The 121,896-nt window shown below is 38.3% G+C and overlaps 1 protein-coding gene across 5 annotated transcripts; it reads left to right on the top strand.

Moving 5' to 3' along the window:
* The first annotated feature begins 2,693 nt into the window (after positions 1-2,693).
* Positions 2,694-104,064, top strand: COL12A1 (collagen type XII alpha 1 chain). Of its 5 annotated transcripts, XM_048297228.1 has the most exons (67): positions 2,694-2,966; positions 5,575-5,682; positions 13,902-14,018; positions 14,692-14,835; positions 15,724-15,780; positions 16,479-16,742; positions 16,856-17,020; positions 17,476-17,649; positions 18,423-18,713; positions 18,938-19,540; positions 20,913-21,185; positions 23,435-23,707; positions 24,636-24,908; positions 36,398-36,667; positions 38,554-38,820; positions 40,729-40,921; positions 42,554-42,675; positions 45,277-45,426; positions 45,513-45,632; positions 46,149-46,313; positions 46,501-46,647; positions 47,265-47,404; positions 48,568-48,697; positions 49,718-49,863; positions 50,130-50,259; positions 51,039-51,178; positions 51,893-52,022; positions 54,090-54,226; positions 54,509-54,641; positions 54,743-54,769; positions 55,080-55,222; positions 57,325-57,454; positions 58,322-58,461; positions 59,557-59,686; positions 60,437-60,579; positions 61,507-61,636; positions 62,559-62,701; positions 64,134-64,263; positions 64,461-64,580; positions 65,191-65,337; positions 66,095-66,211; positions 66,644-66,790; positions 66,878-66,952; positions 67,503-67,642; positions 69,498-69,621; positions 69,816-69,959; positions 71,825-71,989; positions 74,673-74,711; positions 74,805-74,943; positions 77,106-77,248; positions 77,624-77,733; positions 82,789-82,938; positions 83,341-83,418; positions 84,001-84,087; positions 84,932-84,985; positions 85,508-85,603; positions 87,035-87,088; positions 87,995-88,048; positions 89,230-89,283; positions 90,379-90,450; positions 96,275-96,310; positions 96,420-96,486; positions 98,063-98,251; positions 99,287-99,355; positions 100,394-100,564; positions 100,959-100,964; positions 101,730-102,086. In XM_048297228.1, the coding sequence occupies exons 2-67, from the start codon at positions 5,610-5,612 to the stop codon at positions 101,738-101,740; spliced, it is 9,201 nt and encodes a 3,066-aa protein (XP_048153185.1). In that variant the 5' UTR covers positions 2,694-2,966; positions 5,575-5,609; the 3' UTR covers positions 101,741-102,086. The 5 variants fall into 5 exon arrangements, with proteins under 5 accessions (XP_048153185.1, XP_048153183.1, XP_048153186.1 ...); XM_048297226.1 differs by lacking the exons at positions 100,959-100,964; positions 101,730-102,086 and adding an exon at positions 102,980-104,064; XM_048297229.1 differs by lacking the exon at positions 100,959-100,964.
* Positions 104,065-121,896: the final 17,832 nt, after the last annotated feature.

The following is a 121,896-nucleotide window of genomic DNA, read 5'->3' as shown; positions in this document are numbered from 1 at the left end:
GATTAAAAACAACCCATTTAATTACTGTGATATATGGAAGCACATGCAATTTGTTGGTGTATTTTACATGTAAATGATCTTAGAAGAATCATGGTTAGAATAGTTAGAATAAGGAGTTAAGGATAAGAACAAAATCCTGCTGCCCCTGGAGTCAATTAATTGTTTACTCTTGCCAGCTCCGAGTCTTATTTCACACAAAGAAATTAAACAAAGCTGGTCAGCTGAGAGGAAGGGGAGATACTCCTCTCAGCAGCATCTAGGTCTGTGAAGGATAGTGTATGAGATTCTTGCAGACCTGAGAGACCCCTTGTTTTCAAGGTCTCCACTCATGTAAATCCACTTGTAGCTTTACACCAAATTATTTAAACGTTTAAAAATAATACTTCTGAGTGATTTAACTTTTGCATAGAATAATGCATATTTTCTTCCAGCCTCACTTTTTTGCATTAATTGATTTTAACTATTTGCATAAAATCTTGGTTATCCTATGATGAAAAAAATCCACAGTAGATTGTAAAAAAATACCGTTGTAGTGCACAAGTGATAAAAATACCTCATTTGCATTAATTCACTTCCTGTGGATGGATATTTCTGTCTAACCCCCGATGTCCATTCTTCTGAAACTATTTTTCACACCACACTTATAGTCGTGTTCTTGGTGTATTCATTCAGGGAATTAAAGCTTTTAAAACATATTATTTCTTAGAAATATTGCTTTTCCATATCATATCTGGATAAGATGAAATTCAATTTCCCATGCCAAAATGATGCCAAAAGAGAAAATCCATCTCAACAGCTGGGCAAGGGGGTTTAATAGGTCAAGAGTTTTATCAGCAGAGGAGATGTTGCTTTTGGAAAGTGCATTCTATCAGTACTAGACAACTGAAACTGTGCCGTGTCCCAAAGAGGAGCTGACTCACTTCCAAAGTGTCTGGAAATGTCAGCGCATGTCTTCTGGTTATCACTTTCTTTTCAGCGTTTGGGTTCTCATATAGATGACAGGTCTATTGCAGAAATGAAGCTCAGGAGACACAAGTCCACCTGCTGACAGGTCCTTGATCTCCCAGTCCTGTGGAAAAGTGCCCAGGAGCGGTCCTCTGCTAAAATATTAATCTCTGCTGTTGGTCACTTCCACCCCGGCTGGAACCCCCCCGATAACTGCCAGTCACGTCGTGCACGGAGCCGAAAGGGACCCAATGTGGTCCCGGAATTTCCCCGCCCGCTCACGAGCGGGGGTCCCAAGCTCTGCGGTGAGGCTTGGCCCCATCTCTCCCTCTCCCCGCCCTTCCCGGCCCTATTTTCCATCTTGTCCCCACAGCGGCGGCCCCGGGGGCCCAGCGGCGGCCTCGGCAGGCGGAGAGACAGACGGACGGTCGGTCTGTCGGCCACCGCTCCTGCCCGCCGCCGCCACCGGGGGGCGCTCCGGCACCGCGGATGGCCCCGGTGCGGCGGGGCCGCTGCGCTGGGGCCGCGGGACGAGCGGGGCTGCGGCTGTGAGAAACCCGCAGCTTTTCCCCCTCCCTGTTTACCCCCGCTCCTCGCCCACTCTGTTCCGCGTCCCGAGTTCGCGCACCCGCTCCGAGGGGACGGTGACATCCCGTATTCTAGCCCGAAGCGGTCCCGGAGGAGTTTGTCCGCGAGCGTTCCCGGGGATGCCGTTCCCCACGGGTGTGGGAGCAGCCCCGCTGCTGGCGCGGGGCCCCTGGGATGCCCTGTCTGGGCCCCACTGGACGACCTGCGCCCTCGGGCAGGGAAGGGCCCGGGTGTTTCGCCGTGTCACTGTCTGGCACGGCGCGCTGCAGAGGCCGAGAGACGCCGAGTGACCCGGACAGGCTCCCGAGAGCGACTGATGGGAGACCCTCGCGGAGCCTGTCGCCCAGCGGACTGTTCGATTTTGGAAGGTGCAGTTCCTTTGGAAAGCACAGAATTTCAGACATGGGCTATGGGCGCGGATTTTCCGCGGGGTCCAAGGGAGGGTCAGTGTGGCCGTGCGCCCCGTCCCTCGGCCCGGGGAGTCGTACCCTCCCCGCCGCAGGCTGCTCCCGGCACCCGCAACGCTTTGTGCTCGAAGTAAAACACCCATGTGGCGGAGGGCTGTCGGCTGGACTGTGTGTTTAATGTATGTTTAATGTATGTATGGCTGCATAGCGTTGAGGCCAGACACACCTGAACTGTGTCACGATGATTATATAACCACTGCCCTCCAGGCTCCCGGCCGCGCCACCGAGAGTGCCCGCGCTTCTCTGCAAGACTGTGCCGGGGATCAGCCCAGCCTCGGCAGGGCGAGCGGGTCCCCCGCGGGGGCGACGGGGGCTGCGTGGAATCCCCCGCCCGGGGACACCCTCCGCGCCGCCGTCCCTCGAAGCCTACCCGGAGACTCAATTTTTCCACTGCCCTCCCGTGTCCTCTCCGTTTGGGAAGCCTAGGGGAGGGAGGGAGGGGGCGGCGGGCCGGGCCCCTGCCTCCGGGCGCGCTGCCGCCGCGGATCCCGTCTCATGCCGCAGGAATGCGCGGAGGTATGCGCCAGTTTCCAGAAGTGGATCCCCTTCCTTGCTGGAGCACAGCAGCGCATATATCACCCAGTGGCAGCAGTCCACCTTCCCTGCAGTTTCGTAACCGCTTACGAGGGTAAATTGAGAGTTGGGAACAGCCCTCTATTAAGTAGCAGATTGAGAAGAGGCTCTTCCCACTTGGAGAAGGCAAGTCTTCCCAGACAGACCCCTCGCATCGGGAGCTACAGTAACCGAGACGCCTCCTCTGCTCTCAGCTGTTGCAGCTGCCGCTGCTCCTCCTTCGCCGCTGCTGCTACTTGCTGCTCCCTCCACAAGGTGCCCCCGGAGCTTCATCCTTTATCCTCCTCCCTTTATCCAGGTCCGACGGCTGCGGCTCCTGCCGCTGCGGGCACCGCCGGAGTCATCGCCGGAGGAGCTGTCACCGACCCCGGCACCCTGCGGCCGCCCCAGAAGGTCTGTGTGTGCCCGGGCCCCAGAAGGTCTGTGTGTGCCCGGGCAGGAGCAGGGGTCCCCTGCCCGCTCCGCCGCCGGCCCCCGTGTCCCGCTCTGTCCGCACGCAGCATGCACTCAGCCCCTTCCAATGCACCTTAGGCCGGGGTAGCAGCGCCGGGCTGGAAGCCGCCAGGGGATTAGGAAGGAGCGTGTGTGCGCGCGTTGGGCATGTCAGAGCCGGCTGCAGGCGTGCGGCCGGGCGGGCGGAGAGGTGCGGGGCAGAGCGCCCCGGGGCTGCTGGCTGTCAGCCCAGGGAAAGGCAAGGGGGAGCCCAGCGGGATGCCGGCCCCGAGCGCTGCTGGCGGACGGGTGCCTGGGCAGAAATGCGGGGAGGGGCGGTGATGTCCCGGAGACGGAGGCTCCCGGCGGCCGGAGGCTCCAGGCGGAACCCGCTGTCAGCGCCCAGCGCGCCTGTAGGCACGCTACCGCTGCGGCTTTGGCAGGAGCTCTCGCTTCCCTCCCTTGTGTGTTCAGCTGCCGGTGATGCTTTCTCCTGCTTCCAGTTTCTTATGTCTTTGATAGGTAGTGGGCTTTTCCTGCGGTTTTTTTCTTTTTCTCTTTACGTTAGTTTTTTCTTCTCGAAAGTGGTAAATGTCATGCACTGTGTGGTTTAGAAACGCTTTGGCTAAGTTTTTGTAGGTTGAATTAGTGCGAGATAGGACTGGCACTGTGAAAGCTCGGGCTGGACTTTTTCTAAGTGATTTCTAAAGATCCATGAGAAAACCTTTAGTCCTGACGCGAGGTCTGTTGCGTCCCTGCTGAGCCAGTGAGAGGAACTTTCCTCTGCCAGCTCTAGGCTTTCTTCCACGCACCTAAGTTTGCGAGAAGGAAACAGTGTTTCTAGGTTAGCAAATGAATGCTTCGGGTGAGATGGTGTATTTAATGAAACAAAAACGTGTATCAGGAATGGTAGACCTGCAGCAGTGGCAAACTCCTAGATGACTGTGAGATGATTAATTTCTGTTGCTCTTCAAAAGGATCAAAAGATGGCAGTCAAAGCTCACATGAGACTTCCAGGACAAAACGTCCTTTCACGTTGAATTTGGGCGATCCTTAAACTCACTGCAGGATGCTGTAGATCTGCCCAGGGGCAGCCGTTTCCCACGCAGAGCAGTGATACGAATTTGGAGCTTTCAGAGCATTTTAATACTAACCTTGGCCTTTCCTATGTTAGTGTCAGGGAGTCATCATGGTCAATATTACTCTTCTGTTTAGCCACTGGAACTGCCATTAGACTGAAACGTTTGCTTAGATTTTCACTGAGCTCTTGGTATTTTCATGTGCAGTAAAGGCATTTGGCTACGACAAGTATATACAGCTGCTCAAATGAAGCCTGTTAAGCTCAGTGTCAGTAACTGGGAAATTCCTGGATCTCCATTAAATGTGCCTCACAGGGTAGTCCTTTAGATGGTAGAAGAATATCGTTTTCCCTTTCAGTTGTTTCTGTGGACTACTGATTTATGTATTTTTCTTTTGTTTTGCTCTTGGCATCTTCCTGATAAAATCTGTTGCCTAATTGCTTTTGGAATTCTCTTTCCCCCAGCCTAATTATGATATATGATGCATTTATGACTTTATTCATACAAATTGTCACTCCCCTACTTCTTGAGATAGAAAATCCAAAATTTTAGAAACACTTACATGCATGTGTAGGTTCATATTAGACTTTCTTTAGACAAGGAAATAATTTGGAAGTTTTGCTGGAGTAATTGGCAGTAATTTTACATGACCTAGGGCACATAGTTATGAAAGTATGGCTGCTTGCAATTAAGAACCACTAACTTGGCCTAATCCCACCTATTTTGCTAGACAACCTGCAGTGATTGTGAGACTTATGCCTGTCAGCTTTATATGGTGTATTTTAAATCTGTTTTCTCTCAGGACATGTAAATGAATTATCAGATGTTGAAACATCATGGCTAGACAGATGTGTCAAATTTCAGTTGTGTTACACACACTTCTGTATAACCTATTTCAGACTTTCAAGAAATGAAGAATAGCACATTTGTAGGCAGAACCCCTAAAAAAAGTTTTATTACAGTTTCCAAACTGCCTTGAGACCAGTAAAACAAAGCTAACTAAGTGGTTCAACAGTTATGAAAAAGGAGCCGATTAAAATCTCCAGCTGAAAGAGACATTTAGTTGATCCAAGGCAGGAATGACCTCTGAATTAGCTATCATCACATTCAGCGATGAAGTCATGGAGCTCCCTTCTGGCTCCTGCCTGTGCGGAGGCACAGATCTTCACTGCACTTCCCTGATCAAATTAACCCTAACTAGGTTAAAGCTTCATGTGCTTACTGTGATTGGAAAGGGTTCAGCAACAAAAGGCACATTATTGCAAGACGAGACTGTCCAGTTAGTCATACGGATATTTCATCGTCTTGGACAGTTTTCAAGTCTAGAGGTTTCAACCTGGTCCCGTGGGTGGGGGCTGGGGATAAGGGAACAAAGTGAAATCCATGGTTTGTCTTTTTTATGTTTCATGAATACACCCACGCAATCCTTTAATCCACATGTATCATTTCCTTCTCCTTTCTCCCCCTTCCCCCCTTCCCCATCATTGCAGATTCATTCATGTTGTTGTGATCTGAAAGGGCAGAAATGAAGACAGCGCTGTGCTCGGCAGTTGCTGCTCTGTGTGCAGCCACCCTCCTCTCCTCCATCGAGGCTGAAGGTAACCTTCCCCTCCCTGCCCCCTTGCCCCGGTGCCTCGCTGACCAGAAAATCTCCCAATCAGCCTTGAGCTACTGGCTCTCTCCCTCTCTGTTTTTGAGTGTGAATACATCACCTTCTCTCTTTCTCTCCTTCAGAGAAATGCCTCTCCTTCCTTGCCCAGCTCCTTCTGTGTTCTGTTTCTCCCGGCTAGTGAGCCGGACCGTATCTCCCTTTCTGTCTCTCTGGTGTGCTGTCCACACCACCCCACAGACAGGACGTGGGCCAGCTGGTGTGGCCATCCGGGCGCAGCGCCCTGAGGAGCCCATTGCCACTGGCAGGCAGCCCGGCGTGGCCGGGGCCACAGCGCTGCCCCCAGGATAGGCCAAGAAGGTCTGGTCTCTGGCCTCTTTTAGTAATGTTGAGAGAGGAAATGGAAAACCTACTACCCAACAACCTGCAACTTTGAAATAAAATGCTCCAACAGAGTCTGGCTCTCTGCGCCTGTGTGTTTTGTCCAGCCAGACGCCTCTGCCCCACCGGCCTGCCGGTGCATCGGCCTCCCCTGCTCGGCGGGGCGACCCCCGGCTGAGCCTTGGGGTGGCCGGACCCTCCCCCAGGGACACCTCAACTTCTGTGGCGGGCCTGACCTGGGGAACATGCTTGGGAAGATGCTAAGTGCTGTGACACGAGTCCTGGGCACCACTGAAGGGAAGGCTGGGCCAGGCCTTGCTGTGGGCGGCTGGGGCTCCAAGGCTCTGGCGTACATGTGGTACTGTCACCTCGGAAAAGAGTTTCCTTCTCCTCCTCAGCCCTCAGCCCAGTGTCTCTGGAGGCTGAGGCCCCTGTCAGCCCCGGCAGCATCCTGCCTCCAGCTGAAGATGTGGGGACACCCATCTTCACTGCCATACTTGCCACAGCGTGGTTCAAAATGGCCTGGCCCTGCATTTGCTCCCCAGTGGATTAACAGCAACTGTGTCCTGTGCCCTCAGTGTGAGCTGCTTGGCCTTTTGGGCATAGTCATGGCATTTCTGCCAGCAGTGGCTGCCAGGGGAAACAGAGATGCTGAATATCCTGCACTGAAATGACTTGATCTGACCTCTGGGACCTGACTCCATCGTAGGTGTGAACTCCTCTGGACTTACGGGAAAAAAACAAAAGCCAGCATCTGATAATTCATTTTGCCCCCTTCCTTCTCTTTCTGCCTTGAACTGAAACAAATTCCTTGATCATGGCCTGCCGCAAGCTCCCTTGTCTGGACCTGGTCACTTTGGCTGATGACTACTAAAAGCATGGGGTGTCAGAGATGCCTCTGCAGTGTTTGCCCCACAAGCAGTAGTGCTTGCCTGGGGCATGCAGATGTAAAATACACTGGCTTTCTGGAAAAAGATGGCATTTTTGCCAGTAATGCAACATCTGGTCACCCTAGGAGAGAATCAGTCCTCTGCCTTCCTCTCATGCTGCGTTGTTGTTGGCAAAGGAACGGAAAAAGGTCATTTGAAGTCATTTCAGAGTTGCATTTGAAATGCAAGACTGCTGTGCCAGAGAAAGCAGAGAAAGTGTACAATTTTGATGGAGGAAGGGAGAGGATGTGTTTGTGCATTCTTCCCCGTCTTAGAAGGGAGCTCACTTGGAGCTGGAGTAATACTGCTGTTGTCCTGCATTACTAATTACATGTATGGAGTATGTTATTTTGGAATGTAAGTGAAATTGTTTTACTTAGCTATAGTGTAGACTAAACCAGTCATAGCTTCAGTACTGTTAAAGCAAGCTACAAAAATGTATTTGGAGCAGCCTAGTTATAATGGCAAAACTTGACACATAGCTGGATGACCTTGATTAGATATTGGAGGATGCACTATTGCCAAGGAAAAGAGTGGACAAAGCCCAATCTTGAGATTTGTAGAGGGCTCTTGGACAGGACTTACATTACTCTGCACTCAGAAATGTTTGATAAATAAAATATCTAATGTACAGTGATCATGTTTCTATGAGAAAATTCTCCTAGCTCCAGTGTTTTGAAGTAAGACAGGGAAGTGAGGAGTGAAAAACTGTGGTGCTGAAAATGGAGTGAGAAATAGTGGTGCTGAAAATGAAAGTTCAAAACTAGGAGTACCTTAGGACTTGCTGTGGTGGGAACTGCTTTTGTAGAGATTTTTACCGTGTTTTTTACAGGTTTTTGTTTGTACTATACTGGTCATTCTTCTGCACTGTTTCAATTTTGCACTGCAAGTTTGCATAATTTTGTAAATTGCGTCTTATTTACTTTAGCAAATTATTTACTTACCTATTTATTTACTTTATTCTGGTATCATTGCAACTCAAATCCTGTCTGCTGAACTGACTTTCAGCTGTGAAAGTTTGTCCCTTAGTCTTATTTTTCCAAATTTCGGATCACTTTGTGGCAAAGCTATCCTCCCCCACCAGTCAGTCAGTCCTGTGTCTCTTTTCTTGGTTCTTTTTGAGTCTCCCTGTATCATTCACAAGACATGCAGTTTGAATTTTCTTTTCCAAAGGTGTGGGTAGACACTTGCTGGGATGAAAAAGTGAGAGGAGAATAAGGGAGAGGGCCATTTAATGTGATGAAGATTCTTGATATGAGGTGGGAAGATGGGGTGAGAGCAGAGGAAAGAAAAACCTGTTTTATTTTCTGCCCTCCTTTAGACTTTATTTTTCAGTCTCCTCTGGGAGTAGATCTGGTGTTTATCCAATGCTGCTGTCCATAGATTCCTGAATCTTCCAGTATGAAACTGATTCTTCATCAGCATCACAGCTGCTCTGAAGTCGTTTGTGAGAGCTGTGCTCTGCTACTCTTGGCAAGGCAGTGAGCCACAGTAATGGTGTTAGAGCTTTTCTACAGAGGTACGGCAGAACAGGAGCTTCTAGTTGGGCAGACCCTTTAGGAGCAGAGGGGGTAAAACCCACATATAGTCTAAATGCATTCATGCCATTTCACTGGGGAAGTTGTTTGTTTACCGTGGTCAAGGAAGCAAATCTGTTTTCATGCTCAGCATTTTTGCTCTTTCCTTTTACAGGGAAATTCTTCTTGTTTTATTTTGCAATCCTTCTGATATCTCCCTCCCAGCTTAAAATTCTTGTGTGTGATTCTATATTTTATACTTTAAGTTGTTTTGTGCATTTTTAGTCCAGCACAGCAATACTCCAGTGCATTCCATGTCTGTCCATATGTCAGAATCTCTTTCTGTTACAGTATTTTTTTCATCTGTGATCACAAAGAGCCAAGGGGTCTTATTTTAGTCATAGTTAAGTCAAGTATATTGGTGTGTGAAGAATCTGTTAATTATAACCTCAAGTTACTGTTGTGATGTTGTCATGGATTCTGTACCATGTCATATTTCTTAATACAGAGGGATTTTCAAAGGCACAGGAAAGAAATAAGGAAAACATTGGTTCTGTGTAACCTAACTGAGCTTCTGAAGGTGCTGACTTTTCAGTTTTTCAGGAACCGGTTCAGACCTAGAAAAGTCTGTTTTCTAGGCTAGAGGCAGGGAAGGAGGGCATCACTGATCCAAGTGTGGAACCTTTCTGTTGTGCATGAAAAGAAAAATTGTGAAAAATCTGTTACCATGACATCCAATAGAGTAAGTGACAAATACTTGCAGCACAGCAGTTGCAGAGGATTAGAATTTTTGGCTTGTAATAAAACTGTGTTGAGTACACTAATTTTCATTGACTGAATGATTTAGAGGTGATCTGGGATAGCTGAAACTTTTCAAGTTTTGGAAGTGGTTGGTAGGACCATTATTTTATTATCTTTTGATGGCGATATCTTTTGAGAAAGAAGCTGTTTCTAAATAGAGAGCCATGTAGATTGATATGTGAAATTGAAATTTTTATATACCTGAGGGTGACTATACATCCCTGGTTTTCCTGCTGCTAATTAGAAGCAAAATATACGTGCATATGCAAGTGTATATATGCATGCACATACATATATATGGACAAACACGTGTAAAATTTTGTAAACTTACATATAATGTGTGTATATATATGCAGTTAAGATACGTAGTATAGGTATATAGATTTAAATGATTTTTTTTTCAAAGTACATTTATGAGCTATGCATTTTTTCTTTTGAAGAAATTTCATATACATGTATAAAATAAAAAAAATGCAAAGAAAAGATACAGATGGCGATGTTTCTGTGTTGCGATTGGCAATGAATATCTAACAAGTCTGTGAAGCTGCTCTTTTGAGAAGCTGCTCTTTACTACATATCTAGGCTGTAGGTCATTGTTTCTCTCAGTGACACTGGCAATGCAGATTTCAGAGGAGCTTAACTGGGGTCATGATCTAGTTGTGCCAAATTCATGTCATTTCTGAAAAAAAATAGTAAATGAAGAGTTTTGGCACCTTCCAGCCTCAACTGGGCTTATTGCTGGGATCATAAAGCTGAGCTTACTCTTCAGCTTCTGTAGACTGCATGTTATTTTAACTTGGGCTAACATGTAATTTTACATGCTAACTATAGTGTGTCCTTTCCAGTGATGGAATTACAGCATATGTTTCACATAAGGATTGTGAATGGCAGCTACTTCCAAGTTATATCACTTTTAAATATGGTTCTAGATATAAATTACTTGATATTCCAGTTACATATTAATTCTGTCTTGTTAAGGTATTCACTGGGATCCTCTAGTAGTCACATTGTGTTATCTGCAAAAAGCTGTAGACTTTTTTATATTACCTGTGAAGTAATACAAGCTAATATAAGACCTGCATAGCATGAGAAAGATGTTTGCTCTCTATTTTTTTTGTTTCAGAAATTATACCCTTATTCCATGTGGATATAACACAAGAACTGGCAATAATTTAAGTATATTAGGTCTGATTTTTTTTCTTTTGTTTTTCTTTTGTAGTGCATAATATAGAATAATATAGATCCAGTTAAGGAAATTATCATATCACAGTTCTAACAGTGGCCAAAATTAATGCTGTGGAAACACGGTTGTTGTAAAGCAAGATATTTTTTTAATCCTCTGGAAAACTGTAGGGGAGCCATGCATTTCTGTGCAGAAACAGTTGGATCACTGTATGAAGGCAATACTACAACACCATGACATGTTATGATCATGATTCTGTACCTTGACAAGTCAATGAGAGGTTTGGCATGGATTTTGATGGACAAAGGATCAGCAGTGTCACTACATTGTAAGAATAGGTGCAACTTCACTGCTGCAAGCAGCCTGACATCAAGACTGCTTGCTGGAGTTAAGATGCACTCACACGTAAGATTTTGTTGAGTGAAGTTTTAAGGTTTGTCCCTTAAATGAGGCAAACTCCTCCTACAACAAGGGCATTTTTTCCCTAGAACTCTGGTTTGATTCAATATTGCAGATGTATTATTTTTCTACTAGTTAATTCCCCTCTGGGAGAAGAATTTTAATGAAATGGAGTTACAGTTGCCCTATTTTATGATGACAATAAGGTTTTTGTCATCTAAACATTTTGCTGTACTTCAGATCAACTTACTACTTTCAGTCATATGACCATGGTTTGGTCTTCACCCCACAGCTGGTTTCACTTGGGTGAAATCTGACCCCTGTGAAGGTCCATGGATGTTTTGGAGATTCTGTTTGAGTATCGAAAGCTCACAGGCCATCTGGAAGATATTTTGATGACATTGAATCCAAACTGCTTTTTTTTTCACTCAAGCAAGATTCCTTTTTGGATTTCAATGGGAGAAGTATTCAGTGCTTGAGTTTGATAAGCCAGCTGTAGGCTGAGAATGAATGGATTTAAAGTTCAGCAATGAAGATGGGGGTTAGGTCTCTGAAATAATTGCAATGATAAAGGCGGTGAGGTTTTGGAATAATTTCTGTGGGGAACTGGCAGTCTTGGCAATACTGGAGGTCTTTAAGAATGATCTGAGAAAACATGTCAGGAATGACATAGGGTGGCCAATCTTGTCTTGACCGTGGGATGGACGAGGGGACTTTTGAGTTCCCCTGCAGTGCCATTGTTCTGTGATCACCTGGATGAATGGATACATCACTTATGTGTCAATGTACTATTCTTGTTACCTGCCAAGATCCACACCTGAATTATCATAAAATGGAATAAAATCCTTTAAAATGCTAAAGACTTTTCCTCACAGTCAGCTTTTTCAGTTTATCTGGAATCCGGTCATTTGGATATCAACAAGTTGGGCTGCTGCTGTCCTTCAGCAGTTAAAGCCTAAAGTCTCTGCTGCAACATTCCAATTTACTTGCAAGGTTGGTGGTGCTACTTTTTCCATGTACTGAATTTTTTTTAAAAGCATGCTCAGGTCAGTTGTCTCTGCCTTTGCATTAAATTTGTCCTGAGCCATTGCTACTGAAACAATATTTTATAATGATATTCTTATCATCTAAATGTATTTTACTATTAACACATGTTGCATGATTTTGATATTAAGTAACTACCTTGCCATCTCTAGCATTGTGATACTCATAAACTGAATGATGAATAAACTGTGCATGCAGTTAATGGTCTAATCTCACTGCCTGTGTATGGACAACAGGAAAAATAACATTTACTTCAGCACTACTGTTATTTATTGTATCGGTATTATAAAGCCATATTATCCTATGGTTGGAAATTACAGAAAACTAAAAAGAAAAAAACGCCATTTTTTTAATCTCAGTTTTACTCTTTGTAATTGGACAGTGTCTTTTCATAATTAAACATTCTAGCATTTACTTCTTTATCTGCTTTTACAATGATATTCAAATCTGACAAGAAATCTGACATATGATGGAGATCTTCTATGAAACAGAAGATCTGTCTTTTAAAAATGCCTGCAAAACTCTCTCACTAGTAGTTGAGGAAAGTATGGCTGGATCTAATCTTACTTTTTAGACCTATTTAAACAATAATATATAATACACCTACCATGCACTGACAGTGAGTCAGTAAAATACTGCATGAATAAGCATGACAATTTTACAAAGAGAATATCATTATAAAATATTTATGAAACGTCTTTGTGTAATGAACCTTGTACATGGAGGCTTTGTCCATTGTGGGAAGCTAAAAAACCAATAATCAACATTTCATTTACATATGCATGATGCTGCAAATTAGCGTGTGTAAACTATTTCTTTCTGTACTGTTCAGTTACTTCTGTCATCAGCTCCTACAAGTTTTATTTGCAGTCATTTGTTCAGTTCACTGGTGCCCTCTTTGCCATTTTCTATAAATTCTGTAAAATAAATGTCCTTAAATATATTTTGATGTTGTCTTTTCATAATTAACCATTGTGTTGTTTGGAACCATACTGGCATTTTATGTTAAAATGCCACTATTAGTATGGGTACACCTGCTGCAAAGGGAACATGAAAACAATGGTTTACACCTTTGAAATTGTACATAAATCTGGTGTAAACAGGTAGAATTTTATTTTTGTGAACTTTGCATCAGCTCGAATATTTTGGCAAATTGCAACTATTACTAACGCCATTTATTAGCCCCTTAGTTCCTGAATCCTTTGTTGTTACATGCAAAGTATGTCACTTTAGTGGCTTCTAGGAACAAAGGGGTGGAGTTCTCCATATTTTGAAATATAATGATACATCAGTGTATCATTATTACTGATATACATTTTGCATGTATATTCGCATCTAGACCCTAACAGAAATTGTTTTACTGAACGTTAAATATCCAATCTTTTCCTGTATTTAAATTATTTCTTTGCTCTGCCAAGTTTCCAGATTCAGTGAAATTGATGAGAAATATCATATGCAGAGACTATATCTTAAAAGCTTAATTTGATGTTTAATTAAGAAGAGTACTGTGTTCTCCACATCCTAAATGATCTCATGATATTGTAAGCAGGTTGTGATTTGGCATGCTTCTACAGATTGCACCCAGCATGTAAAAAAATTTCCTTTAATTGTTATGTGAAACGTTTGCATATGTGGTGATTATCTGTGAACTCATTGTACATGTATCCAAATGTGTTTCCTATTGTGCTTGATTTTGCTGGCCATTCTTGAATGTCTTGGCAACTCAAGAAACATGTTCTGTGCTGTCCTCTGTAATGCATATACTCTTTGATGTTTTGTCATATTTTTGTCAGCTTTTATTTTACTCTTTTTCCAACAACATATCTTTATATTTGTTGGAAACAAATTTATGCAAAGACAATTTTAGTAAGCTTTGCTCAACATTGTTTTATTTATTCATTTGCCAAAACTTGTTCAAGCTTTTAAACACCTACCTGGTATAAATCTTTTGCAGTTAACCCACCATCAGACTTGAATTTTACAATTATAGATGAACATAATGTTCAAATGTCATGGAAAAGGCCACCAGATGCAATAGTGGGTTACAGAATAACTGTGGTTCCAACAAATGGTGAGTTCTGTCAAAATTTTTTATGTGATTACATGTTTTGAAACGTTAGTTTATTTTCACCTATATCTAACTTAGGTGTGAGAGTAGCTGTTAAAATCTTTTGGAGGTTTGTGATCAAGTGTGGATAGCAGCAAAGGGCATACAGGAAAAACAGTGATTCTTCCAAGCTAGAGCTATTCTTGCCGTAGTGTTTACCATTTTGGAGCTGCAAGTAACAAGTTTTGGATGCCTTTGCTTTGCAAGGAGCAATAAGAAGGTAGACTCATCACTCTGCTCCTTTTCTATGCTTTGACATTGAAGTTCAAGAATTGTATTATGCTGTGTAAGACAGCCATTATTCTATTTCACTTTGAGAAATAATCAGTGTAAAAGTGATATTGAATCAGAACAGGACATGATTTGTTAGATGATAGTACATTTTGTACGTGCATTTCAAGTTTCAAATTTCCTGGAATTGATTAAACACTTTAGTAATTTTATTCACTATTGAAGGCACATTAGCTTGAAGTTTCATGTTTCAATATTTATACTTTATGAAAACAGAAAGTGTATAATTCTAAAATTGTCATTGGGTTTGAGATAGATTATTGTCTGTTGCATTTTGTTTTACAATCAGCTTATCAATATTACTGGTTTTTAAGGCTGCATTGAGTGTTTTATATATTTATTGCAGATGGACCTACTAAAGAATTTACTCTTTCACCTAGCACTACCCAAACTGTCATATCAGATCTTATACCTGATGTAGAGTATGTTGTATCAATAGCTTCATATGATGACAGAGAGGAGAGTCTACCTGTTTTTGGCCAGCTGACAAGTAAGTAGCTGCAATACAGTTAGAAAGCCGATTAAGATAACTGAGGGGTCATTCACAAAACTTGACTTTGATCCAGTTCTCCAACAAAATTGCCACATACCTAAACTCTCCTCCGATGGAGCTGTCTAAACAGCCTTTTTCCCTTAATCCTAGTAGAAGCAGAGAAAATTTGCAAGAGATCAAAGGATAATAACATGGATATAGTGTCTGCCAACCTCTATAGTATTCTTGGCAGGAAGCCACTGAGGTTTTTGAGTTATATCTACTTCCTATAAATTGCATCTGCTGAAGTCAAGGGGAAGATCATCACTGACCTCAGTAACAAATGAATTGGACTGGCATCCTGTGTGAGAAAGCAAATTATATTCATCAAATAATAATAAAATGTGACACAATATACCTCAATGCACACTAAAATATTGAATTTGAGCTTTAATAATTTGTATTAATAATTTAAAAAGCATAAAATAAATTTAATTAAATAAAAATGCACAGCAGACTCTCTTCTGTGACACGTTTTGTCTCATGTCTCAGGCTTCACAGAGAACCATGGGAAAATTACTAATTATTAATTCCCCTAGGTGTTAGAGAGGGGTAATATTGGTATTTCTTCCAGGCATGTTGCAGTTAATTTTCAGGAAATGACTGTACAAGAAGTACAAATACAGAGGATTCTTAGATATTTACATTTTCTGTATTTTGTGTCACCCTGAATACTGTGTTGTCAAATCTGTAAGTACAGGTGATATGTTCACAACCTGAATTTATGTTTTCATGTTCTGAGGCTTGTCAGATGTGTGTCTCTAATTGCTTATGTGCTTTCCTCTGATGTTTAAAAATTTAACCCTATTTCCCCCATTAATTCTGTCTATGTTGTGCTTTGTATAGTTCAGACAGGCGGCCCAGGGATACCAGAGGAAAAGAACATTGAGGCTCAATTACAAAGTAAGGTGTTTTGCCTTTCAACTTATACATTTATCTTACCTGAAATCTAGCTCTAGCACCCCACAAAGTTAAACTGCGTTTCTGTGTTACCTACCAAAAATTTAGCCTGTAAAACATTTAGCCTGTAATTTAACCTGCAGAGCTAAGAACACTTGTTTAGGGACTGGGATAGAAGGAATTTATTAGCTGCATTGAAAGATTAAGGTGCAAAGTTGGTACTGAAACTAAGGATTTCATGCAACTAACCTGAGCAAGTCCATGAGTGTCTTGGTCCTATTTACGAAAAGTGTTGTGCTGTGGATAAAAGGCTTTGCAGAAGAGCCTGTGCAGCTATAATCGGGAAATAAAGATGCAAGGCACGAGTGGTAACAAATTTTTTCTGTAACATCAAATCATTGTAAAAAGACTTATATGGGTGTTTTCATCTGTTGTGGCATAACAGATCTTGTGGATTAGCATGAGAGGTGTCTCAAAGCAGTTCCCTTTTGATAATGGCCGTTAGAAAACCCATACGGGTGTTCTTAGGTGCATAATGTTTCCCCAAGCATGATATCCCAGATAAGACCAATCTTTTAAATATCTGTTTGCTTTGGCTTTTACCTACTAAGTTTCCATTAGACATTTCTCTCTGATTTGTAAGAATGCAATTGCTCATTTGCTAATAGAGTTGGTTTCTTTTTTTCCCTGTTGTGTTCCAGAATGCTCCATAAGTGCAATGACAGATTTAGTTTTCCTGGTAGATGGTTCATGGAGTGTAGGAAGAAATAACTTTGGATATATTCTGGACTTCATGGTTGCCCTTGTATCAGCTTTTGACATTGGGGAAGAAAAGACGAGAGTTGGAGTTGTTCAGTACAGTTCAGATACAAGAACAGAGTTCAATTTAAATCAGTACTTCAGAAGAAGTGATCTTATTGATGCAATTAAAAGGATACCTTACAAAGGTGGCAACACCATGACAGGTACAGATTTCCCACATAGATGTTTATTGAGCATTTCATGTCATAGTTCAAATTTGCTTTAAATCCTAGTTTGTGCAAGTCTAATAAAACACAACTTGTGATGTTGGTTTTAGGTGAGGCTATTGATTACCTTGTTCAAAACACCTTCACTGAGTCTGCTGGAGCAAGAAAAGGCTTTCCCAAAGTAGCAATTGTCATTACTGATGGAAAAGCTCAAGATGATGTAGAAATTCCTGCAAGAGAGCTTCGCAACATAGGAGTTGAAGTTTTTTCCTTGGGTATGTTGAGTTTTTCTAATGATTGAGAGATTAACTTTCATAAAAAGTTAATTTATAGGCTTCGCAGACTGTGTGTTCGAAGAATTTCACTATGCCCCTTCTTCATGTGTATGCCTTGAAATGGGTCATTTTTGCCCTCCAGAGTGGAACGTACCAGTTGTGTTAAATTGACAGTAATTACGTAGTTCCTAATGGAGATTAATATGACTGACTAGCATAGTTTCAACCTTGGCCTCATTCTTCACTTATACCACATTATTTTCCCTGGTTGAAAAGTGCATCTGCCACCTCATTGCATTAATCATTATTTTGTAGTTTGATTATTGATCCTGACAGAAGGCAGAACTAATTTAAACTCAGCTTTACCCCAGGATGTTTTGATACTCCATGAATACATTCACAGGTGTCTGTATTTTATAGCTACTTAACACAGTCCTGTCTATTGCAACTTCTAGGTATCAAAGCAGCAGATGCAAAGGAACTCAAATTAATTGCATCTCAGCCTTCACTGAAGCATGTGTTCAATGTGGCTAATTTTGATGGAATTGTGGATATACAGAATGAAATTATCTTGCAAGTGTGCTCTGGTGTTGATGAACAACTAGGTGAACTGGTTAGTGGAGAAGAAGGTGAGACACTTTATTAAAATGTATTTATAGCTTCAGTTTATTCCAATGTCTATTGAAGAGGCTATCCCTACTTCCTTTGCTTTATTTGCAACTGGTCTCAGTTTTGTGTCTTTAAATGCAGGATAACAGAGTATGTGATGTAGATTTGGAATAGCTCCATTATTCCATTGTTTCAAAGGCAGCACAGTGATATGCAGTTATCAGAGTGAGTTTGGACACATGCATCACTTCAGTGGAAAAATGTATTAAAAGGAAAAAACCTGCTTGGTGAAGGGTCAGAATATGTAATAGATTAAGAACCAAAGCATGAAAACTGAAGAATGTGGGGAAAACAAAGACATGAAGCTGGATCACTGAGGCTTTCTGGCCCTGTAAGGTTTTAAGTAACTAGTTATTCTTTGACAAAAATGGCAGTAGAGATGACTCTGCTGTCCTAGTACTCTGCATTTTTCACACTTTCTACTGTGTTTCTGTGAGTGTAGCTTTCACTTTTGGTTGAAGCAGTTTTAGAGCAGGGCAGCATTTCTCCTGGAACTTCTGCTATACCTAGGGGACCATAAATGCATTGTTCATATTTTTGCTCTCTCACTGATGTCTCATTTGGACTGTCCTGTAATTCATTTCTGTTTATTTATGCTTTAAAAAGCCCCAAAAAGTGATTTTTATTAAAGATCAAGCAAAGATAACGAAACTTATTCCAGAAAAAAAACCTCTTAAGAAAATATGTTTATAATTGTAACTAATATTCTGGGTTTGCTTTTGATTTCTTTCAGTGGTGGAGCCTCCTTCAAATCTGGTGGCCACTCAGATCTCCTCAAAGTCTGTTAGAATCACTTGGGATCCATCCACAAGCCAAATAACTGGCTATCGTCTGCAGTTCATTCCAATGATAGCTGGGGGAAAACAACATGTACTGAGTGTGGGCCCTCAGACTACTGCTCTGAATGTTAAAGATCTCTCTCCAGACACAGAATATCAAATTAATGTTTATGCAATGAAAGGACTGACCCCCAGTGAGCCAATAACAATAATGGAAAAAACACAACAAGTAAAAGTTCAAGTGGGTGAGTTTGGAGACACTACCTTATTTTCAAATTGTAGCTTTTCATTGATGAAATCTCTGATGCATGTTTTAATATCATACCTTTATTGTTTTTGAGAAAAAGCTTTGCTTAGCATAGTTTGTTATGTTTATAAGCAGTTGTGTAATACATGAACTACAGATGTGATTGTAATGCTATGTGGTTATTGAAAATCTGTTTACAATGGTTATTCTTTTTCTTTGCAGAATGCTCACGTGGTGTGGATGTAAAAGCTGATGTTGTGTTTTTAGTGGATGGTTCCTACAGCATTGGTATTGCCAATTTTGTAAAAGTAAGAGCCTTTTTGGAAGTGTTAGTTAAAAGCTTTGAGATATCACCTCGAAAAGTACAGATAAGTCTTGTCCAGTATAGCAGAGATCCCCATATGGAGTTTTCTTTGAACAGATACAACAGAGTGGAAGACATAATTCAGGCTATTAACACCTTCCCCTACAGAGGTGGATCTACCAACACAGGCAAAGCAATGACGTATGTGAGGGAGAAAGTATTTGTTACCAGCAAAGGATCAAGACCAAATGTGCCGAGAGTCATGATTCTTATCACTGATGGAAAATCGTCAGATGCTTTTAAAGAACCTGCAATAAAGCTGAGGGATGCAGATGTAGAAATATTTGCAGTTGGTGTGAAGGATGCAGTGCGTACAGAGTTGGAAGCAATTGCATCACCTCCTGCGGAAACCCATGTTTACACAGTGGAAGATTTTGATGCTTTTCAAAGAATATCGTTTGAACTTACACAATCTGTCTGCCTACGAATTGAGCAGGAACTGGCTGCTATAAGGAGAAAATGTAAGTAACTGCTATTACTTACAGGAATGCAGAAAATGTAATGACAAAAGGATCTGAACCAGTTTTGTGCTTATAGTTAACTAAAGAATTTATTTTGATGAAATTGGCCATAAACAAATGACAATTTTAATAACTGGGAATTTGCTGCTCATTTTCAAACATATTAAAAGCAACAGTTGAAATTAGTGGATAAATGGAAATGAAAAAACTATTGGAGAATTTTTTTCCCCCAACTCTGCTAGGTATCTAAAAAGCTAATAAAATGCGTGTCTATTGGAATGACCTTAGTGGATAGGCTCTGCTTTTGCACTCAATGTCTTGGGTAAAATGTTACCAGGACATTCTTTTTTTAGCTCTACAAAATGAGGTGACAAGTCTAAGCTTGTCTTTTAGGTGTTCAAAGGCAACAAAGTAATTCCAGCACTCTAGAGGGCAATTTAATTAATTTTAGGGTAAAATTAATGGCCCTCTGAAACGGGCTTAGGCAAGACAGCTTGAGACAGCAGATGCTAGGTGGTAGTGATTGCAATCTAACTGCAAAGACTGAAATGAAGTAGCACATGAAAGTCTTCACATGCATCCAAATTAGGCCAGCATAGATAATGTTTAACATTCAAAAGATTTCTAAATGGCCAGCTTTTAGTCAGATAAAGTTACTTATGATTAATTGGATCCACAGTGTCCCTACCTATGTTTAGTAGGACACTAACATTGAAGGATCCCCAGTGTTGAAAGCCCCACTGTCTTTAAAACTAATTCTTTTGTTTCAGGATAGCTTTGAGGAACAAACCAGTAAAGCAGCCTTTGTTTTAGAGGGCTCAAACAGTTTTAAGATCCCCACTGTTAGGCTGACTAGGCCAACCAAAACAAGCCCGGGATGTCAGATTTGTGTTTGTGCCTCATGTAAAATTCCTTGTTTCCCCTTTGACCTCATTCCTGAAAAAATATTGGTTTTTATTTTGTCTTACTTCTAATCTAGATCTGAAAAAAATCACAACAATTTTTAGTTTTCATTGAGAACGTTATGTTATTGCTGTTCATCGGACATATGAAATAGGAAACCCAACTTGATCATCAGATTCTAAATTAAGTTTTCATAAACACATTTTTTTCTAGATGGACCATTTTCATTTGATCTAGAGTTGGTGCTTCTATTCACTGTTGAAAGATTTTAGGCAACCTAGATATGATCTTCTTGAAATTTGATAGATATAAGCAAATATAGAAAACAGACACTGTGCACATGCAACGAAATATCTATTCAATTAGAATAAATCAAATTATTGAGGAACATTTATTATTTATTTTAGAAATTTTGTGTTTAACATATCTGGCAAGTATGCCTCACATGTGCATTTTTATTTCCATACAGCTTATGTACCTGCAAAGAACATGGTCTTTTCTGACATAACATCAGAGAGTTTCAAAGTGAGCTGGTCTCCAGCAGGATCAGAGGTTTTGTCCTATCTCATTAAATATAAAGTAGCAGTCGGTGGAGATGAATTCATTGTTTCAGTGCCAGCTTCAAGTACTAGCTCAGTTCTCACCAACTTACTACCTGAAACTACTTACACAGTCAGTGTGATTTCTGAATATGAAGATGGTGATGGCCCTCCCTTGGATGGAGAGGAAACCACCTTAGAAGGTAGGATTCTCATTATTCTCAGACACAAGGGAGTCATATGTTCAAATAAGAATTTGCTTAGCTGGAGGATGGGTAAATGAGGAAATGAAGAACAGCCAAATAAGGCTGAGGAGCTGTACTGCCATGCAGGATGAGAATAAACATTATTGTATCTCAATGCATTCAGTAAAGATTTAAAATTCCAATTATATGCAACCATTAAGCTGCCAAGATTGGACTTTATTTTTCCTGAACGTTGGATGGATGCTGTGTTTCTGCAGTGGCCTCCTTTCAAATGAAGTAGTGTGTTCTCAATATTAAATTCGGTGGCATGAATTATTGTCAATATAGACTCAAGTTGAACTAGATGAAAATTGTAGATCCTTTCCAACTGAGCTCTTCTGTTCTATTCTACTCTATTTAATAATTATGACTGATGCAGGAATGCATGTTGACTTAGATGCATTTAAAGACAAATGTGTGCCTATGCAATTTGCTATGTCTACATATAATTTAACACTATCAGAAGTTTTGGTTTACATACAATAGGCTTAAAGGAGCTTGAGTTTTGGTTAACTGGGTTTTTTATCAGAAATTCCTTGGTCTGATCCAACAACTGATTCAAAACTGCCATTGATGTCAATATGTGTTTTATGTGATCAATGGCTGTAAATTTAAGCATGGTAGCTTTAATTTTTCATGATGGAGTTGCCATAATGCATTTCTCCTGATTGAAAAGAACAGCATGACAGTAGATTTGATTTTCTATTCCAGTAGTTGAATACTCAGTCTACTCTAAATCATGCTTTTAAAAATATCGATCTACTTTTTTTCATTATTCCATGCTGTCATTTGTGACCTTTGGTGACATAAATGGTTCCAAGGGAGCAAAAGAAACAGCATGAAGATTTGTTAATTGCTCATTCCTCTTAAGACTGATAGAAATAAACACTTATAAAATAGCTTAGCTTGGATGTTAAGTTTGGAAGATACAGGTTTCATTGTCAGTGTGCACATTTCCATGACTGTACCAGTCAGAATATTTTGGCCACACATAATTTTCCCTTAGGAAAACAGAAAAACTCTTGACTGATAGAACATGGAGCTTGTATGCGTAAGGGACAGAAGAAAAAGCTTTAATAAAAATAATCTGTCTTCCCATTTGTAACTGATACTACCTTAAATAATTGTTAACATTGTGATCTGATGATATCCCAGCACGTCTGAGAAGACAGAGTTCTTCTACGGTCACGTAAACATCAGCAGCTCTCCATGCAGATCTAGCTAACAGTTTGAGCCAGATGGCTTTCTTGGCAATTAACTTTGGTTTCAGGCTTTTAAAGGATTTGAAGTTGAGTATTGCGTTTCTGATTAACAGAAAGCAAGTTTCTTTTTTTAAAACTAGGATTAGTTACTTCACTCTTAACTTTGAAGAACAATACTTATGGAATATAGATAGTCAACAACAAAAAAACAGAACTTTTTTTCCCTAAGTGACAATGCTACATATTGCCAAGCAGTGTGTAGTACAGCAGATCTTTATGTCTGTTGGAAGAGTCAAGTCTTGTTTCATGTGCCCACTGAGTTCATCTGAACTGCTGTGTCTTTTTTCAAGGACCAGGCTAGGTTAAAGAATTCACCACAGTTTTTCTTTAGTTTCTAGGATAAAAAACTATTTCTTTGAGTTAGAGACTAAATTCAGAAACCTTCTTTAAACATTAGATGCAACTCATATTGCAATGAATATATTTTTGGTTTGAAATAGTCAAAGAAATAGAATTGGTTTGGTGGGTTTTTTTTTTTGTTTTTCTTTGTTTGTTCTTTCAAATAGGATAGCTGCCTGTATGTAGTCAGGTGTATCTGACAAACACCTGTAAATGGAAGTGGTGCAGAAGCAAATGGCCACAGCAAGGAAAATTATACTATTTGTTTTGTTAAGAAGTTTCCTCACTATGCCCAAATGTTTCTTTACACAGTTCAGTTCTACTGTTACCGCTAAACACAGTCAGACTGTCTTAAGTTTCAGAAGCAGTTGTATAAACTGGGATGAATGTACTTTTGGGGACAACTTTGTTCCACTGCTGAATGTAACTCTGACCCTAAATTTTCAGAAATGACTAAAGGTGTGTGTATCCTAAAGCAATGGGAGGGCAATATAAACAGTTTTGGTAAAACTGGATGAGCTAACAGAATGGTTGGCTTGGTTTTGCTTTGGATACTGCTTCACTAAAGGCAAATATTTACAACTGACATGTGTATATTCTTTGTAGTTAAAGGTGCTCCTCGAAACTTAAGGATAACAGATGAAACTACTGATAGCTTTGTAGTTGGTTGGACTCCAGCTCCAGGAAATGTCCTACGGTACAGGCTTGTTTATAGACCACTTACTGGAGGAGAAAGGAGACAAGTGACTGTCTCAGCAAATGATAGATCAACTACTCTGCAGAATTTGATCCAAGATACAAGATATGAAGTGTCTGTTATTCCTGAGTATCAGTCTGGGCCTGGGAATTCATTGAATGGATATGCAAAAACTGATGAAGGTACATGATCAATGCTGTTAACACAGTAAGCATGAGAAAAACTTGCTGCATGTTGACATATTCATACTGAAAAGAGAATAAACCATACAGTCCATATGTATCATCCTAGATGAACACAGTTATAACATTGCCCAAGCCTAGCTAAGAGATAACTTGAGACAATAGAATTTATCAAAATTGCAATATTTAATTTTAAAATACAGTATCTTGAACCTGATATGGCAAGGTAAATTGGGCGAAGAATCTACTCGAATGTTTTAATTAATTGTCCCCATGATTCTTCATATGGTCAATGATATAAATTATATACCTTATATACCTTTTGAGCAAATTCGGACCCTGCTTGCACTTTGTGCTGAATGTTTAGCAAGGAATTGATGAAACATTTCATTTTCTCAAGTTATCACTGTAGATTTAATGTATGTGAAAATGCATGATCCTTTAACATGTATCGTGCCTTATTTAACTAAATCCAGAGAGTACAGAGAGTACGAATGTCCTGATCATTGTTGAAATTTCACTGGCCCATGAAAGTTACCATCAAAAAGACCTCTTTAGTAAACCAAAATATGTTAATTTCACATATCATTTGTCATCTTTGACTTGATTCTGAAGACAGTGACTTCAACATGGATCTTTGTTGAATCTGAGCATATCCTTAGGTGCTAGTATGTATAAGTGCTCCAGGACTGAGCCTGCTTTAACAGGGAAAAAAAATTAAGTTGATTTTATTGGGCATTTTTACCTAAGGAGGGTGGGGATAGGATTGTACAGTCCTGATTACACTAAGGGTACACTGTAGCAGCATTGGTGCAGCATACTGAGGAATTATTTTTTAGCATAAAACCCTATGTAGTGGTAACCTAACAGATAAACCAAGAAATTAGGCTTGCTTCAACTTGTTTCCAAAATCTTTTGACATGTGCAGTCCGAGGAAATCCAAGAAATTTGAGAGTTTCTGATGCTACGACATCAACAATGAAGCTGTCTTGGAGTGCTGCTCCTGGCAAGGTGCAGCAGTACTTTATAACGTACACTCCAGTCACAGGAGGTGAAACTAAGGAAGTGACTGTGAAAGGTGACACCACCTCTAAAGTGCTGAAAGGCTTGGACCAAGCCACTAGGTATACACTGACTGTGTCTGCCTTGTATGCCTCTGGAGCAGGAGACGCCCTTTCCGGAGAGGGAGAAACACTTGAAGGTAATTATTTATTGTTTTTGTGCAGTCATTCATTGTCTGACTGGTGTTTATGGTGTCTTAAAGTGTCTTCCCAAGTTTTCTGTAGAAGTAAATATGTGAATGAAAAATAGACATAAAGACACTCTCCTACTTTATATGGGCTTTCCAAACCTACTGTTCTCAAAGAAAAAAGTGGGTTAAATCACTGGTTGTGGAGGGGACTCTGTGTCTCTTGAAAAAGCTACTGCCAGAAACACCAACCAAAACTGACTGTACTTCCACACCAGCCTCCATTAAATATTTTGTCTAATCATCATCTTCCAAGTAGTTTTAGTGGCATATTGTTCTTAATGTAACAGGATTAATTAATGAGGTTAAAGTATCTCATCCATTTGAAAATTTGCAGCATTTCTACAGTACTGAGACTGAAAGATGTTCAGGGGCCATTTTTGCATCAGAGAAAAAACACAAAGTCTTAGGCCTACAGATAATGGGTCAAATCCCACTTCTAACTAAGAGCCTGGAGCTGAGCATAAACAGAATGCTGGCAAAAGCATAAGTCAGACCCAAAGATTTTCTTACAAGGAGGGGAGGCTGCTCTTTCTCTGACTTTGAGCAGAGAATTTTCCAGACTAATTCTCTGTGAGCATTCTCAGTGTCATCTGTAGACTGTCAGAGGATAGGGAAAGCTGCCTCGTAGGCCTTGAAAGGAAGGTGACTCTGGCCAGGGATGACTGAAAATCTGGTACTATAGCTGTGTAGGCACCACACTTGAAAACATCTTATGGATGAATTATGTGGAATTAAGACTTGTCCATTGTTGCTAATCAAGTTACAGTAGGAATATACTTGATTCTCAGTTTCTCCATAAATTTAGCTTTTTGTTTATGACATAGGTTGGGAAACAATCCAGAAAACCTATTTTAAATAGGAAAATGTAAAATAAAATAATGAAAAAATCAGTTCCAATGATTCACCAATGTGCTGAATTCTTCCTACTAAAATTTAGGCACTTGTTTGAACACTGCCATTTGCAGCATGGATTCTCTAGGATTCTTCTGCAGTTGATGAAGAAAGGCAAATATTTCCAGTAGGCAAATAGTCCATCTGAGATCTCATTTTTCCTTCAAATGAGCATTTCTGTGTCCACTGACTATACAAGGAGTAAGTGAGAGCTCTAGACACCAAATGCCTGCTTGTCCCACTACCTAAGACCTGCTTACACTGAGACAGGATGCAGCCATCAGAGAATCAGGCACCTTGCATATCATACTGAAAGTTTCCTAACTTCCTTGCTTTCTCTACCCATGCAAAGTCCAAAAGGCTCCTTTTGTAGGAGAAAAGAGCCTGTCTCCTGCCTAGAACATTGCTGAGATCCAGGTAAATGAGATCAGGTATCAATATTCTGCCCATATCCTCCAGAAAAGCCAGAGATGATCAGGACCTAATGAACTTCCCTGTTGGTGGTGGTGCTGCCACTTCCTAGGTCTAAGACTTTTTTGGAAGGAAGAGGGAGGGTGAAAATGTAGACTTTGCCCTGTGTGGGAGGGTTTGAATTCATCTCCACACCCCAGCAGGTTCCCAAAACAGCGGAGTATACTGGGCAAGAGTCTCCTTTATTCTTTCCACTGAACATGAGCCACTGTCTATCCAGGAATGCAAATTTCACTCTCAGAGCAAAAACAGACTGGATCCCAAGTAGATGTAGGAACCTGACAGCCCTGCATCATTTTTCTCTGTGCTATCAGTGGATAGAGGAATGCCTCAGGCTTCCTTTGCAAATCTAGAGAGGCCTCTGTCTCACTATTAAACAGACTGAATTGTTCACTTCCTTAGGGACATACCTCAAATTTTAGTAAAGGGTTGACCAAGTTAACTGTTTACATTGGGTGGAAACATTTTCATTGACTATATTTGCAGTAAACTTAGAAGAGCTCCTTTATTAACATTGAGATGTGGAGAGATCAAGTTTGTTTCAAATTCAAAAAGTAAGCTTAGCTTTTTATCCTAACATAAAACTTGAGCAAAAGAAAAGTCTTTTAGGGCACTGCCTAGAGCTTCAGTTAAAACACATCCTAGAGAGAGCAGTGAATGAAATACAGTAGAATCCAAAAGATTCAGATAATCATCAGAAATTTGACAAAATCATCAGAAAACTGACAAAGTCATCAGAAAAACAGAATTCAGTCTCAGGTATAGACTGACTTGTCCTTTCAGTGCTCCCTGCCCTGTATCCCTCTTGAGGGGTCTGATTCTTATTTGGACTTTCTGCATTGCTAAATTTTTAATAAGAAGAAAAACATTCTCAATATTGGTTAAAGTGCCAAATAATTTAAAAGAATATTTGCCTCTGTCTTAGGAATAGGCTTATATGCAACCAGACAAAGCTTAAAATGAGTGTTGGACTTAAAAGGTCACAGAAGCATTCCTGTAAGAAATTTTGCTCTAAGCAACTGAATTAAAACATTGCTTTAAAAATTCTGTGACAGATTTTTTCTCAGGATAAATACGAATAAAGGAGCATCCTACCACTCAACTGAATGACTTTTTATTCAGCTCTTTAGCTGGGAGGAAACCAAATTAAAAATTATTTACCATTTTGACATGTATAACTTTATGTCTCAAGTGTAAATTCTTTGAAGATTCAGATGGATCTGAAAATCCTATCAGGGTGCTCTTCAGAAAACATTACTCTTCATATTAAAACTGTCTCTTAAATTTTCTTGGTTAGATAAACTGTTACTAAGAGCATCGTAGAGATGTCAGTCCTTACAGGGTGATCAAAGGGAAAGAACAAAATACAAATTTCTTTTTGCATGGCATCAGAAGTCTAATTCATCATATTTCCTCATGGAACATCTACCATGTATTTCAGTAATCAGCATATCTGAAGTTTTATGGGGCAATAAAAGTACTTGAAGTTAGCCAGGACTCTTTGTACATAGTGGTAGATATTTTAAAAGACTCTCTGACTAATAGTACGAAAGGATTTCAGAATATTTGTTGTAGCATATAAAACAAATGGTCTCCTCTTACCTCATTGAAGGATAAAATGAAATCATTGAACACAGACAATTATGAAGAAAAGGGTTGCAATTTTGGAACTGAAGGGTAACATTCAAATTTCAAAGCTCAGTATAGAAATCTACATGAAAAGAGATGTCATGCTGCCTGTGAAACTAAAATAAATATGGTTGGACCAGGATGAAAAGTTACACAGGTCAGTGAAGTGAATACTTCACTGTGTAATGAGTAGCTGAAATAACTTGTCTGACTGAGGCTGGAAATATGACAGGTCTTAACTTCTGGAGAAATAAACTTATCAACAGTAATGACAAAAAAGCTAAGGAAGCATAAAAAAGTGTTTAGTATTTCAGTTAGTTTTTCCATGAGCCGTGGTGTCTGAGAAACAAAATAGTTTGGTGTGTGTTTTTCATTGCCAACAATCCAGAAAGGCTGAGCACTTAAGTATTTTCCTGTATCAGGAATCCCTATGGGGCTTACTTGATGTCTTCACCGTATGAATTCTCACCAAACCTATTCAGTCAGTGGTGCCATAGTTGCTCATCATATCAGGAACTAGGCTTGAGATTGCCTTTCAAACTGGGATAGTTGCTAGTTCATGGAATTGATATGTAGCCTAAGAGGAATCAGTTTGGGTGTAGAGAAGATTTCAGCACTAATAGGAAAGTGAGAAAAGAGGAGCTGGATACAGGACCTTCTCCAACTATCTTATAGTCAAGTTGCAGGAAATGAAAAATCCAAACTCTCAGATGTTTATGGAATTTTACTGAACAACTAAATGGTCTCCTGTGATTAAGAATGTAGGCAAACATTCTTCCTGCTTTCAGTAATGATTTAATTTGTTCTGCATGTAGTAGGAGAATCCACATGGGCAGTTACTCTAAGACAAGAGTATCCTTCAGACGAGAGGAAAAACCTGAGGAAGTTTTAGACCCCTCTAACGTGATCTACACAGACATGTCTGCCCAGGCATTCATTGAAGGCCCTTCAGTTATGTTTGTTATCTCCAAAGTATTTTGGAGCAGTTACAATTTGCCCCCTCTTCCTCTTCTTTGCTCTGCATGGTAATTTTTCAGTTTGAAGTTGCTTGCTTGTTTCAGGATTTGCAGGAAAATTAATCCACAGAAACGCAGAAATCATTCTGTGTACTTGATATCATTTACCATCTGGGTAATCTCAGTTTCTCCTTGTGTTTTTCTTTTTGCTAAGCATACGCTTGCCCTTATTGTTTCTCTGCATAAAACAGAGATGGCAAATATTCCCCCAAGTAACTGTAGATAATCTCTTTTATAAACTGTTTGCATAGCTCTCTGGTCCAGCCCAAAGATAAACACATGCCAGAGGATCAACATTTTATGAACTGTTCATAGACAACAAAGTGTAGAGAGTTTAGCAAATGAGTAATCAGAAAATGACTCATTTCTGAGAGTGCTGTTCCATTACCAGGTAATGGTTATTCAGAGAGAATGGATTTATTTCTCTTTTTTGGTGTTTTTGAAGCAGGAAAAGGGAAACAACGTATTTGCCCCTTTCTTGAAGGAGTGTGCTTTCCTTCTTCAGTAATCCAGATTTTAGGAAACTTACAGCATTCTCATCTTTTATATGACCTCTTTCAGTCACTGGCTGATTTTGTCTACAGTTATAAAGTACCATCCAGAGGTGAAAATTCTGGAGCTTTATATTTCATACTGCTTTAAATATAACTGCATGTGCAAAATATGTGCTGTAGAAAACTCTCCACTTTTATTCTCTCACTTTCAAAAGTGCATGGCGATCCATCACTGGGCAGCTTTGGTTGGAGCACTTCTATAAAGGTGCCATGGAAAAATTTTCCTCAGACATACTTTTTTGGCTATGATTCTCCTCAGCTCACACAAAGTTGTTGAAACTGCTGAAGTAAATTAAATCAGTGCAGGCTGCCATTTGCCTTGCAGTGGAACAGGGCTTGTGACAGCTGGGGAAACTAAACAAATTTGCACTAATTGTTATATTTGATGTTATGTAATAACAGTTTGAAGAACAAGCAAGAAACACCCATGGAATGTCTTAGGGAAAAGTCTTTCTCTCATCTCCAAACACGCCAAACAAACCATTTGGCTTTCGATATTTCTTGGGATCATATGATCTTTATCCAAGACATCATACACCAGAAATAAAGTACAGTGAGAAACACGGAGAGGGCGGTGAGTCTAAATGCAGCAGACAGCGAGCAGTTTGTGAGAGCTACTGTTTTTCTAATCTGTTTTTTAATAAGAGAAGTGGTTTTAAGTCTGGCAAGAATTTGATTTTCTGCCCAAATGCATGCTGTCAGATGAAAAGAACATACTGTACATTAGCTGCTAAACAGATTAACTTTCATAATTTGCAGTTGTTTTAAAGAATAACAAATTCATTGCTAGATTAAGCAATCTATACAGAAATGCTTAATCCTAATAAATGTCCAAAAAGCTTGAAAGCAGAAGATCTGGTTTATGTGTCCTTTTGCTGGCAGCTATATGGTTTTCAGAAAAGTTTTAAGAATATTTGAGTAACTGTAATCAGGGAAGTCATTACACTTTTAAATATGAATTTCAGAGAAATTTAGAAAAAAGGGTGGTTTATTTTTACTTTTTTTTAGAAAAAATATTCAGTGATCAGATTTCCATCTTGCTTGCAGCGAGAAATTTCCAAGTATTTCCATTTATTTCAGTGAAGATCCTAGGCTAGACACACTGTTGGTAAAAAAGGACAAAGTTATTTTGACATATATGAGGTTGCTGGTCTCCATTAGCAGAGGTGTCAGCCCATTTTGTTTCTTATCTTTGTGCTTTATAGAATAAGCAAAAAGAGGCATATTGTATTACATTCAGGAGATAAATCTGAGAGATAATTATGTCATTGTGTCTTCTGCTTTAGGAAGAGAATCTTTGTTTCGGTGATACAGGGCCCAAACCTTCCATCCTGTTTGAGGAGTAGCTATTTGTGTTGAGAGAATTAAGCTGTACTAAAGCAATATATGAAAAAAAAGTTGTCATGACTGTGTCATTTTCAGTTTGAAGTGATTTTCTGATGTATATGTTTCTTATAGTTTAGGTTTGGGGATTTTGGAGGTGGGCTCTTTTTTGGTCAGAAAATGGATAGCAGTACTTTGGTAAATAAATGATTCCTTTTCGCTGTTTCTGTAGTAACATAAGAATGCTTTAGAAATGAATGACCTCCTACAGGCAGAATAATACAAATTCAAATGACATTTTCTTACAATGAGGTTTTTAGCATATCACAGCGACTTTACGTAATGGTCAGACTGCGTAGTGCTGCTTCCATCCTGACAGAAACAAGGACTCAGTGTCCTCAGGAGATTTAATGCTGTATCATGCGTTTTTAAAATTATACATTCCAAGATTTTTGAGTGTGACATTTGAAACTGACTTGGTAATCTGTGGAAAATTATCTTAGTTTTATCTAGGAAATGAAATATGTATCAGAAAAAAGACCCAAGAGGGAAGGTTGAGTGAATAATAAGAAGATATTTCTACACAGTGTTAACTGAATAACTTGGAAAACACAGATGGAATATTAAAGGGACTGAATGTGAACACCTATTGGCATTATCCTAGATCAGGGACTCAGGAGTTCTCTGGCCAAAGTCCCCCTGTTTTAGGTTAGAAGTCTCCTGGTTGGCATCTTCTTGCCTTTCTGCAGAAGAGAAGAAATCTGCTCTAATGGGGACATGTGAGGATGCCTCTGCGTAGTAAGTCTTTGGCTATCCCCCGCACCATGCCCACATCCCCTCTCTACTTGCCTGAGGGCTGGTTTCTAACCACTTTATGGCTTGGAGGGAGGGATATCGGCCCACCCAAGTGACTGCTTCCTCCAATGCTGAGGAGAGTTTGACCATTAGAGTAACACTGAAGTGATTCTGCTGTCATCTCATCTGATGCATACACTTGGATCCTTGGCTGTATCCTGCTGACACAATGGGATACTCCTGATTTTTGCCTATTGTAAACAAGGCAGGACTCAGGCCAGAACATTTTGGTATATGCCACTGCAAGTGAAGGCTTATTTAGTTGATTCTGACATTTTAGGATGCTGGCTTACAGAAATCCTATGTTTAACTTAAATGAAACATGGCTTTGCACAAAATTTACCACTGCAGATTGATTTTGAAACCTGGCTTTAAAAAATACATACAGAAAGCTGTTTAAACTTTGGGCCCAAATTGCATGTGAAAATCCCACAGAGATGAGCTGGAATTGTGTAAATGTCTCTGAGGGGAAAGGCCTTTTGAATAAGGACATTTGATTTTTATGAATGTCAACATTTTAATTTTAGCTGATTCAGTCTTGTGTTCAATAACAACAGTGATTGCTGGAGAGCTATGGAAAGTAAGCCAAGTGGACAGAGGGAAACTGCTTTAATATCATATTGTGTCTCTGGCACACTACAGTGGAAAAACTTAATATGGAAACTGGACATTTCAGAAGTCCAGAAGAGGGTATAAAAGCACCTGACTGAAAGTCATGAAGTGAATTTTTGAGAGTGTGTCTGCTCTAAGCAATAGTGATGTACAAGGGACTGTAGGGAGTGAAAAGTTCTCTGAGCTAAAAACTGTCAAAGTGGATCTGACAGCCTGACGCTGGTGACTTGCTTGCTCTCCCAGGCAGGGGTTTGACCTGTCCATGCAAGCACTTTGTTTTCCTGCGTACGCACTCACTATGGCTTACAGCTGTGCTTACACCAGCTGGTTTGGTGCTCCAGAGCATCATAGGACCTCATGACTGTTATGGAATAATTTTAAAAATCCAACTCCATCCTTGTTTGCCGATGTATGAAGTGATGAACATACATTAGATTCCATTTCAAGTCAAGAAAAAGCTGGAGTCTTTTGATACCTACTTGCAACCCAGCCAGCCAGCACTTTTCCTTCTTATGATGTGCATTGTCTTCATGCTCCTTATCCATCCTGTTTAAACAAGCAGACAAAAAGTGGATGCTCAATAAGCATTTCTGAACACATTGACCAAAGGAGAAAAATGAGTGTTCAGATGTTACAGTTGTAGATTTTTGTGTGTATATGAAATGTAAGCAAGTTACCCAGGTATTTTGTTTTAATCCAAGGGAAGAATATTTCATAGGTCTCATTGTATATTTGCTAGTGACCACATTTATACCAGTGTTATTGTGGAGCATAAATGTGTTTCTTGACTCTGAGTGTAGCAGCTTTGATAATATTTCATGGAGTCTTAATAGTTTAAGACATACAGTTGGGCTGCATCTTAAACATAGCTGTTCCTCGAATAATAAATAAAAAAAACCCCACTTGTGGGAGATCAAGTGAAGCAGAAAAAAGCTGTGAGTGAACTTCCACCTCACATGTGAGGTGCAAATCAAGTTAGTGTGTTATGTTAAAGAAATGTTCTCAGTTGCAGTGTAACATATAAAAAGTCTAATTTCCCTTAGTAGGTAAGTTGTCTTGTCAGCAGTTTCCAACTATTTGAAGTAAAAATTTTCCGTCTAGTTCTAGTGGTTTGGTAAAAATCCCAGTTCCTTTTCCCTCTTTTACCTTGCCTTATAAAAAAGACATTTAGTTCCAAAGAATATTTCTTTCAGAACTAAAACATTACAGTAAATGCTGTTCATTATAGTCCATTCCAAACAAATTATTTTCCTCTGTTATTTAATGACCTCAATAATGACTTAATCAATAAGGGTTTTAAATAAGAAGTTATTTTAGCAGTATTTCCAACATATATCATTAGCTGTAGTATCCAAGGGTAGACTTGCAAAAAATTGTGCTGTGGTAGCAGATACTTTAATACTGAAATCATGTTGTGGCAGAGCCATGATTTAAAGTAGCCAAAATAAAGTGACTTGTATATTTATATTACATTAAAATATGGAAAGAAAGGGTTTTTTTGTGAGACATCTGTGCATTCTATCAAGTTAGGTTTTCCATATTTTTTCCATTTGGATTGCTTTAATATTTTTTTTATTGTATGAAAAAGCCAAGATTTGAGAGTAGGAGCTTAAGAGCAGACAGAAAAATTGGTGTAATTTACTTTTGAAGGCAAATCTTTTCTTCAGGCTTCCAGGAAAATTGTTATTTGGAGTTAAGATTCTGCCCTGGCTTTCATTTAATGCAGTCACTGAATTCGGTGAGACTTCGTGAAGCATGAGCTGAATCAGGCCTTTTCACTATAACTTTTTCAGTATATGCAATCACTGTTGTGAAATGATAAGTGAACTTTACCAAACCCTCTGTATCTTAACCTTTTTTTTTTGAAGAGAAGGTGCCATAAATTGTGGTAATTTACTTTGTGAGGCTAAAAATCAGTTTGAAGGGTACAACTGTAAGAACTGATGCAGAGTTAGGATGGAAAAAGAACTGTCTCCAGAAAAGCCTGATGGAATGGCCCTAAGACTGAATTAAAATCAGAAACCCCCCACAACACATGTTCTGTTAGCTATATTTGAGAGTCATCTTCATGAATGTTGTGGTACCCTCTGATTCTGTACTCTGCGTAGCTGGTGAATCTTTGATAGGTTGATGTTAATTTCTATTCATCATTAAGCCAAGTGTGATTAGTTGACTCACTTTTAATGAAGTTGCACTGGCAATGAGATGTTTCTAAACCAAAACTTTCTACAGAAAATCTTGTCTGCTCCAGTGGGATTGTGTTTGGAAATGTTGCAGATTTTGGTGGAAGTAAAAGACGAATGAATATGAAAAGTAAAAACTCAGCATATCACTCTGAGCAACTTGTTGCTCAGCCTGAAACTGCTTCAGCCTTCTGAATGTAGTGAGGTCTGTTCTTGCAATGAGACTAAGTAGTGGAAATTGGATAGGTATTGAATTCCTCTGTGTTCAAAGAATTTTGGTACTGGTCCTGGGGCTGCTATGGATTAGTATAGGGATATATTTTTATCAGTAAGGGTAAAACTTAACTGTGATGCCATGAGGCCACCCCAAGTGTTTAAGTCCTCTTGCTAAGCAGGAGTTTCTCAGGAATATCCTGTACAGTGAGAAATCCCACAGAGAATACACACCAAAGAATTGAGTGCTCCTTTGTCTCTGTGGATCTGGTTTCATAGAGCCCTTTTGCAGATTTTGCTATGGTGAGGCTGTTGCACTAAATCCACCAGTTAGTGCTCCTTTCCTGCCATCAAAAGCAAGCCATTGCAACAGGAAAATTGAACATATGTTATAAATGTACATTAAATGTTAAACAGAGGCATTCCTTTCACTGCACCGCTTTAGACCAATGAGTTTCACTTTTAAGCAGAGGAATTACTCTGGTGTGTTAGGTGAGACTCACATATCTGGCTGACAACCGGATTTCACAGACTAATGAGCTGCTTCCTTTGTTCCATGCTGGCTGAAACAAACTACAGGGAGGAAGGAGGTACAGATTTTATGAACAGAAAGATGGAGAGTGTTTTCTACAGTAAGCGTGGCATGATGTAAACACACTGCAAATTAGTTGTGAACATAAAATTAAATAGCTGATCTGGTAAGTGGGACTCTGGAAGATACTAGTACTAATAAATAAGAAAATAAAGTTGTCAGAGAAAGGACTCTGACTGATAAGAGGACTGGGAAATCACCAATCATATGAAGTTTAATAAAGGAAAGTGCCAGATTCTGCATCTGGGATGGGGCAGCCCTGGATGTATGCACAGAGCAGGGAATGAGATGCTGGAAAGCAGTGCAATGGAAAGGCACCCCCTGAGGGTCCTGGTTTGTGGAAATTTGAATATGAGAGGGAAGAAAGGGGCAGACACTGATCTCTTTTCTGTGGTAACCAGTGACAGGACCAAGGAAGTGGCCTGAAGTTGTGTCAGGGGAGGTTTAGGTTGGATATCAGGAAAAGGTTCTTCATCCAGAGGGTGTTTGGGCACTGGAACAGGCTCCCCATGGAAGTGGTCACAGCACCAGCCTGACAGAGTTCAAGAAGTGTTTGGACAATGCTCTCAGGCACATAGCGTGACTCCTGGGAATGGTGCTGTGCAGGGCTGGGAGTTGGACTTGGTGATCCTTTTGGGTCTCTTCCAACTCAGCAGATTCTGTGATTCTGTAATTCCGTAAAAGTCTCCATTATTTAACCCTAGAAAAAAAGTTACACACATAACAATGAAGATGAATGAATGAAATAAAATCTTTTTTTTGAGAATTAAAACTTACCTAAGTGAGCTGCACCACATTTAAATGCTGGTTTCAATCCAACTCTTTGAATACTGCCATTTTTATTTTGCATATTCTAAAGCATGACTGCTAAGTATCTTACATGGTAAGGATAGGATCATGTATAGTCTAAAGTTAGCTTTAAGCATTCTGTTGAAACATTCATCTATTTTCTCTTGGAACTACAATTGTATGTTATTGAAAATAATATTGATGGGAAAAGTTTGGTTTAGCTCTTAAGATTATGTGACTTTCACATTTGTACTTTCCTAACTTTTTCCATTTGTATTTAAGAGACAATTTGCTGTTTTCTTTCTTGCAGAACGCGGTTCACCACATAATTTGGTTACTACAGATATAACTGACACTACAGTTGGGTTATCATGGACACCAGCTCCAGGAACAGTTAACCATTATAGGATAATATGGAAATCACTTTATGATGATACCATGGGAGAGAAGAGAGTCCCTGGAAATACAGTGGATGCTGTGATAGAAGGCTTGGAGCCTGAGACTAAATACAGGGTTTCAGTATATGCAGCCTACAGCAGTGGAGAGGGAGACCCAGTAGAAGGAGAGGCTTTCACTGATGGTAAGTGTAGTATATTACCACCATTTGTAACATTCTGCTATTGATGAAATTATAATTTTTTTAAAGAAAATGGACCTTTACTATCCTCAACTTTCTTTTTGTTTTGTTTCTTTTTTTTTTTTTTTTGTGAAAAGTTTTCCCAAACCAAAATGCCACCTCAGCTCAGTCAGTTCTGGCATTTTGCTGGACCATTAAAAAATCCACAAAATCTCATCTATGTCATAAAGGTTTGGATTCAGCAAGAATTACTTCCAAGTTAAGATATGATTTTGTCTGCTTATTACTCTGAAGTTAGCCTTTCATAGGTTTGGTGTGACTGCTGAAAATCAGGTGGAGGAAATATGGATAGAGCAAGGAGGAAAAATGGGGTAAATTCCCACAGAATCAATGAGTTTCCTTTCCAAGCTATTGCCCTTCCAGTCTTCACAGTCCTCAAACTGAGGCTCACTGTGTGATTTTGACATTTGTTATTTACCCTTCTGGGGCTCTTCTTTTTCTTATTTGCCAAACATTATTATTTGTATTTGTCAAAGCAGGCTCAAGACTCTCCTGAAATGTAGGCAAAGTGAAAAAACACAGAGATCAGGGATGGCTTGTTGCTTTATAGCAAGAACTGGAAAGTAAAGGATTTAGAATGAATGAAAGGATGCTCTGGATCAGGCTTGACATTTCTGTTGTTTGCCTAAAGGGGCCATGTGAAGAAAAAACCCGAGGGAGAGCTTTGGGGAAGCATCATGTGTGTTTACATGTTCTTGTGCTCTGTCCTAAGCATCTGTTTTGACTACTGTTGGAGACAGGCTGCTGAACTATGTTAACCTTTGTCCTTGACCCAGCGCAGTTGTTCTTAAGGTTTTGTAAGAGTAGTGATTGCTGCTGTTAGTAAGAGCTGACTCCCCAGAGTCAAAGCAGACTGCCATCCCACGGCTTCCTTCTTTGGTCAAGCACAGCACTAGCTGTCCTAGCTTTTCCAGGTTAAGTAGGCAGTGTAGCCACGTCACTTCTGCTGACTCTCTGTGTGCTGACTGAGGTAACTTGCTATAAGGCCTATCAATAGCCCCAGACCTGAGATTAATATTGTATCTTTATGGTACACACACAATTAAAAATTGTCAGTTCCTAAGAACTACAACGCCTACCTTACTGTGCGATGAAGTACTGACCGCTTCCACCATGCCAAGAAGGTTCAGCTTTGCCAAAACCTAGATGGCTTATTTTGGCTGACAGCCAACATTGCATATCTGTCAGTTCACTTGGGATTATTTATACCATTTGTACAGTCTGGAAAATATCTCTTAGAAGCTGAATGCTGCAATTTGTCGAGAAAATGCTTTATTAGTTCATGGGCTTATTTCAGCACATACACTGTGTTGTGATGAGTGATTTTCCAAGTGTTTGGAAAGTCACTCATCTCTATTTGCAAGATAGTTTGTATGGAGTTCAACAGCCAGCTGTTTGGGTATTCACCAGTACCTTATCAGACCTGTAAAGTCAAAACTTAGAAAATCTGAGCACTATAGGACATTGTGTTCATGAAAATAAATGACTTCATCACTTTCATTTGAGAGTGCTGAATCCAATATTTAGTGGATTACTGAAAAGTGTGACTAAATAAAACTTCCAATTATGCTGTGTCATCATGTGATTTATACTTCCCCCTTTTTTGTCTCAGTAGTGAAAAGCACACTGCTGTTTCTTTAGTCCAATACAGTTAAAAATAATTAACAGTGGCCTGTGAGATTCCCCTGTGTCTTCCCCACAATCAAAACCTGCAATTTTAAAGAAGGCAATTTTATGTTTTACTACAGCAGAACTACTTTTGTAGTCATGCATTTGAATATATCGGATATGATAAACTAAAAATGTATCCATGTTTTTACACCGAAAAGTGTCACCAAATGCCAGGACTGTGACAGTAGACAACGAGACAGAAAATACAATGAGAGTTACATGGCAGCCTTCACCCGGGAAAGTCTTGTCTTATCGTGTGAACTACCGGCCACGCAGTGGAGGAAGACAAATGTTTGGAAGAGTAAATGCTCCTGCTACAAGCATAGTGTTAAAGCGACTTAAGCCCCGAACTACATATGACCTAACTGTTGTTCCAATTTATGATTTTGGACATGGGAAATCAAGAAAAGGAGAAGGAACAACAGGTATGTACCACAAGGTTGTATGGGATTTCATAATGCAAGTTTTGTTCTTAAAATTAATAGTCATGAAACATAGAACAGCATGGTAGAGTCTGCCAAGATCATGAATTGACAGGAAAATTGAAGAAAATTTTAGAGGTTGAGAAGAGAGTTTGATTTGTTTGAGATTTCACTGTGGCATAACCTGAGCACAGCTTTTTGCTGTTGATATTAAAAGGTGTAAATATGGTGTAAAATCTGTTTGAAAATACTAGACTTGTTTTGAAATGCTGTCATCAGAAGTTCAAAAAAGGTGTTTTGTGAGGAAGACAGACTACTTAATCAAGTGTTGTCAGCTGTTTCATAATTTGCCTTTTGCTTGTGGGTATTGATTAAATAGCTACCCAGCATCCTGTTATTTAGGTTTGTCTTCTCTGGTCACCATATTTTCTGTGGAAAACCCAAGGTACTAAAAAGGAGGAGTAGATGATTTTGAAGATTCATCTGTGGAAGTCTGACTTCATGGTCTTTTGGACAGGCTGTCTTCTCTCTCAGAAACTGAAACTCTAAAACATTTCTTAAATCTCAGTGAAGGCAGTTTTGTGGTAAAAGCAAAATTCATTTTGTACTCTACCTTTAGTATGAATGTGATACTGGTCTTACATTTTGTGAGGAAATGTTCTCTAGACATTCAGATCAACCAGATTTAGTGTCAGTTTTCTGTTCAATACATGGAAAGTTATTAACAAGAGAAAATCTTTTTCAAGATGTTTCTGCCTATGTGACACTAGTGCCATTCATTGAGGTACTCTTTAAATAGTTCATGCTGTTTCTGTTCTCTGAATATATGTTATATTGAATAATGACAGGAAGTAAGATAAAGATATCCCAACAGTGGAGATACCAGCACCTCAGTTACTGAAGAAAGATTTCTTCTTTACCTAAAATGTGGTTGATATAAAGGAGTCGTGAAAACTTGACCAGCTCTTGAGCAATACCTAGTTTTTTAATGCTGAAAATTATACTGAGGTAAACTTTAGATCATCCAGCTGCTTTTGATTTTTGAACTCTCCATCTTGATACAGATATGTCTTTCTGCTTTCAGTCTAAATAACAGTGGTGGTAAACACTCTTTGGAAGCAAATGGAGCCTGAGTCATCTTTTTAGTTGAAGCTGTCACGATAATTCAGGGAGTATGATGAGAGATGAGACAGAGAATCTGTACTTTTCCTTGTGACTAGGAGTGTATCTACTGTTTCTCAGCAGAATTCACAATTTGAGGACATTTATGATCTTTCAGCTATAATTAGACAATTGCACAGGCACAGGAACAAGGCAAACTCTTTTTTTCCTCCGTCTTTCATGCCAAAGCTATAGTGCTTTCTGTTTAATTCCTATTCTTTTGCAACTTTGAGATTACACTGCTGCAGTATTTTCCACGACTGCACTTTAGAGTTGCACAAAAGTTGCACAAAATGCAGAAGCTAGCAGCAGCTTGTTAACCACTCTGTCTGTGAGCACTGCCCTGCAGTGGGCAGCTGTTAGTCTTCTGAGGAAGTTGCTCTTGACCTAAAAACCTTAGGCTGTTTGGCTGGCACTCCTCTGAAGAATTGTTTTTTGACACACTGCCACACCTGTGGTTGGTGAAGTTGCTTTAGCTGCCAGGCAATTTATCCCTCAGTTCATTGACTGCAGAGGGAGCCTCAACAATAGACTTAGCGCACGTACCTGTTGGTTAGATAGCTAAAATCGAGTGACAGGAATCTCACCTTTCATCTCTTAATACTTGTCTTTGTGCCTAAAGAAAGAAACAAAGAGTTTAGGACTGTCAATAATACTGGATTTGCATATATATTTTTACATAAAAGCATACTTGCTGATTTTTTCCATGTGCAGACCTGATCTAAACTCTTTTGTTTCCCACCCTTTCAGCTTCTCCCTTTAAGCCACCTCGAAATCTGAGAACTTCTGATTCAACTATGTCAAGTTTCCGAGTAACATGGGAGCCAGCCCCAGGGAGAGTGAAGGGCTACAAAGTAACTTTCCACCCTACTGAAGATGATGGGAGTCTTGGAGAATTAGTAGTGGGGCCATACGACAGCACAGTGGTACTGGAGGAGCTTAGGTATGGATATTCCCTCATGTTGGTTTTTGTTTTGTTTTGTTTTGTTTTTCTTCCTTTAAATAACTTTAGCCTAGGATTTTGTTTAATCTTGATCTGCTATTGAAATGCCTGGCAAAATCTACTGTAAGCAAGAAAGTAGTTTTGTCAATAAGCCATGAAGGTCTTGTTATGCCATCTCTGAAAGGCACCTGGCAGGTAGGTCTCTTTCTAAGATTATCCATTTACATCACTTGTGGTGTTCTCCCAGCAACTGAAGGAGGCAAAGATATAGGCTGGAGCTGTATTCTGTATTTCACATATGAGAAAGATAATATAATAGGGGAGGATATTTGGGATTTCTATAGTTTCCTCTTAAAAGTTTCTTGTCTCATGTTTCTCAAAAGATGCTTAGTTTAGTTCTTGATTCATTTTCTCAGAGGCTTGGATTTTTAAAGCAGGCTTCACACCATGTCAAAATCTGTTAGACAAGTATACTAAATATAACTAAAATTGAATCATTAAGTCAAAGAATCATATAGTCACAGAATGGTTTGGGTTGAAAGGGACCTTAAAGATCATCTAGTTCCAACCTCATTGACATGGGCACCTTCCACCAGATCAGGCTGCTGAAAGCCCCATCCAACCTGGCCTTGATGTCCTGGGATGGGATACCCACAACTTCTCTGGGCAACTTGTTCAAGGGTCCTACCACCATCACAGTAAAAAGCTTCTTCCTAATATCTGATCTAAATCTACTCTCAGTTTAAAGCCATTACTCTTTGTCCTATCACTACATGCCCTTGTCAGAAGTGCCTCTCCAGCTTTTTTATAGGCTCCCTTTAGGTGCTGGAAGGCTACCATAAGGACACCCCAGACCCTTCTCTTCTCCAGGCTGAACAACCCCAACTCTCAGCCTGTCTTCACAGGATAGGTGCTCCATCCCTCTTACCATCTTTTTGATTTTCCTCTGGACTTGTTACAAGAGGTCCAAGCCCTTCCTACATTGGTAGCTCCAGAGCTGGATGCTATACTTCAGGTGGGGTCTCATATGGGCAGAATAGAGGGTGAGAATCACCTCCCTTGACCTGCTGGTTGCTTCTTGTGATGCAGCCCAGGCATCACTTCCAGTCCCTGCATTTGCCTTCTGCGACCTTCCAGCAGTGTGGCTGGAGCACTTTTCAGTGAAGACTGAGGCAAAAATATAATTTAGTACCTTAGCCTTCTCCATATCCTGGGCAAACAGGTCTCCTGTTTTCTTCTGGAGGGGGCCCATTTTTTCCCTAATCTTCCTTTTCTCATTGATGTACCATAGAAACTTTTATTGTTGCCTTTGATGTCCCTGGCCTGATTTAATTCTACCAGGGCTTTAGCTATCATAACCTGATCTCTGGCTGCCTGGACAATTTCTCTTCCCAGAATTAAATAACTTGAATGAGGAAGGCTATAAATTTAAGTATAGAGTGTAAAATCAGCTTTTAAATTGTTGAACTTCAGTGCCTTGTGGAAGACATTGGCTTCATATTTTGGGCTTCATATTTTAGCACCTTCTTTTCCATGAGGTATTTTTTTTCTGTCACAATTTAATAAGTGAAGTGTTTAGCATTTAACTAGTCAAATGACTTTAATTAAAGTATACCTCCTTAACTATTTCAGGGCAGGAACTACCTATAAGGTAAATGTTTTTGGGATGTTTGAAGGAGGAGAGAGCAACCCTCTGGTTGGACAGGAGATGACCACCCTTTCAGATACTACTTCGGAGCCATTTTTATCTAGAGGTAAACGTGCCTGAATCAAAGAAAAGGCAGTCTTGTATTTTGGATTACAAAGAGACCAAAAGTTTACTACATTTCCTTTTTGTTTTTCCAATGCACATACATACTTGTTTACAGGATTCATTGTATTTCCTTCCCTGATGACATAAATCCTGGTCTCAAATGACCAAAAAGCATGGCCCAGTTCGCAATTCTGGCCCTCTGCACCCTTCAGATGATCTTAAAAAGATGATAATGCAGGCAACCTGTGTTTTCCTGATTATTCAAAGCCATCTGCATTGCATTTTCAAGCTGTCCACAGCTGTGTTAAATCACATAAGGTCAAATTCTTGAACAGAGATCATGGCTCATCTACAGGGGTGTTCACAGGAGTAGAACAAGGAATTTTAAGCAGACTGTTGGCCCTTTGCTTGTCCTTATATGGTGGCTTTTCCTTTAAAGACTAAGATGATATAATGAACAAAGATCTGATAGTTGGGAATGTCCTAGTGTTAATGTATATTATTTAAGTGTATATTCAATATATTCACTGTTTAGTCTTTTGGTTTGTTACTGTAGTAGGAGGAGACTTTTTCAGAAAGGCAATTGCAGAGTGCTCTCTGGTATCTCTTTGGGAGTTTCTCACTGTGTAGCTAAATCTTTCTTTCAAGGTTTCTGTGAATGTTATGATATTATCTCCCTTTGGTGTGGTTAATAGGCCTCTGCATGATAATAGTTGTGCTCACCATACTTTCAGTTACACCACCTGAAGAAAATTTCAGGGCTCAGCCCTTCATGGAAAGTATAAAAAACAGGGCTGCTGCTGAATAGCCAAGTATACACAAATAAGTAAAGCCTGTTCTCCTCTGCCATTTCAATGCTTGCATAACCATCAGAGAGAATTTGGTGAGGAGAAAGAACCTAACTGCAAAGTCCTTTCAGAGTTAAAGAAAGAAAAAAGGTTTCTGACAGCTGACTATATTGTTTCTGTTTAGCCAACAATGGCTGTGTAAAAAATACTCATCTTGTATATACTTTATTGAAACATTTTTAGAAACTTCTTAATTAATTGGTGTCCTCCTCTGTCTAATACTAGAGGGTAAAACTGAAAAAAACTCCTAAAATAGGCCATCAGTGATATTAGACTAAAGCTTTAATGGGGCTGGCAACAAAAAATTGCACCAAGAGTGGTTTGTTATTTTTCATCATAGTAGGTCTCATTTCTGTCTTCAATGTTATATTCTTTAAGCTAATTAGTTTTACTAATGCATGGATTTGAGTCATGGTTAATGTGAAAAATGAATTTATATCTTGGATTGTAAATGTAATAGTAAATTATTTATTAATAGGGGGGAAAAATCACCCTAGATCTGGCACATTTACGAATTTTCCATGTGGGGAACTATAGTATGTTGGAAGAAATATAAAAGTCAAAATAGATTAACTTTTATATTGTACATAAAGCTAACTTTAACATCCATATTAAAGTTATGCATGCAATTTTTTGAACTAACATGGTTTGACTTAAACCCTACTCCCAACTGATTTTATTGTCCTGACTAAAGACTAGATCTATATTTTCTGTGCAGAAGAGGATCATGCTTTTAACCCCCAGGTACATGGAATAGTTATATTCATGAGTCTACAGTGTTGGATCAATTCTGTGGAACATGTATGAAATCACAATATCTTTCAACTGTGATGAGTGTGGCTGATTTTTCTCAATGGGATTTCTTCCATATAAAGACCAGAAGCTCTGATGGCAGGAAGCCAGAAAATTTGCAGCTGGTAACAAAACCTACAGGAAAAAAGAGAGAAAGGATTTTGGTTTATTTTGTTTGCACATGGCTGTGGATAAAATTATTGTGTCTTTCTGTTTTGTATAAATATTTTGTGATTTTCCTTGTGATGAAAACAGTATGATGCGTATTTTATTCTGTAATTTGTAAACTGAAGATATCTGAAATAACTTCCTATTTTTTAGAAGATCGCAGCTTTATATAAATGTTTGTTCTTGTTTCCTCTGTATCTCTTGACCTGTGTTTATGCTTGTGTGTCTTCTCTGGATTGTGCTCTTTCCTTTCTGTACATACAAACTTCTATACCATGTGTATTACTATATCATTTTCCCCTGAAAATTGAGGAATGCAATTTATTTGAAAGTGATTGCAATATATGATGTTAATCCCTATTAACTATTACATGGTTGAAAATTAACCAGTAGTTTAGCTGTGACAGACTAAAATACCATAAAATTGTATAATCTGATAATACTCACTGCCATATCAGTGGTTCATTTAGTAGTCTTGTACAAAACTTCTGAAATCAAGTTATCAGCCATCTTTAAAGACCAAAACAGACAGTGACATGACAATAGAGAACACTAGCCTTGACATTTGCAAAGGCTTATTTTTAAAAGGAAACATACATGAAGAAATTTATCCAGCTTTTGCCATGGAACCACTGACTAGTGTGAATAATGCTCTCAAATAGGTCATACTTGACAGAGTGCCAGTGAATAAAACTAGAGCTATTTTGGAAGCTAACTCATGACATATGTCATCTAAAAGGATGGGGAAAGCAAGCCATCATCCTAAGGCTATATTTTTCTGGTTGACACGGCAGGTCTAGAATGTAGAACCAGAGCAGAAGCTGATATTGTGCTGCTGGTGGATGGCTCATGGAGTATCGGGCGGCCAAATTTTAAAACCATCAGGAACTTTATTGCCCGTATTGTTGAAGTTTTTGATATTGGTCCTGAGAAAGTACAGATTGGTAAGTTTTCATATGTTGGAGGGAAAATGGAGCATAACTGCTACAAAGGCACATAATAACTGAATAAATTATGGCTTTTTTCCCAGGTCTTGCACAGTATAGTGGTGATCCCAGGACAGAATGGAATCTCAATGCTTACCGAACCAAACAGTCTTTGTTAGAGGCTGTAGCCAACTTACCATACAAAGGAGGCAATACTCTAACAGGTATGTCACAGTGCCAGGATTTTACTTAAGCTCCAGTGAAAACGATTCCAGTAGCTGACCCTGAAATTAAGTGAAAACAAAAGTGCCCGTGATGAAAGGGAGTTAACAGTTCAACTCAGTATGGTTGGAAGATAACAGATCTAGCATCGGCTTATAAACTCAGGAGAAATCTGATAGAAGACATTTTGGGTGATGAAGAGCTTGTGTTGCTGTTGCGCCTGTGAGAAGAAAGAAGGTCATTTCCATGTCAGGGTTGGGATGAAGACAACCAGGAACCAGAAGAAAGGCTGGTGGAAGTCAGGAGGTTGATGCTCAATGGGTAAGAAGGTGCTGAATACTATCAGTTGCTGAGAAGTCTAAATGATGGGCTGCAACTTGATTCAAAATGCTTCTAAAGGGAAGTAAACTGTGGAACTGTTGTCAGAGTAAAGTCACTAGGATGCAACAATCTCTTCTACCATGACTACTATACGAAAATAGTTTACAGTGATGGTTACTTTCTTTGTGTCGTGCTAGGAATGGCCTTGGATTTCATATTAAGAAACAACTTCAAGCAAAATGCTGGCTTAAGGCCCAGAGCTCGCAAAATTGGTGTTCTCATCACTGATGGCAAATCACAAGATGATGTAGCCATCCCTTCAAGAAAACTCAGAGATGAAGGAGTGGAACTGTATGCAATTGGTAAGTATTATATGAAGAGATGGCCTGCAGCAGCCCCCTCCTGCCCATCTGCTAAACGCAGAGAAGTGGCCACATATAAAAGTACATAAAAGGTTATTCAAAGAACATGTTTAGGGACTTAATTGCATGGTGTCATGCTTCACAGCCATAATTTCTAACAGGTTTTGCTTTCTTCTTCTCTTGTAAGGTATTAAAAATGCAGATGAAAATGAATTGAAGCAGATTGCAACGGATCCAGATGACATCCATGCTTACAATGTTGCAGATTTCCCCTTCCTGGCTGACATTGTTGATAATGTAACCACGAATCTATGCAACAGTGTGAAAGGTCCAGGTACATCACATTTTCAGTCTATTTCACCCTTTTTCCATTTACGTGTTTGCATTGCTAATTCCTTTTTATTACTTATTGGGAGCACTCTGTTAGCCGTGGGCTGTTTTTTCAGCTGCTGGTGTGAGGAAGTTGTGCAGTCCACCTAGACTACCCTGCAGGGGTTCTTCCTTTCCTTCCAACAGTGACTATGTTATAACTAACGCAGCATGACATTGGTGGATGTGCCTTCTTTTTCTCCCCAGAATCGTGAAGTGTCTTTCTTAGTGTGTCAGCTTTTTACTCACTGTGGCATGTTGTTTGATAATACTTATCCAATGAGGAAAATTTTAGCAGCCCTGCTCTTTTCAGGTATTAGTATCTGACAGCCCAAAACCAAGGCTGGGCATGGAAAGACAGTAATGTTAGCTGATGGTTCTTCAGTGAAACACTGGTGTTGAAAGTGGAATAGGAATTACAGGGAACTTGTTTAGTCTTGAGTGTGTTAAGGTGAGCTATCTCTTCATGCAGTTGTTTTAAGAATTCCTGAGGAAAAAGAAATATAAGCAGCTACACAAAGTGGATTTTTTCACTTCTGTTAAGATAAATGAATATCTTTTAAATTTGCTTCACTCTTGCAGGTGATTTGCCAGCCCCTTCAAATTTAGTTATTTCTGAAGTGACACCTCGTTCTTTCAGACTGAGATGGAGCCCACCTCCTGAGAGTGTTGATAGATACAGAGTTGAATATTATCCTACCTCTGGAGGTAGCCCTGAACAGGTTAGTATTGTATGTTCATCTTTGACATCATCCAGGATAACCTTGGACTTCCACATCATAGTAATATCATTCTGAATTTGTGCTGTGTATGATATAACAGCAAATTAAAAATGCTCCTAAGGTCTAGAATATCATGCTTTGGTAAATGATACACAAAATTACAAAAAATAGGAGTATATGTATGACTTTGATTATTTTAATATCATGAATCCAGAAGTAAAATATATTTCTTATAAAGAATTGTCTTCTATTTCTAGTAATTCCTTTATTTCCATATTCCACTGTCATATATTTAGTTGAAATATGTCTGTACCAGAAATTTTCTGACCATACTCATGGGTAGGCCCACTGTCCTTTTCACGCATTTTCTTCTTAGTAGAAACAAGACAGTGGGGGATACAGTTTGTAAGAAGTGCTTAGATTAACACTATATGACTCCAAACTGTTTATTGCACAGGATCAAACTTATCTTGTGGTTATTACTTCTCTACACAGAGAGCCAGAGACTGGCAACCCTTGGTTCTAGGAAATCTGAATTGCTCATTATGCTTTTTAACCAGATAGAACACTATTTAGGAGAATGAAGTGTTTAGAAGAATGAAGTTAGGTGCCTCTGAGTACCTAGCTGTGAATTTCCCGTCTCTGAATGTGGCTTTTAAATCTCAACTCATGTTTGACTCATGGAGAGTTCAAGATTTGGCCTTTGATTAAAGTTTGAGCTGTCGTTCCAGTGCACACTGACTTTATAATTTGACTACTTCCTGGCATTTCTGTTCTGCAAGGTGTTGCTAATGCCTTGTGCTGTAACCATCTAGATTATCCTGGATTTTGAAATTTTTCCCGAAGCGGTCCTTTTCCCCTCAGTCCTTTCTTTATGTTCATTAGTAATGTAGAAGTGTAAACTACGTGTGAAATCAGAATGCACTGTAAGTGATGCTAAGTAGATCCAGCTCAATTTGAAACAAGTCTCTGTCTGAGATTTCCCTACAGCTTGCTTTGCAAAAATGGTATATTGTCAGACAAAACGTATACAAAATTAGGACCAGACTTTATTTATCTCCTTGTCATTGATTTCTTCAGTTTCACTAGGAATGACTACTTTTCTTAGAGATAAGATTACAAACATGTTTCTCTTAAAGTGATTAACATTGCTTCTCTTGTAGTTTTACGTAAGTAGGATGGAAAGAACAACAGTTCTGAAAGATCTGCAACCTGAAACAGAATATGTGGTTAATGTGTTTTCTGTGGTAGAAGATGAAAGCAGTGAACCTCTGATCGGCAGGGAAACAACTTGTAAGTTACAAATGGATCTTGAATAATATGTTAACAGCCAATTTGGCACCTGTTCAGTAGAACTTTTAGCACTATGGGTTTTCTTCTTAGCAGATGCAAAATATTTAATTTGAATTACTAAACCGTATTGTGTTACTCTGGTTGTTCAGAGCTTGTTGTTCGGAAAACTTCCCTGAAGTGAAACTGCAATGTGGTAGAATATATTTGTCCCAGCTTCTTTCTAGGCCCAAAAACGTGGTTGTACAAAACTAGAACAACAGACATGAATTACAAGACAGAGTTTATAAATTCCTGAAATCTAATCATAAACAAATGCTTACTCCTTCATTTTTATGCTAGGTAATTAATTCCTGCTATTACCAGACAGAATTATTTCTAATTAGCAAAAGCCAGTTCAAGACAATTATGCCACTTTTATGAGTTAGCTATATTTCTCCTATGAGCTGTCTACATAATTGATTTCAGGTATATTTATGCTGAATGCAACATAGGGTCACTCTTCTGTCTCTTTAATAATATTGAATTTTTGCTGTTCTTTTTATTTCTTTTGTATTAGGCTTGTCAAAAATCCTTAAAATACGTGTATAATTTTTATCAAGTCTCTGTTATTTTTTGATATGGTTTTATGGAAACTTTTCCTTTATTTAATAATTTGAGAAATACAGAAAACAAAGAGAAAGGACAAAAACTCTCTTTGTACAGACTCCCAGCCAGTCATATTGTTTCATACTAGAATTTTCATGTGAGTTAATGTTGCTTTTTAGAAGACTAAAGCGTTCCAGTGCAGACTTGTAAGAGTTTTAGCTGTGTATGTAGAAAATCTGTAGCCACATTCAAAATATGACGACCATTACCTCATTTATAAACTAAGAATTTAAATACCACTGTTTGCAGATCACCTCTCTACTACCCATAATATGCCCTAATATCCAGGTAAAATATTCTCAGTGATATGACCTGTGATATTAAATATGAAGGAGCTGAAAGAAATAAATTAATATGTATTTTTTTATTTGACAGTGCCAATCTCTTCAGTTAGAAACTTAAATGTTTATGATATTGGATCAACTTACATGAGAGTGAGATGGGAACCTCTCAATGGAGCTACCGGTTATTTGTTAACATATGAACCTGTGAATGCCACAGTCCCAGCCACAGAGAAAGAAGTAAGAGAATTTGTCTTTGCTACCTGTACTCTACCAAAAATAAATTAAGAAAAACTGTTAGACTATCATAATAGTCAAAAGACTGGCATGTACTTCTTCAAGTGCAGTGAACTTACTGGGATATTATATACAATGACATCAGTCAGGAAATTGTAAATATACTGTGAATCTCACAAACAAAATTCCCTTGAAGTTAAATCATTGCTTGCTTTTCTGCCATTGCTTTCTTCAGTTTTTAAACATGGAGTGTTATTTTTCATGTGCAGATGCGTGTGGGACCATCAGTGAATGAGGTGCAGCTGGTAGATCTCATCCCCAACACCGAGTACACTTTAACAGCTTACGTATTATTTGGTGATATGAAGAGTGACCCACTCACCACACAGGAAGTGACATGTATGGGCATCTTGATTTTTGCTTTGTAATTGCTTCAGCACATTTAATTTTATTTCATGCAACAGTGTTTCATTTAGAAGACCACCTTAACCATGTTTTATGTATTTTCTAACATTCATACACTTCCCAGAGATCTCAAAGGCAATTTCAATGAAAAGGGTCCAGCTACTAAAAGGGGAACAAAATAATTTTTAACTTGAATAATGAAGGAAATCGTGAGATCACAGTGTTTTTAAAAGGTCTCGATTTTGCTTGTATTAATTTAGAAACCCTGTTCCTGAATTCAGACATCCTCTTAAGTATAGAAAATACTGAAGAAATATGTCATATAAAAAAAAAAAAATAGCTCTAAAAATGGCTTCCTTTTTTATACCTTTCCCTAAACAATTCCTATTGGCAAAGGCATGCTTCTGGTCTAGATGCATGAAACATGGCTACTTTTATGTCCTTAAAAATTTTAAACAATTACCCATAGATGAAAAGTGGCTATTGTCACCAAAAGTCATGGTCTTAAGCCCTGATACTTCTGGAAGTATTGTAGTCATAATTTACAAATGTGAAACCAGCATAGTTTATAGCTATTTTGGTCATTGCTGGGAAAATAAACTCCTGAACTGTCTCATCTAATGCCCAGGACAATGAACTTCTCAGAAAGTGGTTGCTTCCCTTCACTGAAAAGAATTTAACTGAAAGACATGAAGAGAATTCACTTCCATCTGTGAGAGACCTATACCTCTGCTATGAATAGCATTCACTTACTACTACCATTATTTTTACAGTACCTTTGCCTGGACCCAGAGGTTTAACAATTCAGGATGTTACTCACAGCACCATGAATGTCCTTTGGGATCCTGCCCCAGGAAAAGTTCGGAAATACATTCTAAGATACAAAATAGCTGATGATGCTGACGTAAAGGAGGTAAAATATTTAAAGTACAAGGAAAGAGTTTTACTTTGAAAAGTTAGATTACTAAAATAATAGTAAAACTAGTATTATAACCCACCACTGAGAGTAAAGAACACCAGTCCATGGTGATTTCAGTCAGGAAAGGGTATTGATTTCTTGGAAAATATTTGATAGATTTCTTCCTCCTCCTCCTCCTGAGAGGAAAAATCCTTAAACTGACTGGAGAATTTTAATATGCTTTGGTAAATAGTAGTTTCTACTCTCTGCTTAAGTATCATCTTCCCAAGGTCTAAGAACAGCTTACAATTAAGAGGACAGGATAGTGGAATAAAGGTATGTTAGCCCCTTTGCCTACTGAGAAAACATGTGTGACGATTGTTAGAGATGTCTTTTAGCTATGTGCAAGCTTTCCTTAATTGCACTACTAGGCATAAACCAGCTCTTGGAGAATTAAATTTGTTTTTTTAAAGGAAATAGAATTTTCTAAAGGTTCAGTCTGCATCCTTGTTTCCAAAGGAATAAAGCACTGAATGACCCACAAGTACTATGTGTATAATAATATTTTGCAAGGGAATTAGTAGGGAACACTCAATATTCAGGTGTAAATTTAAGGGTAAATGGCAAAACTTAGTGCAGAATACTTCTTTGTTTTTCAGTGCAGGAATTTCTGCAGAGTAAGAAAATAGAGAAATTTACAATCCTTTAAGTCATTATTTTTATTCTTAGGTGGAACTTGACAGACTCAAAACCAGCGTTACTCTCTCTGACCTTTCCTCCCAAACACTGTACAATGTAAAAGTTGTTGCTGTGTATGACGAAGGGGAATCCCTACCAACAAATGCAGAATCTGTCACTCGTAAGTTTTCCTAATAATCTTTCTTGTGGTTGTTTTTGCCTTATGTTTGATTTAAGTGATGTGTGTGTTGCAATATGTTATAGAGTTTAGATGGAGCTCTAATTTAATCTGAGAAATACTTTACTTGCACTTGTAGCATTATCTGCAATATGATAAACCACAGGAATCTTAGATGAGTTGTGTCTTACTGCAGTGAACACTGACATCGCAGTCTCCAGAGATGTGAAGAGCAACTGAAGCAAAACTATTTCTATTTAAAGACTGAAGGAGAAGTTTAGGTGTATAACGCAGTACTTGTGCTCGTCGCACGACCTCTGGTGTGCCCCAGGTCAGAGACAGTCCAGCTGCGTTCTTCTGTGCGTTGCAGAAGCGACTTTGGCATCAGGATGGGTGCTGCTGACTGAGCTAGCTAGCTGGCTTCTTTGCAAAGGGAACATGGCAGGAGCCGATGGGATCGGCTCACGTTAGCTCGGAGACAAAGGAAGAGAGAGGCTGTTCTGGTCTGGCTCCTAACAGGTTTATTGTTAGAAGTCTCGCAACCCGAACAAGCTGGGAAGGGATGGAATGCGATGGGAATGCTCCCCAGAGGCTTGTCCTCAGTTTTATAGAGAGTTTGAAAACCGCGGTAAAAGGGGAAAACAACCAATAAGTTACAAGCCAGGGGGAGGATACAATTCAACAAGAACCACTGGGGGAAACCGAGAGGCGGGAGCTATAACAAAGAACCAGCGAACAACCGAGTAACCGAGAATTTTCCCGAACCGGGGGAGGTGGCTTGTACCCGGGCACTGCCCAGGGGGTGCGGCTTAGGCTTCTGAGCCGCCCCTCAACCCGCCCTCTGAGTCTGCCTCTTCGGGAAACTCGATCCAGGGGATGGGCTGGGATTGATTGGCATCTTGCTGCCCCAGCCCCGAAGTGGGCTGGGTCACTGCAACCGGAGTAGAATTGGTAAGAAAATATGAGGACAGAGGAAAGGTTTATCAAGTCTATGTAGGAATCTAGGAAAGTGAATAAGAAGCTGTGAATAAGAAGTTGAGCCATATAATAGAGGATTAGAGAGATATGATCCTGCCTCTGATCCAAGAGAGGTTTTGCATAATGGAATGCTAAAGCAGCCTTTATTTTTAGAGAATCATAAAGGCAGCATTTAAGTAACCTCGACAAATAGAGGCAAGGAAATGGAGTTGCACAAGCTGTAAGAGCTGATCTCCATACAGGAGATGTGACAGACTGAAAGGAGAAAGCAGGTATCAAGGAAGATCTCATCCTGATCAAGGCTTAGGATTTAAGAAGACAGTTAACCAGAAAAGGTACAATATAAAAGAGTAATGTTACCTTTTCACTGCCCCTCCATCTGGTGTGAAAAAGAAGAAAAAACCCATGAATAGTCTCTCTTATTTATTCTGCTGAATTTTTAATTTGGTAGTCTGATGTATTTAAAAATGTTTGTGAGATTTTCTGCTTGCTGTTGTGCTAGTCTTTGTTCTGTACCTGTGGTTTTGTGTGAATATGTGTGTAAGGAAAGAAAAGGAAAGCTCTGCCAAAGAATTATTTTAATTCTCTGGTTCTACCTATTTACATATTTCTTCCCAGTGGCTATAATATTTTGCTTCCTTAACCTACAGTTAACCACTGTGAATTCTTTCTAAACAAGTGGTGACTTACTTGGCTTATACAAAGAATTTTAAGATTTGTGAGAAACTCATGCAGGAACTTGACCTGTGTCTATGGGAGTTCATATTCACTCCATAGAGCTCCAAAATGTAAAAGCCAGGGCTTCAGTTGTTTTGAGTAGGCATGTGAGTTGTGACCTCTGCTGAGGTCAGTAGAGCTATGTCTATTTTATCAGGCGATGACCTAATGATGTGACCTTAGGAAGGATGATTTGCCTAGTGTAAGTGGACTGGGTTATACTATAGGGCTTGATTGTAGTCATTAGAAGCATGGTAACTGAGAGATGAACCTTCTACATAATCTTCTAAATTATTTTTCTGAGTAATTCCTTTGTTTAACTGTATTTATTTTGTAGTTACATTTTGTGGAATATTTTTCCTTTTCTCATAATAGAGCCTGTGCCAGCACCAGTTAACCTCAGAATCACAGATATAACCACAAATAGTTTCAGAGGTACTTGGGATCATGGAGCTCCAGATGTCTCTCTATATAGAATAAAATGGGGACCCTATGGAAGAGAAAAACAGGAGGTAAGAATAGACAGCCACCGTATGCTTTTGAGGGCAGTCTCACAGAGGGTGTATTATTAAACTCAGAAATGTAATTGATAAATGGCCTACAACTTGCAAACCCTCTTGTTGTGCTCCATAGAAATCCAGTGAGAAGGTGTAGGACATATACTTACAGCCACTTGCAGTGATGTTACTGAGTGAAAAGTTACTCAGTTTTATCCCACTCTGTTTGCCTGTTTCATTTGTATGTTTTGGTTTTGTTTATTTATTTTTTTCCTTTTTCTTTAATTTCTTCACAAGACTATCTTAAATGGGGATGAGAATAGTTTGGTCTTTGAAAATTTGAATCCAGATACATTATATGATGTCTCAGTTACTGCCATCTATCCTGATGAATCAGAAAGTGATGAGCTCATTGGCAGTGAACGAACATGTAAGTAAATAAAGGGATTCTGCATGTTGTTGTTCATAGTTATTAAAACAGAAGGCATATACATACAAGAATTCTGAAAATTCTTTCTACTTTTTTCCTAGTACCCTTGGTACCTATCACTACACAAGGTAAGAATCTGAATTTCCAGGTACCATTTTATTGAAGGAAACTCATAGCTCTCTTTTTCTAAACTGTGACGAATGTTGACATTAAAAAACTGAGATCATTTAATAAATATTATTGTGTATTTGGGAGAATACTAAACACTAGATTACCACATGTTTATTATTTTACAAACATTACAGTTTATGTTCCCCTGTACTTAATACATTCTACTCTTGATCAGGCATTCATGCAGCCCTAAAACTGTGAATGAAGTGTTTGTCTGTGCTCTTTGGCAAACTTCATATTTATTCTTTTCTTTATTATGCTTCTCAGCCCCAAAGAGTGGCCCACGAAACCTTCAGGTGTACAATGCAACTTCCCACAGTTTGACTGTGAAATGGGATCCTGCCAGTGGTCGAGTGCAGAGATACAGGATCATTTACCAGCCTATCAGTGGGGATGGCCCTGAACAGTTGGTAACTAATTTTGAAGTGCTAAAGTTATTCAACCTTAAATGAACCTTCTGCAAAGTAATCCATTAGAATAATTTCTTTTCAAAGCACAACACTCTAGATATTAATCACCTTTTGCATGAAGATTTGTATTTATAGTGAATAAGTATATACTCCCACCTTTTTTTTCTCCCCTTTCAAATCCAAGTTAGAATACTCTTAATTGAGCAGCAATAACTTTGGATGCATCCTGTTTTCTCAAAAATCACGTAATCATAGACTCATTTAGGTTGGAAAAGATCTTTGAGATCATAAACTCCAACTGTTTATCTATAGAGAAAATTAAAATAAAGTGCATTGAGGAATAAGTCAATCAGCATGTAAGGCTAAAAGTCACAGATATAAGTGTCACAACAATATGAACTACCATGACTACTTTCATAGTCCAGAGTTTTCCATTGTTTTCATAGTGTGGTTCACGTGCTATCACAGGACTTTGCCATGAAACATGCTGTGAACAGCTGAGACTGTCTTTTGCCACTCTAGGGTCAGAATAACCACCCAGAGGTAGCAGTTTCAAAAAAAAAAATCCATGTAAAAAATGTGCTAATGAAGTATTTAAGGTATTTTAGACTCTTAATATGATGAGAACCTGTAATGCTATGGAGAGACAGTACTCTGTGATCAGCCAGCTTCCCTGTGTTGTCAGCAAGAACTGTTTTGACTACTGGCAGCCTACACAACACAGCCTGGGAATGGTAATTCGGTCATGCTGTTTATCAGAAGTGTGTGCTACTTAAAAATGCCCTATTCTGTAGTGGGAGGCTGTTGCGGTTACTGTCAAATGAGTCACAGAAACAGTCTCAGATGAGAGCCACATTCATTTAGCTTGCTCCTGTAATCGGAGATCGCACATGTTCAGAAGTATATCTAGGAATATTTACTTTAGAATCAGTTGGATATTTACACACACATTTTAACTCTCTTCTGAACAACATGCATTTGGGTTGAGGTAACTGAAATGTGTATAAGTAGTTGAACAAAATTTTAGTGAGAAATCACTAGAGGAATAAGGAGCAGCAATAAGTTCAATTAATATCTAATTAAATGCTGGTAGTGGAGTAAAAAGAGAATTATGATCATTCTCTTGAAATCTGTGCAAAGAATATAGTTAAGAGACTTAATTGCTTACGGCTGGATAGAATCAGGAAGTAACAGTTGGAGAAAATACCTCTAAGGAGAGCACACAGAACTCTCATACTCTGTTCATGGCATTTAATGTCTGTCTTCTAATGACTTGCTGTCATATGATCATAATTCCTTGTCTTCTTTTGTTACTCTGATATTTTATTAAACTGTAGATGCTGGGTAGGCAGTAGAACAGTCCCCACCAAGGTACTTAAAACAGAATTTCTGGAGGGCTTTTATGTCTGACGTTTAATGGTCTCAGCACCAAGAAGAATCACAGGTGATTTGAAGATAGGTCTGCAAAAACTGCAGAGAACATGATCATTTAGGGTTAGGCTTTGAAAGGCAACTAGATACGAAAATGTAGAGGTAGCCATGATGGGATGATAAAAGCATTTGTGCTTTGAAAGGAGCTTTGTCCACTTGAGTACAAAAAAACCCTTTGATTGTAAGTTAAAATAGTCTGCTTGTAAAATAAAATAATCTACTGCTATGAAATGTGAAGATGTGTAAATGCTTGCTTGTTATCAGTTCTTCATCAACAGTTGATTTTAACTGTTACGCTGAACACACTAGCTGAATAGGCTTTGAAAATGTGCAGATAGTCTTAAAAGTACAAAGAATGATGGGGTATATGCAGTTACAATATAATTTGTGCTGGTACAGAACTGGCAGTTGATGTATAATTGTGGTTGTATGCAAGGTCGGAGATTTTAAAGAATAGTGGCTTTGTGTCTAAACTTGCTAAAACCAGTATGTACTAAATATTACTACTGTTCAATGTCTGCTGTCAGTGTCAGTCACAAGCGCATTGCAGCATTTGATATATCAGAGTGTTTTCTACTCTGCATCAAATGCTTGCGTTCTTTACTATACCAGTAAGCACAAAAGAGACAGTATAAAAGGGATTTTAATATTTTCCTTTTGTTTTGCTGCAGACTACCGTTGGAGGACGACAGAACAGTGTGGTGATTCAGAAGCTGCAGCCTGACACACCATATACTATTACTGTTTCATCAATGTATGCAGACGGTGAGGGGGGACGAATGACAGGACGAGGCAGAACCAGTAAGTAATTTCTTCATGTCTTCTTATTAGGTACAAAACAATATTGATGTATTGCTTTTCAGAAGAGCTGAGAAAAATTTCTTAAGGTGAAATACATCTCATCTGTATTTGTCATTTGTCCTTTGGTGGCTTTCAAGTTTCTAAAGTAAGAACACCTGTCAGTCTACTGGCTGTAGAGAAATCCTGGACCACTTTGACCACCAGCCTTTGACTGGATTTTTACAGTTTTTACAGCTGAGAGAAACTCTAATGTTACTATGGAACTTCTTCCTCATTTTAATTTGCTTAATTGTTTTATGCCATAATGCAGTAAATGCCTTAAAGCATCTGAAGACATGTTACTCTCATATATGTGTACTTTTAAGCACCTTCAGTTGAGAGGCTGACCTTTAGAGTGTGCACTTTAGGACTCTACCATTTTATGTTGATGCATTCTTTTGATCCTGCTATAGAAATCACAGAGTGATTTGCTATCAGACACACTCCAGGTATAAAAGTCATTTCAATACATTTAATTAATTAATTATCTAACCATAAATTTATTAATTCAGTTGCATTTACTTTAATTATGAGCTTGCAATGGAAAGTCAGACTAAGCAATGTGTTTGGTAAGGATTGAAGAAAAAAATCCTAATGTTTTCATTGCATAATTCCAAAACGGTATCCATGAATAAATTTTTCTAACTAGCATTGCTTATGCTGTTGGATGGGGCCGGATGTTCTGATTAATGAAGACAGATAAGGTTTAACATGAGCTACTAAACCTATTTTTAACATTTCCTAAGGATACATTACAGAGGTATGGTCTGACAGCAAAAATGAGAGAATAGCGTTCCACATTTCTGACAGGTCATTGATCTGTTTCAGAACCCCTCACCACTGTGAAGAACTTGCTAGTTTATGATCCAACCACCAGTACTTTGAATGTTCGATGGGATCATGCAGAAGGAAGTCCTCGCCAGTACAAAGTGTTTTATGGTCCTACAGCTGGAGGTGCAGAAGAAATGGTAAATTCTTCATGTGGATCTCACTAACCATCTCAGATAAATTACAGCTCATGGTGCTAGTGAGAGAAATGCTGCTGAGAGAAGTAGATCTTGTTTGCCTATGCACTGGCTTTTTTTCTGTTCATAGCCACCCTGAAGAAAATGCACAGCACTGCCATGAAAGTTCCTCCTATATGTATTACAGATGTTTGATTTCATATAGTAGACCATCAGTGATTAGTTCTTAGCATGGGATTTAATACCACACACAATTTTTTATTTCTTTATTCCTAGGGCACTATGTGTGAGTGTAAAACTGACTTCAGGGTGTACAAAAGGTTATAAAGTTAGCAGACCTAATTTCTACCCATTTTTACTGCTAAGAAATTATGTGACTGTAATGTCATGTGACTGTAGTGTGAAATGTGACCGTTTCACAAATGGTATTTGTGAAAGCAGAAAAATGCACATTCTAATGTCCTCAAATTATTTAGTTACCAAAGAGCTAAAAGAATCCTGAAAATATGAAATCCTTGCTGCAGACTAGGGAATATTGTTTCCCAGTTGTGATTCTTTTTCTACATGACTGCAATTTAATGTGCCCATGAAATGAGTCGTACATGAATGCCATTGTTTCAATAGCAACTAAAGTACTACTGATGCCAAATATTCTTAAATGCTGTGGAGTTTTATTTCCTAACATGAGCTCTTCATTACATGTTTGTTTTTTTGTTTTGTTTTTTTGATTTAGTGATATTTTAATGCCTCCGAGCTGCTAAATAGTGGTCATTAAAGAGATCACTGCAGATTCTGCAACTTTCATTAGTACAGCAGGATCTGGACCCAAAAGTGGAAAGAGCTATAAGGGATTATGTAGGAAAGCATAGAAATAATTTGTATTGAGTCTGAGACAGAACATTCTTGAAAGGCAATTCCAGAAGATACCATGAACCATGTTATTTTAAGCTTCACCTTTTGTAAAGTTTTTATCACATCCAGTCTGGAAATGAGATATGGTAGGGGAGTAAGTGAGAAATAAAACAGCTTAATTTTTTTTTTTTTTTTTGGCGTGTTTTTGTAAGTTTCTTGACTCTTCCTTTCTTTTTAAATTTGTAGACCACAGTACCAGGAAATACAAACTATGTCATCCTGAGGACTCTTGAACCCAACACACCTTACACTGTAACTGTGGTTCCAGTTTTCCCAGAGGGGGATGGTGGACGTACCTCTGACACTGGACGCACTTGTAAGTAAAATAGTCCTTTCCAAGAAAATACTAGGATTTTTTTATTAATGGCCTCAGATCATTAGAAATTGATTTTACATCAGAAGTGGAAGTTTATTTTCCCTAAAGCTAAAACATAAGTGCCAAAAACTCTGTTTACCTGCTTGGTTATTGTTGCAGCTCCGTAATTTATTCTGTTTCCTTTGCTTTCCTTCCTTTCCTTTTTTGTTTTCCTTCCTTTCTTGTGGAGACTTTCAGTCCACTTATTTCAGGCAAGCTCAGCTGCAAAGTTGTGCAGCACATTTACTGTTTACTTCACAGAATAGTAAAATTTTAATTGTAGTGCTAGTAGCCCTACCGGTGAACAAACAGCAAATATTAGTGTTGATCCATGCTAATGTCCACACCATGTACTTAAATTTTTCCAGGAAGTTTGAGCTGCTAACGTCAACTTGACATTACACATTACACATTAAAATGTGTAGTTTGTGACTATTTTTCACACATGTCTGATCAACAGTAGGATAATAAAGTGTTATGATCATACTTTCAATTTGCAGTACAAGCACATACTTTGCTGCCTGGTACGGAAGTTTGGAATGACTAAACATGGAGATTCTTAGCTTTGTAAATTTTGGGCTAACAAAAGTAATGTGTTATCTTGGGCTGAGGTGCTTTTCAACTTCTTTTGAGCACTGTTGTAAATTCAAGTAGAAATATAACTTACACAAGCAACTTTGTAAAACTTAATTTAAATTATCCTTGATCTAGTGGAGAGAGGAACACCAAGAAACATTCACGTTTACAATCCCACACCAAACAGCATGAATGTCCGATGGGAACCTGCTCCAGGTCCAGTACAGCAATATAGAATTAATTATGCTCCACTGACTGGCCCAAGGCCATCAGAATCTGTAAGTAATTTAGCTTTTATACTATTAGTCAAATGTGTGCAGAAAATATTGCTTCCTTCAATGAGTGTAAAAAATAATAGTAAACTCAGGCCAACTGTCTGCTCAGGAGAGTCTCTACTGAAAGCCCAGTGTTTATAGGAGTCTAATCCATTGTTAAAAAGGCTTAATTTGGTGAAATGAAAGAAATAAGAAATAAGACTCTCCCATTTAAAACTCTGTATTGAGGATATCATACCGCAGGTAAAGATGAATTAAATTAAGCCTTTTTTTTTTTTTTTTTTTAAGAGAGTAGGAGACAACAAATATTTATTAGGAATTATGTAATTATGAAACCAGATGCCAGGTTTATGTGATTTTACCACTAAACCACCTGCTTACCCCAAATCATTACTGTTTAGTGGGGGTTGGTGAGCAGTGAAGTCTGGATATGGGTAAAAAAGTGCCCTACGGGTATGAAGTAAGAGTTCTTGGGTTTGTGTAGAAATAAGTGCAGTTTTAAACTTCGACCATGAATGTACTTATGCAAAATGTACACCCATATTGTACACGTAGATGTACATGTTTTTATGTAAGGAATTCTAAGAACTTTTTATGTCCTTTATATGTCAGTAAACTGTGACTGAATTTACTTTTTTAGTTTTTGTTAATAAATGTTTCTCCTTTTTTTTCTGAACTATTTTAATGTAAAATGTAAAAAAATAACAATTCTATTTGCAGACTGAGAGCTCCTTGGTTGGTTTTTTTTTTCGCCTGTTAGTGAATTTTCATCAATATTGCTTGTTTATTTTAAACTTGTGTGTTTTTCTTGGACAGTGTGCAGCATGGTCATGTTCCAAATTTTTCTATATTTTATTCAAATTGTTTTCTAAAAAGAAATGGTATAAGCTGAAACATTATTTATATAGATGCTTTTTGTTCCTGTTTTAGATTGTGGTACCAGCCAACACTCGTGATGTGATTCTGGAGCGCTTGACTCCTGACACTGCTTACTCAATAAATGTTATAGCTCTGTATGCAGATGGAGAGGGAAATCCAAGCCAAGCACAGGGAAGAACATGTAAGAGGCAATCAGTACTTGTGTTGTGAAATATATGTCAAAATTGGTGTGAGAAGAACTTAAAAAATTGGTTACGATTACAAGTAATGTGAGCCATTTAGTGCAACCCTGAATTAATGTGTCTGTGTTATGGCTGCAGCAATTGCAGGCCTCTGTGGCAGGAAACTTTTGCTATGCTGTCTGTCAGTTGTGGTACTTGAATAATTAGCAACGTAATTTTCAATCGGGAAATAAGCTTAATTTGAATGTGTTAGACTTTAAAGGCTGTTCTCAAAATCAAATTACAGGCAAATAACGATTTATCTTTTGTAAAGAAAAAATAGCATATTAAAATGGGTAAGATTAGTTGTCAACAGAAAAAAAAGTGTTCATGTTCTGTCTAACATGGTAATTGTATGTGTTGGCCTCCTCAGATGTTTGGTTTTTTGCTGCAGACACCTAAACACCAAAATATCCTTGTTATAACTTCTCTCATAGGATCTGGTTGGCTGATGCTTAGCTTCTTTAAAATTCATACTAGAAATAACATGTACAGAACCTGTTGACAGCAATAATTTTGCTTCTTCTATGTTATCCCTGTGAAATCCCCATATTCATCTAAAATTTGAAGATGTGACAGGCTATAGTTATACTTGTCCGCAGGAGTTTGAGAAGCAGAATGTATGTAGATGCTCACTTTGCACATCTGGGTGTTCTCTCCCTTCCATTTTGCTCCAGTTCCTCCAGCCGGGCTCTCTTTCTATTTAAGACCTTCAGGCACTGCCATATTATCATTGATTTAATCTCCCCATGTATATTTATTTATTCAGGGTTTCAGGAAGGGCCCTTGACTTTGGCATCAGGGCAACATTTGAATTGATGAGGATGGCACTGAACGAGAGGTATCATACCCCATACAACCTTCTGTATTTTCATTCTTTAGTGCCTCGCAGTGGTCCAAGGAATGTGAGAGTATTTGATGAGACTACAAACAGCCTTTCTGTACAATGGGACCATGCTGATGGGCCAGTCCAGCAGTACAGAATCATTTACTCACCCACTGTGGGAGACCCTATCGATGAATATGTAAGTTCTGTAATTCCTTAGTAAGCACTGAGGTGTTCTCAGCCAATTCTTTAGGCTACAGAAAAACCGAGACACTTGTTCTACACGTAGTACACGTTGCAGGCTCCATGGCTTCTCTGGACATTGCTGTAAATGTTAAGAGGCCATGGTTTGTAGAAAACAGGTTTGGTTTTTTTTTCATGAAGCTGCAGAACATATATGGTTTAAAAACAAATATGTGTGTAAAATAATGTTGAAAATGTGAGTCACACATTAATTAGAATATTCTGAACAGAATCTGCTTCCTGGCATTTTGTTCAAATGTGATACATTTGAATAGCCATCTATTACTTCATACTCTATTCATTTCGAAGTCAGTGTGCTAAAATACAGAATAAATATGACTCTGCATTTTATAAATTGAAGAGAGTTAGCAGAGTCTAATACGACAACAATGATAACTTTGATTCAGCATCTAACTTGCTATTCTAAGTTTCAGTATGAATTGTAAGCGTTTGTGTTTCATTTCCTGCAGCTTAATGCTAGCACAAGTTATTCTGAAGCTTATAAAATTCACGGAGTATTTATAGCAAAGCTAAGCTCAGATCCTGCGGAGGTCAATGGCAGAATTCCTGCCAACTGCCACCAGCCAAAACGACATGTATAGAGTGCTATTTAAATGCTATTATTGCTTTTATATTATTGTATAGCACATGCTGGAAATTCACTGTTTGAAAATTCCCTACTGTACTTGTTAATCAGGGCACACATATTTGTCAACACACATATCTTCTTTGCAGAAAAGATTGGACAATCCATAAAAACAGCAAGTCTGAAACAACCAAAAATTTTACTCAAGTATTCATAGCAAATGCTGACTGGCATGTGCTTTTGAGATAGATACCTCAAGTTACTTCCCATAGTTTCAGTGCTTTATGTCTTCCTTATGGAGCAGGGTCACTTTTGGGATTATACCTACATTTTCATTGGAAGTCAGCAATAGTGCATGGCTGCATAAGGAAGTTGAGGAGACTGAGGGATGCATAAATAGAGATATTTTTATATGTCAATATATTTAGAGCTTCCTTCTCAGAATAACCTATTTCTGCCAAGAAAACAAACACAACATTATGAATTTTACCTTTCTATGAGGGAAGAGTACTGAAATCTTGGTGAAGAACTGCAGCATCTCAGTCTGATGTGAGGGTTGGGACTGAAGAGTCAATTTGATTTATGTTTTTGTGATGGCCACAGTGTTTTGTAATTCAAAATAGCAAATACTGATAACTGTTTACAGGCTATAACCCTTAAGGTATCCTGAATGAATTTTTCTATGGTGGACATAAAAAAGAGTGTGCCAAATGTCAGAACAAATTTTTGTTTCTGGCTACTGTCATTACTGATCAGTTACAAGACTCTGAGTGTGTTCAACTCTGTTTCTTGTGTGTTCTAGACAACAGTTCCTGGGATAAGGAATAATGTGATACTGCAACCACTGCAGTCAGATACGCCGTACAAAATTACTGTTGTTGCTGTGTATGAAGATGGAGATGGTGGACAACTGACTGGAAATGGCAGAACTGGTAATTATAGTTTTCATGTTGTTTATTCTTTTTTATGTTTAAGACATATTCCTTGAGCACTTCAACATTATTAAGGCTTCATTAAGTTAATTAAGTCCTTGATGTGATTGTTACCTTGCAGAGTAACAATCTGCATTTCTAAAGACTGAAAAACAATTACTAGCCTAATTAGAATGGTTTTCTTTCTTTCTTTTTAGTTGGCCTGCTTCCTCCTCAAAATATGTATATAACTGATGAATGGTATACACGTTTCAGAGTTTCCTGGGATCCTTCACCATCCCCTGTTCTTGGCTATAAAATTGTATACAAACCTGTGGGTAAGAAAACTTGTTCATTCTGAGTACAGCACTTTGAGAACAGTGAGTAGCTAATGGCAGACCAGAGTAGAAATCATATGTATTAAGAAATGTTTGTGTTAAAGGATCTATTTATTTCCTTTGTTTACCGATTTTCATGAAAACTTTAGTCTTATGATCAGTATTCTATAATAAACACAAACTATCAAAGGCAGTTTCATACATTCACAGGGATTGAATTGTATAGTTAAAACTTTATACAGTGACCTGATTTGTTTTTCACCTCTTTAATGCCTCTTGTTCTTCTAAGGCTATGAACTGGTGTGTATGAGATGAGTATTGGACAGGTATTTGAATACTAATGTCCTGAAGAACCTTTGTTTTATGTGGCCTTCAAACAATATACATACCTTTCTAGAAGCTGAGCACAAACATTTCACAATAGTTTGTAGAACTGTGTATGTTCTGTTTGCAACATTGTAATATGCTAAAATTTAAGAAATCAATATGCTTTGTTTTAAAAAAAATTAGGTTAACATTTACTGATGTGTAAGAGACGGAATAATTTTGTAGCTCATGTAATCATGATTCTTTCTCTTTCTGTGTTCTTAATGCTTCCTTTCAATCCAAGGTTCAAATGAGCCCAGGGAGTTTTTTGTGGGAGAAGTGACTTCCTACACTTTGCATAATCTGTCTCCCAGTACTACTTATGATGTGAATGTCTATGCCCAGTATGATTCTGGAATGAGTGTACCTTTGACAGATCAAGGCACTACATGTAAGTCAGAAGGATTTTGTTGTAGTCATGCTGGATACATATGCTGGTCTGAGACAACATTGATTAAGAGAAGATTTTGATGGCTGGTTGCTGGGAAGCCTGTGCATTGTCTCATGGAGAATACTTGTCATCTGTCCATGATGTAGATCTTAAAAACACGAATCTTAGAAACAGTAATGAAGATATATTTTTAAGTGATGACTTGATGAAATAAAATTTTCTAGTTTACTTCCTAAAATTTTGTTAAGCTATATTTGGAGTCAATCTTTAACTGTCTGCAGGGTACTACAGAATCTAACCATGTTACTAAGTGGGTCTAGGCTTTTTGATACTCTGCTTTTACCCCTTAGGAATGTCCAGTGACTTTGATGATGGCCTCAGCTAAGAAACTTCTAAAAATTTCTTCACTTATGATGAATCAAGCATCCTGACTCAGTACATTCTTTTCAGACTGCCATATATATGAGTCACATTTTCATTTTTGGAAGTTTCTTATTTTGTAAAGAAATCAACTTCATGTGAAAACTTGTAAAATGAGCTGTTACCCAATATGGGATTTGGAGCCTTTGTAAATAGCTAGGTGGGGATCTGTAGGATGTAAAATAAAGAGACTTGACTAGAATTGCTCTTTCTTTATGCAAATATTTTTAAAAATCAAGTTCCAGACCAGCACTGCTAATATAATTTTCATTTTGGTGTGCTTTACCTATTACATGCTATTTTCCAGAGAACAATTTCTCTCTTTCTCTTTTCATAGTATATTTGAATGTCACTGACCTAACAAGTTACAAAGTGGGTTGGGATACTTTCTGTATCCGGTGGTCACCTCATCGGTCAGCGACTTCCTACAGACTGAAGCTAAACCCAACTGATGGTAAGTACATTCTATTTTTAGCATTTTCTGGAAACATATTGTCTTATGTCAGTGACAGCACCACTTATTTGGGTTGATGGCAAGCACCAACCATAGTGATACATCTGGTTGGGTTTTAAAGCTCTGAACATAACCTGTTTTTCTTGGGTGGTGAAAAAGCTTCAAAGAGGAAGTGCTGCTTATTGTCAAGTGAACCTACATCTACCCAGTTGCCTGGTTCCACATGTACACTGCAATTGTAATTTCCAGTGTGCACCAGGGTTCATAATAGTCACACAATTTTGGTCTAGAAAGGCTGTTACGGGACAAGAATAAGACTGTCGTCCCATTGTCTCCCCTCAAGAAGTTTCTTCATTTCTACACTTATGTATAGATATATGAGAAGGGAAGTAATAGGTTCTAACTTTCTTTCCGTTGGGATTTTTTGGACAGGTTCCAGAGGACAGGAAATCACAATTCGTGGGTCAGAAACGAGCCACTGTTTTACTGGCCTCTCACCAGACACAGAATACAATGCTACTGTCTTTGTTCAGACCCCTAACCTTGAGGGACCTCCAGTCTCTATGAGGGAGCATACAGGTAGGTAACAGATACTGTGAACTTTCCGTTTTAGCTATAGAATTTGTCCTGCTTCAGCTGTAGAATAAAATTATTATTTCTTTTCAGTCCTCAAACCTACAGAGGCACCAACTCCACCGCCTACACCTCCTCCACCTCCCACAATCCCTCCAGCTAGGGATGGTATGTTTATTTCTAGAATTATTCAATATTTTTATGTAGCTGCTGTACTACTTCATCGTTTACCTCAATTTTTCATAACTTTAAGTGAATTTAAAGCCAGCCCAGAATTTCAGGGAAATGAAGATTGAGACCTTTTCTAATGCCATCCCTATTTTCTAGAGCTTTACTAGACTTCAGCACTTCCTGGTTTAGAACAGCAAGATGCAAACCTTTGGGGAAAAAATTTTTGATATTCTATAGCTCTGCAGAAAGTCTATGAGATTATCTGCTCTCAGCAGATAATTTATGTTTTATGGTAGATGATCAGAAAAAAACATAATTCAAAACATTTACATTTTGTTCTTGAGGTCATTCACATTTCTTGAAATTTTCTTTGATATATTTTAATAAATTTTTTTGTGTAGAGCATTCGTCATCTGCCAAGTTGACTGTGTGGTAGTAGACATTTACTAAATATTTGTCATTCTTGAATTTTTGAATTTTGAAGTAATATTTATTTCATGGTGATGTGGTTGATGTATTTTAAGCATTCCTTTTCTTGGACTTTCAGTATGCAGAGGTGCCAAAGCAGACATAGTTTTCTTGACTGATGCTTCCTGGAGTATTGGTGATGATAATTTCAACAAAGTAGTGAAATTTGTTTTTAGTACAGTAGGAGCCTTTGATCTAATCAATCCTGCTGGAATCCAGGTAGGTTTGTTATTCCCATTGGCTACATTCTGGAGGGAAATTGAAGATGAAGATGAATTTCTACTTTCTTGCAGAATGCTGTCATATTTTGAATTAGATTGTTGTACAAAACGTATATGGGTGTGCATGCCTATTATTTAATAAATATATTTGCAATTTTATAAATACCAGGGAAATCCAGTCTATTTTGAGAAGTTAATATTCTGAAATACAAAAGTTACAGTGTGTGCAAATCCTCCAGGTAGAGAAGCTGGGATGATGTATGGTCAATTTTATATTTTTGTTTATTTGTGTAGGGCATCAACAACTGGCACATATCCTAGATTTTGTCTCTGTCATATCAGAAATCTGTTTTAGAGACATTCTGACTTTTGATTGAGGGTTACTTTTTAATTTCTTAGTGTAGAAAATGAGTCTTGTGCATGCAGGGTCCAGCTGGCCTGCTGTTGCTGAGCTCCCTAGAATACTACTGCACTAAATAGCAGAATCCCTTTGAAAAAGGCACTTGCAGATGTCTTTTCATGCTGTGATAATGTGGGTCTGCTCCACAGTGGGTGTAGTAAAAGTATGAAAAGGTCCTCTTGATGAATTAGTGCATTTTGAGAGAGTAAACAGTAATATCTAATGAGATTATAATAGATTTTCAGCAGTACCAGGCTGATCATAGTTATGTCAGAGTAACTTCCTGTCGGGCTTCTTACCATAAGCATTGCACCATTATCAGTTTTCTTCTACTTGTAGGAAGCTGGATGAAATCACTGTCTAAGTTCCCATAACCATTTCTCTTTCACTAGATGAAATGAATGACATGAGGTCTGAGAGAGTTTCTTACATGGTATTTCTGGAGTGTTGCAGAAAGCTGCAGGTGCAATGCATTTTCTTTGGTCAGAAGGCTGACAGGATATTTGCATGGTTAAAGGTCTGCTTTTCATGTTCTAGGCATATTTTTAGTAATTTGATTCCCCATCTCTAACTTTCTAGACTTTAAAGGAAAAGATCTCCTTAAATTCACTCTGTCTCAGACACTCTTTATCATTATAGCTTGAATCTATACTGGGTAGTTTTCTTTTCCATTTGTTTTTTGTTTAATATTTTTTGCTTGCTATGTATATGGGTCCCCAGCCTGGAAACAGAGAAGACAATATAGGTGACAGACACATGTAAACACTAATGTTTAGTAAAATAATGAAATCACATACCTCTTGAGGTGCAACAAGCTAAGGTTTTGAATTGAAATTTAATAATTTTAAAAGGGGAATTTACTACAACAGATGTGAATATATACATACAGAAATATTTCTATTCATCATTAAAATAGTATACTATAATATTGCAAGTTTACAGAATATTAAAAGGAGAAAAATAAGAAAAATATTTAAAGATTATTTAGGAATAAATATTCGTGATTGTATTTCAGTATTTAAGGCAAGACTATACACTTATGTACGTATCTGACTTTATTGGCAATTCTATTGACAAATGCTTTTTTATTCCTAAAAAAACAGCTGGAAGAAGTTTAATAGATACTGTACATCTGCTCAGAAGTAGAGAATAGGCATATATACCTCACCATAGTAATAGCAAGAATTTGATCATATGCATTTAACGACATTTCATACACAGAAAAGAAAGAAAGAAAAAAGGAAGGAAGGAAAGAAAGAAAAGAGAGTTGTGTGCACATTGCTGTGATGACTATATATAAAAATATGTATGTGTGTGCAGAATTGGACATATTTGAGAAAATAATTTTTGATTATTTAAGAATTATTAATATACAAAATTACATATTTCAGTAGAGAGAGTTGATATGAATGTGGAGTTATGCGACTGAACACTGTGTTATATTCCATTTCAGGTTTCGTTTGTGCAGTACAGTGATGAGGCAAAATCTGAATTTAAACTGAATACATTTGATGACAAAGCCCAGGCCCTGGGAGCTCTTCAAAATATTCAGTACAGAGGAGGAAACACAAGGACAGGTATGTATGGGCTGTAATTATATTTCTTTAAGATAAAATATTTTCAGAAACTGCATAATTATCCTATATTGCATGGCTGAAGAATTAGGTTTTTCTGTTGTGTTTTAGCTCTGTGACTGTTGCCCTTACGAAATAAAAGAATTCTTCTCTTGTGGATAGTATGAATGATTCCTTGTTTATTGTACACTTTGCAGGCAAAGCTCTAACATTTATCAAAGAAAAGGTTTTGACTTGGGAGAGTGGCATGAGGCGAGGTGTTCCCAAGGTACTTGTTGTTGTGACAGATGGTCGGTCTCAGGATGAGGTGAGGAAAGCCGCAACGGTTATACAGCACTCTGGTAAGCAATTCACAGCACCTGGCTGTTTCATTTCTGTGTTGCTTCAATTATCTGGGAATCACTTACTCATCCTTTATGGACTTGGAAATGTATTCTGAGTATTTGGGAAAGCCTCAAAACTATTCAAAGAATTTGCGCTCTCTGAACCTAGACTTACATTTTCTTTCTTAAGCCCTGTCTCCGGGGAAGGATGTGGCTTCTCAAAGATTTCAACTAATTCCTCATGCATACCATTTCAAAGATGTGACATTTGGTTACTTCTTTCTCTTTTTGGTATGTGGACCCCAGAGATCATTGGGAAGTGTACTCCATACTAATGCTTATGCTTTAATGGGCCTGGTTTGCTGAGGTTTATGTTTTATCTGGTATAAACCAGTGGATCTCCAGTTAAAGTAACAGTTTTTGAAGGAGCTGGGTCTGAATGGACTCCTTTATTGCCTTTTGAGCTAAGAAGCACTGCACTTCCTCATAAGATTTTATGATTGTGGCTTATGTGAGTGTAGTAATCTGTTCCTGTCCCAGCATTCAGCATTTTGTGTTTCAGTGCATGAACCACCTAGTTCTGATCTCTAAGCAAGTAGATGTTGTACTTCCTTATGGGAATCACATGCATGTAAACCAAAAAGCAGTCATCTTCTCTGTCTCTGTAACCTGAAAGAATTAGCTCTGTCTGGATAGTTCCTCAGTCTCCCTGGACAGTATGTTTCAGTGCTTAATTACTGTGCTAGTAGGAGACCTTTGTCTTGCATTTCACCTAAGTCTTTCTTCATGCTAGTGAGATTGTTGTCTTCATTTACCTAGTTACCCAGGAAAGAAGTTGATCACTGTCTGCTGTGATGGGCCTTCGTATTCGAAATCTGTTGTCACCTCCTCTTTCTGTCTTCTCTTTTCTAGACTAAACAAACCTATTTTCTTCAATCTCATGTTGATCATGTTTTCAAAACATCTTACCATTTTTAGTTTCCTCTCTACTTGCTTTGTTTTCTACACATATCAAAGCATGCTTAAAGATGGACAGAGAATTTCAGCCAAAATTTCACCAGAACTGGCTACAGGGGAATAATTACATTCTTAAAATAAACGAACCAACCAAACAACAACTTTTATCACTTGAAATAAATGTGAATTCTGGTTTCAGCCTCCAACTGGCATTTCCAATGTCTGTGCAGTTGCTCTTCAATGAAATTTACATCTGGTGATATGACTGACTTCTAGGGTCTGGTTCTTCTCATTTGACTTAAGACATCTGACAACTAAATGTCTAGTCTAAGGTCATCGTGTAGGGTCCTTTTATGACTGGTGAAGAGAGCAACATATAGGCATCTATAGACAATGACTTTTCCTATCCTGAAGTCAGCATGTTAGGGAGATAAGATGAATTGCTTTCTGAATCTGCCCATGTCAATCTGGTGATTATAGAGAAAAACTAGACAACTTAATTTGGAAAGTAGAAGCTGGTGAGGTGAGTACTACTCTGAGAAAGAGAAATAAAGAGGCATGAGATGCAAGAGATGGAAACAGACAACTGGATAACTAATGATCTGTACAAGTTTTGGCCACAGAACAGATTTAAGATACTGTAGAGTTGAGAGAATTGTACATTTTGTATTAAAGAGTGAGGGAACTATGTAGCCACGGCTGCATGAGATTGGATAATACCCCAAAAAGCAATGAAAGAGGAGAAAGTTTTGAAAGAAAAATGCAAAAACCAGTCTGAAACCTTCTGAGCTTTGACAGGATGAAAAGAGATCCTGAATGTGTAGATCATAGGTAGATCCTCACAAGTCAATGGTTTGTGCAATATTGACAGGAAAAATGTTAATATGTGTTTACTACATTTTAAATAACAAGTGTTATTTTTACAGGCTTCAGTGTCTTTGTGGTTGGTGTGGCTGATGTAGATTACAATGAACTGGCCAAGATTGCCAGCAAGCCCAGTGAGCGTCACGTATTTATTGTTGATGACTTTGATGCCTTTGAAAAGATTCAAGACAACCTCGTCACCTTTGTGTGTGAGACAGCTACCTCAAGTGAGTAAAAGACATCGGTTTCCCTCTTCCCAAATTAATATGTTTGCTTATATACTGCTACAAGTGAGTGGTGGGCTGACCTTGGCTGGATGCTGGGTGCCCACCAAAGCTGCTCTATCACTTGTCTTCTCAGCTGAACAGGGAAGAGAAAATAAAACGAAAGGCTCATGGATTGAGATAAAGTCAAGGAGAAATCACTGAGCAGTTACTGTCACAGGCAAAAAAGACTCAATGTGGGGAAAAAAATAACATTATCAATGAAATCAGAGTAGGATAAGGAGAAATAAAATCAAGTATTAAAAACCTTCCCCCTGCCCCTCCCTTCTTCCTGGGGTTAGCTTTACTCCCAGTTTTCTCTATCTCCTCACCCTGGGCACCACAGGGGTACAGAGAATGAGGGCTGTGGTCAGTTCATCACATATTGTCTCTGCTGCTCCTTCCTCCCCAGGGGCAGTAGTCTTCAAACTCTTCCTCTGCTCCAGTGGTAGACAGTCCTCCACGAACTTCTCAACATGGGTCCTTCCCATGGGCTTCAGTTCTTCATGAACTGCTCCAGTGTGGGTCACAGAATCACCTTGTTAGGGTTGGAAGGGACCTCTGGATATCATCCAGTCCAATGCCCCTGCCAAGGCAGGGTCACCTGGAGCAGGTTACACAGGAACACATCCACATGGGTTTTGAATGTCTCCAGAGAGGGAGACTCCACAACCTCCCTGGGCAGCCTGTTCCAGTGCTCTGCCACCCTCAACATAAATAAGTTCTTCCTCATATTGAGGCGAAGCTTCTTGTGTTTTAGTTTATGGCCTTTGCTCCTTTCTCTGTTGCTAGGCACTTCTAAAAAGAGTCTGGCACCATCCTCTTGACACCCACTTTTGAGATATTTATATGTGTTAATGAGATCACCTCTCAGTCTTCTCTAGACTAAACAGGCTCATCTTTCTCAGTCTCTCCTCATAAGAGAACTCCTCCAGACCCCTCATCTTCATGCTCTGCTGCTGGAACCCTTCCAGTAACTCCTAGTCTTTCTTGTAATGAGGAGCCCAGAACTGGACATGGCACTCCAGATGTGGCCTCACTAGGGCCAAGCAGAGGGGCAGGATCACTTGCGTTGACCTGCTGGCCACTCTTCCTGATGCACACCCGGATATTATTGGCCTCCCTGGCTGCAAGGGCACTGCCGGCTCATAGTCAACCTGTTACCCACCAAAGCTCCCATGTCATTCTCAGCAGAACTGCTTTCTAGTAGGTCAGCCCCCAGGCTGGACTTGGGGTAATTCCTCTCCACGTGCAGGACCCTACACTTGCCCTTGTTGAACCTCATTAGGTCCCTTCCACATGGTGCAATCCTTCAGGCACAGCCTACTCCATTTTGGGTCTCTCATGGGGTCACAAGTTCCACCAGCAAACCTGTTCTGGCATGGGCTCCTCTCTTCACGGGTCCTGCCAGGAGCCTGCTCCAGTATGGGCTTCCCACAGCATCACAGCCCCCTTCAGACATTCACCTGCTATTCCACAGGGTCCTCCAGGGGCTGCAGGTGGATATCTGCTTCTCTGTGGACTTCCACAGACTGCAGAATCACAGCCTGCCTCACCATAATCTTCACCACAGTTAAGACCAGTGGAATCTCTGCTCTGGTGCCTGCAGGTTGTTGTGTCGTTCCAACACACACAATCCTCAACCCCAGCCACCTCCCCCTGTTAAATCTGTTATCCCCCAGTCACTACCACTGTTGCTGATGGGCTCAGCCTGGGCCAGTGATGGCTCCGTCTTGGAACCAGATGGAACTGACTCTGTTGGGCATAAGGGAAGCTTCTGGCAGCTTCTCACAGAAATCACCCTTGTAGCTCCCACATTACCAAAACCTTGCCATGCAAACCCAATACAAGTTGCCATCTTATTTAAGGTACATCAGAAGACATGTTCATATTAAAAAGTTAGATTTCATAATAACTGGACATAGTTTAAGGGAGCAAGTTAATTTTTAAAATTTTGGAGTGAGTATTGTATTTTATGTAATCTCATCTTGCATTTCAAAAGTACTAGTATAACAAGGAAAGAGTAACAGTCACTGACAACATTAAGAAGTAGAATGATGCCTAATGTGAACCACAGGGCACAACAGGTCTCTTATTTACCACTGGAATAGAGGTGCTAAGATGTACAGCTATAGTGTGTGATGCTGTTTTAAAATTATCTAAATAAAGCTCAGTTGTTTACTCAAGTGAAATCCTTCTATGGCAAAAATAAGAAATTCTCAGGCCTGTCACGTGGAACTGCTTGTTCCCTAACTGCCTCATCTGCTGGCTTCTTCGGAGCCACATAAATATGCAGTTATTTCTTGTGAATCTGACAGCTATTATGCAGCTTGACTCATGCCTTAAATATTCATGGAAAGACTGTGTCATTGTCCTCCTTTCTTCTTATGAATTATACTCTTGAAATATTTGGGGTTAATTTGTTATTCCATACAATTTGTCACAGTAGAAATACCCTACTAAAAGTGATGAGTAAAGATTTTGACATTACATCTACCACAGCTCAGGGCACAGTATGAAAAATGTAACAAAAATTGTCTCAATAATAGCACAGACATCTTGGTAATAAAATTTTCTGAAGTATACATATGTTCATATCCTGTTAGGCTTAGTAGTTTTGAATTATATGTTGTTTCATGTCTTTCAGCTTGTCCCCTTATTTACTTGGAGGGATACACTTCACCTGGTAAGTAAGTCTCTAATATTTTGGCATAGGTCCATTTGTGTCTTTTACAGCTCTACAGTGTTTCTGTTTTTTATTTTCTCTCTGGACTTAAAGGTTTCAAGATGCTGGAATCATACAATCTAACAGAGAAGCATTTTGCTTCTGTACAAGGAGTTTCACTGGAATCAGGCTCTTTCCCAAGCTATGTAGCATATAGACTCCACAAAAATGCCTTTGTCAGCCAGCCAATACGGTAAGTAAACCTAAAGACTTGTATTTAGGGTGACCAGATGATGAAGGATTAACAGATTGTATAGATAGCATTTGTGTTTTATGGAAGATGCTTTAATTTAATGTTCTTTTTACTGAGCTTCAAGAAATATACTCCAAAGAACATCTATAATTGTTTTCATTAAATGCTAATCTATTTCTTCCATTGCAATCACAGTTCACTATTAATCTAGTTGCTTATTTTTCTTTGAGATTATGCTTATTAAGCATTCAAATTGCATATAATCCACAGTTTATACTTAGGCAGTTGAGCAACAGCCTCCTTAGTACAATGAATTCCATGTTGCTGGACAGAAATGGTTTCAATATGGAGGGATTAGCATCACTGTTTTCAGAAGCATCATTCTTACTACAGTAGGCAGCACATTGATGCCATTGACCTAGGGTAGTTTCTCCTCTACTTGGCTTGCCTTATTTGGCAAATGGAGCAGAGTTTTCAAGGGCCTGTGGTCTTAGAGCTTGGTTAGGGATGGGTAATAGATGGTCATTCTTGCCAACATTTTTTCCCAAAGGAAAACAAGACTTAGTTAGCAGTTAGTTTTACGAAAAGTGGAACAGTACCTTTCTCCCTCTTCTTTTTTTTTTTTTTTTCACATTTTTACATTTGTTTCTCTCTCATCTATTTAAGTAAGTTTCAGAAAAGTTTATTCTGGTTCAGAGGAGATGCCTAAAAATAGCCCATTGTTGCTAAAAAATTTAAGGAAATTTAGTTTTCTTTTCATAGAAGCCTTTGAAATCTTCTGCAGTCCTGCCAGACTGGGTAAAGATCAGATCACAAACACAGTAGCTAAGGTTTATGAAGAAATAATTTCTTTTTGCCAGACTTCTGAGATCACAGCTTTAAAAGTGGAGGACCTGAGGATTTTTAAGTTCATTGGCATGCCATTAATACCTGTGGGGATGATAGTTCTCTGACAGCCCAGCTTTTTCCAGTCTAGGGAAATACAGATAATCCCAGTTTTGCAACTCTTCTGCATTGATAGATATTGCATTTACTAGGATAAATTGAGGAAAAGACAATAAAAAGATAGGCTTCCTATTTATTTCAATTTTTTAGAAATGTTGTGATACGTAGTCTAATGTCTGCTAAAGAGGTGGAATAGACTTGCCAGAGTATTCTGGGCACTTATTTTTCATGAGAATCCAAAAAATAAAACTCTAGACTGAGTCAGCAAAGCAATAAACACATACTGATCCTAGTGGCATAGTTGTTTCCATATCTGAAGTAACTTGTTATCCAAGTTATAAATTGTGTTGCTATATCTACTTTCATATTTGCATTCCTGCACTGTGCTGTGTGATGTTGTTGACTTAGTGGTATGGTTTTTATTGCAGTGTTCATAATTGTATGGGTTCATAAGCTTTTTCTAACATACAAAGCAGCTCCTCTCTTCATTTTAAGATTTTTATGTTTATGTTCATGTGACTAAATCTCTTTCTGAGCTCCATTATAATGGTTAAGGAGAAGCAGTAGTTATCTTCTTTCTTACAGTTCCCTTCCTGCATTCCCTCCTTTCCTGTACAGAAAGTTCTGAAAGCTGTTTCATGCATGTATTTATTTACTGTTGGCTCTCTGCTTTTTTAATGTCTAACAGTCCAAATATCACAGATTTAAACCCGAGCCACCAAAGAATAAGCTGGAGCCCAAATGCATCACCAGTTGCAGAGAAGACATTAAATATCTCTGTCACTGTATCTGTGCCTGAAGGGCAGCAATAGTTAAATGCTGTTGCCTGACTGAAGCAGGCCAGATGAAAAAAACGAGTAAAGCTGCGGTCCTTTTTTTCTGTACTTATCATCAAGGAATTTAAAACATGTGTAGTTAGTATAGAATTTTGCCACAAGAATACATACCCAAGAGTTCTTGGTCATATTCTGGCATCCTCTCTAACCATGGTGCTGGGACCAATTGAAGACAGGCTGTGAATTCATCTTAACAAATCGCAGTGTTTTTATATCACAATGGTGTTTTCTATTTGAGAGAGTGGTTAAAATGCTCTGTTCCACTAAACGCTGTCGTTTTCCTGTTGCTCTTGTGTCTTTTCTTTGAAAGAGCAAATGATGAAGATCTTATTTTACTCGTGTGTTTCCACGTGAAAAAATGTCTTTATATTGTCTTAACAGGGAGATTCACCCGGAGGGACTGCCGCAGGCGTACACTATTATTCTGTTATTCCGTCTTCTGCCTGAATCCCCCAATGAGCCTTTTGCAATTTGGCAGATTACAGACAGAGATTACAAACCACAAGTTGGAGTTGTGCTTGATCGTAAGGATGGTTATACTTATTGTATAGAGAAGTTACATGTTATGTTACTGTGCATGTGTTCTCCCCAAATATTTCCAAATCCAAAGCATTTTTACATGATAAAAGGATTATACATTTTTTGTTTCAAGAGATTTCTTTTAAACTTTGTACATCTATAGTTCAACTAAAAATAATTCATCTAAACTACATTTCAACTTTGGTATTAACTCTAAAATCAAAGGAAATTACATCTATGTACTTACAGGTCATTAAGACCATCTATGATTTCTGTTTACCCAAAAAAGGGGTAAACTAGATTTTATCTATAAGTGTATCTTTGGATGGTGGTTTCAGTAGTATATATGAAATGAAATATGTTATTTTTATTTATTGCAGCTGCCAGCAAAGTGCTGTCATTCTTTAACAAGGATACAAGGGGAGAAGTTCAAACTGTAACTTTTGATAATGATGACATAAAGAAAATCTTTTATGGAAGCTTCCATAAGGTAAATGATTGAAATTATGATGCTGCTTTCTGAAGTACTGTTCTTTTAAATAGAAGACAACCAAGCAGAAGTCACTGTCAGGTGATTGTATCTGGTTTTTGGATAGCACTGGAAGTTGACATAAGGACCTACAGATCATGTAAAACAAGATCTCTGAAGTTATAGGTCTTCTTTGAACCAATGTAAGAGATTTGTCAAGAATTTGTTAAGATTGTGTAAGTGGAGGGATATATCTGAAGAAGAAATTGTAGCCTGGTTCCATTCCAAATGGAAGAGGAAGAATAAAAGATAAACGGGAAGAAAAAAGGAAAGGAAGTTGTGGTGAGAAAAGATTTCGTGGGAGTGTAATGATTTGAAATCATTCAAAGAGGAAGATATAGCCAGAGAAAGCGAGTAGGCAGGGAACCAGTGTTGGGAGATCAATAGCATATTGAACAAGATTCTTATGTTTAACAAACATAATACATTGTATCTATATATTTAGTAAGTATGAATGTGAATTGATTTTTTATTTTGCTTAAAAACACTGGGCCTAAAATATTCCAATGTCATGTTAACTGAGGAAGCAACAATAAGGAGAGAGAGCTCATAAAAGGTCTCTTTATGATTTAGAATGAAACTTACAGTTTTTGAATTGACAAAATGGCTAGTGAAATCTTTACATGTTGCTGCATCTGCCTTCTCTTGTCATAGTTTTGTGCTTGCTTTTCTAATTTTGTGCACCAAATTATGGCAATTTGATCTTGCCAGGCTTCCTTACTTCTAGTCATCAGGAAGTGTTTGACTCAGTATACCAATATATGTATACCTAAAAATATTTTAAAAATATTCTCTTGCTGTGTTAAATATGCATATTTAGGGCAAGAAAGTAAGCTGCAATTGCAACATTTTTGGTTAGCTAAAATGCACATTCTCATGTTTTCATTTATCTCCCTTCTATTTAGTTTAATTTTCATCTGATGACTAAATATGGATTGAGTATAGCATTTGTTTTCTTTATGATACCCTCTTCTGCATGACTAGTCACTACCAGCATTCCTTTGAGGATACTGATAAGGGGTTGCCTCTGTCAACTTCCACATACTGGAGGCCAAGCTGTCAACTGAGCTTTGCTAGACTGAAAGCCAGGAAAGATAACTAGTGCATAATGTTTTGTGACTTCATCTGTTTAAAACACAGGTGATTATGAAAATCACACAGTACTATAAAAGCTATTGATTTCCTCAGAATGTGACAGAGAATAACTTCCCAAACTGATCCTATATTATATCCAATTATTCTTGTTTTAGAATTTATTTAAGGCCTGATTATTTTTGTATATATGAGGAAATGTTTATGTCATTGATTCTGTAACTGATAGTTATGAGTAGCTTTGGATCATACCTACATTAAGCAGTCTTTATTTTGCCCTTCACTTTTTTTTTTTTAATAGCTTAGTAGGACAACTGAATTTTAAGGAAATATATTAATCTACTGGAGTGAGAAAAACTGTCAGTAAAGGCTAGGATGTATCTTGTTTTGGTATGAAGGTTGAGTCATCACCAAGAAGTACTGTTTAGACACAAAGCAGCATGTGCATGCCTTATTTTAGATATCACTGTGAGAGCTGACACTTCTTCAGGTCAGTGGTGTGGAGCTCTCCTCCTGCTGTACTGCCAGCAGTCTGTTTTAAATATCTGCTGCTAATGTATTGGATGTTTAGAATCACATTTTCCCATATAGTTTCTCTAAATGTGATAGAGCTGAGCAAGCTTCTCTGACAGCACTTACGGTGATGTTCTACTCATTTATCAGAGCAAATGGGGAAAAATCTGTGACAGCTGCTAGAAATTAGCAGTTATGTAAAATTGTTTATTACACTTGCTGGTGAAAAACAATTACAGGGAAAATAAAAATCAAAAATTTTGTATCATTTTGATAGTTAAATACAGTAAGACATTTCGAGAGAAAGTGATCCTAAGATGCCATACAATGAACACAAGTAGCAGTGATTTGAAAATTATCTTAAAGCTTTACAACTATGAATTCTTGCTTAAGAGATTATTTCTTAAGAAAAAATTTCTCAGTTACTTAATGCAATGTGTAATTCCCCTTCTTTTTTTCCCAGAAAGGAATTAAAAGTTCAGATTTTGATAATATTTAAAGTAGCTGTAAGAGCTTTGGTTTAGAGCTATATTTGCAATTTTTCACCATAAAACTAAGCTGACTTTTCTGGCATCTCTCCAGATGATTACTGAGTTTGCTATCTGAGTCAGATTGTTAGTGATGGCATCATGGGCTTCCCCAGCCCACCTGCTGGGAAAGCCTTATGTCTCAGCTGTGTTGATTAGCTCCTAATAATGGATAGCAGTAGTTTCAGATGGATGAAGGAAGGAAAGTAAGAGTACCTTTCTAAAGGTACTTTTGCAATTTCTTCTACCATCCAGTTTCAAAGAGATGACAAATCTTTACAATGCAAGGAGATGTTTTCCAAAATACTAAACATTTTTGTGGCTTTCATTTGATGACTTACTGGTTCATTCAGTGAAATTCACTTAACTACACCTAACTATAGGGAAATTTACTTTGGCATGCTTGAAAACTCTGTGTAGCATAGCTATGGTGAAAGCTGTTGAATCTGGCAAGTCCCATAGGAAAAATTCTGACTGCCTGAGACAGTCATTAAATTTATAACTGATGTTTTGGAGAGACAGACAACTTGTCCTTCTTATTCTTACCACACTATACTTCCTGTTAGCTTGCCATTTTGCAGTAGTTAGCAAGAGGAAATTTGATAATGAGTGTACATCTTTCTGCTGATATACATATGGGAAATTAGTTTGCTTGGCTCATTGATGTGATTCACTTAGCAGCAGATCAGAACACCATCAAACTTTATCTTATAAGGCATCCAGAGAGAAAAATTTAAAAATGTTTTCTTTCCTAAAATGTCATAAATGAAATAAATAGTCAGAACTAAGCAGAACAGATTCTTTATGTTGGTGTGTGAGAAACTGTTGAAAACAAAATGTATCAGGGTTGAATGCAGAGATGTTTTATTTACTGTAAACACCAGATGCCTGCTTTAATTAGATTTATTGCCTAGGCCATGAGATTTGGACTGGAATTCTGGTCTGGCAGTAAATCAGTGTTTAACTGACTGAGTCAATGACTCGGGAGAGCTCTCCTTTTTTTTGATTGTTGGGATTGCTTTTTTAGATAGATAGGTGATGCTCAGCAGTTATTCCTATTTGAACCTTTTCAAGCTGATCTCATTCAACATTCTGATATAGATTTACCTCTCCTAAGTTTTTTGCACTAATGAAAATACTATCTGTGTTTGCTATGCAATGTGTTTTATTTTATTTAAATTGTGACAAATACTTAACATTCCAATAGAAGGACTTGCATATTAGGCACCTTTCAGAATTAGTAAATTGCATCTGTGATGAGTTTAAACTGGATGATGCAGTAATTAACCTGTAAAATTTCGTCATATAAGCAAATGACTGAGTATATAATGTACAAATTATAATGAATTTAAAGTTTTGGCAGGGCAGTTATTTTGTTTTATAGAAAGATTGGCATGTAGTACCAAATTATACTTTGGACACAGAGTTATCTTTCAATTGTTTTGTTTGTTTGTTTCTTTTAATTATTTGCTCAATGAACACTGTTGGGAATTTTAATTAAAAGCCCCACTTGTATACACAGCACTGAGATATAAAGCATAAGCACATAATTTTAAAAGACTTTTAGATAAGCTGTGCTGATGCCTTGAAGAAAAGTCTGCATGGGAAAATATTTAAAAGGGAAAAAAAAGTAAAAATTCTCAGGAGATTGTTCAGGCACTTGTTGACTCAGAACATTTAGGGGAATCTCTCAACTTTATGCCAATTTTTGAAGCAGTCATCAAATAGCAATATGCTTCTGTATGGTTATGTCCTGGGATAACAGAAGATTTAAAACATAAATACATACTTCAGGGATTCTTTACTCCTGCTCTTAATGTGCTGATACTTTAACAATTACATAGGTGTTATAATGATGTATATGAAATATGTGCAGTAGATAAAGTATATAAAGCCCCTGAAAACTTCCTGTTGCCTGAATATGCTCTTTCAACAACTGTGTATTAAATGTGCTGAAATGGCCCTAGTTTCTTTCTTGGAGACTCCTAAATGTTTTCTACATTTTCACAGAAATGTAGAAAATTCACTCTCATAACATTTGTCATACATACCATATATGTTTGGAAAGATAATCTTTGCTTAGGTTTTGTGTGTTCCTCTGTTTAAGGTTTACTATGTTTCCCCCAAGCACTTCATTCTCTTCTCCTGGTAAATGTACTCTCTCTTCATTACAATCATTCCTTTCTCCCTCCTAAGTGTCCTTTATTTCCAATCATTAATCTCTTCCTCTTCCCTGTTTCCCCTTGTTTTGGCATATGTTTTTGTAACCAGATTTCTCTTGTGGAAATTTTCTCTTGCATCTTCCATTATTTTCCATTGTTCTGGGCAGGCTTCTCTGGTTGCTTTCTGTATCTCAATGCAGTTAATTCCTCTGGTTGAATCATCTGTGGAAGCTGAACTCTGTATCTTTGGGTCTGAAACAGTCTACTCTCTGAACTACAGAGTCTATTAGCCAGTGGGCAGTCCCAGGCTTACAAACATCTTGTCTGGTCTCAGCCATCAGAAGAGAACAAGAAATGCTTATATTTACTTCCTCTCAAAAGTTCTTTTATTTTTTACTTTTATGCCATCTTAAAACAATTTTCAGGCAAGCTTTCTAAATAGGTAATAATAGTTCAATTAGTACATTAAATAATATTTCTTAGCTGCGCTTGTGTATTCATCTTGTTGACCTTCAACACATTCTGAAGAGGTTATTAATGTTATAGACTTTCCTTTTAAATTTAAATTCCTTGAGTTTGAATTTTTCTACCAGTTGGAAGTAAAGCAGGATTACTAGGAATCAAATTTAAAACAGTACTACCGAGTCAGCGAAATACTATTAAAATGTTAAAGTAATTGTGCCCATGTGCCTTTTCTAAATATTACGTTAAACTTTTTTCAGGTCCATATTGTTGTAACTTCATCAAATGTTAAGATTTACATTGACTGCAGTGAAATACTGGAGAAACCAATTAAGGAGGCTGGCAATATCACAACTGATGGCTATGAAATACTTGGGAAACTTCTAAAAGGCGACCGAAGATCAGCAACAGTAAGCAATAAATATGAATCTGTTCATTATTGCAAGACCTTGAAATTTTCTGAGGAAAGAGGTTAGAGATTAGGGGTTGCTGGGAATCCATGTTGCACCCAAAGCTTTCACGTGTCTATACTGTCAAACCCAATGTACTTAACTGAGATGTTTGGTCTTTATATCTTCTTGTTCTAGCAGAGTTGCAAGAACAAAATTCTAATAGCTGAAAGTTGCACTCAGGTAAATTCAAACAAGAGCAGGAATGTTTTTCTTTTAATAAGGAGAGCAGATGAGTGCTTTTACTCTGGATTTTCTATCATTAGAAATAAATGGAGGAATAATTTTTAATGATAATGTGAATAGATTTCATACTTAACAACATACTTAATGATCTTTCAAGAGTATTACTTTCTTTTACAGTTAGAAATCCAGAACTTTGACATTGTTTGCAGTCCAGTTTGGACTAGCAGAGACAGATGTTGTGATCTCCCGTCTATGGTAAGTATAAATGAACCAGAGGCTATCCAGAAAAATGTTAATACTATATTTAATAATATTAATATTAGGCTGGTATTAAACCTTGTACTTCTAAATCACAGTTATCAGAGCAGCCAGTCAACAACACCTCATTTCAGAGTTTTGTGTTTGAGGCAGTAAGGTTGTAATGCTAGAATTGAGCCCCTTAGAAATGGTGCAAAAAATGTCTGTTATATGTGTTTCAGTGATGTTTCAAATTCTAGGTATTATAAATGGGGAATATATTTATTTATTTATTTAATCTGTTCTTAGATTAGCATTCAAAAAGTACCTATTCTTTGTCAGGGCAAGCTGATTGTAAAATGCATATAAACACTGGAACAATATTTTGCTTGTGCCTCTATTGTTAATGCCTTGCAAAGTTCACAGAGAAAATTTTCTAAAAATATAAAAGATCCTGTAGAAATATTTGGAAACCACAGTTTAGCTGTGAATTTTACTTGAAAACTGGATAATAGAGAATCTTCCTGCTATTGTTTCAGACAAGCATGCTGCCACTGAGTTCTTTAAAAGGACAGTAATAAGCTGTGATTGAATTTTCAGAGAGATGAAGCAAAATGCCCAGCTCTTCCAAATGCTTGTACCTGTACTCAAGACAGTGTGGGACCTCCAGGACCTCCTGGACCAGCTGTAAGTTACTGGCTGTAACTATTCATAACAGACAAATTTTCTGTTTTTTAAATTTTTGGAAGTCGTTTTGTGTTGGTCTGTAGTTTTGTGAAACAAATGTCAGTCAGAGGCATAGTTTCTATCAGCATGTCCATAACATCATGGTAATCCATCCCCTTTTCATCAGCTCCTACCACATCTACTTGTTTGTATGATCTTTTCCAGTATTTCCAGTGTGATCACTGAGAATAGCTCCTCATTGTTTGATAGGCTGAAAGGCTCTGGCCTAGTCTCTTGCACATCATGTACAAGATATTTTTAATGGACTGTAAAAATATCTTTCCTAAATACAGAGTCAAGATTTCACTCCAAGAAAAGATTTTTCACTCTGTCAGGGAAATAAATTACTTTATTTTTTATGTGGAGGGAGAGTAATTTATGGAATGGACATACTCCTACAGATTGCTTTGAGTAGTAGGGAGTTATACTCAGCCCAGTAGTTGTATTTTGAAGCTATCAAAAATGCTGCATAAGAAATCTAAAGTCCAGTTAAGTTGTCTGGTAATCTACCAGAGAGGTATTCAGAGACTTTGATGAATATAAATGTAAGTTTATGTCTGCAGAAACAAAAATCAAAATAATAATTTTTCATGGGCTGAATTGGCAAGGCTGAAGTTGATGTGGTTTCCCTTAGTTCCTGATGCATATTTTATTCTACTACTCTTTTTAGCAGTGTGATCTGTACACTTCAAAACTTTGGAGCTTCACATAGGAGTTTGTTAGGGGAGTTCATAATGCACACTAGTAATATGCACCTTTGCTTTCTGTCTATAAAATACATTTTTTTTCCAAATACTCAATTTAGGGTGGCCCAGGCGCTAAAGGCCCCAGAGGTGAAAGGGGTTTGACTGGATCATCTGTAAGTATGTTTCCTAAAATGCATCTATAATAATGTTGCCACAGGCTTACTTGTGTGAAAATTTTTATGTTTAGTTTTAGGCTAAGAATGGAGATTGAAAATTCAGTTGAAAATATGCCTTTATGTTACTTTTGTGCAGCCTATTTGAGACTGTATATCATAGTCTGTGTAGCCTCAAAGGCATTGACCACATGTCAGGATACTGGGATTACATGCATCAGAGTGTTAATACACACTGCAGCATTATTGTTCTCTCCTCTGTACAGAGGAGATGACAATACTTCTAGTTAGCACTGCCAGAGGGCATGTACTGGCCTGAGACTGCCAACATGAATCAGAGAATAGCTTATGAAAGGGTATGCCTCTCGAACAATGTTTGTTCTATTTCCACCATTGTTCTGAAGTCTTAAATGTGTCTCCAGGCTTCTGACTTACCTTAAGTCTCTAACCCAAAGGATTTTGCAGTTACAGATTTCAGAAGGGATTCTCATTTACAATTTTGTTTCAATTTTCTGCTTTAAGGGTCCTCCTGGTCCTCGTGGTGAGACAGGTCCTCCTGGCCCTCAGGGTCCACCAGGTCCACAGGGTCCCAATGGGCTGTCAATCCCAGGTGAACCGGTGAGTGGACCTTTTGAGTGCCATCAGCAGGCAATGTGTGTGGAGCCAGAGCTGTCCATGGGGGTGGTGGTCTTGGGAAGAGGGCGGCACCTTTGCCTGAGTGTTCATCTGTCCCTGTTCCCAGCAGTATTGTGAGACACATGTCTTTCTGAAACAAGTCTCTTAATACAATAGCATTTTCTGTCCTGAATGGTGCATGTGCTTATGGGATTGTAATGAAGGGACAGAGTCTAAGTGCTGTAGTGTAAGTTGTGCTACTCTGTTTTCAGCCTTAATGGATTTTCTGTAGAGTTGCTAGGCATTTCAGTTTAAGGACTCAAAACTGTCAAACTGTGGTACAGCAAAATTAAGCATGCAATATTACTTTGAAGACTTTCTCACAGACTTACATGTTCAACTTCTATTTTCTGGCTTAAGTCAGTGGCTAGGGGTTTTCTTGGCAACAACATCCATGTTTTAGCAAGATGCTCCTTCTGATTTCATGTGCATGCCTTCAAAGCCAGAGTAACTTGTATTAACACTGATGAAGTTTCATGTGTTCTGGTTTTTATAGAAGATAGCATATATAACTCTTTGTCTGCATTGTGAATGTATTAAGGCTGCTTTTGCCATATTTTAATAAATAATCACCCTAAAAGAAGGAATATAATTCTAATGTTTCCTATTTAAGATCAACTAGAATTTTAATATATTCAGGAGCTTTTTTTATGAAGTCTTTGCTCAAAATATAAAGTTTATGGAAAGCAGAAGTGATGTCTAATTACATGCTGTGTCATTTTTCATTTGAAAATTGGTTGCCTGCTCCATCTGCAATGAAATTTGGTAAATGGAAAATAAAATGTACTTTAAAATAGACATTAGGAATACCTTCTGCTTTGTAAGGACAAAGTAGAATGATTTTTTTACCCTGTGTAGAACTCTTTTCATGGTTTTTTTTTGTTATATACTGGGAGGAAAAACTTAATCAGGATGATCTAGAGGTACCTAACAGCAAGAAATGACAAACAATCCTTTTACATGTGTAATACAAATAATACATTTATTCATCACACTCACTTGAAAAAGTCTGTAGAATGAAAACACCAACATTTGTGGAATTTCTTATTAGCTAACAAGAATTTAGAGCATTTTTGAGTCATGTAGTTTCATTTTTCATATCAATTGTGATCCATGTTCTCAGTGTATGTTTATAAAATTTTTGATTAGTAACAGTTGTTAATGATGGATTATTGTGCAAGCCACTGTAAAAAAAAATATTGTATTGTCAAGTTTAGCTCATGTGTATTTATAGACTGTGCATTTATACCATGTGCTGTAGCATATATGGAAGGCAAGCTAGTTGTGAAAGGCAACAAATTGCTTCTTTATACGCTCCTACACATTGTGTCCTGGAAGTATGATGTATTCTGTAATCATTTGTGAAAATTATAGGGTCGTCAAGGAATGAAAGGGGATGCTGGCCAGCCTGGACTACCAGGGCGATCAGTAAGTCAACACGTAGACAAGATAATATAATTTTACACTATTCCTGATGCAGCCTGGCTGCTGGCCAGCTGTCTTTGATGTCACTAGGAGTCAGAGGCTCTTCTCCCTAAGCCATAGTTTTGGAAGCATAGTTAGCTTACACTTAGAAATTTGAAATGTAGGAAATAGTAAACCATTCAAAACAGCAAAAGTGAAAAAACAGCCGTGCTTGGTCAAGCCAAATGTCCTTCTGGACAGTTGTGAATGTACAATGACAGACCACTGGATTAGGAAGAATACTCTGATAATCCCCCAAGAAGGTCTCTCATCTTCTGGCCACTTGCAGTTAAGTGTCTTCCTAAAATAAAGATTGCAAAATCTTTGCTGAGCCCTTCTTCAGCAATGTTGCCTAATTACTTTCTGCTTTTGGAATTCAAATGGCCGTGCTACATTAATTGTATGCTTTCTGAAAGAAGCAAGCAATATTAAATTTCAGTTATGTGCAGGTTTCTGTATTGTAAACTACAATAAAATAATTGGCCAAATTTAGATAATCTAAGGTCATTGATATGCACACATGGTGATATAACAAATATTCCTTGGTTACTATATTGTCCTTAATTTTACTGATGATAAAAATACTATATGGGGAATGCTTAAATGTTGTTGTGGATTGAGTTTCAGTTATCAGATAAGGTCAGTCATGGGCCAAGGGCCTTGTATTCTTTACCTGTTTCATTAGTCCTTATAACCCTGAGTAATACACTTTTAGGGAGTAATAATGTCCTGTAGGAAGCAATGCTACATGTTAATGTACAATGAGATTAGACAGAAAGGGGGGGAAGAACGTATGTACTTGAGATATATGGAATGACATAGCAGTGATGTTCTGTCACAGAGACAATTTCTCACTCTTTCTCCCTCCAGGGAACGCCAGGTTTACCTGGTCCACCTGGACCAGTGGGACCTCCAGGAGAAAGGGTAAGGTTTCCTCAGTTTATGTTCTGAAAAGACCAAGTAATGTCATTTCTGTGTTTTGCTGGATTTTTTCCCCTTCTTTATATATCTTTCCATTTTCAAATGTTTTTTCAAAAGGAGTCCTTTTATCAGTATCCCTTCTGGAGAGACAGAAACAGAAGGGTTGGAAACACCTCAGGGGTGAAAACCTCCCCAGACAGCAATCGTTCGCCAGATAGCTTCTGGAAAGATTGCCCTGCTCCCTCCCCTGACTAAGTTCTCAGCTGCCTTCACCCATAGAGCAGTGTGTCCCCTGAGCAGGGCTCTGCCAGGGCACTCAGCCCTGCTGTCCTCCCCCCTGCTGCAGGGGATCCCTTTGAAACTGCTTATCTCAATGTCTGGGAGATGTCATATTAGTAAGGAATCTGTCTGTGCCAAACTTACGTCAGGTTTGCTCCTAAACCTTTGGCTATCTGGAGCTAAGAACTTTTCTTTGGATGGAGAATTCTGAAATCTCTTCTAATGAAGGGTGTGTACACAGGTATTTCATTGTGGTTTGTTACAATTCCTTTCTTCTAACCGGGGTCAACTAAGTAAATCTGTTTTGTTGTCACAGTGGAATATCACCTTTAAGATGACTGAAGGAATGATTTGCCTTTACAGTCAAAATTAATAGCTGATATATGCATTTACAGCTGTCCTTCAGTGGGAGTTGATAGTTTGAAATGAAAACAGACAACTGTGTGATAGCCAGTTGCCAAAGAAGATACTGTTGGATTGGTGGGTCATGGACCATCAACATTAACTTGTGAATGCTATCTTTGATTACTGAAATGGGATTTCTCAGCATTCATTCTTTCAGGGGAAATATCTGAGAGGGAGGTGGCTCTCCAGTTAAGTAGAAACCTGTGATTCTCCAACTAAACTGTGAATGAGAGAACAGTGAAAAGAGATATTTTACTCCTCTGGGATAAAACGATGATTTATTTTCTTAAAAATACTAAGATTGATTTGGTTTTCAGTTTATCATCAAAAGTGTCTGAAGCTCATTGTTCCATAGCTTTCTCTAGCATGAGTTGTGATAGCTATTTTATAACTTATATTGTGGATAGGTTTTAAAAGAAATGATAGTAGTAATCAGTAGTATTGCAATTATATAATCGTAAAGGCCATTTTTCTCTAATCTTGCTTCTGTTTTTGAATAGGGTTTCACAGGAAAAGATGGTCCCACAGGTCCCAGAGGCCCACCAGGACCAGCGGTAAATATAGTTGTGTCTTTGATATACTCTGAATTAAGAGACCTGAGCCAAGAGAGAGCCACATGGACATTTTCCATTTCTGTCAAAAATGAAATGGATCCTTTGCTTAATTTCCTAAATGGGTTTGAAAAACTCTTGGTAGAAGGTGAGCAGACAGCTGGGCAAAGCATTTATTCACAAACATTTGTAGCAGTAGTTTTGAAACAGATTTCTGCTGGGGTAAATAAGGGAAGAACCAGTTTTTCTGGTTCTTTAGCCATGATATTTAAATGCATGGCTAGGTCTTCTGAAACCAATTGGCTTATTGCTTGTACACTGGTGAAAACAAACACTGTTAATACAAGTTTTTCTTGACAAGAGTATTTGAGGATTAGTTTTTGCTTAAAGAGGTGCTTCATTGTGTTTTGTGGGACCATGCTAGAAAAGAGGCTGGCTGTTAGAGAAAAGTATTTGTTGAATCAGACAGCCTGAGATAGGCAAGTTGCTGCAGCTCCATGTCACCGGGTCCAAACTGTAGCAAGTTGGAAGATGCATTTCTGGTAGGCAAATGCACACAGAGCACACATTTGCATTACATATATAGACAGCATTCTCTAAGGCAGGGTATTATTTGGGCTCCCCCACAATTGTCTTTCTCATATTCCTTTGTGAATATACAGATGAGCTTTTATCACATAATCTGATACTTTTAATTTTTTGTATATATCTAGTATCACTAGAACGACTTCTATGGTCTTCTTGTTGTGGATTTTTACTTGGATCACAGATCTGCTAGGTGAACCTAGAAGGACAAACTGCTCTTTACTGCTTTAGGAATTTGCCATTAAGAATGATACCAAAAACATATACACGCTCTCTGCATCTTTTGGTGCTGAAATGCCTGTTAAACTATGGTGTTACTTAAAAGAAGACATTTCCATGAAGAAACAAACTGTTTATTCCACAAAAAAAATTTCAAGCCTGATATGTACCTAACAGAAAACAGCCCAATAGGAGCCATTTTCAGTCTTACTTGGACTCAATACAGTAACATATTTCTTATTAGTGCTTAGGTTGTGTATTTCTACAATTCATTTTCCATGTCTTCTGCTGCAGGGTGCTCCCGGAGTTCCAGGAGTTGCTGGCCCAAGTGGAAAACCAGGGAAACCAGGAGATCGTGGGACACCAGTAAGATAATGATACACTTAGAGTATCAAATTTAAAATTATAGTCTGTTTATGAACATGAGAATTCTGCTGCTTTAAATAGTTGTCTTGCATTTATGATGGTGGTTAATACAGTGGAGCTGACCTAAACCCACAAGCCTTTCTTTAAAAATAATTTTATTTTTACAGTATGCCATTTTGCTGAGTTTAATAGTTGGGGCTGGAAATTGTGGTCTCTTGTTTCCACTAAAAAGACTGTAGGCTATTATGTGCCAAGACACATATTCATTCCTACACTGCATAAGCGTGAAAAACTAGGTCACCAAAATGATTGTAAAGTCTTTACATTGGTACATGTGTGTGTAGTAAAAAAGTGATAAACTGCTGAAGGTGGACAATCTTTGATAATATTACATAATCAGTTCTGTTTTGCAAATGTTTCGTGCTTTTTATAATGTTATTTCAAAATTATTTAGGAGTGGTTTCTGTGGGTTCTATTCAAACTTTTAAAGTGCTTCCTGAAAAGGGAGAAAGAGGAGGAGGTGCTGCCTCCCACCAACAGTTTCAGGAGAAATTTAATTTGATTCATTTATAGGATCTCTGAGAAATTATGCTTGAGTCAGGAGTGGAGACAGCAAGCGAAATGAGAAGTCATTCATTACTTGTGAATAATGTACGGCAGTCATCTAGAATTTTCCATCCTGCTTCAGTGAAGTTGTATATACAAAAGCTGGAAAATTTGAAAGGATATATAGTAGGCTGGGAAACTTGATGGCCATGAAGTGGAAGCTCCCAGGAGTGCCTGGAAGATGGGTCATTTCCTCATACACACATCTGTGTTTGCTGGACTATAAATTCCATTTCTCCTTGTAGTAGAACATATGGAGTGTCTTAGGAAAGTCTTGAAGCTTTCCCGCCTTTAGATATGCATTGTTAATGGGATATTCTTGCTTGGTTACATGCTGAATAGACACAGTCGGAGCACAAAGTGCTGTGCTTTGTTCACAAGGGAGCTTTAAGTTGTCAGGTGTATCTGATTTTTCCTTCATCTGGGACAATGGATAGCTGACCCAGTTCAGAAGCAAAGATCTGCAGGTAAATAATGTGTTTAGAAGGAAATCTGGCTACAAGACCAGTTTCAAGTCTTTTGCAAAGCAAGGCAGTCAATTCCTGTCCAAGCATCCTGTCTAAATTCTCTACACTCTAATTATTAAAGGTTCTTTTCAATTAGAAGTACATTTTTTTCCCCACAGTTATTGCACTTTCTTGTAATAGGACACTGCACATCATATTTACCATTTCTAAAGTTTCTAGAACAGATCCCAGCAGGAATTCTGGCTTGTACCTTGCACAGATGTTTTATCAGATTCCTGGTGGACAGAATTTCAAGGCCTTCCTTTGTGTGCAGTATTATAGTTGCCAAAGGTGCGGCCTGACAGCCAAATGCAACTTGCACTGTCATGAATCATAGTTCTGCCTGAAGAGAAAGATAATGAGGCTTCACATTGCCTCTGGTAAATACAAGGAATAAATAATTTTTGACCAGATCCTGCCATTTTTTCTTCTACCTGAACAATCTGTATTGCTAGTACTATTAAATGAAAGTCAGGAGAAAGACTACAAACCAAGGGATATTGTATTCCAGGTAAAAGGTATAAAAGTACCTGCAAATTATGAGCAGCCTTGGTGTTATGAAGTTATTCCCAGTGAACGTGGTCAGCCAGAGCTCCTTCCTGATGTATCCAGTACCACTCATGTGCTAAGCTGAGGCAGAGCACACCATAAACATTTCTCTACCTCACTGTGTACTTAATACTAGAACAAGTATATCCTAGAAATGTTAACTGAATTTTCATGGAAATAGGAAATTTGGCTTTTTGATCTGCTTACAAGTACCCCCAAGAGAAACTTAGGTGTTTTTCCAGTGTAGTAACAAAATGACTGAAAAGGGAACAGTAAGAGCACAAAGGAGTTGGTAATTTATTGAGAACTGAGTGCAGGCTATCCTAGAGGAGACTAAAATATCTGTCATCTGTCTGGTCAGAGAGTGAGAATTCCATAACAGTTCATACACATATCATAAGGTAACAACCATCAAGAATAAGAAAGACTTGTTAAACTAGAAGAGGATATTGGTTCAAGAAGAAATGGGTATGTTTTCTATGAATAAATATAACGGGAAATTGAAGATCTTGGACTATTAGAGAGGAGAAGTTCCAGTACTTGTTGTTTTATAGGTGTGAGACTGAAAACAGTAACAAGGGGTAGTTAGACCAAGTTGTGTTAAGGTAGAGCTGTCCCGTTTATAAAACAGACTCTGTGACAGCAGGGTCTGACTTTGTTGATTTAGACGGTTCCCAGGGAAAAATGCAAGGCATTTAGATTAGTAAGTAAGGTGCTATTAAACTGATGCCTCCAGAACCAAATAAACTGCGAAAACCTTCTGAGGGTAGTCCAAGTCTGTTGTGAGTTATATGCAGGTTTTGAGAATTTTGCATTCTCTGCTGCCATGTGTTCATTGCTCTTGCATCCATCTATGCAGATGTCCTAGATGAAGTCTCAAAAAGACACTGCTTTGGGAGCAATGAGCTGGTGGTTCTTGAGGGGAGCAAACATTCTTTTGGGAAAAACAATTGAGCACATTATCTTTAAAAGTAAAAATAGCAAAACTTCCTTTGTTTTGTCCTCCTTCAGCAGTAGAACTATGCTGCAGCCCCAGCCTTCATCCCACAGCTCAGAAAAAAATCCCACATGCAGCATAAACCAGCTTTTCCTTGCACTGACCCCAAGTGACTCCCTCATTGCAGGATATCAACAAAACAGAATGCCAGCAGCAGCTGCTGTTTCTCAAAACGCTGTCAAGCTGTTGGCTAAAGCGCACTTTTTTGTCTATTAAAAGAAAATAAACTGAAATTTAAGAGGCATATAGCCAAGTAGGAGGAAGATGCAAATAGCAACTCAGTAATTGCAGTTGTAATTATTTTTTTGAAAGTTTGTTTCTGAAATATCCAGGTGGAAAATGCACTTTATTGCTAGCATGGCCAGTCAGCCTCTAATCTTCAAATTTTAAAGTTAGTTCCAAATAGCTTGTAGACTTCCAGCCACAAGGCTGAATTAATGTGTGTTTGCAAGGTCACAAATTGAAGAATGAGGCTCATTTTATTTAAATGAATTTTAAAATTGACTGTGTGTTGCTTATAATGAAGGAATGGTGTTAGCATTTTCCTCACAGGGCAACCTTTGTTGTCGATATTTTGGAACAATGTTAGTGCTTTTGTTACCAGAGCACCTCCCTGTCTTACCAACATGACTTGTAGCTGAAGACAGCCCGAAGATCTTTTCTAGACCAGTCAGCAAAAATATTTCCAGAAACAGCATATATGATTTGAAGATTTTAAGTTTGCACACTTTTTTTCTTCTCTTCTCTTCTCTTCTCTTCTCTTCTCTTCTCTTCTCTTCTCTTCTCTTCTCTTCTCTTCTCTTCTCTTCTCTTCTCTTCTCTTCTCTTCTCTTCTCTTCTCTTCTCTCTCTTCTCTTCTCTTCTCTTCTCTTCTCTTCTCTTCTCTTCTCTTCTCTTCTCTTCTCTTCTCTTCTCTTCTCTTCTCTTCTCTTCTCTTCTCTTCTCTTCTCTTCTCCTCTCCTCTCCTCTCCTCTCCTCTCCTCTCCTCTCCTCTCCTCTCCTCTCCTCTGTGCAAATGTTCTGGCAAGTGAATTGGAACATGCCATTTAAGTAATTATCAGGATATTTTCAGGATAGTAGATGAGAAATCTGATTTATAATGCTTGGATTTACCTAGTGAATAAATAAAAGATGTACTGTATGGTTTGATTCTCATGGAAGGTTGTACTATGAAAGCCTTAGAATGAATGAGAATAAAACAAGCAGGTATTATAAATATATACAGAGCAGAGAATTTCAAAGGAATATGCTTGCAGAAAATAGAAAAATTGTCAAGTTTCAAACAGAAAGAGAAGCATGAATAGTTTTTAACCATTTTTCACCCCAGATTTTCATGTTATAGACTAGTGCAAGTAAAAAATCTATGGTTCAGTTCAATGGATATTTCATGTACATGTAATAGTTTATGAATGAGACCCTAATGTCTGTTTATTTGGGAATCAGGTATCTTTTAGAGCTTCAGTACATCATCATTTACCACAACGTTAATTATTGGAGAATGACAGACAGAAATGCCTTATTTTCCTGATGGTTTTGGTTGTTACCATTTATTTATGTTATGGCATTTACAAGTCCATAGTCTGTTTCAGCATGTAGCTGTAATAAGCTAAAACTAAAAACCAGACATTTCCCTGTGGACTTCACAGAGTAAGAAAAATATAGATTAAAGATGAAAGGACAGAAGGGAAAGAATATTCATCAGCTTAATGGGTATATTTTGTACTTATTAGCAGCTGCCTCATTGGTGGCATAATTTATTCCAATGGCACATTTATGGTGTCACCATTCTAAATCTTTCATTTGAATATGTACAATTAATTTTGCAAGAATGATCTGTTATTCATGATGCAAATGTACCGTATGACAACTGCTTAACTCAGTGATGGATGAACTGTCTCATATTTTCTGTGGCATGTCATGGGGTAGGTGTGTGCAACTGCAGCAGAGAAGCTCAGAGAGTACACCGAGTTTGCACCCTGACATACCCCAAGGGCATTTGTCTGCCCAAACCCTCAGTAGAAGTCTATCAAACAGTGTCACCACACTTGAGAGGTGTCTGCTGTGACCTCAGTGGAATGATCTAGTGTCTCGTGTTGTTGAAATTAATTGCGGGTACTGTAGGAATGTTATGAGAAACAGCTGCAGCCCACACTTGGCCTTTGCTTTGTTAATGGTGATAAATAGATTCCTTAAAGAAATACTACAGTGTAAAAAGCAGTAACACTCAGGATGTGTGTATAACTATGTGGAGAGCCATGCAGAGCAGCAGATGAGCAAACTGGTCTTTCACCTTTGAAATATGCTTTACGTTCAAATAGTAATTTAGGCTAGAAATGAGAATCTATATAAACTCATGCTAGCCCCCTCATTATTCCTGGTGTTTTAGATATGCACATACATATATAAAAATTAGAATCAGTCCTTCTGGTTTGCTTCTTGCATAGTACTCTTGAAAACTGAAAACCCCGCAACCACTAAACTATTCAAAGGCAAATGGAAAGTGCTGTTAGAGAAAAGTTGGCAAATGTTAGTAATTGTAAGGAGCTGAAAATAAGACTTCTATGAGACCTTTCTAAGACTAGAAATGGTTGAGAATTAAGAGGGAAGCTGTCATTATAAATAGAATAAGCACTTAATGCCATCTCTCTCCATGTTATGTGTCATCTCTGCATAACTCTATTTCACTTAATGCAGAATCTCTTTCACATGGGTTCATGAGGACTACCCTACCTTGACACGTGTTATTCTTCCTAACTTACCTTCTTTAAGGATAAGTTCGTCTTAAGACTTAAAATTAAAGTCATATATAACTCATACAACACCATTGACCATTTAGAGAAATGTGATGCTAGAAATTCAACTTTGAAATTGACAGTGTGATCCAAGTGTCAGAATACATCCATTTTTTGGTCCTTGTTTGAATTTTTCCTTCAGATCTTTTGCTTCTGCATCTGTTAGTGTGTTTTATGACAGACAAAAGATCATTGTTTCTCCACTCTTTTCTGACACCTGTTTTAGCATCTCTGAAATGAAAAGTTCAAGGAGAACCAGATCTTTCTTCTTGAAGGAGTAAAATTTTTTTTATAGAATTGCACGTTTCAAACCTATAGTTGGGGTGAAACAACATAATCCTTCAGTTGCTTAATTTTTACTTATTTTATTTTAGGGTGCACCTGGAATGAAGGGAGAAAAAGGTGACAGAGTAAGTCTGTTTAAAATCAGTTTTTATAATTATTTTTAAGTTAAACACTGTGTCTTTAAAAGTACAAACACTTGCTAATGAAACACTTGTTTTGCATTTGATTATTTAGGGTGATATTGCTTCTCAAAACATGATGCGAGCAGTTGCAAGACAAGTTTGTGAACAACTGATAAATGGTAAACAGTGTTGCTTGCTTTGTTTCCCATACTAATTTACTACTTTGTTAAAAAGAGACAACAATGGTTGAAATTTGAAGTGACAGACACTGGCCACAGAGCATGGTGAGAGCTTAACCAATCTGATAGCTATCCAATGCAAATGATTTGGTGGAAAAAATGTAGCAGCAAGTTTTTGCCAGATCCAGAGGCTAGATAATCACAGAATAACAGAATAACAGAATAAACTGAGCTGGGACTAATCTGTGACCTTTGGAAATACATATTCAAGTCTAACATTCTAGTGATGTTCCCTCTGTCATTTTGGTCCAAAATGACTTCATCTTTGCAATAAAATCAGTATATATTTTCTCATTAAACATGTCTTATCTTCAAGAGAAGGGAATCAGTGAGAAAAAGGATGCTCACTGCAGATACCTTGCCAGCGGGGAAAGACAGATGAGTGATGGGTAAATACTGTGCACAGAATCAGTGGTGCTACGCAAGGAAAAACAATATTTATTTGGAGATGGACTTTGAATTGAATTTCAGTCCTCTACTGCCACATAGTGCAGCTCTGCAGCCCATGAAGTTGTTTTCTATAGAGGCTTTCTCTCTGACCCTGTAGCAGTGCTTATGCTATCAGTAGATCTGCCAAGAAAGACAGAGGCAAATTTGTTTTAATATTGTATCTATTATAAGGGTAAGTGCTGACTGAGGAAAACAGATATATCTGTTGTATCATTAAGAGTGCTTGTGCACAGGGAGGAGGACAGTATGTCTCTTAAAAATGTCTGTGATGGTTGCTTATAAAAACATGTCTATTAGTTAGTCATCACAGAAGAAGGAAAGTTACATTCGTGAACACATTAGGCTTACAAATAAGGATATCATACCCAAGATATTTTAATATCTCTTTGAGCATCGCCACCTTATTTTTTTCATGTTCAGCTGATCTCTTCAGTGTTATGCTAGGATTATACACATTATACTAATCAGGTGTGTCTCTCCATTCCTTCCTGCATAGTTTCAAAATGGTGTTTCTTTTGTTCACACATCCTTTTTTTGGAAATGAAATTTTCCCATATGCAGAAGGTATATAGGTACAAGCCTGTGCATCCTACAGGCTTAAGAAAATGACTTCATTGACTGTGCTGCTAGCTCCACACATGAATAATTTATATTGCCTGTGGTAGCTGCAGAGCTCTGAAAGTATGTAGAAATGTGATACTACAGTTTTAGAAGTGGAGCAAGTCCTTTCTGTTCTTCAGAGTAAAAGCAACCTCTAAATAGAACTCTGAGAGTAAGAGTATTGCAAAAAAAAAAAGCCTCTTTTATGATTTTAATAGTTCGATGATAAATTTTTTAAATGTCATTGGCTTCCAGAATCTCCCTTATCTTTCCTCCCTGACTTCCTCCCTCCTCCATTTATGTTCAGCCTTCTTATCAGATGTTCATCTTAAGTCTTTCTAATTCATCTGTACTAATTTATTGAATGGGAACAAGAATAGGATTTAATTAAGAGAGATAATATTTTATTCCTTCCCACTCTGATAAAAGATTTGCACTCATTTCACATTTTTATTTTCTTTTGAAGGTCAAATGAGCCGGTTCAATCAAATGCTGAATCAAATCCCGAATGATTATTATTCAAACCGTAACCAGCCAGGTCCACCAGGTCCACCTGGCCCCCCAGGAGCTGCTGGGACAAGAGGAGAGCCTGGACCTGGAGGAAGACCAGGATTCCCAGGACCTCCTGGGGTCCAAGGACCACCTGGTGAAAGAGGTGAATAAATTCCAAGGCAGCTGTACTGTGGACATAGTGCAGGGGCTTCCAGAGGAGCAGTCTGCTCCCTTTACCATGTCAGACTAGGAAGCCCTGCTAGGCCTTTGGGATTGCCTGAGGGACACTGGTGATCTGAAAGACAAGGTTAACTAGATCAGTGCTTTCCTTTCTCTCTCTTGCTCAGGTTTCATGAAATACAAATTGGTGTAACATTTTGGCTGCTGTCTGAGGCTTCCACATAATATCCCAGGAAAATATTCTCAGAATTCTTCTGGCACCAAACAGCTGCATCTTGAAAGGCTGTTTGGAGTAACACAACTCTTTGCAAAATAGAACACTGATTAAGAGAGAAAATGAGTCATTAGCACATATAAAATGTAGGAGTTTAAAGAATTAGATCAACATCCTTAGCTCTTTACAATATTCTGAGGGAGGGAAGCAACTGAACTGAATATGACCATATGGGTAAACCTACTTTATGGCTGTCTTGGATCACTGCAATCACATGGGGTGTCTGTAGTGTCCTATGTTGTGTCCTTTGCTTATTTGAACTACTCTACTATAGCATAGGCTCAGTGCTGTGGTTTTTTGCTTATACTTTATATACTCGTTAAAAAAGGCTAGGAATAAATCAAGGAATTCAGGAGAATTTCCTAAACTTTTTTCATTGTAACTGTTCCTAAGAAAGTGTAACACCTCCTTTATGGCAGAAGTATTAAAGATTGAAATATCTGCTCATTTTTAGTTTAAAATAATAGGGTTCTGTGGTGTTCTCAGTATCTCAAAACTTTTCTGTTTGAGAAAATTTATTCATATTGTAACCTCTGCATCCTATTTTATTTTTAGGTTACTATATTTATATCCAAATTATTTTCCCAAATTCACATTTGAACATCTGTAGAACATAAATTTTAACCACTCTTGTTGCATTAAATAATGGGAAGTAAATATTAATGTTAGTGAGAGAGTGTGAAGAAATATTTGTTGATGTGGTTTCCTTTCTTTGATTGTCATTGCCTTTTTATTATTCTGTAGGAATCCCTGGAGAGAAAGGTGAAAGAGGGAGTGGATCCCAAGGACCACGAGGTTTGCCAGGACCACCTGGTAAATATTTTTGGTTTAATCAGATTACAGAAAAGTAGGAGAAAAGCAAACATTTCTTCATAGAGAATGAGGCTAGATATGGTGAATGAGCACCCTTTACTCTGTCCACTTCATGTTTTTGGCATGTATTAGCATTTACTCTAATAAATTTGTAGGAAACCCCAATAAAAATAGCAATTTAGAAAGACTTTTGGATGTGGCTAATAGGTATTTATCTTTTAATTTAGTCATCTGGCATGCTTGTTAATGTGAAAATGTGTTTCATGAAAATACATTGTCCAAATATTTGACAGATATTTTTCATAAGTCTTATCAGATGATTCTTTTGTAGTACCTTGTTTTGGTTTTTTTTTTACTTGCTGGACTACAAAATACTCCCACATGCAGAGTTACCATATGATAGAGCCAGATGATTTGACTATTAGTTTTGGGTTTTGTATCATGAAATTCTCTTTATGCCTTGGCATAAATCAGCTGCATCACTTGTTTCTGCTTGTAGTTTACTAGGCTAAAATGGTTTTTCATTACAGAACCATAATATGCTTGCAGCAAATTGTAGCCTCGGTTACTTGAAGCTGTACTTTTCTGCTAACCATAATAAGACTGGTTCCAAAACAAACATTACCTCATCTATCCTGGGGCTACTGGGCAGTATAATGGATGTACTCCTATATTTTAATTGAAATCCAGTGTGCTTGTCTAATCTAGTAGTTTCCCTTGAGATCATCATGTCTTACACAAACGGGAAATTAACCAGAGAATTCATTGATGTTTCTTTACTTGGCTCAAACCTTACTAAATTAGTTTCTAAGAATAAATACTTAAATAAGCCACACACAGAGAAGCAACTCATGATGAGTCACATTTCTAGATTTCTTTTGTTTTTCTTTCTGTTGACCCCCATACAGCAACAAAGTGCGAGTTCTTTCTCACCAAAGACAGCCTAGGCTGTGTAGTCTAGACAGAAGTATAGTTAGCTGTTTTATCAAGATGGCTCTTAAAGAAAACAACCTCCCAACCTCTCAATTCTAAAATTAGGTCCACAAGGAGAATCTAGAACTGGTCCACCAGGCTCCACAGGATCACGAGGACCACCAGGGCCACCAGGCCGTCCTGGAAATGCGGGTATTCGGGGTCCCCCAGGGCCACCAGGATATTGTGATTCATCCCAGTGTGCTAGCATCCCTTACAATGGCCAAGGATTCCCAGGTAGGTTAGGAACAACTTAACCTTAACCTTGCCTTAAATAGGCGTCACAGATGTGGCTGTTCATATTGAGCTGCTTTACATGAGACAGTCCTGCTAATCTGAATTTACTGAGTCGGGAGGAGATGGTTGCCGTGAGCAGGCTTGCCTCATTGTGATGTGCAGTTATATGAGCAGCCATTAAGACTTTGGTGTAGGATTACTTGATGTTATGCATGGTTTATTTTAAATAGGAAGTAGTGACTAAATATTGTAGTCTTGTTTTTTTTTTTTTTTTTTTTTTTTTTTTTTTAATGTAGATGGTTACTAGCTGGTAATGTTGCTCATAGGATTTAAGTGACCAATTTCTTCTCTTCTTTTTTCCCCCTCTATCACCACCCCTTCCAATCGTCTTCAGAACAAGGTTGAATTCTCCATGTTTCTCTTGAAAAATTAAAGGAATGCTGTGGTTGGCAGTTTCCATGTGTCTCTTTTAGAGCCATGTCAGAATTATTTATACAAAATTGATTCCTGAAATAAAAATTTTCCACAAAGGAAATCTATTTAATGATAACAGTGCAGACAACTAAAAAGCACCACTGTCCTACAATATCTACCAAGTTAAACACCATGGAGTCTGATTAGCCCTGAGTCATTTAAGCCTTCTGCTTTGTGATGTAGCTCAAAACAGTAGGCTGCTTCTGCAACCAAAACAGGAAGGGTCATAGTGACCACCAATTTTTGACTGGAAAGATTCTAATATATTTTAACATGGGGATCCTGCAGGACCACAGTATTGTTAACAAATTAATATGTATGCCTTGCCAGATCTCAAAATCAGTGTATGTGATACTACTATTGGATATGGTTTGCTGTTAGTGTAATTGTGCATGTATCCATGAAAACAAAAAGAAAAGAATATATATATATATGTACACACTTGCAGACTCAGTGATACTGGTTAAAGAGCCAGGTGGTTGTGCAGATCTCACAAAAATTTATTATTTAAATGAAAAATAAAGAAAATTGTACCTGTGATTCAGCAGTGTTTTTTCTAGTAAGCAGCTATGTATACATATATAAATATATGCCTAAGACTTAACTGTTATGTATTTAGTTGGATGAAAGTATGTTTTTGCACATCAGATGGACTTTTTAAAAGACTAACATCATCTTTGACCTGTTTCAGGTTTCGGCTAACACATTTTCTAAGTCGCCAGTGCTGCTTACAGTTTGAATACATGAAAATCCTGTTTCTGAGATGTTTGCGCACGTGCTTATTAGAAAATGAGTCCGTATGGATATTTCACCACGGATATGGTTCTTGAACCATGTTGACCTCATAGAACGGGGAGATACTTTTACTAACACAACTCGTGAATGAGATAAAGGACAGTGATATCAATTCATTAAGCCTATTGCATTTCAATAATAAAATAGACAGTCTTTCTTTTTTAAAAAATACCTAGACCACCAAAAACCTCAGTGGTGAAGGAGGCTTGTAAAACTACTAACCAGCAAAGGTAATGCCATTAGAAGAGAGAAAGATTTAACATGGAAAATGAGAAATAACTTATGTAAATAGTAAACTAATTGTGGCTTGTAAATGATTTGTATGGGACTGTATCCACTAAAATCTGTTAACAACTCTACGTGATACTTTTGCATAAAAGCCTGCTGCTGCTTGCTATATGCCAGAATAACATCTTTGACAACTTATGAAACCTACCTGTCTGTTGCTTGTTACCAACATGTCTGAATTGGGGCATATACCTTTTTTTTATGTGTAATCTTGTTGGACCTGTAACTGCAGTTATAAATACCAAAGTTTTATAATTATTTTTCTTCTGTTTTGCTGTAGTTTTTGGTGTTCCTGAAGCACCAGCTGTAACTCGGTTTGTTACGAGGAACAGCACGAGAAAGTGACATGTACTGTATATTGCCACTGGTGATAGTTATGTCTACACTTACTTTCCCATTCTCAGAGAAAATTAGTATATACCAAACCCATCTCTTCATTTTACCTGCTCCATGTCTTCTATTAATTATGCAGTTTAAAATAAAGCCCAATGCTTAGATTTACTGAAGTAGCTGTAAAATAGTAATTTTATTTGATTTGCTTTGGTTTTGTTTGGGTTTTTTTAAATAGTTTTACCATGATTTGTCCCTTGCCTAATTTATGACTCTTTCTGCACTGTTTTGTGTATTATAAATACAAAGCCTTTCAAGATGAATTTTAAACCTTTTATTATTTTACTGCCAAAAAAGCATTCGTGAGCAAAACTGAGAAACACCCCCAGTGAACTAATTATTTATATATTTATTATATGAAAATAAGGTTGAACTAACATTATGTAGACAGACTAACTTTCATTGCATATGTGGATTCAAAGACATGCGATAACTATTATGTTCAATCGGACAACTATTTTCAACCAGAACCATACGTGCCTGAAAGTGGACCCTATCAGCCTGAAGGTGAACCCTTTATAGTACCTATGGAGTCAGAAAGGAGAGAGGACGAGTATGAGGACTATGGAGTTGAAATGCATTCACCAGAATACCCTGAGCACATGCGCTGGAAAAGATCACTGTCAAGAAGTGCAAAAACAAAACCGTAAAAGATCTGTATCTTGGTTTGGTTTGTTTTGGTTGGTGGTTTTTTTGTTTTTTGCTGTGCTTGCATTTGCAGATACACACAGGGAGAGTGCAATATTGCCTTTTGCAATATGGCTTTCTGGTCTTTTCATATCAGACGCACCCCTGTTTTGTATCCTGCTTATGTGGGGATAGCAATGTGTGTATCCAAACACTTCATGTTGCTCTGGAAATGCTTGTAAAATACTGTTGCTTATAGTGGTTGCATACAGATTAAGGTGTGCATTCAGTTATCCCAGTGCTGCCTTTTCATTTAAATAATGTAAAAACAAATACATTAAAAAAAACCAGAAAACAAAACAAAACAAAACAAAAATAACCACAGAGCTGTTGCAAATTTTCTAAGGACTTTCTGCTTTAGCTCTACATTTTTTTTCTTTTTCAAATGCATGTATTCAGTTCAGTCAGATCACAGGTCTGCAATATCTAGTTAAAAAGAAACAAAAATTTCCCTCTCCTTCCAGTATCACTGTAATTTTCTTCTAAGTTACAATCTGCAGAGCATATACTGCTCTTATACATCTCCTCTAAACACCACAAACATTAAGTAGCTGAAATCATTGTATCAACTGGATACAGTTTAATAATGCCTGAAATCTCCTTGTTTGTAGACACAGTTACATTTATGCCAAATTGCAGTCAATCCTGCAGAGATGGAATTGCATGTTTATGTTGTATATTTAGTATGGATTTTTTTTTCAGAATACAATGTTTCTTAGTTACTGAAAGCAGTTGGAAATTGTTTGCAAGACTATGGATATAGAATTGCTGCTTTTATATTTTAACTGCAAATTGTGAATTTCACTGCCTTATATTATTTATTTCTGAAATGAAAGAGGCATTTTTCAATAAAACTACTGAAAATTTGTGTGTCTATTCATTTTTTGAAAGGCATTGTGGGACTAATATATTTGTATTGTATTAGTGTTATTTAGTCAATCATCTGAAAATGCCAGGTATCAAAAATTAATTAGAATGGGAATAGTCTAATAGGTATTTGGGCTGTGGTGGCTAGAGGTGGGTGGATGAAAGCAGGAGATGCCTCCTCTGTCTGAGGTATGAATAACTTTTAAGAAATTCAGTCTGCAAGGCATTTGGTAAAGAAAATGAGATCAACTGTGAGGATTAATTGCTGTCTTTTGGGAGATTTCTGGTGGATGGCTGCTGCAGGTGAAGAGAGACTTTCCACCTGAGGACCTACTTGCACTGCAGAGAGTGCCTAAAGCTACATAACCTCTAATTCCTGGTGTGCTGTGAGCATTGTGGCAGCGCTGACATTAGCAAATAGCTTGCCTGAGGAAGTGGGGGTGTGGTGTTTGCTGAGTTCCATCCTTCTGGGACTATTTGTGAGCTGGCTCCTCCCTGCTTAGGAGGTATCTGTGTTCACACAAGCTCTGATCACACTGATGGCTGAGATGGAGCTTTACCTACAGAGGGTGATAAGAGTGACTGGGGAAAGAACAAGAGTGGGCCAGAAGAGTTACTTGCTAATTGAGGAGGAGAGAGTGGACTGGTGGTGGTCCTTCTTATCCACGGTCTCTTAATTGTCTACCTTATAAGTAAAAATGGCTTTTGCCATAGGACCTGGAGCAAAGCCTTTTGACATAACTGGGAAATCTGGAGCTCTGTTTCTTAAGATCATGCAAGACATCTGTCACAGAAGTGAAGCTAGATGTTCAGGCTGGCTTCCTGATCACTGAATTGTACTCTGCACTGGAAGCTGCATGGCAAATTTTAGTGTTCACAAATGGAAATGACACAACTCCATAGACTGCCTGCCTGGTTATCAGTGAAATGAAATGCAAACAAACGGCATTTCAAAGAGTGATCCTGATTACAGCCATATGCCTTTTAGACTGTAAGTGACTTCTTCTGGGTTGAACTGAGGAATGTTTAAAGAACAATCCGAGCTATTAATTCTTTATGCTTTTTTCTAAGTGTTCAGAGTTGGTATCAAAAACGTTCTGCAGTTTCATGTACGATAAAGAAAGGCATGTGTTTGGCAGAAAAAAAAAAGATACTGGTAGAAATTTGGAGAAGTTAATGAAAACATCTATCTGACTTGTATTTAAAAATAATGACATCTTGCATTGATCTCCCATCTGTCTTTTTTTGGCATTGTGTGTCTCTAGGACAAGTTTAACTAGATGCCCATGTCTTCATTTGAAAGATTCTTTCTGTCCTCCAAACAGAAAATTTTACCTTATTTAAAGCATATATTTTAAATTACTTTTTATTTCTTCACAAAATACGCCAAATGCATGCCAAGGATGCCTTGGTTTTTTTTTTGTTCTTCATTGATATCAATCCTAATAGAGATACCACTGTTTGATGATCTGGTGGCCTGAAATATATAAACATTCAATAAAACCTGAACTTATTGGTAGTCAATACATTTTTATGGACAAAATTCTGCTCTGTAGAATTACATCTGTAGATTTACATCTGCAGATCTGCAGGGTAGATGTAAGCTCTAGGTTATGTGCTCCCTGCAGTCACAGAATTGTGAAGTATGAGTCGTGACCATCTGTGTACTTGAGATAAGTGCTGATAAGCATTTATGTTTCATTTAAAAATCCCCATGATCCCCAAAGCTGATTAACACTTCTTTCACCTGTTTGACATGAGCCAGGTTTCTGACAGTACATTTTGAAGCAAAAAGAACTTTCACTGGCCCATCCAGAATATTAAGAGAATACTTTAGGTGTTTGGGCAGCTTATAAATGAGTGTTTACTGTTTGAGGCCAACAAGGAAGAAAACTTATTTCCAGGAATTCTCGGGGGAATGACTCTCAGGAGGTGGTAGGGCTACTGATGACACTTCTGGGAAAGCTGTTGCAAAGCTGAGCCAAAGAAATACTGGAAAAATACAGATTCAATGTAAATACAAACAGATTTCAGTTCTTGAATATCTCATACACAACTGAGCAGTTTATATAGTCTGGCAGTTTTAAAGAAGGAAATTGTTTGAAAGCTGAATTTTAATTGCATACACATTTCCTCTCATTTTGGCAAAAACTATGGATACAAACAAGCAGGTGGGAAAGGGTTGCTGCTTGCTTGAAATCAGTATGGAGCATTTCATAGGCTGAGGGAGCTGAGCTTGTTCAGCCTGGAGAAGAGATGACTGAAAGAGGACCTCATCACTGTCTGTCAGTATCTGAAGGGAGGGTGTCAAGAGGAAGTTTCCAGGCTGTGCTCAGTGGTGCCAAGCAACAGGACAAGAGGCAATGGGCAAAAACTGTTGTACAGAAAGTTCTACCTGAATATGAAGAAGACTTTCTTCTTTACTTGTTAATGACTGAGCACCGGAACAGATTGCCCAGAAAGAGTGTGGAGTCTCCCTGACTGGAGATATTTAAGAACCATCTGGACAAAATCCTGTGCCATGTACTCTGGGATGACCCTGAGCAGGGAGGCTGGACCACATGACTCACTGTGATCCCTTCCAAACTTACCCATTCTGTGACTGTGATTCTGTGTTTACAGAGAGGAACTTAATGAAGACAGTCATTGTCCCACACATCTCTGCTCAGAGAGCAAAGTCTTTGCATTTCTGATAGCATGGATAGCAAAACTGCAAAAATACCCAGAGAACATTACTGATTGATGGAGGCTAAATATTGTGATAATGCATCACTGCTGAGATCTTTGTGCAATAGTGGGCAAAAATGGAGTGAAGGAAAGGATGTAAGAGTGCTGTCCTTCAGTTTTACTTTTGCCGTGGTTTTGCAGTAGTCTCTTGAATGCCCTAGTGCTGACTGCTCAGAGAGACTTATAAAAGGAGACGATAAAGGGACAGTAACTGATTTGGCCAGATACAAAGAGTTTCAGAAAACAACGCAAGCCATTGATCTTTGTTCCCATGAAGGCCCCTCTTTGTATTAAAAAAAGTAAAAAATATATATATTAGTGATAACTTGATCAATCTCTATAGATCTTAAAGGCAATAATTCTGATTAGCAAGTTTTGAAAATAAATTATTCTGTGGAAAATACATTAAAGAAGGCACACAATTCTTGAGGTTGCCCTTGCTCTTATGAAGTGAAATGATGTGTTGGCATTTTTTGACTGCAGCTCAGAAATGGGAGAACATTTTGGGAAGATGTTGCACTGCGAGAATAAGAATTGTTTTCATGTCAGTTTTTAAATAAGAATGAACACATTTTGTATAATTTTATTTTTAATGTACCATTGAACCTACTGATATGAAGGTAGTTGTATTTCTGGTATTCAAAGTCAAAAAGATCAGACCAGCTTATAGCCATCAAGAAAACACAGCTTCTGATAAAGGGTTTGTTTCCTTCAGTATCCTGCAGAAAGCCTCAAATTTTTGCCTTGACCAACTAATAAAAAATGCTTACTGATCACTTTCATGCTCTGGAAAAGGAGTTGGGGATTAAAAGAAATCCTCTTGAATGCTTCTCCACATATGAACATTTCTTAGATGACATTCAGCTAAAAAGAATAGAATCCAACAGTGATTTTAGTGCTCGTACATTATTGGCATCTGAAAAAAAAAAATGCTCAGTTGCACTTTCATTGATTTGTGCTTAATATGTTTCCACTTTATTGTTTTAGTTTATTTGTTCAATCATTGAGCTAACTGTGACAATTACACCTCAGACAGTGATTGTGAAATTCTCTTGTATGATCAGCTATGTTTTTTCCACCAAATTAATGAGGTTGCATTTGTAGTCCTGCTTTGAGTGAACAAATCTGTACTCTAAGCTTGGGGATTCAGAAAGACCTTAGTAATCAGATATTTTCCTTTTGATGAGGAAATGCAGCAAGACTGTATAAAGATGTCACACAAGTGCTGGTCTCAGTTTCATTTCTGTGTCAGCTTTGTGGTTATGAATTTATTCATCCCTGAACACTCCTGTTTGTTTCTGAACAGTTTGTAAAGAATAGTTTTGTGCCCAGTTTGACTCCCCCTGCCTGTCACTCCTCTATAGGCAGTCCATGATGTCTTGAGGTTTTTATTCATTACCACTGTACATTTTCTTTGCAAAACTCATATTTATTGCTTCCTGGGCCCTTGCAAGCTACTCGATGTATTTTCAAGTGTTCCTAAAGTTTTAAGAACATGACATTTCTGGGTGTTTACTTTGAGACACCTGTTGATCTCTGAGTTTCAGGAAGCAATATGGCCCTAATAACTTGGCCTCTTTAACCAGCCTTGTTATCTTCCAAGTCACTACAAAGATTATTTTTATAATATTAAATATTGAATATATAATGAAAATGGGACAGAGAAGAAATAAAATACTTTCTGTTTCTCATTTTCAGAGCGTGTTATCCCTGTCAAGTTTTGAAGTTAAAAATAATGAAGGAGATTTATTTTCTTCCTTGATCTATAATGAAAGTAGACAAGCTTCAGATGCACAGGAAATACCAGAAAGAAGAAAACAAAAGCTGTATCTTTTTCCTTTAGAGAGGGCACATATCCAGGGCCTACTGTCATGAACTTCACCAGAATTATTGGTCTCTGAGCAAAAAAAAGAACTCCAGTATTGTTTAAAAACAAGTATTCCTGTCTGGGATAAGAAGAAGTATATAAAACTGATAAATACTTTGAGTAATACCCATTTTGCAGCTGCCAAACTGAAAAAAATATGAGACATTTATCAATTTTAGTGCCCTGATGTTTATGCCTCATAGCAACCTCTACAGGAAAATTGCAACACTTTATTTAATGTTTGCAGCTTTGGGTTCTGTTCATGACAGTGAACAGAGCAAAGTAGCTAAGATTACTGTACACTGTACAGGAGCGGTTTTCTCTCTCATATTATGCCAACATGTCCTGCCTGGCACAGTGTTCCTTCCCTTCTTCCGTGCCCTCTTTCCTCCCTGAAGCTTATGAGCTGTTCCCCACTCTAAAGGCCTCCTGCCTGTTTAGCTCCGGGAAATATGAAGGATAAGGACACGTTACAGCTAGTTCATCTGGGCAAGACCGAGGTGGTGCAGGGGCTGGAGCACCTGCTGATTGCAAGAGCTGGGCTTGTTTAGCCTGGCAAAGTAAAGTCTGGCAGTCAGGGATCCCTCTGCTGTCTTCCACTCCCTTTGCCTTCCTGCAATTCCAAGCACTTGTTTACTTGCTATTTTTCTGGCAGTATATGAACAAAAAATATTAAGAAAGTTTCTAGAATTCCTGAATCATGTACCCCATGTGACTTCCATTTTGCTATTACCCATCTTGCATCCAGAACTCTTAAGACAGGATCGGACACAGAGTTTTAGAGTTTCTTATTGTTGACACTTGTATAACTCTTGGCCTTTCCAAGTCTCCCTACATCTTTTACACTCCTGTTGTAATAGATTAACAAGTGGGAAGTCTTCTGGGTAGATTATATTATTTTCTTCTTATAAGTAGCTACAATTTTCAACTATGAAGTGAGAAGGTTCAAGACATGATTTTAACCCAAATATATTACTTCAATGCAATGCCAAGGAACAAAAGCACTTTTTGGTGCACTGGAAGACAGTGGAAAATAATGTTCTTTTAACTGCAATGGCTTTTAATCTTAACATTTTTTCTCATTGTGTGTAAATAAGCAAAGATATAAAACCATAATCAAGGTTTAAATAAAAAGCAGGAATCCCGGCCGAAAATCCATTCTTTGATGTTTATCCTTTAATTTTCAGTTCCAGAAATCCCATTCATGTGAAAAATGTCAGCGTAACATCAAATAAAGTGTAATCTGCAGGCTTGTTTTCTTTGGCAGTTCCTCAGAATACCATGAATACACTCTGTTGTTATTTGGCAATGCCCTTGTCTACAGTATAGTTGACAGAAAATGCCTGTAAACTGTAAAATCCCAGCCAGTGCATCCTCTAAGGTAGTATCCTGTGGTTAAATTTCTCAATCTCCTGAACCAATCTCTTTTCAGTAGCAACAAAAGTCAAAACAGCACCAAACATTTCCTATATCTGCTCAGTTTCTCAACTACATGTCTGAAAGATGTGTCTTCCTTTTATGACACTTGCTTCCCCACAAATGAGACAAGAAGTTTTCCAAAGAAATGGGTGCAGTTTTTGGAAATTTGAAGAGAAAGATGTTTAAATGTATAGAAAAGATCAAAAGCTTTACTTAGACAGTGGCACAAATATAAAAACAGAAGTAAGAGGTATACACTTTAAAATAAATGTACTCACCATCCCTTCCTGGCAGACAATACACAGACAAAATTTCTGCATATTCTAAAAATACAATAATTGGAATCAGAATGTTATTGATATTTTTTCAAAAGGGAATATGCTAGAAATGTGAATGATAGCTATATCCTGCCTTATGTACCAGTATACAGATATAATACTAGAAATGTAGAGTGGATGAGAGTCACAGGCAGTTTTTATAAATAGCTATTTTAGACAATTCTCCTTAAATTAGCTCTAAATGGAAAGTCATTAAAGGAGAAATAGATGATACTCTTTCAGCCAAACACTGACTGTGTCAGAAGCAATATTACCGATTTCTTGAAATAAAGACTTTCTTTAACAACCCTACTCATTCAGCTGTGTGGCTGACTCAGTCCATTTGTGATATGTCTCAACCTCAGTCTAACTGCATTACTCAGACTTGCCACTCATAGTTTTAAATTTCTTTTACATGAAAAAAACCCCCTCTTTTCATATCTCTGAATCATTTTATTCAGAGGTGAATGGATAATATTATGAATAGATATATAGATATGAGATTAGGTATCACAAGAAGAGTTTTTCCTATTTTCTGCATAGCAATGTCATGTATTTTAATAGATTCATCTTGCACATTAGAGTAAACAAAGAGTTCTTGAGGTCTTGAAACCAAAATATATTATTAATTCCTTCTTAAAAGTACTTCTAAGATGGTCTCATAAGATGTGGTGGTGTTCAAACTGAACTTAGGGATGCTAGAGAGGTAAAACACCCTCTGGATGGGCATATGCAAGAAAAGTCTAATTTCAGATCAAGGTATAGGTATTACCTAGAAGTGGTCAGAATAAGCGGATCTCCCTTATTTTTATTACCTGTCAACCGTCTTTGTCAGACTTTGTTCATGTATTGAAAGGCTTCAAAAATGTACGCAGGCCAAAATAAAACACATTGGTTTTATGGTAACGTACAACACCATGAGTTTCACTAAAATATTTCCCCTTTTGGCAGAATGCTTCTGGGATACCTAGGCACTCCACTGCATCGTAAATTAAGAAAGTGTAGTCAACTGTGCTTTTAGAACCCCAGAAGATCCAAATAGCTTATATTTCACGTGTAGAATGGCTTTGTTTTCCCCGTGTTTTGCATTCTGTGTAAACAGAGTGAATAGAATGATAAATTATGATCTTTATGATAAATTATGATCATTATGATAAAATGTGTTTTGTGATTCTTAAGTTGTATATTCACTGCCATGTCTTATACACGTATTTCTCATATACAACTGATTTTGCTTTTGCAGTTTTAAGAATGGCTCCAGCTACAACAGCTGAGATCTTACTTTATTACCAGTATTGTATGACATTTTGTTCCAGTTTTCAATTCACCTTCCTTTATATGCTATATCTGACTGTATTCTTGCTAAACTTTCCCCAGGTCCCACACCTACACAAAATGCTGCAAAAGGATACATATTTCTAAAGCTGAATGAATCAATTCAGCTTTGGCAGCCAAAATTTACAACCAGCATTTTTCACTTAGTATGCAGACTTTTGGCATATTACATTGGACTATGATTATCCTGTAACATTAGTAGCATTGTGCATTGTACTGTGGGAAAAGCCACATTTCAGTGTGGTGGAAATTCCACTGGAGAAAGAACTAGTTCCTTCCAAACCAATTGAGTTTTGCCTTTAATAAACTCATTGGAAATGGATCAGCACGGAATTTCATGAATTATAGCCACATTTTCAATAGGTCTCAGTACCCTGAGTTAAGTTAGTTGGTTTTTTTTTCCGGGAAAGTTCAGCTTCTGTTTGGCACTGAGACTGGTATACTCTGTTTTCAGACATGAACCAGCTTTTTAAAGAAGCCTGTTTAGCTGTGCTCTCATGGTGCTGAGCCCTATCTAGCAAGATCTGATGATAGCAGAGTATGACAGCAGTTTTTGCTGAGGTCTAGTACCACATTAATACATCTAAGTAACTTCTGAATGGAAGGTGACGTGTAACTCCACATCTTCAAATGCAGGTTGGGTTTACATGTGCCTCTATGCAGCTGTAATATAAATGAAATTGTCATGTTTTCAAGAATTCCTTCCATGTAAGAACTCACTGTGTGCCTTTTATGAACGTGCTTATAAAGGACTTGGTAGTTAACTTTGCCATCCATAGCTACAGTACTCATTCCCTTTACAACATGAGATTGTGCTTTGCAGTCACCCAGTGCTTTCCATGAGGAAGAAGGAGGTGCCTTACAGAAAGATGGACAGTCAAGAGTAAAATATGAAGCTAACCAGAACGAAACTGCATAGCAAGTGCTCTGTGCTGGGGATCCCATGCCTAGTTTATGTTTTGGAATACAGAACCTCAGTCCCTGCTGAACTTCATCAAGCCAAAGACTGGGAAAATATCATCTTTGAGTGGGTGAATTTGGATCTCTTAGCTGAGTATGTTACTTACATCGTACAAAATTAAAATGCAGAATAATTTTCCTGTGGGCAATTATTAGGGTAGAAACTAGAAAATGCCCCAAGGAGAAATAAAACAGATAAAAGTATTGTCTCTTTCATATTAAAAATATCCATCCGTCTTTCCAAAGAGGCAAGACACAAAGGGCACATCTGCTCAAAGTGTCTGCCACTGAACAGAAGCATATGAGCTAGCTAATATAAAAGCCAAATTATTTTAGCAAATAATGAATAAAAATGAAATCAGTTTTATAATTCCTAGAAGTCTGTCATCATATATATTTAAATTAAATGTAGGCAGTTGAATAATTTAAAAACCACCAAAACCAGAAAAAACTTATCTCTCTGCCTTCTCTTGAACTTTAACATTTACAATATTTTCAGAGGTTGTTTCCTATCCAATTGTGACTTCATGTGTATTGAAAAATGAGGTCAGTTTTAGTGCTGCTATTCTTAACTGGGGAAAAAGTTTATGTAGTAAAGCCCCATGTTGTAATCATCTAAACACATTTCAAAGGGCACTGGGCAGAGGGTAAAGAAGCAACAGGTCAGATTTACCAGCTGGACATTTACACTCAAAAAAATACAATTGCAAGGGGTGGAAGAACCTGTCTGGACTGTTCATTCTGGGGAAGAGAAGGCTCAGGGTGGATCTCATCAATGTGTATAAACACCTGATGGAGGGAGAAAAGAAGAGAGAGCCAGGCTCTTTCCAGTGGTATCCAGTGACAGGACCAGAGGCAATGAGCACAATCTGAAACACAGGAGGCTCCATCTGAGCATCAGGAAAACCTTTTCACTGACTGAGTGGCTAAGCAGTGCCACAGGTTGTCCAGAGATGATGTGGAGTCTCCATCCTTGGACAGACATTCAAAAACTCTCTGGAGATAGTCTTGGGCCACTGGGTCTAGGTAGATTGGACAAGATGACCTCCAGAGGCTCCTTCCAGGCTCAGCAGTCCTCTAATTCTATGATTCAGTAATTGGCTCCTACTTAATTCTTGTGATGCAAAGTGGATTATACCTGCATGCAAAACACTTGGGCAAATGTAATAAAATGAAGGTAATTTGAATTTCTGGCACAATTCCCCATGCTGTAAAAGTAATTGTTGAGGTAAAGCACAAAGATGTTATTAGCAGTGTTCTATGATTTCTTCAGATTTTGATGTCTTGCCAGTATAGCCTTCCCCCGCAGCTCCCACTGCAAACTTATCTCAAAGAAATGTTGAGCATCCATCATAAGCAAAGAAATTTTCCAAGGATTGTGAAATGCGTCATGTAAATTTATGCAGTCACTGTCAAAGCATTTAAAACAGAGGCTTATTTTCAGAAGTGACCCCTTAGAGAGGACAAAATTTTTATGTAAACAGATGACAAAACACTAAAGAGTGACTGCAGTTTTGGTAGAGGACATGTGCAGAGGTGGCTTATAAGCATTTCTGCTAGGTCCTCCATGACCTAGTGATGTTCCAGGCATGGCATAATTTCCCACCCCAGGTTATCCGGCATGTCACAGCCCTGATCCCACACACAAGTGAAATGTGTGCTTTGTCTCAGACACCAGTATCTACCATGGTTTGAAAAACTGCAGTTCTGAACTTCTTTGTGCAGAATTGAAAATTGAGGTAATTTATTCCATGGAAAAGCTTTTAGGGAAAAAGCCGTCTTAGGACTGATGAAGGGTGACAGAGTTGGTGGGTCATAAAATAGCTGATTTCTGACTGTGCTCATCCAATTTCTGCTCCTAACCTTTCCCCAGCACCTTGCTAAATAAATAATTGTAGTCAGCATAGGAAGTGAGATTTTTACAAGACCTTTTTTTATTTTTAGACTGAAAAAATGAGGCAATAATAGATTCAGGTATTTTTTTCTGATTTTGTTCTCTTTCCTCATAAGGGTCTGGAAGCAATGGAAGTGAAAGTAGAAGACCAATCTTCCCCCTCACCCAAATGCTCTGCTTTAAATTAATCATTAGCTGCCATTCAGAGAAAACTTTGGAGCATGGACCCCGGCAATAACTGGAACACCAACAACTTACCCAACAGGGAACCTTCTTATCTATTGAAAGAATTGTTTATTGATTTGTCAGATCACTGACATCTGTCTCTCAGTGGTTTGTCACTTTGTGGCACATTATTGTTTGGATGTAACATATTATTTTGACATTATCACTAAATTGTTCTTTCTGGAAAAGTAGATTCAGGCCTTTCAGTGGAAGCTTGGTTTATTGCCAGGCATTATCACAAACACAAAGATTTTCAGGAAGGGATGAATTATATATCTACATCTAAGTGGACCCATTTGGTTCTGTTACAGTCAATATGCTGTGAACAAACAAAAGCATCTGATCTTTCAGAAGATAAACCAGCAGTTCACATTCCTGCCAGGAGGACAATCCATGCCCAATAGCTCTTTCTAGCTATGCTGCTCTTCAAGAAAAGGCTGAATTGCATTGTGTCAGCTGGTGGGAAACTGCCTTCAGAACTTTGATGAATAGAGGAAAGTCTTGATCGCTTGTTTTCATTTCCCCCCTGGGGTTATTCAACAAGTCAAGTCTAAAATGCATGCTTAAGACACTCAAAGCAGAATGAAACCCTAGCACTGGAGCCTTTTATGGATTGTGATGTCATGCCTAGAGACAAGTTTGTTTATGTGGTTGAAAGGGGATTTACCAGTCTTTCCCACTGCTTTTTGTCTGCTCATGCCAGTACAGTCTGTTCTTGCAGAGTGTAGGGCTCTCAAGACATGTTTTGGAAAGAAAAACAATTATCTTTTGTATCTATAGACATCTTCTCTTTTGGTTTTTTATTTATCATCTTAACTTTTCTGATGGGTCATCCTAGTCCTCCTTGGCACTAATCCAGTATTGATTGGATTGCTCAGTGTTTACCTGCAACTGGAAAACCAGGCTGATTCCTGTATTTTCCTATCCTGTTCTTATTTTTGCATCCCCAAAGAGAAATTTTGCTTTGATGTGTTCAGATTTATGATGAACATTTACATTACTTCAACCTTACAATCAAATTTGGGTGATTTAAAACCATAATGCTACTCCACATCATTTGGAAATTCATGAATTGAAACACTTTGCCCTACCTTCAAACCCAGCAGCAGCCTCATAAGAGCAAGGACACAATAAATACTGTTTCCATGGCAGCACCTTGGGCTCAAGAAGGACTCAGACCATTCTGTGACCGGCAGTGAGAGCCATGTCTTAGTGCAAAGCAATAATGGGGCAAGGTGGTACAAGTGGCTCCATGTCCAGTGCCTGGATCCCAGGGCCTCCAAGCGTCCACATGTCTAGACTGGCAGGGCAACAGGTTCACCTCTGATCCTGGTGCCCTGAAGTGCTCCTTGGAGACTGAATCTGGGCAAGCTGTTCTATTACTATTGAACCCCTAATTTTTCCTTCTGCTGCTGAGGTGGCTCTGGATGTACACACTGACACTCGTGCCACCTCAGCGAGACTGCTGTGATTCCATGGGATGGAGACTCAGCAGGGCCACTGCTGCTTTTCACAGCACCAACCGTACTCTTGCAATTAGCCCATCAGTGTCCTACAAGCTCCAGAACTTCCACTCTCCAAAAAATACAAGTCGAGCAGCCCTAGGCACAGAAGTTCCTGTGCTCTCTCTCTCTCAAACACATTAAGATCCTTCCATAACAGTTTGCAGGGAGAATCTCCTTTTGCTCAAAGAGCCCAAATTTTGCAGTGTGCCAACTTTTCCCATTCTTTCAGGAGCTCAGTTCAATTGTCCCATTTAATGAAACATCTCATGATTATTTTACAATTTTGGCAATGTAACAGTAATTTTTGTCAGTAAAAACAGTGACTCCCACTAGAAATTGGCAGAAATCATTTATATTTTATATACAAACAAAAATACTGTGTCTGTGGCTTCTAGGGTGAAGTCCCACATTATTCTCCTGTTAATTTCCCTAGCAATTCTGATTGCTGCAGTGTTTCATAAATGAATCTGCATTTGTACAAACTCATACCTTCATAGTGGTAATCCTGTTTCAAAGCTTTTCTGTTTGTTTTTCTGCCCATTATAGATGATGAATTATCTTTACTGAGCATTTGTTACTTACTATTTTGTTGTTTTAGGTGCGGTGGCTGACAGTCGCTGTTTATGCCCTTTGGAATTTTTCTATGAAGAAGGGAACTTTGTGCTAAGGCACTTGGGTCTTTGTTTTGGACCATTATTTGGAAAATATTTGCAAAGGCAATATGGATGTGCTACTACGTGGAGAAAAAGCAGCAAAAGACAGCATGTATGTTCTAGCCTTATGAAGTATTCCTGGTCCAGAGAGAATGGAAATCAACCAAAAGTCTTTCCATTGACTGTAGTGGGTTTTGGATCAAGTCTTGTGTATGTAAGTGGCGTCCAAATATCTGAGCTGTTCACAAATGGTCCATGTCTGTTATAGTTACCAGGAAATGCAGGCAGTGGGCCAGAGTTCAAAGATTCAGCTTTTTCAAATCTAAGTCACACTTACAAAAAGAAAGATGCCTTTATCCAACCTGTTCCAGTCCTCCAGGGTGCTGAGTTTTCTTGTGACTCAAGTCCTCAGCTATTAAAAAAATAACAAAAACTCTCCTAGCTAGATGCATATTGCGCAGGAGCTAGTAAATCTCAGGAAAGGTGGGCCATAATTCTGGAAATGGTCGTAAGTATAGCTGGACTGGAAAGTAGGAATACTTTTGAAACCAGACATCTGATCTGATCTAAGTAAACCTACAAATGCACTGAGATTTGAGATGAAGATTGGTAGGTCTAAGGAGGGGAATCTTATGGGAGCTATTGATTCTGGCAAAGTTGGTAGCCAGAGAGTGTCTTAGGAAGGGATTTCATGGTACAGTCTCTCCCATTGTGGGGATTAATGAATATATATATATATATATATATGTATATATCCTATAATAAGTACACTGAAGACTGCAAGGCATGCAGATACCAAGGGAGCTGCAAAAACACACAGGGGAAATTTCTGTGTACACTGTATCAGCTACTCAAATAATCTCTTCAAGTGCAACATAACATCATACTGTGCTGGAGAACTGTCATGGGTCTCAATTTAAAAGTTATGTTTCATGTTGATTTTTTAAGTACAATATTTAAGAGATTGTGAGTGCTTTGAACTTGGATTTCCCGTCATCACATTAAAAAAATACCAGAAACCAATGACCTGAAGAATTCTGTTCACTGGAACAAATTAGACTATTGGTAAGTTATTTTCAGGGAATTTACATGCACATGGAAAACACTGTAAGAATAAACACTGCATAAACAATAACCAAAAGAATTAAGAATTTGTTGATCTTTTCTTGAGGAATGGTGGTTTAAAAGACAGCTGTTTGCTATACTGGCAGCTAGTTCTCCGTAAGTATTCCCGAGAAGAACCCATTTGCAGCTCCAGGTGAGCATAATCAATGGCACAGTTAAGTAGAACGTAAACTGCATTCAGCATCTGAAATGTTTTACTCATGTTAGCTAAGAAAATAAAAATTACTTCTGGCAATGCTTCAGATATTCCCAAGAGGTCTAGTGTGTATAAAGAACAGGAGTGAGAACACTGGAAAGCTGTTGCTCCTTGCTTACAAGTGCTTCAAAAATGATTAACCATTACTTTCTTCAGATGGAGTCCTGTAATCTGGCCTGGTTTATCAGTTCCAGGTTAATACAGAAAAAGTCTTCAGCTTTGTGGTACCTTCCCAAATATGACAGAAGATGTTTAAGACTGGGTCATTACCAGTGTGTCCATTGAGAGGAGTGCTAGACATCAACAGCTGAACACACAACAGTGGGCAACATCTAGTTAGACAATTATCCACTGTTCTGGGAAGTCATGGCAAATTCTCCAGAAGTGTAGCTGGCTATCACTGTCATTTGATTAAATCCTGAAAAGTGGAATTGCAGATAAATTAAAATATGAGGTTTTGTATATGCACTGGGTGCTCTTCATGTCTAGGAAACACATGGATTTTGAGAAAACACAATAAAATTGGATCAGAATGAAACACTTTGGCCTCAGACTTGCAAAAATGCAAGAAAAGGTAGAACAGAAGAAGAATTTGCCTTCCAGTTACAGAAAATCTATTCATCCTTATTTTCATCAGTGGTGACAAGAAGAGCCAAAAAATGCTTTACTTACTGCTTAAAATGAAAGGTGACTCACAGAGGCAGTGTGAGTAAGTAAAATTTTGCAAGACTGCCTTTCATATTTGACCAGCGTAATGGTTATGTTGGAGACCTTTTATGGATGATTTGGAGTACATGTGAGCATAGAAAGAATGTAGGAGTAAGGAACAGCTTTTTTCCCACATATAAACCCTAACCACATTAATCTTAAAGGAACCATAAAGCCATAGTTCAAAATAAGCCCACTTGCACTGGACTGCACTCTAGAGCTGTTCTTAGTGTGCAAAAAGAGCAGGAGACAGAAGCTTGTGCCCTTTTCAGAGTCTGTTTAGGACAATGTAAGTCCTGGGAGAATGGGAGCAGAACGACTGCTGTCTTCCCCTGATCAGAAAGGCTGTCACACATGGTCAGGTTACGCCCACAGACTTGATTCTATTCCCCACCACGGCTATTCTTGGGGCTATTTCGCCTCTCTTCTGCCTGCCCAATGCCCCCCAGATTTCCTTCTTTCTCTGTGGATCCATTCTGAATTTCTTCACAGCATTAGGGACATGAGGAAGTTTCTAATTTATCTGATCCCTGCCCTCCTGTTGTCTAGCTGTTAAGATTTTGGTGTTGCCAGAGTTGAATGCGGTGACAGAATAGAACAGAACAGAGAAGCTAAAGAGTGAGACACTGGCTATGGGACAGAGAAAAGACATACACTGATTAATTCCTGCCAGTAGTCATCTCCTTCTGTTTGGGTTCTTTATAAGTACCTGCGCCTCCCCTTGCCATATAATCTGCACTTCCACTTCTTCATGAACAGGAGCAGCAGACAAATAGATGTCCATCTCAGGGAAAAAAAAAAAAATCCTATTATATGCAGCATTATCCTATCTTTGATACATTCATGACCCTAATTGTAGAAAATCAGTACAAAAGGAGGGCAAGGAGATCTGGAGCATTGTCTTTGACCACTCCGTAACCTTGGGAAGGTTTCTCTTTTACTGTGACCAGGCATGCAATTGACATCTTTTTGCAACTGGAATTGCCAAAAATCAGGACACTTGGAAATCTTGTTACTCAGCTTCTAAATCTACATCTAAGTCAATTTGGACTATAAGTTCCTCGCAAAATCTCTCCTGTTTTAATAGTCAGACTTTGAATTTCCCATTCTAGACGTATCTCTTCCATGATCTATTAGTTACAGAAGTATAATCCAAAATATGTATTTTTAAAAACCAGTTGAATTTATTTTTGGAAATTCTCTGGAGATATACCAACAAGAAAGAGGATGTTAGTCAGTAGGAGCAAAGATTTGTATGCATGGTAGAATTTTCAGTAATTCCTTCCTGCTGTATAATATATTAGTGTTCTGATCAAATCACATCATCACTGCTGAGGCTTTCAGAACTATATTTTTCAATTTCTGAAACTGTGTAGTGTAAGATGTGTCAGAAATAGAAATAATTATTATGTATTGTCCTTCTGACATTTGTTTATGTTGGAACGAGTTAGTGCCCTTGCAGGGATCATCCAGCTAATCCCTCTTTCCAAGCAGGGCACTGCTAGCAGTCACTTGACAGCATCTGGAGTGGATTGCCTGAAGGAAATGTAGGCAATCTTTGGATGTCTGGCTTTTGTCTATACCACTGTAGATATTAATGATGATATGATGCAAGCAAAGTCCTGCTTTCCTGCAAGCAAAATCCTGCTTTCCTGCTCAGCCTTGTCTGCAAGCAAGTTTCTTAGTGCTACTGTGAAACCAGACTGTTTAATCTGTCATGTAGGCAGTTTAAGGATTTCCAGTGACCTTTTTTCTCCTGCCAGCAAGTAGAAGAATAAGCAGGACCACACAGTCATAAAGAGCCTTAGAATGTGTGTACCAAACCTAGCTAGTCTAAGCTTAGGATGTCTCTGTTCTCACATCTGGGTTTTGGGGTTTTTTGTACATGTGAACACTAATGCATGTGGAGCAGGTGCTGACTGTTTGACAGCTCCTTGCACCTTCTTTTTTTGCTACCTAAACCCAAATAATTAAAAAGTTTTCTATTCTTGGCAAATCTGGGTCATCTCCACCACAACCCTAGAGCTACTTTTAGCTTGTAAGACTCAAGACAAAGCATTGTGAAGGGTTATATGTTTTTACTCCCCATTTTTGATATAAATCACAGCACACAGGCAAGTAGCCTGAGTCTTAGTTTTGTGTGTTCAAAATTCTGCTCTGCTTAGTACGTTAGTTTTTTTCAAGTAATTTTTAACTCTGCTGAGAGCTGCAAGATATGACTTCTATGACGCTGCTTTGAACCCTCTTGCACTGGTTTGTAGAACTCCATCAGATGTTCCTCCTTAGCTTGCAACAAGGCTGTGTCTCTGTAGGGAGATGAGCCAGGACTCAGCCCTCACCCTGAACTCCACTCACTTCTCTGTTTTCTCCACTGCATTCTCTGGCAGAAGTCCTCCAACTCTCCAGCTGGGCAAACATTTTTGAGGAACTGCTGCCTCAGGTGCAACTAAGTAATGATGTCCTTCAGAGTGAAAAGACACAGCAGACACCCCTTCTCAGTTGTTGCTGCCCCTTGTGTCTGGTCTGCCCACCAGCAGAATCTGTCAGCTCCTAGAGGGGTGGATGTGTAGCTGGGAAATCATGTAAGTTGGAATAAAGCATCCATTGACTAAACCTTTTTCTCAATAGAAATTTAAGCCATATAGAACCATTATTCAGGATATCTAATGAAATAAATAAAAAGGTTAGATTTCCTCCTTTGTGATTTTAGTATGGCCTTATATTAGCATAGTACAGTATTATAGCACCTGACCTAAAAATGACATGCCAAACATTTTGGCTCCTAGTTAGGAATGTTTCTGCAAGTGTTCTTTTCCTTGTCCTCTCCAACTGCACTGAGAAGCTGTTGTATCATCTATTTATTGCCAGTGCCAGCTCTAAGCAACACAGTACCATCCTCT

The sequence above is a fragment of the Corvus hawaiiensis genome, chromosome 3, assembly GCF_020740725.1.
Source record: "Corvus hawaiiensis isolate bCorHaw1 chromosome 3, bCorHaw1.pri.cur, whole genome shotgun sequence".
Lineage (NCBI taxonomy): Eukaryota > Metazoa > Chordata > Aves > Passeriformes > Corvidae > Corvus > Corvus hawaiiensis.
This window is presented reverse-complemented; position numbering and strand designations above follow the sequence as displayed.

Bases quoted from the DNA above. Each gene is read 5' to 3' on its own strand.
- COL12A1 (XM_048297226.1), top strand. From the start codon at position 5,610: ATGAAGACAGCGCTGTGCTCGGCAGTTGCTGCTCTGTGTGCAGCCACC. The intron at 38,821-40,728 runs GTATGTACCACA...CCACCCTTTCAG, and splicing joins AAAAGGAGAAGGAACAACAG to CTTCTCCCTTTAAGCCACCT. The intron at 59,687-60,436 runs GTAAGTAAAATA...TCCTTGATCTAG, and splicing joins CTCTGACACTGGACGCACTT to TGGAGAGAGGAACACCAAGA.